General features: G+C 44.5%; 12 protein-coding genes and 2 pseudogenes across 14 annotated transcripts; 13 read left to right on the top strand and 1 right to left on the bottom strand.

Moving 5' to 3' along the window:
* Window positions 1-32,780: 32,780 nt before the first annotated feature.
* LCA5 (lebercilin LCA5) lies at window positions 32,781-55,944 on the bottom strand. Of its 3 annotated transcripts, XM_063152869.1 has the most exons (12): window positions 55,896-55,914; window positions 55,530-55,598; window positions 55,325-55,428; window positions 54,666-54,726; window positions 50,782-51,163; window positions 47,763-48,292; window positions 46,114-46,251; window positions 44,777-44,873; window positions 43,507-43,652; window positions 41,491-41,629; window positions 34,993-39,679; window positions 32,781-32,997 (listed from the first exon to the last, which is right to left on the bottom strand). In XM_063152869.1, the coding sequence occupies exons 5-11, from the start codon at window positions 50,978-50,980 to the stop codon at window positions 38,886-38,888; spliced, it is 2,043 nt and encodes a 680-aa protein (XP_063008939.1). In that variant the 5' UTR covers window positions 50,981-51,163; window positions 54,666-54,726; window positions 55,325-55,428; window positions 55,530-55,598; window positions 55,896-55,914; the 3' UTR covers window positions 32,781-32,997; window positions 34,993-38,885. The 3 variants fall into 3 exon arrangements, with proteins under 3 accessions (XP_063008939.1, XP_063008940.1, XP_063008941.1); XM_063152870.1 differs by lacking the exon at window positions 54,666-54,726; XM_063152871.1 differs by lacking the exons at window positions 54,666-54,726; window positions 55,325-55,428 and having other exon boundaries at window positions 55,896-55,944.
* Window positions 55,945-60,519: 4,575 nt separating this feature from the next.
* LOC134416621 (inositol 1,4,5-trisphosphate receptor-interacting protein-like 1) lies at window positions 60,520-61,692 on the top strand. The gene has a single exon (XM_063153381.1). The coding sequence runs from the start codon at window positions 60,520-60,522 to the stop codon at window positions 61,690-61,692; it is 1,173 nt and encodes a 390-aa protein (XP_063009451.1).
* Window positions 61,693-63,667: 1,975 nt separating this feature from the next.
* Window positions 63,668-64,954, top strand: LOC134416620 (inositol 1,4,5-trisphosphate receptor-interacting protein-like 1). Its single transcript, XM_063153379.1, has one exon. It carries the CDS (start codon window positions 63,668-63,670, stop codon window positions 64,952-64,954), a length of 1,287 nt encoding a protein of 428 aa, XP_063009449.1.
* Window positions 64,955-66,831: 1,877 nt separating this feature from the next.
* On the top strand, window positions 66,832-68,368 carry LOC134416619 (inositol 1,4,5-trisphosphate receptor-interacting protein-like 1). Its single transcript, XM_063153378.1, is given in 2 exon segments — window positions 66,832-68,000; window positions 68,002-68,368. Coding segments are annotated over 2 exon segments (1,536 nt in total).
* A 1,611-nt stretch (window positions 68,369-69,979) lies between these two features.
* Window positions 69,980-71,152, top strand: LOC134416618 (inositol 1,4,5-trisphosphate receptor-interacting protein-like 1). The gene has a single exon (XM_063153377.1). It carries the CDS (start codon window positions 69,980-69,982, stop codon window positions 71,150-71,152), a length of 1,173 nt encoding a protein of 390 aa, XP_063009447.1.
* A 1,973-nt stretch (window positions 71,153-73,125) lies between these two features.
* On the top strand, window positions 73,126-74,662 carry LOC134416616 (inositol 1,4,5-trisphosphate receptor-interacting protein-like 1). The gene is given in 2 exon segments (XM_063153376.1): window positions 73,126-74,291; window positions 74,293-74,662. Coding segments are annotated over 2 exon segments (1,536 nt in total).
* A 1,611-nt stretch (window positions 74,663-76,273) lies between these two features.
* LOC134416615 (inositol 1,4,5-trisphosphate receptor-interacting protein-like 1) lies at window positions 76,274-77,446 on the top strand. Its single transcript, XM_063153375.1, has one exon. The coding sequence runs from the start codon at window positions 76,274-76,276 to the stop codon at window positions 77,444-77,446; it is 1,173 nt and encodes a 390-aa protein (XP_063009445.1).
* Window positions 77,447-79,421: 1,975 nt separating this feature from the next.
* LOC134416614 (inositol 1,4,5-trisphosphate receptor-interacting protein-like 1) lies at window positions 79,422-80,958 on the top strand. The gene is given in 2 exon segments (XM_063153374.1): window positions 79,422-80,587; window positions 80,589-80,958. Coding segments are annotated over 2 exon segments (1,536 nt in total).
* Window positions 80,959-82,580: 1,622 nt separating this feature from the next.
* Window positions 82,581-84,117, top strand: LOC134416613 (inositol 1,4,5-trisphosphate receptor-interacting protein-like 1; annotated as a pseudogene).
* Window positions 84,118-85,739: 1,622 nt separating this feature from the next.
* On the top strand, window positions 85,740-87,276 carry LOC134416612 (inositol 1,4,5-trisphosphate receptor-interacting protein-like 1; annotated as a pseudogene).
* A 1,622-nt stretch (window positions 87,277-88,898) lies between these two features.
* On the top strand, window positions 88,899-90,435 carry LOC134416611 (inositol 1,4,5-trisphosphate receptor-interacting protein-like 1). Its single transcript, XM_063153373.1, is given in 2 exon segments — window positions 88,899-90,067; window positions 90,069-90,435. Coding segments are annotated over 2 exon segments (1,536 nt in total).
* Window positions 90,436-92,046: 1,611 nt separating this feature from the next.
* Window positions 92,047-93,583, top strand: LOC134416610 (inositol 1,4,5-trisphosphate receptor-interacting protein-like 1). The gene is given in 2 exon segments (XM_063153372.1): window positions 92,047-93,212; window positions 93,214-93,583. Coding segments are annotated over 2 exon segments (1,536 nt in total).
* Window positions 93,584-95,204: 1,621 nt separating this feature from the next.
* LOC134416609 (inositol 1,4,5-trisphosphate receptor-interacting protein-like 1) lies at window positions 95,205-96,741 on the top strand. The gene is given in 2 exon segments (XM_063153370.1): window positions 95,205-96,370; window positions 96,372-96,741. Coding segments are annotated over 2 exon segments (1,536 nt in total).
* Window positions 96,742-98,363: 1,622 nt separating this feature from the next.
* Window positions 98,364-99,650, top strand: LOC134416608 (inositol 1,4,5-trisphosphate receptor-interacting protein-like 1). The gene has a single exon (XM_063153369.1). The coding sequence runs from the start codon at window positions 98,364-98,366 to the stop codon at window positions 99,648-99,650; it is 1,287 nt and encodes a 428-aa protein (XP_063009439.1).
* Window positions 99,651-114,819: the final 15,169 nt, after the last annotated feature.

Below are 114,819 nucleotides of genomic sequence, written 5' to 3'. Positions count from 1 at the left end.
AGGTCTCCCAAAACAATCACATTCTGTACAAAATCTAATATATAATTTAAGGCAGGTATTTAGACCAGCACTTCATTTTGAGCAAGCATTGTCTTTTGTACTTAATTTATAAAAGACTATTGAGGGATAATACTAATTATTATCTAGCAAGTGAATCTCACTACTATTAATTATCAGTGAACCAAAATCTAAGTGACATAATTATCTTGAAAAATGTCTGCAATAAGAACAAGCCACACTGTATCATATCAAAGGCCCCAGTAACCAGTATCCTGCCTCCAGCAGTGTTAATAGGTAGCAAAGAGAATCCACAACCTCATTAGCACTAAAATGGGTGCAATAGTTTGTTTCAGCAGCAACTGGTTAAAGCAGAGCAGCATTTTGATTAATTTCGTTTAACAGCAGTTATGTGCCTTGTAGAAACTACTTCTGAGATAAATGTTTAGCCTCTCTATGCAAAATTAGTCATTGGTAGGACTAGAAATATTTATTTCTGGTTTGCAGCCTTAAAATGTCAGCTTCTCTTCAGGAACTCAGGGAGCAACCTGCAGTGACTGTCTCAGACAGAGATGTTTACATGACTCCTTCCACAGGATCTTGTATTTTAAAACAAATGCCTGTACATGCCAGTCGGACGAGAAAGCTGGGGGCACTGCATTCATCTTCTCTGCAAACAAATGCAGGGGAGGTGCCTCAGGTAAAACAACTTCATTCAGACTCATTCATCTGGACATGTAAACCATAGCCAGAATTAACAAAGCTCATCATCTTTTAGGCTAAGAGAATTCACCAAGGAGCTGATTGCTTTCTGGCAAAGACTGATGATGAAATGGAAGAACTAACAAAAGTGATCTGTACATGCAGTGAGGATTTTGAATGGGCAAAGTTTCATAAGCTGAGAAAACTATATAGTGAGGCAGGATGGTCTGAAGTGGTTAAGAGAAGGGAATGCTTGAACTGGGTTTTTCTGGAGTCAAAGCTGCAAAAAATAGTGTGAAACTTATTTCTGACATACAAGTTTCATACAGAAACTTGTATGGAAATGTTCAGAATCAAGGTGGACAATTAACCACATAAAAAGCGTATCAGGAAAAGAAGTAGACACTCTTAGTGAAACACAAAACCAGACTGAACAATTTCCTGGAGACCAAAAAGTATAGGCTAAATTAAAAATTGCTGGATGTTCAGATGAATAAGATCTTGTAAATGCAATTAAAATAGTAGATTTAAGATATATCCTTATATACAAAAAGAGAAACACAAAAGAAAGCTGATCTTACTTGCTTCTTTGCCAGTATGTCTGGGATAAATGGAACAAAATGTGGCTCGTGTTCATCAGAAGTAGATTATATGATGACAACACAATTTTTTGAGGACAAAACCATTTTCTCTGTGTTATCTTTCTCTTGAACTGCCATAGCTTTAATCCACTTGGATGTTGTTTACTCACTGTCTATCCCACTCAGAGAAACATCGGTTTATGAAGGGGGGGCTATGTATGAGAAGTGAACAGAGGATAGTTAGAACACAGATCACAGGAGTTTGTGCTGAAAACAGTCATAATACTGCAGGGAAGTATGTGGCAAATTTCCTCCAGGAGCAGTGTTGGTCTGTTGCAGTGTGTTGGTCCATATCAATCTCTAATTTAATATTTTCATGTAGTATGTATTGTCATGGGAAAATGTGCATTCCCTAATGGGGGATGATGATGCAAAATTGAGAGGCAACATTAACATAGAAAAGGATTTGGATGTTGACAGTGTAAAACAGAATCTGAGGATAAAAAAGAGAACTGGAGAAGAGTTTGAGGATGGAATGGCATGTAGCAATATGACATGCAAAGAAATAGGCTTGGGAACAAAGAACAGGAATCTCTGCTGTTACATAAGTGTCCATCAGATGACCACAGGACTATGTGGTCTTGATATGACCTTGAAAGAGGCAGATTCCAGGAAATGTGAGTACACACGGCAAATCTGCTCCTGGATTATTTTGGATGCACTACCATTCTCTGGGGTAATTCTGGTGATCATTTGTGACAGAAGTTGTTCCCTGCAGACAGAGTTGCCAGGCTTCCCCTGCTTGAGCCTTCATATTCTTCTAACACTATCTCAGGAGGTCCAAGACATCCCTAAACTCCACTGGGCTGCACCAAGTCCCAGAACAGACAACAGGTACTTTGACAATCCTGTTATAAAATCAACACTCTGGTGAGCTCTATTCAGCATAATCCTTACACTTGGAGCTAAAGCCTCATCCCACCACAGACACCCAGAGGTGATGTTTTAGACTCCCAGTGTCACTGTGCTGTCCCCATGGAGACCCAGCTCAGGTGCTGTGAGCTGTGTGCATGATCAGCCTGTGCTTGGGGAGTTTTCACTGGGCAGCGTGGATGCTCTGCAATCAGCATCCACTACCCTGCTATGGTCTGGACAACTTTTCTAGCTATGGCTGGAGCACACAAATTCCTCTCCTGATCTCTGCAAATGTGCTGGTTTTGCTTTGATTGATTTTTTGTGAAGAGGGAGAAAGTCAGTCAGGGAAGGGATTCTCTGTGAGGAGCTGCTACGGGCTTCCTCTGTGCCTGGACAGTACCAGCACAGTAATGCAAACTCTCAAAGCAGCTCTGGCAGCTACTGTGGGGCCACAGTCCTTTTTCTTTTGGCTATCCCAGAAATGTTAGACAGTTGTTGAAATCCTAAGTAAACAATTTACCCCAACAGTTATCTTGTTACCAATTTAAATAAATGTCTTGCTAAATAAAAGAGGTGTGGGACCACTGACCAGTTACTTTAGGCAGTTACTTTAAAATCATACTTAAGTCAAAAGAAAGATAAATTATTCATTCCAATTGTAAAGTAGATGTCACAATTGCAAGGGCATATAAAAACAAAAAGCAACTGTGTAATCTACTGATACCAAATCAACATCTAAAAAAAAAATCTCTTGTCTACAGTCTGCTTTGCAGACACTCTGGGTCTCGTAGACACTCTTCTACTCTGGCAAACACACAGGACCTGGGAGTGTGCTTTAACACTGAACCCATGGCTGTCCTGTTAAAAGTTTTAGGGAAACTAATGGGAAGGTGCCTATGTGGATATGCAATTGTTTGTCAGCTTACCCCAGGCTCTGCATTTGACCACTCTATCTCATTCTCTGTAACATAAAAACCCAGACACAGTTTTGGGAGTAACTCAATCCAGAAATCATTCTAGCAGTCAATTAGGATGAGACTATCAGGTTTAACTCCCAGGAAGTCCTCTAACAGGCTTTTTACACTTTTGCTTCCTAGAGAACATGATACAAACCCTCCAGTTCCATACTCCAGTGACATGAAAGTGACAGGCTGACATATAGTCCTGAAGTTATTTCAGGGACTTTGTGATTAAAATTTTAAAAAGACAAAATATAACAATTATGTCATAGGATCTTGTGGATATAAGATAGTAAAGTAAGATTCAGAAGAGACTCAATGCCAAGAAGTCTGTAGTTTGTACATAATTGATTTCTCTAGAGGAGGCTGGAGCTAAACACTGGGACTTTTGCTCTTTTGCTGATCCATAATATCTATCCTCAAGGTCAAGCACTGGTCACAGTTCTCCCTTTTTTACCAGCATAGATGCACCCCTCTCTCTACTGATTCTTTCTCTTTGCTCTTCTCACATGTTGTGTTCCACAGTGGGAACCACCTATTAGTACCCCATCTTAACTCCTGCAGCCACTCTTTGTTTAAAAGTTTCCAGGGAATCCATTCAGATTCAGAAATCCTAGCCAAAAATAACTTAGTAGTACAAGAGATGATCTTCATCCTGTTGATTTAGGAATAGATTCACCTTTTCAAGGCTGGAAATGTCACACTGCTAGAACAGGTGTCATCTGCACAGGCTAACTTTGACTTCACATATAGTGAAACATCTTCCTTTTTCATTACTCTATTGCATACATTTCAGTGTGAAGTGTCTCCATCTACTGAGCTTCTATTTTATATCAACCTCTATTATCCTATTATCAAATAGGATAATGTACTTCTTACAAGTATTTACAGGAGTTTAATACACTCCATTCTTTACAAATTCTTGACTGACATAGGAAAATAATATTATCTACCATTTTGATGGTAGATAATAATGAGTTTGAAGTTCTTCTCTTATGAGAGGGGGACAAAAAATTTTGGCTTGGGTAGCTTAGCAAAATAACCATAATTCAGATTGGAACAGACTCTGGAGGTCAGTCAGTTCAACCTCCTTCTCAAAGGCAGGCCTAAATTCAAAGTTAGATTAAGTTGCTCAGATTTTTGTCCGCTTGAATTGAAATTATCTCCAGGAAATGAAATTTTGCAGCCACTTTGGGCAACTTTGGCACTTGACCATTCTCCTGTGAATTGTTTGGGGTTTTTTCTCCTTTCATTCAGTTAGATTTTCTCTGTAGCTCTTTGTACCTGTTGCCTCTCATGTTTATTTCTGACTATGTAGAAGAAAACTCTGTCTTCTCTATAAGCCCCTGGTCATCCCCTAAGTCCTCCTTCTGCTTAACAAACTCATATGTATCAGCCTGTCCTCTGTGTTGAAATTGGAGATACAGGATGTCCCTTTCTCTCCTTGGTTTTGATTTTTGTAGAATCAGTTTTAGCATTTTTGGCTAGGAGAAAATTTTCCAGTATTATCTTGGTAAGTTTCTGTCTGCAGTGAGCTCACCAGTGTGGACAGGAGAGGTCTGAGGATTTAGGGAACATTTCTGAAGTCATTATTTGGAACAAGAATCATACATTTAAGCTGTAATTAATTCTAACTGAATATATGTAAAAATTCCCGAGTCTGAGGCATTCAGAGATTAATTTAAAAAAACATTTATGGCTTCTAGAATGGCTAGATGTAATCAGGTCTGGTTTTCAAGAATAGAAAGTGTGCAAATATAAGAAATCTACATTACAAAAAAACCACAAAAAACAAAACAAAACAAAAAATACCCGACAAAAAAACAACAAGAACCCCTGGAAAAATAACTGTAGCATCTCAGTACAGTCCTAGAAGCTGATGCAGAAATTCTTCAGCTTTGGCAATGGGTACATATAAGCCTGAGAAGAGGATAAGAGATTCTTGAGTGTTTCTTTCTGTGTTCTTGCAGAAATGAAGTGCTTTATTGTGTTTACTCCTAGGATCACTGTATTGTTTCACTGGTAATTATGGAAAGAAAATAGAGAAATGAAAACTGACATGGGTCTGTCTCTAAGACCATGGATTATACCTGGGGTCCAGAATGAACCATGTGTAGCCTGCATATTGCATGTCCTGCACTGAACCTAAAAAAGAAGTGTGTGAAATTTAGACCAAGTGATTAAAATTCAAAAGCTCTTGCTGAAGTGGAGAGAAACAGACAGAAGGATTTCACTGGAATGAATTTCTACCTCTTGGCTATTGTTATTCACCTTTCTTGGGAAGCTTAGCCTTTGCTAAGCAAAGCCTTAATGCAATACTCGTGTTGCTGTGTTGAACATCCTCTAGCAGCCCATTAGGTTTGACATTAAAAGGAAAATAATTCAGCCAGTGAGCTGAACAGAGCTATTGCCTGCTCTAAAATTTCAGCTATGCTTACGGTGTCCTCTTGACACCAGTGATCAGATCATAGAGATGCTACTTTTGTTTGCAAATAACGTAATTTTGAATTAATGGCATTGGTGCTGCTAATGTTCAGGCTAACTGCAGTATAATAATGTCTTTTTGTCGTGCCTAAGCTGATCAATTGGAAATTGACCTTGGTGCCCAGGTTCTCTAAGGTGATCAGGATAATGGACCCTTGTTAACAACACGAATTTCAGGACCATATTTCATTCATATCACACTGTTAATACGGATCAGATTGTACAATTAGCTATGATTTTTGGGGACTCAGATGTTGTTGGTAAGAAAAAATGCATTTCTCTTTTAAGCAAAAAATCCCCACTGCTGGCTTCTTCTGAATAGATCCCATTGAACCACTTTGTTAGCATCTCCTAATGACTTCCCTGCTTCCTTTGACTCCTACCATGAATACTTTTCTTCCTAAAGAAAAAACAGGCAGTAGTATTTTACAGCAGATTCCTGCTTTTTATTGGGAAGATGAAGATTAATTATGCAATAGAACCTCAGTATCTGAAAGCCTGTGACCCAAACTTCTCCCTCTTACAACCTACTTCTTCCACTATAATTTTCCCCTTTTGTATTGATTTGCATTTAGTGGGAAATCCTTGATGTCACCTAACTGATTCAGAGAAGCAAGATTTCATGAAAAGCAGTCGTGTCCTAGTAATCTGTAACATGTCAGAGTACTCTTTCTAGAGTGACATTAAGAAAAAACCCATGAACTTGTGTCTCTGCGTCATGGTACAGTTATACTGTCCATATTCTCATGTTCTGTTGTGTTGACTTTGGGAAGTTTAAAAAAAAGAAGGAAAATAGAACAATCTATGAACTGATTTGTGAAATACATACTTAGAGTTACTCAGAAAGACAAGATGAACCCCCAAAACATAATTATGTTCTTATAGCTTGCCTTGCTCAGCTTAAGCAGCAATGTGAGTTCAGTGGGACTTTAATTTATTCCTGAATTATTTGCTCATTATTTGATATTATATTGCCAAGTAATATGCTATTCTCTGCTGCTTTTAAAATGGGAGATTATAGCTTAATATATACAGAATGAAAAGGCTCAAGTCTTTGTTCTTTGTCACTATGACCAGCAAAAAAAGGAAGAAATCCACAGCACACCTAATCATTCCAGTTAGTAAGACAGTAAACCATTTCCCCTCTCGTTTTGCCTTTTTCCAACACTGTACCTACATTTTGAATCATGATAATCCTTTTTATTTATTATTTTCTGTCAAGTTCTAGTCACTGTATCCTTCCTCATCACTTTTGTATTGTATTCTTGACTTCTTGTCTTACAGAATTTCTGAAGACAAGGCAGCAGTAGAAACACATCACATGAGTTCACCGATGACTGATGGAACCTAGTAGACACTCATTAATTAGAATAATTAGGAAACCATTAAGGAAACATTTGTAAGACCCTTGCTTTTGTAAATGATGTACTGCAGATCCAATGACAAATACAGGCAGATAATTTTTCTTACAGAGGACTCTGTCCTCTATTTTCCCTGTGCATACTTTTCAGCTGTAAACTTGAGCCAGACTCTGTCCAGCTTTTCACTCCCTGAAATTATTCTTTGTTTATTTTACAAAGAACTAACAAAAAAATTACAGGTATTGTGCTGCTCTTTGCTCAGGAGTTTCAGTTCCCTAGCCACACCCTTAATGCTGTATATCCCTGCTGGCAGCACAGTTGATATTTGACAAGTATAACAAAATGATAGAGGATGTTCACCCACTCATTCTAAAATTCCTTTGGGAATAATGTGCTCCACTTGACAGGGCATTCCTGCTGAATGAAGCTTGAAGAAAATAAAGTCAGCTCATGCTCTTTGTCTTTGTTAACAGTCCCTTGTTTTCCATTAACATTAGCTGTGTACAAAGCTCAATATTGAAAGATGACTGTATGCCGATTTTCCGGACCAGCAAGCAGAAAATTGGCCAAAAATATATTATGAAGCACGTGCTAGAGAGCATTAAGCACTAGCAGTTTAAAAGAAATAGTAAAGACAAAGAGGCATATCCATCTTCAACTGATGGACTTTCAAAGGATGATCTATTGTGAGGAGTCTCACTTGTCACCCTTGAAGGAGCTGCTTTACACCAGCACCACCACGAGTAGCTCCCAGTCCCAGCAGTCAGAGGGGGGATGGGGAACAAGTGCACTGAGGCTCTCATTCAAAATTATATGTCAACATTCTGGGTTTAATGAACCACCTTTTCACAAATCCTCTGAGAACAGCAGTCCTATGGGAATAGGTGTCTGCAGGGATTAGGTACAGAGCTTGGGATATACACAGGAGCCTTGTCAACAACAAGGTTCTTGCACATAACAAGGCTGTGAGCTGCCCCACAACCACAGGCAAAGTCAAACCTCTTTTATCAACCCCTGCCTCCCACTTCCCTCAGTAGCTTCAGTGCTATCTGGTTTTCCATCACACATGGAATGAGAGGAAAGGATGGCCATCCTGGAGTGGGAAATGGCACAAAATGAAGAGTGACAGGCTTAAACCTCCAATTCTTCCCTTTCCAGAGGTTAAAAGTACTGTGAAAATACAGGACTTTTCCATCTGGAGAGGAGAAAACTAAGGTGGATTTAAAGAATCTTGTAGGTGTTAGTTAAACTGAACTGTTAATCATTGAAACCTGCAATACTAGAACTAGAGAAATCCACCGAAACAAGGGATAGAGCATCTCAAAGCCCAAACTTAAAAAAGTACATCTTTACATGTTTGGGTAATGAACTTCTGTTGCCAGAGGGGACTGTGGGGGCAGCTTCAAATGAGGCTGGACAAATTAAGGCCAAAGATCTCACACCCAGATCATGATTCTATGATTCTATGACTCCATAATTCAGATAGTGAGGAAAGGGAGCAGGGATGTACCTTATGATACATTGAGTGTGGATTATGCTGATTACCTCTGTCCCTGGAGGTATTTCAAAGAAACCTGGAGACATGGTTTAGTGTTGGACTTGGAGTTGAACTTGATGACCTTAGAAGTCTTTCCAACATAAATGGTTCGATGATTCTGTGATATTGTAAGCATTGTCCATTCAAGACCACAAGTCTGAGATATCTTCTACTTGGCAGCTGAGGATAGCTGGGGCAGCACAGCAGCTGGATTGCAGTTTGGAAGTGAGCCTGTGGAGGTTGTCCCTTCTCTCATTAGGCTGAGGAGAGAAGTCTCTGTGCTTGATGAGATTGCCTTAACATCTTCACAAACAGCCACAAGAGATTATGTTTAGAAAGGCTGTGAAGGGAAGCTAGAGCCAAGTCCTTGTCAGTCTAAGCACGGAGAACATCCTTCCTGAAGGCTTCCCTTGGATACAAGAAAATTGTGAGCTAATGTCGTACTCTAATACTATATATCTCTGCTTTGGAAGATTACTTTGAAGAAATTCTGATTTACAGCAATAATCACATAGCTAATGAAATTTTTTTTTCAGTTGAAGAGAGTGAGTATAATCTAGTTATGACAACTTGAGAAGAGTGTGACCAGTTTTTACACTAAAGCCAAACAGGATGACCGATCTAATTATAGTTCTGACATCCTGATCTCAATCCTGGATGAATTAATGGAATGACTGATATGGGACTTGATTCATCAAAAATTAAAATCAGGGAATATAATTAATACCAGATAACAGGACTTCACTGAAAATAGATTTGATCCTGCTTTGTTGATTTTTTAAAGTGACATTTCATGTTTAATCTGTAAAGATAATAGAGTAAGTAAAAAATGCATGCCCTGATATACCACAACAAAAATCTACACACTTACAAAGTTAACTGATATGTATTTGATATGGAGTAAAAGAAGGATAAACTCTTTCACTTACAGTATCTCCTAATGAAGTAATAAATTTGGAATCACCAATGGCCTGGTGGTTCTAAATTGTCCTACAGGGTTCAGCTGAGGGGCTCAGACTTGCAACAAAATTCTGATGTTAACACTATTTGAAGATGACATAAGAGGTTGTGAAAGCAATAAGTAACAGAATGAGACAGACAGCAGCATGGATTTCTCTCCAAGTGTGCTGAACATGCACTTCAGGACAGTCTGAGGGAAACTCTACATCTAGGGGACAAGAGTAATGTAGGCAATGCTTGAGAATGAAGAATCTGTCATGTTGGACAATGGTTGTGAATAGAAATTTGTTGGAAAGCTGTAGCTGCAAAGTCTGACTCTGGCTACTTGTAACAGGTGGTGCAAACCAGAGAGAAAGCTCAAATAGCATTGCTGCACTGCGTAGCTTCCTTTGATTTCTTGATTGTACTTCTGTAGCAATAGTGTTTCTATAGTGTGCCTTCATCTGCTTGTGCTTTGTGGAGTGAATCTCTTTTACCCTTAGCAGCCTCAGCAGTGCTGGACTCTTTCTGCATGGACACAGAACAAGTTTCTGAGACAGAGAGGATCAAACAGGTTCTGGAGGAGTCCTCACTCCTCACTGAGAGAAGATGAAATTTGGGAACTAGCACAGACAGAACTAGCACAGAACTAAGCCTCTTCCTTCTATTAGAGAGCTAAAACTGAATAAAATCAAGCCATGTTGATGGCCAGAATTTTAGATGTGCTTAGAGACCACAGATCCTTTTGAGTGTGAATGGTGACTGGACTATCTGACACTGAAGTTGATGAAGATTTCTGTCTAGTTAAGATAAGATGACAATACTTGTTAAAATGGTTTGAAGCAGTTCTCTGTGTTCCCTTGGAGCTTTTGGTCCCTTCAGACCAAAAGAACTTAGAATATTGAAATTAATGCACTTTTTTCCACAAGCACTCACTATATGACATGAAAGACAAGAAGCTAATATACTACAAATAATTTTCAAGGGCTTGAGTGAGTTTAGCAGTAGAAAAAAGGTAAACTAGAACATTTTTAGAAGAAATGCATTAAAGGAGTTTTGAATTGAGAAGCTGAGAGAGTATTTAGACAGAATTCAGCAAAACAAATGTTGGTTACAATCAGAGCTACATATTATAAGAGATGAATTGATGATACAACACGAAAATGTGTGTGATCCTGTTTATTGTTCTAATTGGCTATGTCTTGATAAATACCAGGAAATGATTGATCTCTCATCGCAGATGCTTTGTGAGTTTGGTGGTGGTGCAGCATAAGCAATTTTAACAGCTGTGTATAGTTATTACAATTCACTAGTTGAAGCAGTAATTTTCTTTAAATATTTCTGATTACTTAAATTAGCTCTGAGTGTTGCTTTTCCTCAAGCATACTGCAGGTGCATAAACCAGAGAGAGAAAAAGTGAAAAAACTCTATTTCTTGTATTTTGAGTGAAATCCTGTTTTGCTGATGTCACTACATTATCTTCAGTGAAGGTGAATTTTCATCCACTCTTTCTGATTTGTATAAATATTGGATAATGACATTGAACACAGTGGTAATACTTGCGTGTGCTCGCAGGGTGAGACCTAAATGTCTGGAGATCTCTAGCAAGAGAATATTTGCAGAGCTTGCTCAGGACTGTCAAGAAAACTGTTAGTGTTAGAACACTATAAAAACTCTTTTAGCAGGAAGAGTCTGATTTCAGACAGTTCTAAAGGTATTGAAACTATATTTGAAATATTTAATTCCATTTCTTGCTCTGAAATATCCATTTACTTCAGAAGAAAAACTTATGATATTAGATTATAGCTATAACTTTAGGAAATCCATAGCTTGGAATGACTGACTGGGAGAATGATGATGCTTAACAGACAGTGATAAACATTGTGACATTCTACTCATTTTGGCCTCAAACTTGACAGATTTAATTCAACCCACATGTGGAGACTACATTATAACAATATTGTTCAATAACTACAGTGACACACATTTCAATTACATCTTTAGATCCAGCCTCTTGCCATTCTGGGATCTGGAAATAATGGCTAAATTATAAATATATATATATATATATACAATCAGAGTTATAGTTATTCAGCTATTATTATTCAGTAGTTATTAAACTATTTGTACCACAAAGTGAAACAGCAAGCAAAGGAATGAGAAGGTTTAGTGGTAAAAGAGATTACTGGTAATAGAAATTAGATATGGCAGTCTGAATTCAAAACAAATGTGTACACTGAACAAAAGCCCACATCTAAGCAATCAGAATGGTGTGGTTTTGAGAAGGCTTTGAAAATCTGTTTGGAAAATTTTGTAGACACAAGTAAAACTAGCCTATAATGTCTTCCTTGTATCTTGGACACAAGATGTGGAACTAAAGAGGACAGAGAATACTACAGGAAGCTATTTTTCTTTCCTTAAGACAGCTAGATGTAGAGATAAGAGAGCCATTCATCAGCATTTAGATTTTAAAATATTTTGTCAACAGTTGGATAATTTTTTTGTCCTCAGTTAAAAGGATGCTGGGCCATTGAGAAGCATATTTCTTAGAAGTATGGAAGCAATTCTGTTGAAAAGACTGTGGGTCTGAAGAAGTTTTAAATACAAGTAAGAGGAACATTAACTCTGATATGTGTGTTGGAAACACGTAACAGGCAATTATTCAGAAATGTACATAATTACATAGATTATGAGAAGGAAGCAGGTGAGGATTTTTCTCTTCAAAATAAAGCAATGGTGCATGCATTAAAAAAAAAACCAAATCCAAGTCTGTTCTATATTCATTCCAGCTGAAGAAGAAACTAATATGGACAGTTCAGTTACATTGTGCACCTCCATGAAAACAGCGGATTGAAACTTTCTGATAGCATGGAAGCAAACTTCCTACAACCATTCCTGCATGCTCCCATTCCCTAATGTAATTCACCACATTTAATGTAATTAATTTGGAAAGAAGGAAGTGCTGTTTTCCCAAAGGAATTTCCTGACTGACAGCTGTTTTACATAATCAGTGCAGAAACAGCAGCAGTGGAGCATTCTCCAGCTATTACCTCCTAATGGACATTCACTTTGCCCTGCTACTGTTTTGCTCAGCACAAAAGATTGCAACACAGATGGGGAGGATTCAATTTGAATTCCTTCCCCCATAAAATGAATTCTTTAGCTAAGTGTGGACATTGCAGAACCTTTTGTTTCAGGGCAATAATGAGCACCCAGTGCTCTGTCAGCCTGCAAGACATCCAGGTATTCCCCAGAAATACCCAGGTGCACCACAAACTGACTATAACTTCAAAAATCCTCCTTGCCAATGAGAAAATAGTAACATCTTACACACTATTAGCTTTTCATAACTGTAAGTAAAGAACATGTAAGGACTCCAGGAATGTTTGTAAAATCATTTGTGAATAATTATCGAGGGAAACTAGATTCATTTTAATAACTAGTCAAGCCTATTATTTGAATTTGTGAGTGAAATGGTAAAAAACATTATAAAGAAAAAGCAAATAAGAATTTTACGCTTTTATGTGGCAAAGTTTAGTGAAGAAGGGATGGAGAGTAGTAAATATAAAACAAATCCAATATTTGATTTCTCCTGAGTAACATTTACCTAATCTGTGTGAGCAAAAGAATCATATCTTCCCCTATTGGCTCATATAATACAGAGGTAACTTTTGGAACTTGTGTCTTTTATGGTCTATGTTTATTTTAAATGAAATGCTGTGTATTTTTCTAAGGTGTATTTGACCAGAACCACCAATTTTATAGGTGTTCCCCCTGGCCACTGTACATGAGGGTGTTCAATGGTAGGTGGCGCTCCCAAGGTAAATCATAGTCTAAAACAAAAAATAAATAGTGTTTATTGAGAAAGGAGAACTCTGGGATTTTTAAAATGGCAACTGAAAAGTATTTAAAGGGTAAAACCTCTAAAAATATATTAAATATTAAACTGACTCTAATTTTAAAATCATGTAAAACTTGATGACCACTCAAACATGGAAGATGTGCAGTTTTCAGTCTGTTCTTTTTCTTCCAAATATTCACACAACAAATTGTTCACTCAGCTTATATCCTGGCTGTGGAATTTCTGTCCATGTGCTTTATTGCCCAGATGCCATTCACATTTTCTGAGAATGCAAGTATCAAATCCAAATTACCTATATGATTTTCAGTTGTTAAATGTTTAATGTGTTTTATTGGCAATTGTGCAATTTAAATATTCTTTTTTAATTACATCCTAGATTAATAGCACCTAAAATGTGATCTTAAAAAAAATCCTGGAATGTTTTCAGCATTATAAATAGCAATAGGATTTAGCATTTTCTGTTGTGTTTCTATGCTCTAGGCATCCTTTATACAGTATATGCTTGCTTTTCAGTGTTGTTTCTAGAATTTGGATGTACAAGTATGATCTCACACATTCTTTTATATGATTAGAGAGCATCACATGGGGAACAAAACTTAGCATTAGTACTCTCAAATTTGAGCGTGAATGATATTGACAGAACATCCAATGAATTTTTACTGACATATAGAACTAAAGTTAAAATTGCTGTTGAAAACAAATCACAAAGGTCAAGGGACTCAAATAGCCTTCAAAGAGGAGGGTGTTGGTGTTATTTTTCTTTGGTTGTTTGGTTTTTTTCTTGCTCCATAATGGATTTTCCTTGCCTGTTTATATTTCTTAGGAGTTCAGCAATATTTGCATAATATCCTATTTATGTGTACACAATCTGAGAAATATGGTAATTTGCAAACAGTGTATTGTGTTAATTATAGTAGGTGCCTTGCCTATTTACGTATTTGAGCAGCTTGAACTAAATTGAAAGAATAAAACCAATGAGGCAGGAAAGTCCAATTAAAAGTATGTTAATCAAATGCCCCACAAATGCCTTTCCTCTCTAATACATATTGTTGCACTTTGAGTGCCTGCTTGATGTCAATTGTCCTTCTGTATCTAATCCAGAATCTTTTTCAGTCAGTGTGCAGTAATAAATGCAATTGTCAAAGGCCTGGGTTCAGATACTTCATTTTATATTTTTATAGATTTTATAGTAAATTTAAAATTTGGACCATTCTTCTTTTAAAGATTAATTATAACCAAGAAACAAAGAGAGATGGGAAAGTGACTACCATGTTAAGAAATGACTATTTGAAACAGGCAGCTTTTCATGTGCCACAGTTGCACTAGAGTTTCTTCTCATCTGCACTGGAATGAGTCAAAGTAGACTCTGTTGGTTTTCACATAAAATTCAAACTAGTAAAGCGCTTCAACAGAGCACTTAAAATTTGTTCCCTTGATATCGGGTGAACAAAATTAGCTTGACTGAGCTTCTAGTATAATGCCATAAATCAAGAATAGGTCTGTGGGAGCTCATGTGAAAAGTTTATTTTGTTGCACTGATGCATCTTTCAACAAGTAAATGAATACTTGTGGCTGTGCTGAAACACAAATTAGGTATTCAATTAATCTGAGAGCTGGACATAGAATTCCACTTCTTGCTCCATTGCAGCATCTTTATATGCTGCCAGGCAAGAGTTTTAGGACCAGATCTCAGAAAGATAAAAAAGAAAAGGAAAATTAAAACAAGATTCGTACAGAAATTAGAATCTGAATCTGTTCTGTCTAATCCTGGGAGTGCTTTTCCATTCCTTATACACCTAAGCCACACTCCTGTTTTAGGGCAGCCCTACTTCAAACAGGGCTGAGTAGTCTGGTGTTTGCTCAACTACAGCAAAGAGGCAGTTTGTCCCCAAGGGAGGGTGTGTCTGGCAGGCATTGTCAGCACACACGGAATGCATGCTGACAAGGCTGGGCACCCTGCAGAACCCCACTGGGCTCACTGGGGGAACATAAACCCTTCAGGGTGGTACTTAGGTGCTGCTATTCAAAAAAAAATATTAAAAATAGAGGATTTCTGGAAAATGGCACATCAAGTTAAAATATTTCTTTATTCATACAGGGCTGGAAATTCCCCAGAGGAGTGACTGGAGTTTATATTCTCTCAAGCTGGAGAGAGATCTGGAACCAGACCTTAGTTTAGGTATCTCACTCTAAGACAATTGTAAAAAGTGAGTTGCTCAGCCTTCTCCTTTCTGGGGGAGAAACAGGGAGAAAGTTGTGAGTTCAAGGGGTGTAGGAGTCTCCCTGAAGAGGATTATTTGTGGATGTGGGAGGCAGTGTCAGGGTGGGATCCCAGCTGCACATGCTGTACTCATGGTCTCCTGTGTGCTAGTGCTGCTGGTGCTGCACTGAGCTGGAGAGCTTTAACTGAGTGCCTGAAAGCAAGCTACATAAATTCCACCAAGTCCATCCTTTGGATCCCTTTCGGACCCACCCTGCCATGGACACATCTCCCTCCAGTTCTAGCTGAGCCAATGGGAGAGTTTTCACTCCTCTTCTCCTACCCTCATTCCCCTTGAGTCCCTTCTCCATACAGACACACCTCCCTTTCCCTCCTTTTCTTTGCCTCTTTGCACCAGAGATCTCCCTCCTCCTCAGCCTCCCAGCTGAGCTGCTTGTAAGTCATTGCTGAGAAGGTGTCAAAGACCTAAATGAGTTCTGCTCAAGCCATCCTAGATACCTTCACTTAGTACCAATGAGGAGGGTTCATATGAGCAAGTCAGATAGATAGATCCACAAATGAGGATGCTGTAGGGAGCCCTGTCTGATGAAAGAGTTCTTGTGAACAGAAGGAGGGGTACCCAAATACATTTTGATAGGAGACTTAAATGTATTGCTTTACATAGACTTTAAACCTGGTCTTTAATCTTTTTTTGTAACAATGCCCCATTTGCTGCACAGGAAAGAAAAAGCAGCCTATTTATTATATCTATTCAAATGACTTAACACAATTCTTTGCAGTAGCTGAGTATTCAATAACATGCAATAATATTAACTATTCAATTTCCCTTCAGTGAGAGGATTCTCAAGAGGGTACTTCTGACTTCTGAATGAAGTTAGAGGCTTCACCATAAAATTTTATATAACTAGCAATGCAACTACCTATGGTATTGCCATAGAATATTTGTAACTGTTAAAACAGCATCCTATTTGTATAGCTAAGCCTTCCATGGGAGAAGGAGAATTTACTGGAGTGCATGTTCAATATACATAATAGATACCATTTCTCAGGATTAAAAATGTGGACTCCTGAGCAGTAAATTTAAACTTTCTGACTTGCTTTTCCTAGTTATCATTAGCAGTTATCTTAGAAGTAGTTCAGGGATTGTGGTGTCCAAGTTTCCTGGTTACCGAGCATGGAAACTGAACAAGTTGAAGGCAGATAGCCCTGAATAAGAATGTTTTAATGGTACTACCAACTCAAAATTTCTTAAAACAGTGATGACAAAAATCTGTGAAGAAATAGCAGGATAAGATCATTACCAATTAATTTTTTTTCACTATATGAAAAGCTAAATTAAAAAAAAGAGGTATATTGTGTTACTAACGTGATAAGTAAAATATTCTCAGGTTTATGATTGCTGTTTTCATTAGTAATGCTTCTCTACAATTGGCTTGTATTAAAAACAGAAAAAATGGTCGGTAGTACTTTATGCCTTGGGCTAATTTGTTTAAATTTGAAATACTGTACTGAACTAAAATTAAAACATATGCTCTGTACATATGTTATGCGTCCATGAAGCATTTTATACATGAAGTATTGCAGATAGATATTCTTCTCATAAGTAAATGAAAATGGTTTAAAAATGTATATCCCTTTTCTTTCTAGGGATATGCAGGCTAAGCAAATGTGCCTTGTCTCTGTGCTGTTTTAAAAACAGACTCATAGAGAAGCTCAAATCAAATATTTGATGCAAACCTTTGACACTCAATGAGATATGTCAGACTAGCTTCTAAGTATATTCTCTTACTGGCATGTCTTGAAAAAATTCCAAAGCCAGTGGCAAACATTAAATTTATATATATAGTAGTCCATTTTGCCTCCTAGCAAAAATAGAACTCGTTACATATTTATAAAGCACTACATCCATTCCTCCAAAATTCTAGCAAAGTAGTTGATTTGTTGTTTTACAGAAAGGGAAAACTAAGGGACCAAGAAGTTGGGAGGATTTGCCCAAAGTCACAGAGTGGATAAAAAAAGAGAAGCAGAAAGAAAGCAGAAAAGATTTTTCCTGGCTGCTTATCATCCACAACAAATGAAGCATTCTCTCCAATGCTATTACTGCATTGTAACAGGGAGTCTTATACTCTCAATTTTCTTGCCTCCATAAGATTCTCTCATTGCCCAGTACTGCTTTGCTGCTTAATTAGCTCAATGGTAACTAGAGGCATAAACCCTGTTCCTTGGCCTTTAAAATCCTCTCATGTTTAAACTGAAATAAGAAATAATTATTTTAAATGAGAGAGAACAAAAAATCCAGGTTTCATTCACAAGGTAAAAGAACACTGTAGGTAGCAACTACTGAGCCCCACACATGCCTTATGTGGCTGCAGACTTCAGCTCTACAGTTGATTTTCCTTGTCCAGGAATAAAAAATGATGCCTAAAAGCAGCAGGAATTCAAGAAGTCAAAATAAAATTATTATTATTATATATATACAGAATAACTATCTTTCCACAAGATTTTATGAACTTTACACTGTAGATCAGTGTTCTCAGGGTGCCCAGGGACTTTGTTCTCAGAGTAGTCTCCTTGGCCACCACACTACTTTGTTGAACTATGTTATCCTGCTAAACAATATATCCTCCCACAATACATCCACTGTTTTCTTTGGCTTGTAGACCTGAGGGACTCATTCCTTTTCCAAAATCCTAAATTATGGGGTCATGCACTGATTATGGAGTGCAGCCAAGGGTCTAAATACAGAGCAGTTAAAATGATGGTTTCTGAGAATATATCAATAAGATCTAACCCATTGCTTGATTCTTGACTTCCAGATGACTCTGGCCCATATTTTTACAAAAACTAAAAAGTTTCAAAGTGGAATAAGTATGTTTTTCATGGTCAGCCAGTCTTTAAAACTTGGCCTGTGCAGGGCTCCATCTCCACACTGGGGCTGCTGGCTTTCTCTGCAACTGGCTTCTCCAGCACCTGGCAATACTTCTCTGGCAGCATTTTGAGCTCCAGGCTATGGCCCAGTACTAGGCATCTGTTCCTCTAGGCAGGCTTTGCTCAGCTAAAGCCCTGGATGCCTACTGCTGTGTCCTTTCCCGAGGCAAACACTGTCAGGGATTTTTAAAGGAGGCCCCACTCTGTCTTCTCCATCTCTGGCTGTTTTTCTCCCTCTCTTCTGAACCATGATAATTGGGACAGCTGGAAAAACTATGGAGAAAGGTCTGCCTGATCACATGGCAGACAACTGCACACGGGAGAACGTTCAGTGTAAATACAGCTGATATTTCTTCTGGAAGTAACAAACACACCGGGTGTTTCTGCAGATCACCTCCAGAATGTATTTTAGCTTTGAGCTAGTCCTAGGAAACTCTGTGCAGCAATGTAAGGGAAACCACTGACAACCAGAGATCCATATGTTCTATCCACATTGAAATGGGTATTCTATTTTTTATAATCTTAATCAAGTCTTTGAAGCCAAAAATCTTCTCTGTAAATTGATGGGGAGTATGTTATTTTTGGCCTGAGCTTGCATTAACTCAAAAGTTGGGCAGAAAATTGTTCTATTCTTTTTTTTTGTTTGTTTCACTATTCAAATTAGCAGATGCATTTCCTATCATTGGTACTTTTTCTGTCAATAACACACAAATCCCATGGAAACATGCCAAAGATTTTCTTAGCAACCAAGCCTCTTGCCTGATACACACGATTAACTACAACAGTCTGTTAAAAGCTTAAAATAAACCTGTCTTTTTTTATTTAGAATTTCATATAGTGAAAGGAGATTCATTGGTAAGGAATTTAGCACAGTTTCAGGAGAATTTTTTTATTTTTATGGAGGCTGAATACTCAAGAGATGATATGATAAAAGCAGGTGTTGCCGTAGAAGCAAATCTGCTGGGATCAACCCAATGACTGAGTTCAGGTAAATTAAAAGCACTCTCACCAATTGATGGTATGGGCCCCCCATGATTAAAATGTAAATTGATTCATGTCTTGTAAGTGTACAATACTGCTGCAGGAAGCATCCTTCTCCATCAAGAAGTAGCAAATTCTATTATGAAAGATGGGATTTTGACAAGCTGTTTCTTGTTCCAAGAGGGTTACCATTTTGGAGAAGAGTTTGTGGATTCTGGGCACTGCTTCCTTTGTCTCTGGAAGGTGCAGACTAATTACATTTTCAGAAAACAGAAGTTTTAGTTTTTATATCGTCACATTTGGTTAAAGTAAAATGGAACAAAATATCACAAGTTCTTCCTATTTATAGAGATTTTTTAAATCTTTGCTTAGAATTATCTCAATTTTCTTCACAGTCTTTGAATTAGACCCAGAATGCAGGCTGATGGTATAAAAAAACTTATTTTTAGAAGCAGTGTATGTAACTGCTATGAAAAGAAACAAACCAACAGTATCTGAGGTAAAAACTGTCGCCTGAACTCACCTTCTTAGAGGCTTGTGTGGCATACTTTTATCACAAGATAAACATCCATTTATGTTGTGGCATCAAAAAACTTACAGACCTTTAGTTCTCTCCGTAGGTATTAGATGGAGGTAGTTTTTAAATATCCTGTCTTTCCAACATTCCTGAAAGTAGGTGCCTGTGAACACAAATTATTCAGGCACTGAGAAGAAACCACTGGCAAGCAGGAGAATCATAAACAAAGGAATAAGAAAACACAGGATTAAGCCTTATCAGCTGAAGACTTTAAGTAGCCCTTTACTCGGGTCTTCTAAATAGTTTATGGGCAATGGCAGCTTTAGTGATCTCACAGGAAGAATGACTTCTCCAGTTAGCCTGTTTGTTGAAATTTAATGATATGCCTCCAAGTACAATTCTCCTGATTTGTGCCTGCTGTTGGCCAGTGCAGCACATCACAACAACTCTTCCCTTCACAAGTGGCCCACAAGATGTAATGCAAACAGCTGCAGTATAGCAATGTGGAATGACCTAAATGGCTGTGCTAAAGCTTGCAGCAATTTAGGCATTCTTAAAGCTCTGCAAAGCTGTACAAACTAGTAAAGAAAAAAAAAAAAAAAAAGAAAAAGAACATATTAATTCTTGGTTTAGCCAGCTTTATAGCAAAAAAGTTACAAGAAAATTAGATATTACATATAACTTGAAAAACTTGGAAGACAAGGAACACTTCAGATACCTGAGTGGCTTGAACTGTGCTCCACTGCAGTCATTAGGGGTCTGTGAAATTGTACCAGTGCCAAATGTTAGCATGGAGAATTATATTTGCCTGTCTTATTGCATGGTAATAAAATGCAGTGGCCAGTTCCAGCAAGCTCTGTTATTCCCTTCTGCTGCCAGGGGATGGGAAGAGGGCTTCCACAGCCATTTTGACAAACACGCTGGCATGCCTCAGTGCACTGTGCTTCTGCCTGATGACATTGCTAATATTCAAACCTCTGCCATGGAGGTTCAAAATGACCTTGAAATAACAGAGTCTTTTTTGTTAAGATTTGGTCTATGTATAAATTTCTGAAATATTATTGTAGAAAATAGTCTCTTAGATAAGGAATGTATTTTCAGCTCCTAGTGTCACAAAATACAGATGGTTATGATTTCTTACAGATCTGCTAATACATAGGGAAAACATTTCTGCAGGAATCGAGAGAAAAGTCTAACTTTTAAATCCAAATGATATTTACTGGTTGTCTGAAATTAGACTACTTTTCTGCAGTAAAATCTTTTTGAGGTAGAAAAGGAAGATAATTCAAATTGAGTCATGCCCCTGATGGAGCCAACAGCTTTTAAGGTCGGGGGAAAAGTCTCTTCTTTTATGCACAAAATAGAAGTTCAGTCCTCATTAATTTCAATTAGAAGTTGATGAAGTTCTTTGTTTTATTACACTGTCATTTGCACTACACTTTCAAATTGCATCAAGACATTAAATATTCTCATTGACAGTAACTGCTCACAGGGGATTTTAAGCAGTGCAAGACATGTAATGAAACTCAACTCATTATTATTATTATTATTAATTATTTGTATTATTTTATTGCATAGGAGTTGTAGTCATGGATCATGATCTCATTGCATGATGCACAAAGCCAGAACAACAAGGCCATTAATTTTTAAAACTCAGAGATTGTTGGTGGCATGGCATGGGTAGAGCCTGACTTCGAATTTTCACCTTTCCAAAACTTGAGCAATGCTGTTTGACCAGTTCAAACTGACCTTGCAGCATCTGTGTGGGATCAGTGCTGCTGGGATCAGTGCTGTTGGAGCAGCCATTCCCACTCAGCTGGCTGAGGGACTCCCATCACACACAGCTCACAGCAGTGTCACTCCCCAGGTGCTGCTCTGCCCGTGACCTCACAGCCTCCCTGCCCCTGAAGAGCAAAGAGCATCCCCCAGCCTTGCCTGGTCCATGACACTTGCACAGTGTTTGTAAGTGGTGAGAAAGCACCAAGGTATCTGCTTGTCTGCAATGGCCTCAGGAAGAAAGGGCTGTCACATTTGGCACCTGCTTGTGACTTCTCTACCAGCTGGTGGATAGTGAAACTGCATCTCCTAGAAGAGTAAAGCCACAAATAAACCTATTTTATACATACGATGTTTGGCATGTAAACGTCTGTATTTATGAAAGTCACAGAAAGAGCCTGAAGATGGGAGGTGTGACTTAAAGCATATCCCTCGTTTTAGGCTCTTAATGTCAGCAGCATGGGATGACCAGCACAATCTTCCCCCACAAAGAAAGAAGCCTGGGAGAAGGCTTGGCTGAGATCTGTGTTAATCACTCTGGGAGCTGATAATTATTCAAGAGCTGCCAGCAGGACAGGATTGAGTAGAGGAGAGAGGAACAGAAGTTAAACCCCCTCTATCACCTGCATAGAAATATTTGCTGTATAAGAGAACAGCCAGCAGTTACACAAGGAGAGAAAAGAAGCAGAAGTGGAGCTCCATTGGGGCATCCCAGAAAGAGAAGTGGTTGAAGAAGACAGCCTGAAATTATGTTAAGGTTGTTGAGAAACAGATGGAGAGGCATTTAGGAATAGGTCTGGAAGGTAGGAGAGAAGAAGAAAGAAGAAAAGTATATCTCTGCCTCTCTCTCTCTCTCTTTCTCTCTCTCTTTCTCTGTAGAGGGAAGGAAGGAAGTATTTGTTCTGCAGAGAGAGTTGTTTGAGTCCTGCAGCTGCTGAATCTTCTCCCTTTTCCCAGTGGATCTGCAAGGGTGCTGGTTTGTCCTTGTCATTATGGACTGGCTCACCAATAGGGGACAGTCCCGATGGTTACTGCTCTTAAGATAAATTCTACATAGAATGGGGTCAGGGAAAAAAGGAAAGCAGTTGGAAAAATTCAACTCATTTTAGTGCAGAGGATATGCCCCTAGGCTATACCTAGATAGCATACTTTTTAAAGGAAGGGGAAAAAATACCATGCAGAAAACAGTTGCCAAAACCATAGTACCTTCTTGTCAGCCACCCACAACCCAAAAGAGAATACCTCCCAGGAGTCATTTTAACTAGTAGTGTCTGTGCATGAAAAAATGCTCATACTTCTGTTAGAAACACTGACCAGCAGCTCCTAAAATTCTGGTTTCCAAAGGCTATCAATTACTCTGAACACTGGGTGACCTGGGACACATGCAGGGTTCCAAGCCCCAGTAATAAAGAAGAGACTCAATGAAGGACCTCAGTAGAGATTTGGCATTCTGTAAATATTTCCTGTTAATAAAATCAAAAATTAGGCAGTTTTGTTAGCTAAAATATCTCAAAAGAATTTCTGGAAGCGGAAACTCCAGATTTGCTGGGGGATAGATGTAGGAAGATGACAAGTTTATTCAACCCTCAAAAACACAAAACCAAAACTGTCCTTGTGTCCTTTTGGGTAACAGAGAACTGAAGCCAAACAGTAACACTGAAAGAACTTGCACTGGGGTGGGTGGATATATAATAGCTGATTTGTATTTGGGCTGATAACTTCCTAGACTTTTTTATCCCAGACAACAAGAAAGGAGAGGGGAAAAAAAAAAGAAAAAAGAAGAAAAAGGGTGTATCATAACTTGCAGCATCCAGGCCATTTTGGACTCAGAAGCCTCAAAAGCAGCATAATTTGAAGAGAAGATGAAGAATCATGTTGAACTTGAGGAATTACATACAGAAATACTGCTTAATTAATAAAAAATCACAACAGAGAAAATATGACATCACTTCAACACCCTGTCAATCCAAGCAAAGTATTTGCATTTTCTCCTTGTCCATTAAAAAAAAAAAATCATGCTATAATAGAGGATGTGAGAAGTGGTCTTGTGTGTTTCATAGTGTAATTAAGCCAGAAAAAAACCACCAAGATTTCTAAGGATCATAATACATGAAGTGAGATTTTAGAAGCATAAGCTTTATCTCCAAAATTCCATCTTCAGTTGTAAAATGGAGACTCAAAGCAGAAAAAGGCTTCAAATGGTCCCTGCAAAGGTGCCAGCCATGGAGCTGTGAGGGACACAGGGGCGAGCAGTCCAACTTTGTCTTTCAAAAGGAGCATTCTTATCTCCTTGACAGAACACCTGTGTGCCACAGCAGACTCACCCCATCATCCTCCACTGCCTGTATTTGTTCCTTCCTTGCCTGCCTGGAGGGACCCATCTGCAGGAGAGCTCCCTGCTGCAGGGCCAGCTGCACGAAGGGACACAGCTCAGCAATTCCCCCAAAGGCAGAGCTGCACTCCAGGCAGGCAGATAAACCAGACTCCAGCACTGCTCTGAGCATGAACTGTACTCCAAGTGTGTTGATTAGGAACATCAGGTCATAAATTTTCTATGTAGTTTTTGTTTTTTTTTTTGAATGTGTCTGCTATCAAACATTTTTTTTCCTAAAGTATTCTAGTACTAATAACTATGGTAATAGCTCCTCTGGCAATATTCAATAACTTTTGGGATGCAGGCACTGCTCACTCTGATCCTTCTTCTTCTCCCACTCTAACAAATTGTCCTTAGCTATCCAGACTGTTCCACTTTGTATAAATGACATATCTACCAACCAGAGAAAGAAATTTGTTCTTTACTTAGAGGTGATGGATTCGGGTCCAAGTCCCTGCCCAATAGGATAGGGATGTTTATTTCATGCCAGGGTTACACAGGAAGCAGGAGAGAGCATTTCAAAGTGCAGGTGACTGAATCAAGCAGTGAATCAGCACAGTTTGTCTACTTGGCACAGGGCACCTGCCTCAGAGGGAGTTGAACTGGCTCCATTGACACCTACCAGCTGGAGAAGCTCAGATGCCTGATATGCTTCTACAACCTACAATCAGATTCCTAAACTTAGGTTTCTTTACCTATACCTACTTCTCCTCAAAGCTGCCTTGTGGGCCTTGCAGAGGACAGACCAAATTCCTGCCCTGGGTGAGGGTGGCAGAGTCTGCATACATGTAACCACCTCCAGCTCTCTCAACTTGTCTGTCTGGAAAAATATTTGTCCCAGAGTAGGATAGGGGAGCTTTTGAAATCTGAAATAATTTTGCATCAAAGGGAAACTGTCTTCTACCCATCTCTAGCTCTCAGCTTCTCATGTGTCTGAGACATTTCTGTGTGAAAGGGAAACATCACTATGGTTTGATGAGAAAAGCAATGAGATCCCAACTACTTCCTCAGATAAACAAGTCTGGGATCTTGCCAGGAGTAGCCAAAGTAATCTGAAGAGAGCAAACCAACCTTCCTAGTCTGTAAATAGCTACAAAAGATGCTGAGAGCAGAGACAAGAGCAGCAGTCACCTGAAATTAATGAAGAAAGAAGAGTGTGTCACAGTGGAGAAGCATCAGTGTAAAAGCACAGCAGCAGTGATTGTACCTACAAGATGAAAAGAAGCAATTCTCTCATCACTAAAGGATGCTCCCTGGAAATAGATGGACTTAATATACAAATACATATTGCTCTTTCTTTTCTGGATGATTCATTAATGTTTTTTGCATCTGATTTTATACTTTGATAGTCTCGTCTTGTCCCAAACTGAAAAGAAGGCAATAGGAAATATGCTGGTTTATGCCAAGAGAAACTGTATTTTGGGGCATATTTTTTGCCTTTAAAAGTAAGACAAGCAAGGAAAAAAGAAAATGTAGCTACATATAAGAATGAATCATAGAATCATTTAATGGTCTGGGTTGGGAGGGACCTCAAAAATCATCTGGTTCCAACCTCCCTGCCATAGGCAGGGACACCTCCCACTAGACCAGGTTGTTCCAAGTCCTGTCTAACCTGGCCTTGAACACTTCCAGGGATGGGGCATCCACAGCTTCAATGGGCAACCCGTTCCACTGCCTCACCACCTTCACAGTCAAGAATTTCTTTCTAACATCTAATCTAAATCTTTTCTCTTTCAGTTTAAAACTTTTCCCACTTGTAGGTCCTATCACTAACTGCCTGTGTGAAAAGTCACTCAGTCTTTTTTATAAGCCCCCTTTGGGTACTGGAAGGCTGCTATAAGGTGTCCCTGAAACTTTTTCTTTTCAAGGCCAAACAGTCCCAGATCTCTCAGCCTGTCCACATAGAAGTTCCACCCCTTGGAGCATCTTTGTGGCCCTTCTATGAACCTGCTCTGACAGGTCCATGTCTCTCTTGTGCTGAGGACTTCAGGCCTGGATGCAGCACTCCAGGGAGGGTATCAAAAGTAGAAGGGGAGAATCACCTCCCTCAGCCTGCTGGCCATCCCTCTTTTGATGCGGCCAGGATGTGGTTGGCTTTTAGGGTGGCAAGTCCACACTGTTGGCTTTTGTCCTGTTTTTCTTTAATGAGAACAACCTAATCTTTCTCCACGGGGCTGCTCTCAATGTGTTATTGTATGTCAAAGATGTTGAAAGGATTACCAAATTAACAATTCTTCTGTCAGCCTAATATCAGTTCTGGCAAATTTAACAGAAGAGTATATATATATATATATATATATATATATATATACATATAACTCAATATCCTTTCAATATATCAAATACAAATATATATATATATATATGTGTGTGTGTGTGTGTGTGTGTGTGTATATGGAATTTTGATTATTGTAGATTACACCTTTGCTGAATCGTCACTAAGGTAGTAGATGATAAAAACAGTCAACTGACTGATCTCAAATTTAAGCATTCCTGGAAAATCCTTACTAAGGAAGCATATTTTTAGTGCATTGCTCTGTGTCTTCCCATTATTTAACTTGTATCAGTGAATTGGGAGCATATATAACACTGTTGATAAAGTTTGTACATAAAAAAAAACCAGGGGGATTGTTAAGCAAAAAGAAAAAAAAAAAAAAAAAGAGACTGGTGTTCCCTCTAGCATATGCAATAAACTGAGCACAAACAAGCAAACAGAATTAATTTACAGTGAAGCCAAACAGTTAAATACTTGGAGAAAGAACATTTGTGCTTATGGGAGCAGAGATTGCATCCTGGAGAAGGGAAAAGAAATTGAGGAGTCACACTAAATGGTGAGCTAATCCTGAAGCTTCAGTGCAAAGTGATGGCTTAAAAGATTAACACTGTCTTTAAATGTGTAAGGCATGACACCCTGAGTAGGAGCAAGAGCTTTCATGCCTTTTGTATTTAAAACCAGCTGCTTAAATTCTAGTATTCCTGTCCCTCAACAGAAACAATGGGAAATTGTCCTCATAACTGTCCTTTGTGCTTGCTAGGTGTGAAAGGCAGTTAGCCCACAAAGCTGAAATTACAGGGATTGTGTAGGTCCCATCAGTTATCAGCAATACATTGGATGACAAATTCAATTATATTTGAAAAACTGTCACAGAATTTTAATATAGCTGCAGCCACATTTTCATTAGTGTTTTGAGCAAAATACTGTAAAGTACAATAACTGATAAGAAATCAATAATACATAATAATTATTCACTATTAAGAGATGAAGCACAGATCATATGCCTGGGTCTTAGCTGCCTTAGTTTTGAAGCTGGTCACATCCATGTATCAAATTCAACTCAAAATAATATTTAATAATGATTCTAGCAGTCACCTGCTCCAATTTACCTCTGCCTGAGAAGCTCATAGGGAAAGGACTTCATACAAATTTTGAGGGTATATGGACAGTAAAGGGGACATAGAGCTGTGTTTCCAGAGGAGATAAGAGGAACCTGACTTATTTAGCATCACAAAGCAAAGCAAGAGTAGCTTCTTTCAGAAATACCTTAGAGTCAGGGGGAAAACAGAAGAGTACCATTTAGGTAATTTTGAAAATCAGAGGCTTGAGAAAGCTGTGAGAATAGCTTTCTAGAAGGAAGCACAAGCAACCCAGACAACTCAGTCTTAAGACTGAGATAATTCAGCTTAAGCTAAGGAGGAGATGCCAGGTTCCTTTGTCTCTCTGCAGGACTGGGTTTTATGATGAAGAGGTGCCTTCTGCTTCTCTGCTGTTACACTGAAACAGAGGTCCATGTGCTGGTCATCTAAACATTGCATGAAAATTATAAAAGACCATAAAATGGAGTAAAAAGGAAATCTTTACAAGAATGTGAAGCATGCAACTCTCTTGCTGTATTACTTACAGCCTCCACTTAAATAAAGAAAATTGGACTTTTGAATTGGGACTTTTCAGGGAGTAAGCCAACTGTGTTTGGGAAAGTCTAGCTTAAAATCCAAGCAGAACCCATTATAGATGTAGTGACAGAGGAACAATTTCATAATTTTGGCATCAATGGCTGCAGACCATCCAAGGGCAGCACTGACAGTGACTGACCTTCAGAAGAGGAAGATCAGGAGAACACACCTTTTGTAGAAAGCCTGTCTCAGGCTGAGGCAGGTGAAGTGCTGCTCTCTTTGGGACAAGCCTCCAGAAAGATGAGAGCCAAGGGTGTACTTGTGAGAACAGAAGTATCCTCCTCTGCTGCTGAAAGCCTCTCTCTCAACTGCTGTGTTAACTCACTTGAGGACTAGGATTACCCATGCAATTTGTAGTAGAAAGGAGAATTTGGAACCTACAAGGTATCCAGGGTGCCAGGTATTTTTCTGTTTTTATGCTATGGCTAAGCCTGTGGCAGGGAACTGCTTAGAAAGTGCAAGAACCAGCACCAGGCTGAGGTTTGGTTTGTGTCTGTGGCCACCTTCTGCTTTGCTAGTTCTGTTTTTTGACAGCTGGGCACCAGCTCATCCCATGAAGGATCACTATGAGCAGCAAGCCAATGAGATAAACCCCAGATATCACATAAACACGAGATATCAACCCATGTTCCATCCACACACACACTGCTGCAGCCCACTGGGCCCTTCTCACCCAGAGGTGCTCCACTCTTGGTGGCCTCAGGAGTGTTTCAAGACCTGCTGTCCACTGCTTTCCCTGCAGATCAGGAGCCTGAGTGCTCTTGAACTTGGTTTGAGAGTCAAGTGTTTTATCAATGGTTTTGAAACAGAGCAGGTGAAACATCTGAGATCACCAGGTAGCTGATTTCATTTCAATTTGGGTTGTACAAACTGGAATGCTTTCAACTCTGAGGTGTCTCAGACCATTGAACTGTGAGAGGAGAAGATCACAGAAAGGGTTACAATTATTACAAAGTTAACTGGTAATGCTTTGAGACACACCACTGTTCTCACCTTTTTGAAGAGAGAAGAATAAATGTACAAAGGACCTGTGATTTCAGAGAGGCTGTCACCAACCCCACTGGCTCCCATATGAGTGAGGATTAAAACATGGCCCTTCAAGTCTGAAACTGGACAAAGTGGGTGTAGTACCTGCATGGCTCCCTTAATGTACCTGGGAGCCAGGAGCTGTGGAAGAGTCAGATTCTGTGTACTTGTTCTTCTCCTGCAAGGTGGAGATACCAATAATATGTATTTATTTAATTAAAAGAGGATACATCCTCTATTACTTAGGAAGAACACGGAGTTCAGTGTTATGGTGTATTCCATCCTGAAACTCATGGTCTGCTTGATAGGCACTTGAAGAAACCTTCCTTCAAGATAATCCAAAATCATACATTGTCACTTTCTGTCATGAAAATGAAAATGTTTTTCTAAGAAAGGCACAAGATGAAATATGCATTTGGAAACTTTTATTATTTAATCATACATTTTTATCTCTTAAATGTGCTTTCTTTTCTTTTTCTTTGAGGTCCCCAACTTCTGTCTTTCAAGGTTTGCTCCACAACCATAGGAAAAAACCACCCTGTTTATTTTTAAGTCGAAGCCAAAAATCTCATGGGATTTTGCAGACCCAGCAGCCTTGAAATGAAATGTAATTCCCTAAGGTTTAGGATCACAGAGATGTAAACATGCCTGCCATCAATGACTACATAAATAAACTAGAAGTTTGGTACAATTAGATTTTTCTTCCAACTTGGGTCTGATGATTTAACTAGGGAAAAAAAAAAGACAGTTTGTAATATTTCAGAAGAGATTTGGTGTTTTCAGTGTGGTGCAAGAGTGAGGTTGAAAAGCTTTTGGGGATAGAGGTGCAACAGTGTAACAGTAAGTACCACTAACACAAAAGAAAATTATGTTGAGTTTGCTGAATAAGAGGTTTAATCTGCTAGGTGTTATGAAAATCACCCGTGACAGGGATGGAAGAAGAGGTAAGTGATGGGTTGGTGAGATTCCCAGGATTACACACCTGGGGACACCTTCTGGGCTGCCTTCCAGCTGCTGCCTCTGCCCTGTGAGAGCTCTGTGGTGCTTGCCATACCCCCTTGCAGTTCTTTAAAGGATGGCTGTTACACCCTCACCTGGGCTCTTCTTCAGCCTTCCACCCAGCCCTGCCCCTCTGCCTGTGGCTGTCAGCTGCTCCCACTGGGGCCAGGGTAGCTCTCAAGCCAATGAAGAAGACAATGTTGTGAGCACAATCAAAAACCCAGCTCAGGTGCTGCAAACACTGAACAGTCCTCAGTCATCTGCAATATTAGAGAAAGGCTCAGGCAGCCCTGCAGTTAATTAACTGCACAAAGAGAAAATATAAACCCATGTATGAGGACCATGTTGATGCAATTGCACTGAAGAGGATATAAGCAGTAATAAGGAGTGAGAGACCAGGTAGGCATCTCAATGACTACTTTGTTGGATGTTCTTCATGAAATTACAATAATTGTCTGTAAAAATGAGTTACATCCTTTTGAGTGTTCAATTCTAAAATTAAATCTCATTTTTTGTTGCAGAGAAGACATTTATTTTCACAATTATCCTGCTTACATCACTGTGGACTTCCCTTGAACCATGCATTGCCTGAAGCTGTGAGGCTGCTGTAGACCCTTTCTATACCTCCCTGATATCCATACTTCTTCATTAAAGACAAGAAGCAGAAATGTAGATTAAAAAATCTAAAAGCAACTTCCTTCATTCTAGCAAGGAACTCATGTCACAAACAGCCTCCAAAGGCTGTGCTCATTTGGTACCACTTTATGAAGTAAGATGACCCTGCAGCCACGTCCTGCCCACCTTGAGGACAGCAGACAAAGAAAGAAACTGAGTGTGGGAGAGAGGAAGATGAAATGAAACATCTGTCGGCAGAAACATCCTGTCTGCTCTAACACAACTACATTTGTAGGGAAGGAGAATCCACTACATCTCTGCAGATCCAGTCACACAGATGTGACAGGAGAACCTGCATCTCCCAGACCACACAGTAGAAGTGAAGTCTCACTTTTGTGCTGGCCTCTATGTTTTGAAGCTGAGCCTTTTAGTCCTCTTAAGGTCCTCTTTGTGAGAAGACACAGTTCAGCATCCTGGAGTGTATGTTCCTTCCAGCATTTTGCTTGGTGGCTGAGAAAATGATCATAGCCAAGGCCTCAGAAGTCTAAGACAAGGTGAATTTTATATCAATTATTTGCACACGGTAGATAATGTGCAGTAGCCTAGAGCATCCAAAATATTTAGAGCAAAACTATATTGAAACCTACCTGAGAGGGGTAACAAGCCTCGTGAAAAGCAAGCTCAAGCATCAACGTAGGCTTCAGGGAAGTCAATGGTGCCCTCTAAAGGGAGCTCGTGTGACACACAGGAAAGCTTCTCAGCTGTGGGATCCACTGCTCATGCAGCCATGAAACAGCCCAGCAACAGCCTATGTGCAATAACTTAAATAATCTTCAAGATGATAACACGCAGAGTCATAAATATATCTTCTGAATTTGGGAACAAACCATGTGGAAAGCTTTTTTCAAACATTTATTGCTTATGGTGAGAAGGCATCCTTGTCCCAGGCAACATAAATGTTGGGACCAAGACCTCAGATCATGGCTAGGGAAAGAAAGGCACATCAAACTACCAGGACAGTCTGCACAAGTGAAAGCAGACCCTGATATACTTCATAAAACTTTAATCTGAGCTAAACAATTCTTGCACAGAGATTGTGGAGCCTTCCTTGAGAACCATGTGGATGCAATCCTGTGCAGTGTGGTGTAGGATGACCCAGCCTGAGCAGGGAGGTTGGACCTAGTTACCCACTGGGGTGCCTTCCAAGCCTGCTCCTTGTGTGAGTGTGTGATAACACAGCACAGCAGCAGGTACACAGACAGTGATTACAAGAGCTACTCAGGAATGAAACATGTGAGTGAAGAAGCACCAGAGAGCAACCAGAGCACTGTAAGCAGTGCTGTGTCTCAGCCTTAGCCATCAGGAGCCTGCAATTACTTTGTGATTCACTTATGAAACTCAACATGTTCCCTTCCAAGAAGTATGAAGTACCTTGAACAGCAACACACACTTTGTCTCAATCTCCTAGTTGAGCTCTGGCTGATTGCACCATCATTTGGCCAAATCAGAAGAGCTATTGATCTCCAATGTACTGATGTGCAGACCTTATACATGGGGATACATTATTCCAGGACAAGAGTCTGCTCCCCCAGGAAGATTAATCTTGTGTTGAATTCAAGAGGCGCTGCAATGCTTCGCTGCTAAGAAAGTCAGGACAATTATTCCCAGGTTTAGTGATTGCCACTCATTAAAATCAGGATTTACTTGATTACATTTTGGAGAAACTCTAGACCCTGAGTGTAATTTATAACTGATGAGAAGATAAAAATATTAATATTGCTTAAAATTAAGTATTTCCAGTGAGTCTTCTAAATTTTGATCATGCTCGATCTTTAACCATGCTTTTTTCTCCACTGGATTGCAGGTGTAGTAGGAGGATGCTGTGATTTAGCAGATAAGGTGAAGCCACATCCTTTGCTCACAAATGTTACAGGTGCCAGCATTTGTGATCTAGTCACGAGAAACAAACAAAATATCAGAGAGACATGATTTTCAGAAGACATTAGAATAATCTTGGGCATGTTTCCATCTTAGATTTATGCTTTTCTGCAAAAAAAAAAAAAAAAAAAAAAAAAAATTGAACACAACTCATTCCAGAACTGCACTATACTTGAGACTTGGATAGAGGATGCCCATACACAAAGAAAATTGAGGACAGTGCCTTATAATGCATGACAATGTGGAAATTCCTAGTCTGACTTCCACCACTGGCCACTGTGACTCGGAGAAGGCCTCTCATCTCCTCAGGGTTTTCACATGGGTGGCATGAGACCTGTAAGTTTAAAGAGAATGTTGAGTCAAAATGTCTCTGAAACGCAGGTGCTGCTGTTGTTACTGTACATGATGGGTTATGAGACAAAGAAAACCGTGTACCAGTCAAACCAATGCTTACTTGTTAAACAAAGATCATTCCCCAAGGCTCAGGGGCTTGGTTCACACAGGCAGTTTAAGATATTTCAACGGAGAATTCAAAGCCAGAGTTAGCTTTACAGCAAGAGGAAGGTCAGGTATGGGACCTATTCAGTGCGTGCCCTTTGCCAATCTGAACACGATTTTTTCATGCTGAGTACTAGCAATTAAGTGATCTCCAGTGAATAACAGCACCTGTGTTACCCATCCTTGCTACCATGAGAATTATTAAGCAGCAAACTGTGAAGCTCACAGCTCGTTAGAAGCTCTGCACAGCACAGCAGCACACAGTCCCAGTCCCATGACTCCCAATATATCACAACAGTGGAGACAAGAAGACAGCAAAAACGAAAAATGACTGGGAAGGCTGGGATGTGGGAGCAGCAGGAGGTTTGGCAGAAGGGCTGTCAGAGGCACTCAGATTAGCAGGTCATCAAGATCCTAGCACAGCAATGTGCAGCTTTTTTGGCTGCTTGGAACAGCAGGGGTGATCTATACCCAGACTAAAACAGACATGCCATTGAGGGAGGATGTTGGGAAGAACAGCCTGCAGCACTTGGCAGTTTTGAGAAGGCAAGAAAGGACAGTGAGGAAATCCTAATGACTTGCAGAGGTGGGATAAGATGGGCAGCTCCTAAAGGACACAAATGGCACTTCCAAAGCCAGCCACTCTCCCCAGTTAAGGTTGAGGAGAACTTCTGGGTAGTATCCATGTCTTGGTACCTGCTCGCTGGGCAGTGCTCCAGCACCTGCCTCTTAGTGCTTATGTGTGGGCAACTCAGCTCCAAAACAAGGTCACATCTCTTTCCAGTGTCTTTCCTACCCTCTTGCAACACTACTTCCACCCACAGGTGAGAGGGAACACAGCACAACACAGCTCCTAGGGAGCTTGAGAGTGGGGAAAGAAACCATGGGATAGGAGATAAAGGGAACATAGGGAGAACATCCCCTGTCATGCCTTTTCTTCATCCTTCAGGGGATGAAAAGCAGAAGTCAGTTCAGACAGAAAGAAGGAATGATGGTCCATCAGAGGAAAGACATGGTGGAAGCAGCAAAAGGAGTTTATGGAAGTCTGAGGGAAAATGCAGAAAGAGAGCTGTGGGACAAAAGAGGATTCACAGAAATGATGGCAAGATGTTCTAATGTTTGAACAATATGTTTCAGGAAACAGGAAAATGGAGGTAAAAAGAAGGCATTGGAAAGGTAAGCATGTAGGAAGCAGCTACTAGAGAGAGACCTGAGTTTGGGTTTGCATCCTGAATACAATACTCCCATATTCAGGAACAGCTGGGCATACAGGAGGTATTCTAAGACAACTTTGTGCAAGTGTAACAAAGTAGCTTTGTGCAAGGCATTTCCACTGGAAGGGAGCATTAATACCAGAGGAATGTGGAAAGGATGACAGAATCATAGAATCATAGAATAGTTTTGGCTGGGACAGTGGCAGGTCACCTGGTCTAACCCCCTGCTCAGAGTGGGGGAAGAAAATAATACATAGGAGACTAAAATTCCCTTGCATCTTCACACATATAAAGTGAAGCTTTAGCTGTCATGCCAAAGATGCATATCCAAAGTCAAACCTTCCCTTGGTTCTCTAGGCTGATGTTCCCCTCTGGAAGCAATGCTCATTTTACAGATTACTGGAATTGCTACTATAACTGCTTTGGATTCTTTGCAGTGAAGCAGAGAGGGTTTTATTGCATATCAAAAGGAGGAAATGGACACACATGAAAATTTACCTGTAGCTTGCTCTAAACACACGTGCACATCTAATGCACAGTTGATGCTAGCACAAAACAAAGATAGGAAAAATATTTCTCATGCAAACTGGGTTGGTGGTTAATCAAGTGAATCGTACCTTTTAGAGAGGTATCCTAGCAACTCCCCAGCAGCCACGAGTCCCGGCTGACAGCACACACTGATGCAATTGTTCTCCTCCTGCAGACATCAAAACTTTGCAGCTAATCAAAGAGATAATTCGAAACAGGAGACCACATTAAATTTGATCCAACAAAAGGGAATTTTATAAATGAGCAATGTCACCCGGGGCATCTCTTATGCTTAAAGTTGTCATTTTGGAACAAGAGTAGGTCAGGCTCAGCGGAGCCATGCGATGCTGGGAACAAAACCTCCCTTGCTGGAACCATGACTCTCCTGAAGGCACTCGTGTCTGCCACACTGGTTTGTGCTGGTCTCTGCTTCAGAGCACTATGCAGAATTTATTACTATTCTCTTGAATAGCAAAGGCTCACCCAAAGCACTTTGCAGACCACAAGTATCAGTGAAAGCCCTGCTGATGCTCCTGTAGCCACCAGCCCCAAAATCGAATCGGTACTCCTAACATGCCAGATTAGATATTCTGTCCCACCTCCTGACAGTGCAAATAGGCTCAGGCTTGGCTGGATAGAACCTTCTGTCTCAGGACCAGCAATGAACTTGAGGCCACCAAGTAGCCTAAGCTCATCCTCTCTAAGTGTCCTTGGTTGCAATAGAAGAAGCAAACTGACAAACAGAGGATCCCATAAGGTTATAGAAAATCACTTTCCCCCAAACTCCCACTTTTTAGCTAGCCCAAATATTCCACAGATCTGGGAAAAATATTAAAGGTGTTTAAACATTTCCCACTTTCCTTTTCTTACCTCAGCTGAGAGGCTTCAGTTCAAAGTTGTGAAGGGTCTCCCAAGTTCTCCTCCAGTGGTTTACATTTCTTCTGGATTACAGAACATCTATTATACCCCCCGACACACTCACCAGTTCATTTCCTCTTTCAAAGAGAAAAATATTCCTTCCTAAATCTTCCTGTTTTCTCTGTCAGGTGAGCCCTGACACCTGACCACCCTCATCAGATGCTCTTCAGATACTTTTGTTTGATGACCACTCTCCTGGGAATCAGAGCTGCAAGACCATTTTTTCCAGGACAGTAATAATGAACCTGAATATTGCACTAAAACTGTTAATCAAAATTGAATGATCCTTCCCTGTTGGAATGGAGGAATTTCTTCCATCACCTCTGATGGTTCAGAAGGAAAGCAAGAACAGATGTAATAGCCATATGGTCTAAACATCAAACAGAACCTACAACTGGACAAAAAAATCATACACAAATTGTCATCAAAACTTTTGTGACCTACTTTTTACTGCAAAAGCTGGAATTTTTTTTTTGCAGTCAATCAAATGCTGTTAAGACACTGCCACCACTAAAAAGCACTAAAACATGCAGACTGTCCAGCTACAGCAGCTGAGACCAGGGGTCCAAAGGACTACAGGGGATCAATGTGCCCATTTGTAAGGTGTACAGAGCCTTTCAAGACCTTGCAAAAGTTTCTTCTAGTGAGCAGAAAACTGTTACTCCACAGAAGAAATGCTGCTTACAGATGTTACAAGGACACAAACATTTCCTCCCGCAATCAGAAGATTATCTGTGCTTTCACACATTGTATCTGTAATGGTACTTTTGCCAGTAACTCTAAAACTAGAAAATGCAGCAAGAGAAAAGAATAAACTGTAGAGATAGACAGACATGAGAGGAAAAGAGAAATTATATCTGTGACACTGTTTCCAGCAGATCAACTTATTTTCACCTTCCTAATGCAAATACATCTTTTATTTTTGGTGTGAGTCACCACAGTATTTGCTTTAGGAAGAGGCTGGTAACAGGATGTGAATATTTGTGAGGTTAAAAAGGGGCTGATAATAAAAAACAGCTTAGAAACTATACATTTGTAATTGAAACAGCAGGGCACATCAGTTCAGCACACCAGTTCAGTTCAATAGCTGGAATTTGTCAGTTGTTAATGAGCTGACTTCCAAAGAAACAAAACCAATAGTCCCCTCCTTAATACCTGCAGCAGATACATGATTGTTTTATGCCTTATAATCCTCAACCACAGGAAATAAACAATCCACCTGAATGTCATCTTCAGGAGCAAAGCACCTGCTTCCAAAGAGACAACACCACCCACAGGTAGGACAAGACAAGTAAGTACCCAGTCACAAACACCCACAGTGTTTACCCACAGCCCTCTCCTACCTCTTACACCACAGTATTTACCCCAAAAAGTCATTGCAGGAAAGCAACACACAGTTAAATTCACTGTTGTTGGTTAAAATATTTCTGATATTCTGACCATCTGCAGGCATAACGAGCCAGGTAAGTTCTGTAGTACCACAATGAATGCAATTGGGATTGTAAGCAAGCAGATGAACATGAGCTGCTATTCACTACTGGGCACCTGGTGAGAACTGTCCCACACCCTGGATCTGGAACTAATTTTCTTTCTGAAAGGGAGGAGCAAAGAGAGTTACTGCATGATGAAGACACCAGCCTTTCTCTTCAGAAGAGCCACTGTGTTCAGAAAAATCTTGACTCAATGCATCTTTAAATCGTAAGAATTCTCTGTATTTTAGTGTGTTTTGAATCAGGCTCAGAGGGAGCATATCAGACGGTGTTTGAAAATCTCTTCTTCTAGTAAGGAATGACCTTCAGCTTAAGGAATGACCTTCAGCTTATTTCCTAGAATACTGCTAAATTCTTCATTGCCTATCTTTTTCATTTGTGTACACAGCACAACCAGTAAATAATATGATGAGTGAAGTTGCAACCAACTCCCCCTGATGCCTCAAGTTTTAGCTTTTATATTTTTCAGATTCTGTACTGCTTTAGTGTGTAGTTCTGAGCTTCATGTAAGGGGATAGTAAGCTCTCTTCACAGGGTAGGGAGACAAAACAATTCCTTCTCTAGCTGGGGACCATGGACAAACAATCCACATTTCAGGCCCAAGAGCAATGTGGACTGAAGAGAGAAATACAAGCAGGATGGGACTTCATAATCTGAAGGTGTAACTGGACAATTAACTCCAATATGCAAATGGACCAGAACTTATAAAAGAGTGATACCTCATGATTGGACATCCATTTTGTGACCATTTTGGGTTCATCTTGGGTGTAGCCCTGGTTGGGCTCTTGTGCTGCCCAAGGTGTGTCCATTGAGGCCTTCTAATAAATACCTACTTTATTCTTTAACTCTGTTTAGTCTCTGTTCTAGGTCAGCCTTCACAAGGCAACATCCCCAATACCAATAATATGATACAAGAAGTCAGAACTTTGTGTTAAAGATGATCTACACACAAGAAATTCACTCAACTCATTTAATAAAACAATTTTGTTTAAAAATTACTTAGTAATGATTGGAATTTTACATAGAAAATTCAGAAATTACAAAAGATGGCATTGTATAACAAATATAATCTGAATATATGAGAAGAGTTACACATTTGGTAGTAAGGTCCACAAAAACCTATGCAAAAGTAGAGAGCAACTGTTCCTGAGTTAATTGTGCTTCTTTTGACATTCTGAGATAACATGGCAGCAGCATAAGATACTCTTTCTAAGAGAATTAGTGCTAAGAATGTCTCTTCGACTCATTTCATGACTGATATTACACATGCCTTCTCCTGGCACAGTTAAGAGCACTGGGCATTCTTAAAATGCCCAATAAAGAAAGTATCTGAGGCCTAAAAGAAATACTCCAAATGAAAAGCAGCGTACTGTGAGTGACCTACAGGTAAAAATACAGGTAAAAAAACCCCAAGCATCTCTCCTCTGCATCTCTCCTCTATACACATACCCATCTATGTAAATTATTCCTTCATAAGGCTTTACAATAAATCTGAAATATTTCAAATCTATACCTAATAAATATTACAAGAAAATAGTTTTTCAGTATTTACATATGAAACATATAAAACACGATCACTGTAAGACTACTTCTTCAACTTCATCTTCTAAAGAACCAAGGGTACTAATTCCTGGCTTGTTTGTAGTGTACTGCAGACGGGGTCTGTTTAGGCTTCTTCCTTCACCAAACAGCCCATTGTCTTCTTTGACTTTACTGTTTTTATCAACAAAAGGCTTATTACTAGAGCCCCAATCTATGTCCAAAGGTGGTGTATTGTTATTTTTAGAAAGAAGAACAGTACTGCTTCCAAAGAGTTGTTCCATTAAATTGGACTTCTTTTCTTTCTTACTGTCAAAATCTGCATTTTCCTTAACATTTTCTTCTAATTTGTCACTTTTCTCAGTGAGCCAACTTGGTCTCCCTGATCCCTTCCCAAAGGAAGGTACATAACTACCAAATGCTAACTCACCACTTAAATCTACAGTCCTTACGCTTCGCTGCTTCTGCCCTTGTGCCCTTGTGCCATCATCCTGGCTGTCCTTTACAGGAAATCCATTAGTAACTTTCCCAGGAATCTCAAAGAATGGATTAGTTTTCTCTTTTTTCTCTAGGGAATCAGATTTTCTTGCTGTATTTATGAGTGGTGCTTGGGAAGTTGGTTTTGTGTTTGTTGTATTTTGAATTTCTCTATCAATTTCTTGCATTTTAGCAAGCAGGAACTCTCTTTTTCGCCGCTCTTCCAGTGTTTCAGTGCTTTCTCTTTCTACTTCAGGTTTGTGAATTTCTGTCTCCATCTTTATTTTCTCTTCTTTATCCAATAAAAAGTTGCTTTCTTTTTTAATTTTGTCATATTCTTTCCTTTGCCACTCTGCAAAAATTTTTTGAACAATATTTAAAACGTTTTAATTTTAAAATACCCTTATAAGATTTTGAAAATAATGCAAGCAAAGAAAGCCATTAAGTTTTTAACATGCTCTTCTATGTACAATGACATTTTTCTGCTATAAGAATAAATTCTTCAAAAATGGCAACTAAATCCACTCCTGGTTCTCTGATAAGATATAAAAATTTACTGTCATCTTCCAAAGGACATTACCCATGCTTTAGAATTTTCAAAGCAATTTGATTTCTGCCAATTGCCTTCCCATTTCCTGAGTTTGAATGAAAATGGATACAACATTACTGATTTTAATAGTTCTGACTTGCACAATACTTTATTTTTATTTTTCACCACTGTTGACATTAGGACAGTCCTGGGATATATGTGTGGGTTCTTTTTTCTTCATAAAGGGAATAATTTCTGTGAAGCAATCAGGCCTGAAAGTCATAGGAGTCATCACCTGTTTCAAGCAGTGAATGATTTAAAATACCCTGCACCAGCTGCATACAGAAAAAACCTTTACATGAGTGTTCTGTGCTTCACTGCCTGGACTCAGTGACTGTGCACAGCTATGAAGGGACACCAAAGGAACACAACAGCATCTTATGGACAGAACCTGGTAATGCTTATGTGTAGAAGAGGGAGGAAGCTTCTCAAATACTTCTCTCTTCAAAATATTTTCCCCTCAAAGATAACAGATGTATATTTGGCCAAAACTTGAATATGAGGGACTACTTGGTCCCTCCAACACAGTGGCATTCTCCTTTGAACACTTTACTCAAATTTCTGACTTAGGCTTTCACAAAGTTCCCTGTTATCAACTGTACTTCGGCTCAGGCTTTCAGAAAAAATTGCTGTAGTTCAGTTAATATATTTAACATAGATTTTTTTTTTCAGCAGCAGATCATTATGCACGTTAAGTCAAGAGCCATGTTTCTGTCTGTAAGGTGGGGGCAATACCAGCTGATTCCATATGATGGGTAAGGTGGTAAATCATCTTATTCAGAGACATAAAATCAGATTCTTAGCTTATGTAAGTCATGATAGAAGATTTTTCAAAGTTTTTACTTCTGAACACAGCTATAGATTTTTAGAATTCCTGTCATATAGAATAAGCACTACTGTTCATTAGCTGCAATCACTGAAAGAGTTCTTTAACATGACAGGGTGCAGTCCATCTAAAATACCTGAGATTGACTTGTGCATTTAAGTGGTTAAGATGCTGTGAAAACTCAATGAATAAAAAAGCAATACTAATATATAACTATAGAAACTGACATTTCTCAAATAGCCACACCAAATGATCCAGATAACCAGACCTGAAAAGATAAACTAAAATTTCAAATTATATAAGGCAATAGAAGGTACTGAAAAAAAGGGCTATATTAAGGAAAACATATTTGTTCTACTATAATAGCACAATAGTAAAAATAGTAACTCAAATCTCAATAGTAAAAATCTACTTTCTATCTCAATAACATTTAGCAAGTCAGAGATAACATCAGCATTTACCTTCTATGTCATTCTTGTTTTGTAAAGCACAATCTCTCAGACTCCAATACTTTTTTGTGGACAGCATTTTTTGCTGCTGCCTACTTAATCACAGCTGAGTACAGGGAATGGATTATTCTATATCCTGTATTTCTTTTTGATTCTTCTTTGCATAATATAACTGAAAATAATTTTCCACTGTAGTGATCTCTGCAAAATCATTTTGCTATTTTCACCAGAAACCAGCAGCCTCACTTAATCAGTATTCTATGGTGCATTTTTCAGCCTTCAGCTGCCCATTTCCTTACCATCAGGAAGTTTTGGAACCCTCTCCTCCAAGGACTGTATTTCCTGAAAATGTTTCAGTTTCTCTTCCCTCTCCCTGTCTTGTTCTTGTCTTAAGAGTTCTGTTTGTTCTTTCCATGCTTTGTCTTGAGTTTCTTTTTCCTGAAATAAATTAATAGAAAACTGAAGCTGATGGGGAAAAGCAGTTAATAAAATGAACAACTTAACTAAATCATAAGAATTTCTATGTCATTTTGAAATCACATTCTTACTGCTAAACATAAAATGATTAAGTCACCTTAAACCAAACCAGCTTTGATGACTCAGGGGTTTGGTTCCAAAATATTATCACCTCTAGAATACTTTTATACACCTGAAACAAAATGAATAAACAATCAACTCTATTTTGTATTCCACCTTTCAGGGAAGTTGTAGCTCCAATACCATAAGGCAAAATTATCACTCTCAGGGTGGTTCTCCTTAGAAACCAGGCATTGTCTTCTTCAGGCAGTTTAATAGAAGGCCACATTTCACCATCATATTCTCTTAATAAGCAAGCAATTAGTTGCCCTCTACTTGTACAATCTGACCTTTTTTTTCAAATGAGTCAGTTGTAGATTCAGACAATTTCCTTTTGGTACTTAAATTTATGGAGTATTAAGTAACAAACAATCAAAGAGGAAGGTTTAATCTCAGATGACAATTTTAGCTAGTGACTACACATGCATATGTAAAAGGCAAGAACCTGCAGAAATGATATTAACAACAGCAGTTGTTAATCTGCTGTTAAAACAAAATCACTAACACAGAAAAGTAATGGCAATGAAGTGAAGAGAAAGTCTGCATAGTCCAACACATGGGAGTTAACTTTGTATATTGTGCTTATTTTAGAACAAAAACTTCTAGATTAAAAATACCTTTCTAAGAGAAGTAGTTACTCCTTAATGAACAAACAAAAGAGGACAGTTACCCAAAAAATCTTCAAGTATTTTTCCTTCATGTACAAGGTTATCATTGTTATATTAAAAAATATAAACTACATAAGGAGATGGTGGCCAGGTATTTGAAATGCTTGACTTTAAAAACTGATGAAAGCCTAGACTACCCAAATCTAATTTACATTATTGAAAGCAATAGACATATAGAAAACACACAGCTGGACTCCATGAGCTGCACTTGTACCAGCTGTGTGGTTCTGTAACTCACTCACCCAGGGATATACTGGAAGAATACATTAAACTGCATCCACAGTTACAGAAAGGGTTTGGGAAGGGAGAACATACAAATAAACTGCCATGAAAAAGCTTCAGCCCTAACAGGAAGCCAGCCAAGACCATCCTGAGACTTTTATTTCTGGAAAAAGGTCCTAACCTCATGTAATCAGAATTTGTAAAATTTGTACCAGAATCTGATTTGTCAGATATGTCATTCTGATTTGTAATACCTTACAAATCTCTGATTTTAGCCTGAGGTTAGCAATACACAAAATTGTTAGCCATACTTCTAATTGGTACTATTTTGTACTAAAAAGGGAAATGGAAAAACAAAAAAACCCCCAAGCATATTGACAGAGCTGGAAAGCCAGAAGGAATACCAGCACTGCGACAATAAGAGGAAGTGTTAGATTTATGCATTGTGAAATAATTCTGGAAAGTAAAAGAAACCACAATTAAGACCAAATAGAAAACAGAGCGAAGGCAGCCATCGCTGTTTAACAGATTCCTTAAATAAGCATTAGAAACAAAGAAAAAGGGTGAAAATGAAAATGAAGTTGTAAAAACTTCAAAGAAGTAATAGTGGCAGGAAAAAAAATAAATTGAGCTAATGGCTTTTAGTAAGACAAAGAATATGACAAACTCTCTAAAAAAATAGAGTATATTTCTAGAAAGGTAGATCTTGTCTTAAAGAACAGAATGTTTTTGAAGTTGTATTTTCTATATATTTACACATGTATATTACACATTTTCTAAAATATAAGCTCTGCATTTTACAATCTGATAGGTGATTTGGACTGGGTCTCAAATTTTTATGGAACTCACTATTTTAGGAAGAATTCCCTCTTTCTTGTTTGCTGCGTCAGCACAGGCAAGTTCTGATTCTGGAAGAAGTTCTGCTGGTGAGAAGCATCCACTGGTCTGTATACTTTTTGTGAGCTGTAGTCCCTTTTTTATATTTTGGTTGTTGGCTGTAGAAAATACAAACTAATTAAATGGTGTTTTCACTAGAATATATCTCACTATATACCTGTCTCTCATTTTTCATGATTTGCAGCAAACAAAAGACTGTACTGAAGTCATTGGAAATGGAAAGTATTGATGAGTTTCACACAGTTGTTTTCAGCATCTGTAAAACCTAATAATAAAAAAGTATGTATGCAAAAATTCTACTGAAAAAAAAATAATTTAAACCCCACCTTAATGCTACTTATAGGGTCATTACAGTGCACTGAATATTAGTTAAAAAGCCCCACAAAATATCTCACTCATCTTACTGCTTGTCACAGAATCAAACTCATAACATTAAAATTCACTGACTTGAATCTTTGAAACACATATACTTAGCTCTACAGAATGACATTTAAAAAAATCTGAACCTAAAATGGAATAATGGTAGAGCATCTATAATAAAACAAGCTGCAGACAAACTGTTTGAAATACTGGCATGAAATATTTAAAACAGTCCCATAAATTTCTGCTTCTTCTGTCTGACAAGTAGATTCTACTGATCCAGTGAAAACAGCCTAAGCACACACAGAGATACACATATTTATGTGGGTAGGACAAGGTTTGAGACTGTCTTGTCACACCAGATGAAATCACTGTGCCCATACTTTTAGAAGATTATGTTCTGGGACACATATACTCTGAGGAAAAAATAAGTGCAGCTCATCTGACAGACAATACATTTGAATTAGTAAAAAATAAATACAACAGATCATGAAAATATTCTTAGCAGTGAAGATATGTATTTTTAAAGCCTCTCTAATTTATTGTCAAGTAAATATCTATCATCTACTTGAGATTTTGCTACCAATGTTCTCCTCCTCCTTTACTGAGGAAGTTCTGGTATGAAAGGAGATAAAACTGCTGTTTGGTGGAGTTCAGTGTTTTGGCTCTGCTGTGTTACAGAACAGACAAAAACCCAATGCTCTGTAACCAGTGCTGTGTTGAAAGAAGTGCCAAAAGGTAAATGTGCTTGAACAAGCAGCATCAGGGTTGAGCACTGAGTGGCATGAAAGCTATAACCCAGCTGAAACATTTCAAAGTGATGCTAATAATTTTTCTGCTTTTACTGCTTTATACAAGTTACCTCTTTTTCTTTGTACAATATCCATGTCTTTTCTAGGTGATGATTTCAACATACGATTGGCATATATATTTTTTGCTTCAAGTTCTCTTTCTTTTTCCTGTGAATGGAAGAGGTAGGTATAAGAACAAGTCACTAGTATTTCATTTACCAGCCACTAGAAAAGCTGTAAATGAAATTAAAAATAGATATGGTAAATAGAAACAGATAGACAATTGTTCCATCCACGGTTTCTGTTTTAAGAATAACAATTACATTCCTAACTCTGTTTATGCTGTGAGAAAACAGACAACTTTCTCTCCCACAAAAACTCCTTAGCAAAATATTATGAAGGAAAAAACCCTATCTCTGCAGTGAAAATAAAACTGAATGCCAGTGCTTCCATAAACATGAACAAGACTTACAGCATGTGTATAGACTGCACAACTGAATTTTAAGTGTTGTGAAGAGTTAAACATTTCAAAGCAAGCAATGACACTTGTCACACGGCACATGAGTCTCAGTTAGCAGAGGCCCATTGCATCATACAGGTAGAGATACTTTTAGCACAGTTACTGAATAAAGTATAGAAATGAACAGTGAGTTATCAGAATTCATCTGACAATGACAAGGTTTTCAAACTGTAAACTCTCCACTAACAAATCTTAAAACTCTTACTCTAAACATTTGAGAGATACTAACATTACTGCTACTTGCTGGATAGCTGGGAACGTGGTGAATCGGTTAATCTCCAACATATTGAGACCTGGAGTTTGAGGAAAATTCTCCCAGAAACAAAAGTACTTTAGCTTGAATTTTATTTATTTTTTTCTAAAGACGTACTAAATAGAATACAACAATATTTTAAGTACTTTTATTGAGAATTTGGACAACCATGATGATGGTGTGGGGTCTAAATAAACATTTGCACACATTTAGCAACACATGTGAATATCACAAATAAATTACATTAATCCTCATTCAAACCTACTTTAATGCAAGTATATTAGTAACAAAGCATTATTTACACCTGCAGATTTAATTTTAAATTCAAGCTTTCAAATCTATTTTTGCATAGATTTTGTGGTTTATTCTCAATGTTTGACCATGTATTTGATCTTGCTTTTCTTAACTAATGCTAACAATAATGATTAACACAGAAGCATTCCTGTTATAAACACTGTAGGGTCAGAGCACAGAACGTTTCAATTTAATGCAGAAAAAGAACTCACATGTTGTATATAATTAAATACATATCAGAGAGTGCAGCTACTGGTTAACTATTCAAACCTGATTACAGATACTTCTGAAGATAAAATCCCAGAACATAGTTAGCAACTTCAATTCTTTTCACATTTTACCTTCAGCTTCTGATTTAGATGATTAAGTTCCTCTTGGAGAACTCTGTTTTCTTCTTGAGCCTCGTGCAACTTTTTTTTCTTTGAATGTAACTCTCGTTGAAAACTGCTACTACTTAATTCAAGATTTCTTTCCAGATCCTTCAATTAAAACAAAATAATATTTTTTAATAACTGAAGTAATTTTCATAGTCAAATTACTTATATAAAATTAAGTAAACCAGTGTCTTGAGTTTAGATACGGGCTCAACCATTGCTAACACTGAAATAATTTAAACCCTTAATCCTAACTTTGAGGGGGCAAAGCACCTGCAGATGCTGCAGCTCATCCCTTTGAGCATTCAGAGGTGATTTGAGGACATAATGGAAACTCAGACTACTTTCTGCAAGGCTCTTGCCACAGTGGACCTCCAGATCTCTAAGACAAATCTCCTGCTGATGAATGAGAGAGAGAATCCTTCCCTGAGTGCAGCATTAGTAGGAAGAAAAACCAGAAGGATTTTTTAACCTTTCTACTAGAAACTAGCTTTGTGATTACAATTTCATGTACATGCCCTCATCTTGTAATAGCTGTTTTAAATAAAGCTGTGTTGATGAAAGTGGGAAAAAAATAGAAGAAAATCTCTTACTTTTTAAAGCAGGATTCATTTTAACATGATCCAGTACATAAATGCTGAAATACCTAATCATAAAAGTACACATGACAGATGGTGACACTACAGGATGAGGTGGTTTAACTAACTCAGCCATTTATATATTGGTACTGTGGGATTTATTTTATGAAAGCTTAGTTTCCAGCTCAATCCTTGGATTTCCAGATCTCTTATCTCTGTAATATAATTTAGGTTTAATTACTAATATAGACACCAAACCATCATCTCAATGACATAATTTAAGCTAAGAATAGTATAAAATTTATATACAATATATAAAATATATCTACTATCAATACAGTACAACTACCAACAGATTTAATAGTGTTAACACAATTTATGTAAGATGAGTTCATAAACATATTTACAGTGTAGACATACTTAGACATGTTTACAAAAATATAAACATTTTTTCTGGATGAAATTAAAATATATTGGACAAATTTCTTATAATAGATACCTGTAAAAAGGTCTAAAGATATTTCAGTATTTAAAAAAATCATGTAATTTTGTCCAGCTGAGCTCTTAGATGCGCAGAAAACTAGACAATCAAACACTGTATGAATGCTCTTCAAAAATTGAAAAAGAATTATTACATAATTTTTTATTTTAGAATTTTAGTGTAAAGTTCCCTAAATACTCAGAAAATTTTAAAAATTCTTTCCCTCAAAAAGGAGAAACTAGATTGCATAAAGTTGTATTACATCTGCACCTACATCTGAAATGTTATTGCTAGGTATAAAAACATTTAAAAGCACAAATCCACTGGATATATTCTGACAAAATATGCTTAATTTGTAAAGAGAAATTTGAATGTACAATTATCTCATAAGTTACTATATAATCACCTCAGAAATAATTTACTTGATTCTACTTATGGGTAAAACCAAAAAATACTGGTTTTCTATTTGCTCCACGGCTGTGTAAAATTACAAGTAACTGTGAAAAGAAATATCTGTACCAGAATTTCTTGCAAAAAAAAAAAAAAAGTCATCCCACCTTAATTCTTTTTTCCCTGTCCTCCAGCTTGCTCTCTGCTAAGGCTAGTTTCTTTGCCAGGTCATCTCTTTCAGCAAGGTGCTTATCTGCAGACAGTTTTTTCAGTTTCTGCAAGACAGTTTTTTTCCTGTACAGTTCATCTTCTGTATCTTTCAGCCGTCTCTCAGTTGCACGTTCCTTCTCCTGAGATTTTCGTAGGCGCTCCCTTAATATTCTAATCTCATTGTTGTGCTGAGCGAGGAGCTGAGAGATTTCGTTTTCTGTATCTTCAAACTTATTCAAGGCTTTCTCCTGCCTGTGCTGAAGCCTCTTCAGTGCCCTGTTTTCCTTCTGCAGCTCATCCAGTTTGATGTGGAGTTCAGTGAGTTCATTTCGGAGCTCATTGATTTTCAGCAGCCTAGCAGAAAGAACTCTTTTTGTAACAAGATCTATATCTTTTGCAGGAGAATCCCTGGTGAGGCTCTGAGAACGGAAACCCCACCGTGTCCCTCTTTTGCTTGGTGCATATTTGGAATCCAATTTCTTTGTGGCTGAGAGAGGAAAAATAAAAAGCATGTTTACTATTAGACAATGCAGTTTGTCTATTCAGACATCCTTGGAAGCAAGCTCTGCCTGAAACAATCATACAATATCTAGCAGAGACGGCAGCTTTCAAACTAGACAATAAAAGGCATATATATGAGAGTTATGCTCCTTTTGATAGCTGAAAAATGGAGATGTATGGCTGTGATCTACTGTAGGAGGTAGTATCTGCAGCCATTAATATAGGACCCTTGTAAAGTAATAATCTGCAAATTGTATCAGAAATAAAAGTCATATTTTGTTAATATTTGATATTGTTTATTAAAATGGTTTAGAAATACTGTACTGTAAATGCATACAAAATAATCACGTGCTTTTAAAATGGCAACAATTAGCTGAGCATTAACCAGTTATGTATTATGCCAGATGTAATTCTCCCAGACAAGTGCAGTAGTATTTTCAAATCCAGCTGCCATGCTTACAGACAAAACAGCAGATTTCAAAGGCTCAATGCAAAAAGCTTCTGAAGCAAAATGATAAATCCCATGAAAATTCAGTTTTCCCTGAGTAATTTATTCTAGTATCACAAGTTATTTTCCACACAGTATTCTCATTTGATTACTTGTATGCACTGCTTGCATTCCTATTTATTGCTATTATTATTATTGTCATCCCCATACATAAAAGCTGAACATTTTGTTTCTATCTTATGTGCCTCTCATGCCAAGCTCAAAGAATGAATCATATAATCCACTAAAAATATCTCTTAAAACGACTGAATTAATAGAGTTAATTAATGGAGTGCATAATTCCTTAAGGTACATCAGTGTTTGAAAGAAGCAATTACAAACCCAGCAGCAGTTTGTAATTCTGGCTTGAAAGCTGGGATACAGCACTAGTCCAGTTACATGTACAGGGACAGTGTGTGTGACAGCAAATTCCTCCTACCTTTGCCACTCACCATGTTTCTATTCTACTGAGAATACTTGTCAGCAAAAATAATGGCTTAAAAATACCTTCTTATAATTTCTTCTAGACATTTTGCAAAAATATTCATTTTCTGCTGGGTGCTCATTTTTTTCCACAGCTTGGGCAAACAAAAGAAGGTGTGTTTTTTCCTTTACAAAGAACACTTATGTCACATTCAAGTGTAAAAAGATTACCTAATACATGCACTGCAGGAATGATGCCACTCCTATCACCAACTAAGGGAGTTCCCATTAACCCTAGACCTGCAGTCCCTGTAAGAATTTCTCCTTATTTAGGGCACACATAAAATTCCACTACCAATACTTTACTTTTGATCATACAGTTACATTGGGGAATAGTGTATTTCAAGACAATGTAATATGACATTCACAGTACCTTCATGTAATAATTACATTCAATTCTGGCTATGTAAACAAAGAACTGGTCACACATTTGCCCCCTCCAAATTAAATAGCATGGTGGAACTGCTGCTTTTGGTTCCCAGACAGACAAGCCATGACTACCATGGAGGAGATGCCACTTCTGAACACAGAGATGCTCAGCAAAACACCAGTTGCACCAGGATACCCACATTGTTAAGGATCTGTAGAGATACATTCCCTGAGCAAATTAAATACTTAAGGTCAGACCTTTTGGCACAGCCTAGATCATAACACAGACCAAATGATTCACACACTATCAAGCATTTATCAATGAGCAAAAACATCTGTCCAAGAAAGGTAGGACATGCTATGACTTCACTGAAAAATGTATACAATTATTTAGAGGAAGCTGTCAAAGTGTGGCAGAAAGCCTTCACAGCCCTACTTCAGCCCAGGGCCTGCATAACCATGCTACTCCTCTTTACAGGGATGTTCACCTCCCAACAAACAATCAAAAAAGCAGCCTATGTCTGTGAGGGAGCTCAAACTGGAGTTGTGTCATCTCAAATTGGAAATATTTTACCCTCAGAGAAGCAGCAGGAAAAACTTTCTTTTGAATCTCCATCTGAACCTAATTTTCATCAAAAATGTTTTCTTTTCTCTTTTTTTTGCCACATTAGCAGTCTTTTCTTTATTTAAAGTCCCAGTATTATCCTGTAAAGCTGAGTCAACTAGACTTCCACAAGACAGGTATCTGTAGGTTATTTGGTCAGGGAAATTTTAACAATTGTCTCCTTTCTACAGACTGCACAGCAAGGACATGCCTTGGGTTTTTGGCCTTGAGCTTTTTGTCAGTGACAAAAAGAAAACACCAGCATGATTCAACAGAAGGCTAGTATAAAAGCCATATTCACTTGCTTAGAAAATTATGAAGAATTTTGAAAATCACCAAAATTTCTCCTTATGCAGGAGAGAGTTAATTTCAATTTTCAATGGAGCGGCTACTGTCTAACTGCCATCTGTAGTATAATTCACATGAACTGTATTTGTAGATGCTCGTAATGCTAGTTTCTCTATTTTGAGTTTTCAAAGATAATTAACTCTTTGGAGCAGTTACAAAGCAGCAATTTCTGCTACCTACCTACCTTGGTAGTGCAACAGGCTGTTTGAAGTCTGTGTTTTGTGATGCCTTTTTTCTTGGTTTGTAGATGGAGAGCTTAGTGCTGGTGACTGGCTGGATGAACGAGATGCATTCCCTTCATCTGAATAATAGGAGTCACTATTTTTATCCTCGTCTGATTTCCTCTCCTGCTCAGAATCTGGGCTCCTTACTCTTTCTCCCATTTTTCAGGTTTAACAGCTTTCCAGGATTTTCTCAAAGACTGCTCATTTTGGCACAAAGGATCTTTTAGGTGTCACAATGGCAGCAGTTGGATTATTTCCTCTGGTTTATCATCTCCATCTCCAGGCACGAGATCTCTGCAGTTCAGTTCAGCAAGCAGTAGCTATCATTCAGAATGCATTTTTCTGTAACAATTTAGAGAGAGGAAAAAAAAATCAGTGAGGATGGTTTTGGTTTTAAGAAAAAAAGGTAAAAAAGCTGTAAAATTATTCATGACTCCTATAACCTTATGACATACACTGTGCTACCTATTGTTTATATTAGTAATTTTATTTATATTAATGATTTATATTAAATGTTACAGGCATGACTCTAGGAATGCTACTAGCATTACATTCAATAGTCTGAGGTATTTCAATCCCAAAAGAGAAATCAGAATATTAACACAGCTAAATCCAGAATAAGAAACTACTCCCAAGTTAGAGAAGGGAAAAGAAGAATTTGGAAAACAAAACAGAACACAAGTGAAAGTTTGTTGATATTCAGGAAACTAATTTAGATATGTTTTAAAACTTTTTAACCAAATGAATTAGCAACTTATTTGTGTGACTTGAATTGAGATATTTGTAAAATTTGAGTAAATCTTCCATTTCTCCATTTCTCACATTCCAACAATGTTAAATAATGGGCTTGAATATCAATTGCCCCATTTGTCTGGAAAATGTCCAGTCCCTAACCCCAAATGAGACTGTACTATCTATGCCAATCTTCACCCTGCAAAGTACTCCCATACCCTACAGCATCTGGTGCTTCATGCCTTCAAGGATTGGCCAGAGCACACACACTTGTATTTATATATCTACATCTATATTTATACCTTTTTTGTATCTGATAAGAGAGACCACAACACCAGTACATGATAAACATTACATCTGAAGCAGGTATAAATAAGAAGGGCTACTCCTGCAGCCCAATGCAAACTGAAACATCCCCTGTTTCAAGGTGAAATCAGCCCATTTTGTATTTGGAGACACTTCTTGAAGTGTAAGGGAGCAAATATATTCAAAATTTTCTTCACCTTCAAAGAAGGTCAAAAGAATTTTCTCAACAGTTCAGGAAGTGTTTTACTGAGTACACTCAGCTCCCCTTGTCTTTTGGCTCTCTCACCACTCCTGGCAGCTTTCAAGCTTAATTTCACCATCTCTTTCTTTTCAATCCAACTCTGAGATATCATGCCTCTAGTGGGTGAATAAATAGGGTCTGCATCAGAGCCCATCAGTTCCACCTGTTGAATGACATAACCTCCTAGCTGATTTCTAAATGGCAAAGCAAATTACACGCCAAAAAATTGAGCTGCTTTCAGTCAAAACTGTTCTATGCTGCAGGACATTCAACATACCTGTAAATGAGCTGTAAATTTTTCACTATATTTTTATTTCCCCAATAAAACAAACTTGGCCTTCTTCTCAGCCTTCATTGCCTATACATGCATTATTGCAGAGCCAAGCAGAACAGAAATGTCAGCTGCCAAGACAGTTTTCATTACAAATTCAAGCTTTCTGGCTCAGTTCAGTGTTAGCACAACTCTGCCTCTAGTGACTGGAATCCATTTGGCCTCATAATCTATACAGAAGGAATCAGAGGAATAAATATCCCATCAGGTTTCTAAACTAGGAAGATGGTTGGAAATGAATACTGAATTACCTGGAAAATGGTGGTTTTTGTTACTTAGGAAGTAACTTTCCAAAATAATGTTTTTTAAACACCTAAATATTTTCAAAGTGATCCAAAAAAATTAGATGCCAAAAACTTTTGTCAAAAGAATCCGAGAAAAACTAAAATTTCACTGCAAGCCTAGACAGTTAAATAAGCTATGCTTGAGACCACCTGTCCTAGAGATTGCTAAACACATGCTGGAAGGTATCATTATTGTGAACATTCAAACAATCAGGAATGATTGTTCTTTTTCCTTACAAGATAGTGGAGTTATTACAATTTCAAAAGGATATACCTAATCATAAGTATAACTAAGATCATGTAAGTATATTAGAATATATCAGGGTGCTTCCCTACTCCCAAACACTTCCTTGCCTAACTCCTGGCCCCACAAACAGCTGTGCAAAATGGATTTTATTTTGCTCCTGGAAGAGCAAAACAAGCCTAAACAGGCAGCATTTTAGGCACAATCTGTTCTCTAGAGGATGCACAGGCAAGACTGCATCAGGTGTGGCTCCACAGGACAGAATTTCAGGGAATGCAAAAAAATAGAAACGAATATATTTATATTAAAGTACTAAAATAATATGAGATATAAAAACAGTACTCTGGAGGCACAGACTTCATATTCTTACATTTAAGGAAAGCATAAATGCCTACAGTTCATGTCTAATTATATATATAAAACAAGAACACTCACTTCCATGTACCAAATTAAAGCTGATCAGTTTTTTTATAGCCTCACAAGAGTTCACTGAAGAGGCAATAATCTTCTTGAAGAATGCTTTTCATAACTCAGTATATTTAAAACAAACAAATTCTAAGAACTAGAGGATTAGAATTATCCACCACTCCTGTACTGGATATTCCCCACTCCTGAGAATATTTTGCTAAGTATCATTTTGACATACAGGGATAGAAATGAACAGGAATTTTCTATGCATTATGGAAGTACTTGAAAAGTAATGGAATGAAAACAAATTGAAAAAGGTAAAACAAAGAAAGCCCCCTTGAGGAATACCCAAAAACATCTCTTGGATCTTCAAATGGTTTTCAGTTCCATAAACTGGTAATATTATAGTATTTTCCATACAAAACAAAAAAACCTTAATCTGTCAAGTGTTGCCAAATTAATTTTCCTACAGTTTATAACACAATTTGATTAACAAAAGAATGCACAGTTTATCTTTAGAACAAAAGAATAACTAGGATATTTGAGTTTCACTTCAGTGAGCCTAAGGACTGTTTAATTAAGAAATGTTTTGGTTCCCTGACTTTCCAATTGTTACAAACTAGTTTGAGTTGATTACAAAGTGAGTTTAACTCGTGTGAATAAGATCACAAAGATATCTATTTTCCACTGTAGGTTTAATAAGTTGTGACGAGTGAAACATTATGGATTAGCAGTGGGTCCACTAAACTCCACCGCCACCACCAAAATCCCAGTCCTGTCCTCTCAAAAGCTCAGGTCATGCTTTTAGAAGCCTAAGGAATTGAGATCACATCAATACAGAGTGGCTGAAAGAAATCTGGGACTTGCATGAACTTCAGAAAGAGTTTTGCTTCCAAGATTTCATACTCCTTCACTTCTGCTACTTCTGTCTGTTGCTATTATTTACATATTTTGTATCAAAACCACATTCATCATTACAAAAAACAATCAAGTACCAGGTCACTGCAAAGGACACGTCAGACAAAACAGAGAACACAAAACAATTGCAACAGCGACAGGAGATTCCCTATTACTCCTAAGTAAATCACAAAACCAGAAACTGAACCGTGGGATTACAGGTATTATGCAATAGACAGCAAGGGAAATTACTTAGCAATTCTTCCCATGCAGTCCATCTAAAGCTTAGTCCTGTAGTGCAAGAATCATAACACTTTGAGTGTCCTTTTCCCCCTCGCAGCCCAGGGAAGCTCAGTGCCTTTGCTGGTCACCGAACGGCACTTCCCCGTACAAACACTGACCTCTAACGGCCCGCTCCGTTCTTCCACCTGCGCTGGCACAGGGACACTGCAAGAAAGCCAGCTGCACACAAGTACAAAAGCATCAATCCAAGTCACTGAAGTGCTGAACTTAAGAATAATTTCAAAAGAAATTCGTCTCCCTCCTCTCTCTGCATCTGTCTTTTTCATATCCAAACACTTTAGGTTTTACAGAAGAAAGCCAAGCAAAATTATTTACTTTTATGACATCAAACATACTGAGTGATGAGCCTTAGTGAGGACTAAGTAAAACTTCATTAGGTACTGCAGTGGCTGCCTTAACTGTATGCAGTTTTTCTAGGTTTACTAGCTTTTGACAAAATCACAGAATCAATTAGGCTGGAAAAGACCTCTGAGATCATCAAGTCCAACCTATGACTGGACATCAGCATGTCAACTAATTCAGGGCACAAAGTGCCATGTCCAGTCTTTCCTTAACAATTTTAGGGATGATGACTTCACCACCCTGAGCAGCCCATTCCTATGTTTAATCACCCTTTCCTTGAAGAAATTGCTCCTAATGTCCAACATAAATCTCCCCTGGCACAGCTTAAGACTGTTACCTTGTCTTGCATTTTGGTGAATTATGATTTTATGATTTTAAAAGCCTATGTTACATTTGCCTGACTCTGCCACAGTACCTCACAACGCTACTTCTGTCGGATCTCAAAATAAGGAAGCTGCTGTAAGTCCCAGGTCAGAAATGAAGAAATGGCACTTCAAACAGAGCACACGCAGGCCAGTCCTACAAGCGGGAGCAGAGATTATGTTTCTAAACCAGACTGCATCACGCCGGCCCGTGCCGTCGCTCACACTCCCCCCCACAGCCCCTGCGTGCGGACTTACCCAGCTCAGCCCAGGCACCCCCGGACAGCCTCCGCTTCCCGCAGCTTCCCTTCGCCCAGCCGAGACGCTCTTGAAGAACACATCGAATGTTATTTTCAAGCAGCACTACGCGATGGCACATTCGAGACATTTCGATGTCTCACCGAAACCGACATACACTAAACGACTTCGGAGGAAAGGAACTGAACACCAGCGGCCCGAGACCTTTCGGAGGCCAACCCCAGGCCTAGGCCCGGGCCCGTTCCCAGCCCCGACAGCCCCCAGGAAAACACGGCCCAGCGGCGGTCCTGTTCCCTCCCAGTGACTCTCCCTTCGCCCCGTGATGTCCGCGATGAGCCCACCGCCCCCGGCCCGTCCCGGCGGTACCTGCCCGGCCCCTCGGCCCGCCCGGAGGACGCGCCGGCGGTTGCCGCGTTACGCTTAAAGGGGCCGCGCGGCGGCCATTGACAGCGGCTGCCCGGCAACCGGCGGCGGGGCGGGGGCGGGCTCTCCTCGTCAGCCATTGGCTATCCGCCCTGCCAGCTTGGCGATAGCCGCTCTTTCCATTGGCGGAAGGCGGAGCCCTGGCTGCTGATTGGTTGGGAAGCTGCTAAAGAGGCGGGAATATGGAGGGGCTGAACCCTGCGGCCCTGCCTCTCTTCGCTGCTGTGCCCCGGCGGCGCCTGCAGGGGGCGCTGCGGGCCGGGGCCGGGGCCCGGTGAGCTCCGCCGAGCAGCGGTCCGAGGGGAGACAGGGCCGCCTTCCCGGGGCTGTGCTCCGAGAGCGGCGGGCCCCGAAACCGCGCCCTGGCCTGCCCTCACCATCTTGGTTCTGTTGGGCGCCCCTGTGACATCGAAGGAGAGCAGCCCATGGAAAAGCACGGGGGTGCTGGTTGATAGCCGGGTAAAGATGAGCCAGAGTGTGCCCAGGTGGCCCAGAGGCACCTGCCCTGTATCAGCAATAGTGTGGCCAGCCGGACCAGGGCAGTGATTGTGAGCACTCGGCACTGGTGAGGCCACACCTTGGTGCTGTGTCCAGTTCTCGGTCCCTCACTACAAGAAGGACATCGAACTGCTGGAGTAGTCCAGAGAAGGGCAGTGAAGCTGGTGAAGGGTTTCGAGCACAGCTGAGGGAGCTGAAGGTGTTTAGCCTGGAAAGCAGGGGTCTCAGGGGAGGCTTTTTGGCTCTCTACAACTCCCTGGAAGGAGGTTGTAGCCAGGTGGGCATCAGCCTTTCCTTCCAGGCAGGTAATGAATGAACAAGAGGACATAGCTTCCTTCAAGCTGCTCCGGGGGAGGTTTAGGTTGGACATTAGGAGGCATTTCTTCACAGAAAGGGAGATTGGACATTGGAATGGGCTGCCCAGGGAAGTGGTAGCGTCACCATCCCTGGGGTGTTTAAGGACAGACTGGATGTGGCACTTAGTGCCATGGTTTAATTAACATGGTGTTGTTCAGTCATAGGTTGGACTTGATGATCTCAGAAGTCTTTCCCAACCTAATTGTTTCTGTGATTTTGTTCAGAGAGCTGCCCAGCAGCACAGGGGTAGAAAAGCAGCCCACCACAGTGCTGAGACCCAGTGTGTCCCCTCTAGGCAGTGGGACCAAGGAAGCCTTTGGGGAGCCTTGGGCACGTTCTGGCATTGCCCATTTGAACACAAGGCTTTGGGTCAGGGTGGCACCTGGGGATAATGACAGATCAGGCATGAGAGCAAAAGGGGGGAGCAGGAATGGATTGTACTGACAAAAGGATGAAAGCATTGCAGAAAGCTGGCAAAAAGGCTTGGATTCAAAGGCAGGCCCAATGTAATGAGGCTGTTGTGGTTTATTCCACAAAAAAGTAAGAGGGTTTCTAAACATTGGCTTTTATTACTCCAAGTTACTGCTATTTTTTTTCCTAATGCTAATCTTCATTAAAAATGTAGTTAAGCAAATTTCTTTGTGGAGAGAGGAAGGGAAAAGGAAACAGGAGGTCTTGCTTCTTTCACTTGCTGGAGTATGTTATGTTAGCACAGTGATGAAAGTGACACAAGAATTTGGGTGGAGCAGGATAAAGTAGAACATTTCAGACGAACATTATAACCTGCCTGTATGGGAAAATATAAATGGGACATTCTTGAGAGAGAGACATATTTACCCTTGGCAGAAGTATGTCTCCACAATTCTGAATGTTCAAAATAAATACTCAGTGACCATTAAATGAAAATAATAAAAATGGAGGAACAGGACAAAGTTTTGATTTTGTTTATCAGTTTTTGTTAACCAAGGCAATATTTTCAGGCACAACCTGTCACTTCACAATAAAAATAAGGAAATATGTGAGGAAAATACAGTTTTAATGCACTTGAAATTAAAATATTGCCATCCCTTTTCCCTAACTATAAATTTTAGAAGGAAAAAGGAAAAAAACCAAACATGATTATGGAAGACTTAAGAGATCCTCAAAAATTATGTGTATTGTGCACAAGAACTCTGCATATGTTTAATTAAATTACTGGAAAATGTAATTTAGTGAGTAGGCTAGAATGCAATCAGGAACATGTCAGCATAAACTCCTGTAAAAGGAGAGGATATGTATCTGGTATTCAGAAGCACAGAAGTAGCTGTGTGGCATAAACCTGACATGGAGTCTCCCAAGTCCTTTTTTGATCCTAATATGCAAGAAAACAGGCATGAAGCATGCAAAAAGCTCCAACAATGTCTTTGAATTTCCTAATTTCAGTTGTCTCCCTAATTGCACTTAATACTTATGCTGTATTCACATTGCTATTATGAAATTGGTTTCAATAAACAATAAAAACTCATGTGGATCTTTTTTAAATTCATCCTCTGTGGCTTTGTGTAGCTCACCCTTGTGCTAAATAGCAAAAGCATATAATTCATCACAGCAACACTGGCAGAGAATCATTGATGTCCTTCAAAAAGATCCAGGGAATGACAAAGACAGAATAATTTTATAGCTTGCAACTGGAGGAAATGTATTGCTTGCATCTGGCAGCAAGCCAGGGCAGAATCTGAGATGCTGTTGCTGCTGTAAATAGGATGAAAGGGATTCATAATCCATCTCCATGCCCACTGTAGCTAGGAAAATTGTAAGCAGAAAAAGCAATTAAACAAGCCTTTTTTTTTTGTATTGACGATTTATAGACTAATTGCCATGGCTAACCATTTGAGGCCTGGTTAGTGACTAACTAATCATTACCTACTGAATATGGGTAACACAGGTATTGAGTTTAAGCAGTGTGTATGTGTAATCCAAGTATTTAATACAGGTATTGAGTCATAATGAAAACAGGCCTCTTGTTCACAACAAATGACATCAGATTTCTCCATCAAATTCTCCATCCAAAATAATGCCAACAGACTTGAATTAGCTGCTGAGCTGGAATAAATTCAGATATTGTGAAATGTTGGCATAGGGATTAGTTGATAGAAAACTGTTAGTCTAAAAACTACAAATAATGTATTTTAGATATAGTCCTAACAACCTAAAAGTCAATAGACAGCAAATAATTGATGGTGCTGTATTTCACATTCCCTTAGACAAGACAAATAGATGAATCACCTGAGCAAGACATAAAGTTTTGCAATTTTCTTAAGTCTGTGTAAAGCAAGTTTGATGTCTTAACTGCTTGCTTAGTTGGGAAGGTCATTTAAACAGAGTACTAAATTCAAGAGCTGGAGGGGGAAGTGGAAGGCTCAGAAGGAACAGCCCTAGCATCAGAGCTGAACTGAGGGGAGGGATGCTCTAGAAAGGGGGGGTGGAAATCTTTAAACACTAAATCAGGTCCTAATGTCATAGTTTGCTACTTCCAGAGATTCCAAAATGGGATAAACCTACCAGGCTTATTCAGATGAGTGGAACCTGTGCTCATTTAATTGTTGTACATAAATATTGATGAGAAATCCATGACGCATGGAAAAAAATGCTATTGATTTCTTCTGCAACGTAGAAATAGCTGTGGTGAACAAGGTTGGAACTGTTACAATAACAACACCTAACGTGGTGGATAAAACAGATTCCCTGAATAGACACAACAAATATGATGATCAAATCTGAAAAGAGAATACCTGTCTAGTATTGCTTTCAGTACCACAATTTGTATAAAACGTGGGGACATAAAAAATGCATGGTCATACAAATGATGGAATCAAAGCGATGTGTTGCTTGCTTAGCCAGAGTACATGATGTGAAAATTCATGTGAGATTCACACTTAGACATTCAGTTTCTGGACAAGATCAAAGGCTGGTTAAAACTATCAGAAAAGGCAGAAAGTAACAAAGAAGACCCCTTTAGAGTCTGCACCCCTCATGTTTTCTCAGGTTTTTCCTCAGAATACGACATATGATAGTGCCTTGTATGTGCATAAAAGCTTCTATACATCTACAAGCACATACAAAAAAGGTAGTACGATGTACACACATTAGCAAAACATTTTTGTTCAGATTTGAGGAGATTGTACTATAGAGGTTTTGGCGTAAAGCAGATCTGGGTAGCAAGAAGTGGTTGATCAGTGTCCAGTAGCAAGGGAGATATTACAGAAGAAAAACACAGGATTATTTAGATTGGAAAAGACTTTTAAGATCACTATGTCCAGCAGAATTTAGTACTGGCCCAGATGCACACTGGCATGTGTGACATCACAGCCGCAGTGTGACAATGGGGGCAGCTGCCAGGAGGAGCAGCAGGTAACGCTGCCCCAGTGCAGCCTCGGCGAGCGGCGAGCGTGCACGCAGACAGGAGGCTGTGCTGAACGCGGAGAGAGGCCCACGGCAGAAACGCGAGTATTCGGGGAGCGGCTTCTCAGCGGGCATCCAGAGCCAGTCCCTGGTGGCAGGGCCTTTGTCCAGACCCTTTGTGCCGGTGCTGGGGCAGCGGCACAGGCCTGGCAGGCTGCCAGCCCCTGGGCCCCCTCTGTCCTGCCTTGAGATCCCTGGGGCTCCTCTCCCCACTTGCCCTATCAGTTGCTCCCTCCCATCCCCACTGGACCCCTGCTCAGTGCCCCAGGCCATGTTTGCCATTACATTCCTTCTCTTGCTTGTGCAAGGCCTCACCCAGTACCCGCAGCAGGCCGGGGATGGGCTGGATGAGGCCACCCTGGAGCGCATGCAGCAGCGTGCTGAGTATCTGGAGCAGCAGATGACTCAGCTGATTCAGGAGCTGGAGCAGATGAAGCCGGAGCAGAGTGGTGGGGCCTGGGGAGCCCTGCCTGGGTGGCAGTTCTGGGCTCTGAGCGGAATCCTCATGCTTCTCTTGGTGCTGTGGTTTGGACATGGGAAAAGTCGATGTGCTCCAGACAACCGTGGCCACAAGGAGAGGTCCAGCAGCAACTTGGTGGAGGAGGAAGAAAGATGGAACGTTGTTGGAAATGTGGAAGAGGGCAATGTCGATGACAATGAGGAGATGGCAAACGGAGAAGAAGACGATGGTATCAATGTGCAAAGGAAGCTTGGAAGCCATTTAGAGGAGCGCATACAGGAGTTGCCTGTTCTGGATCTGGACAAAGGATTCTCCATGATCGCGGACCTGGTGGACAAACTCATCCACGTCTTTGGAGAAGGCTTGTCCAACAGTTTCTACCCGGTGCCACAACCAGCCATGGGAGTGGGCAGCGCCTTTGAAGGCTGCACTCCCCATGCACAAGATGTTGTGTACCGTTTGCTTGTTCCCCTGAGTGCCCCTCCAGGACATGCCTTCCACCTGGAGCTGGACACTGCAGGAGTGGTCCAGAGGAAGTTCTGTGTCCGTGTGGAGCGGGTGTGCACCTGCAGGAGGGAGAGGCTGGAGGAGGACATGCTGTGTTTCCTCCACCACCCCGAGGAGGAGCTGAGAAGGAAACAGGACCCCAGCCTCCTGCACACCCTGTGCACCAGCTGCTATCTAGATGTGGAGAAAACTGTCCACTGGTTCTATGGATTTGTGAGAGTCGCCTGGCTGCTGTTGCCTGAATCGTGCCACTGGCGTTTAAGGTTGCAGCCCTCCAGCCGCTCCTGCAAATTTCAGCTGAGCAAAGACAAGGAAAGCTTCACGGTTGAGATGTTCTTTGCCGTGCGGCAAGGAGACTCAGATGTCTTTGTGAGCAGCCAGCCGACAGAAGTAGGCATCCCAAGCACAACGTGGCTGGAGACTTACGCCGTGGCAGAGGCAAAATTCTTCAGGCACATTTCCAGACAGGTCTCCTAGCCTGCAGCTCCTCACGGGCTTCCTGATGGGTGTAGGTTTCTCCAGCTGTGTCCTGAAGACAGTGGAGATACACCTCCTGAGCACTGTACCCCTGACAGGGTGGGGCAGGAGTGATTTTGGGCAGCGAGTGATGGCTATCCTGAAGTCTCTCCGCTGCTCACTGGGGACAAAACAGCTTCACCACTTTGTCATCGGCAATGAGAGCTTTCCTACGGAGATCAGCTTGCCCTCCGGCTTCCAGGTGGCTGTAGCACCCAGTCTCCTAGAGCACCTGGCCAGAAGTCCAGATACCCAAAGGAAGGCCGTGCAGGACTACAATTGCCTGCTGGATCGGTTTGAACAACTGCTCATCCACAGCCATTGAAAGAGATCGTGGTGCACAGAGCTGTGCCTGTGGGGCCTCTTGACACACCCTGTATATATTAACCTCTCGTAGTTAGTACATTTAGTTAGTGCAGTAGGTATTAGAACTCTGTAATTAATGCTCTTACTATATTTATTATTCTCCCAAAATTAGTGCATTTATTTTATGGACCCAGTAGTTAGTGAATGTACCATAGGTATTCGGACACTCTAGTTACTGCTTTTTCTATAGATATATGTTAACAGCCTGTAGTTAGTGCCTTCAGGAATCCCCATCCTTCTTTTAATTTGTTTCAATAAACTGGGCTATTCCAGCATCTGGATTGTGCAAGCTCTTCTTGAACTTGAGCAGAACTAGTGCATTTGTAAATTCTACTAGTTGTGAATTTGTGATTGGGTGGGAGTAGGCACTGTTATTAACAAGCCTTTTTTAACAAACACACAAAATAATGCCTTTGTGTTGCTCCTCTCAGTTGTCTTCCTGGTGCAGCAGCCACTGATGACCACGGTGGCTTCAAAGATGATTTTGCCCTGTGTTGTCCTTGCCTTCTGATGCCATGCTGGCCATCCCACCTGGGCTCCAAAACTCCCTGGCAGCTGTGGCTGGGCAGGCACCAGACATGAGCCACCGCTGCTGTGACTCCTTGTGTTCACTGGGGTGACAATGAAGGTTGGGCCCATCCCAGATGCTCTGCTGGATTTTGGCACTGCAGAAATGCACTTGTTGTACATGCAGAACGCTGTGCTCTTGTGCTGTGTCGGCAGTGAGAATTGCCTGCTGGAAATCTCCTCCCCAACAGCTGCTCATCATCCTTACGAAGCGTCTCCAGGGAATCAAGGTCCTCTGGCCGTGGCACAGCAGGAAGAGAGATCCTGCTATGGAGAAGCCCCATGTCACTTCCAGGCCATTCATTACTACACACCCAGGGGTGTCACACAGGTTCCAAGAGTGACCCCAAAAGCACACATGTCAGCAGCAAGGCAAGCAGTTCTATCTCTGAGCAGAAGACTTCCAGGAACAAAGCATTCATTGGTCATGTTACCCATTTTGCGATTAGGAAGGCTTTGAGGCCTCCTACATGTTTTGTGAAGGGAAGAGCCCGGGTGTCCATTGCGACCCATGGGTCTGCTGTTTTTGCATGTCAGGTCTTTGCTTGCCAGGGGCCATTAGGATTCCCAGAGGTGCGGTAGAGATGGAGGGTGGGGCAGGCCTGGCCTGGATGCACACTGGCATGTGTGACATCACAGCCGCAGTGTGACAATGGGGGCAGCTGCCAGGAGGAGCAGCAGGTAACGCTGCCCCAGTGCAGCCTCGGCGAGCGGCGAGCGTGCACGCAGACAGGAGGCTGTGCTGAACGCGGAGAGAGGCCCACGGCAGAAACGCGAGTATTCGGGGAGCGGCTTCTCAGCGGGCATCCAGAGGCAGTCCCTGGTGGCAGGGCCTTTGTCCAGACCCTTTGTGCCGGTGCTGGGGCAGCGGCACAGGCCTGGCAGGCTGCCAGCCCCTGGGCCCCCTCTGTCCTGCCTTGAGATCCCTGGGGCTCCTCTCCCCACTTGCCCTATCAGTTGCTCCCTCCCATCCCCACTGGACCCCTGCTCAGTGCCCCAGGCCATGTTTGCCATTACATTCCTTCTCTTGCTTGTGCAAGGCCTCACCCAGTACCCGCAGCAGGCCGGGGATGGGCTGGATGAGGCCACCCTGGAGCGCATGCAGCAGCGTGCTGAGTATCTGGAGCAGCAGATGACTCAGCTGATTCAGGAGCTGGAGCAGATGAAGCCGGAGCAGAGTGGTGGGGCCTGGGGAGCCCTGCCTGGGTGGCAGTTCTGGGCTCTGAGCGGAATCCTCATGCTTCTCTTGGTGCTGTGGTTTGGACATGGGAAAAGTCGATGTGCTCCAGACAACCGTGGCCACAAGGAGAGGTCCAGCAGCAACTTGGTGGAGGAGGAAGAAAGATGGAACATTGTTGGAAATGTGGAAGAGGGCAATGTCGATGACAATGAGGAGATGGCTAACGGAGAAGAAGATGATTGTGTCAATGTGCAAAGGATGATGCGAAGCCTTTATGAGGAGCGCATACAAGAGTTGCCTGTTCTGGATCTGGACAAAGGATTCTCCATGATCGCGGACCTGGTGGACAAACTCATCCACGTCTTTGGAGAAGGCTTGTCCAACAGTTTCTACCCGGTGCCACAACCAGCCATGGGAGTGGGCAGCGCCTTTGAAGGCTGCACTCCCCATGCACAAGATGTTGTGTACCGTTTGCTTGTTCCCCTGAGTGCCCCTCCAGGACATGCCTTCCACCTGGAGCTGGACACTGCAGGAGTGGTCCAGAGGAAGTTCTGTGTCCGTGTGGAGCGGGTGTGCACCTGCAGGAGGGAGAGGCTGGAGGAGGACATGCTGTGTTTCCTCCACCACCCCGAGGAGGAGCTGAGAAGGAAACAGGACCCCAGCCTCCTGCACACCCTGTGCACCAGCTGCTATCTAGATGTGGAGAAAACTGTCCACTGGTTCTATGGATTTGTGAGAGTCGCCTGGCTGCTGTTGCCTGAATCGTGCCACTGGCGTTTAAGGTTGCAGCCCTCCAGCCGCTCCTGCAAATTTCAGCTGAGCAAAGACAAGGAAAGCTTCACGGTTGAGATGTTCTTTGCCGTGCGGCAAGGAGACTCAGATGTCTTTGTGAGCAGCCAGCCGACAGAAGTAGGCATCCCAAGCACAACGTGGCTGGAGACTTACGCCGTGGCAGAGGCAAAATTCTTCAGGCACATTTCCAGACAGGTCTCCCAGCCTGCAGCTCCTCACGGGCTTCCTGATGGGTGTAGGTTTCTCCAGCTGTGTCCTGAAGACAGTGGAGATACACCTCCTGAGCACTGTACCCCTGACAGGGTGGGGCAGGAGTGATTTTGGGCAGCGAGTGATGGCTATCCTGAAGTCCCTCCGCTGCTCATGCTCACTGGGGACAAAACAGCTTCACCACATTGTCATCGGCAATGAGAGCTTTCCTACGGAGATCAGCTTGCCCTCCGGCTTCCAGGTGGCTGTAGCACCCAGTCTCCTAGAGCACCTGGCCAGAAGTCCAGATACCCAAAGGAAGGCCGTGCAGGACTACAATTGCCTGCTGGATCGGTTTGAACAACTGCTCATCCACAGCCATTGAAAGAGATCGTGGTGCACAGAGCTGTGCCTGTGGGGCCTCTTGACACACCCTGTATATATTAACCTCCCGTAGTTAGTACATTTAGTTAGTGCAGTAGGTATTAGAACTCTGTAATTAATGCTCTTACTATATTTATTAATCTCCCAAAATTAGTGCATTTATTATATATATATATGAGGACCCAGTAGTTAGTGAATGTACCATAGGTATTCGGACACTCTAGTTACTGCTTTTTCTATAGATATATGTTAACAGCCTGTAGTTAGTGCCTTCAGGAATCCCCATCCTTCTTTTAATTTGTTTCAATAAACTGGGCTATTCCAGCATCTGGATTGTGCAAGCTCTTCTTGAACTTGAGCAGAACTAGTGCATTTGTAAATTCTACTAGTTGTGAATTTGTGATTGGGTGGGAATAGGCACTGTTATTAACAAGCCTTTTTTAACAAACACACAAAATAATGCCTTTGTGTTGCTCCTCTCAGTTGTCTTCCTGGTGCAGCAGCCACTGATGACCACGGTGGCTTCAAAGATGATTTTGTCCTGTGTTGTCCTTGCCTTCTGATGCCATGCTGGCCATCCCACCTGGGCTCCAAAACTCCCTGGCAGCTGTGGCTGGGCAGGCACCAGACATGAGCCACCGCTGCTGTGACTCCTTGTGTTCACTGGGGTGACAATGAAGGTTGGGCCCATCCCAGATGCTCTGCTGGATTTTGGCACTGCAGAAATGCACTTGTTGTACATGCAGAACGCTGTGCTCTTGTGCTGTGTCGGCAGTGAGAATTGCCTGCTGGAAATCTCCTCCCCAACAGCTGCTCATCATCCTTACGAAGCGTCTCCAGGGAATCAAGGTCCTCTGGCCGTGGCACAGCAGGAAGAGAGATCCTGCTATGGAGAAGCCCCATGTCACTTCCAGGCCATTCATTACTACACACCCAGGGGTGTCACACAGGTTCCAAGAGTGACCCCAAAAGCACACATGTCAGCAGCAAGGCAAGCAGTTCTATCTCTGAGCAGAAGACTTCCAGGAACAAAGCATTCATTGGTCATGTTACCCATTTTGCGATTAGGAAGGCTTTGAGGCCTCCTACATGTTTTGTGAAGGGAAGAGCCCGGGTGTCCATTGCGACCCATGGGTCTGCTGTTTTTGCATGTCAGGTCTTTGCTTGCCAGGGGCCATTAGGATTCCCAGAGGTGCGGTAGAGATGGAGGGTGGGGCAGGCCTGGCCTGGATGCACACTGGCATGTGTGACATCACAGCCGCAGTTTGACAATGGGGGCAGCTGCCAGGAGGAGCAGCAGGTAACGCTGCCCCAGTGCAGCCTCGGCGAGCGGCGAGCGTGCACGCAGACAGGAGGCTGTGCTGAACGCGGAGAGAGGCCCACGGCAGAAACGCGAGTATTCGGGGAGCGGCTTCTCAGCGGGCATCCAGAGCCAGTCCCTGGTGGCAGGGCCTTTGTCCAGACCCTTTGTGCCGGTGCTGGGGCAGCGGCACAGGCCTGGCAGGCTGCCAGCCCCTGGGCCCCCTCTGTCCTGCCTTGAGATCCCTGGGGCTCCTCTCCCCACTTGCCCTATCAGTTGCTCCCTCCCATCCCCACTGGACCCCTGCTCAGTGCCCCAGGCCATGTTTGCCATTACATTCCTTCTCTTGCTTGTGCAAGGCCTCACCCAGTACCCGCAGCAGGCCGGGGATGGGCTGGATGAGGCCACCCTGGAGCGCATGCAGCAGCGTGCTGAGTATCTGGAGCAGCAGATGACTCAGCTGATTCAGGAGCTGGAGCAGATGAAGCCGGAGCAGAGTGGTGGGGCCTGGGGAGCCCTGCCTGGGTGGCAGTTCTGGGCTCTGAGCGGAATCCTCATGCTTCTCTTGGTGCTGTGGTTTGGACATGGGAAAAGTCGATGTGCTCCAGACAACCGTGGCCACAAGGAGAGGTCCAGCAGCAACTTGGTGGAGGAGGAAGAAAGATGGAACATTGTTGGAAATGTGGAAGAGGGCAATGTCGATGACAATGAGGAGATGGCAAACGGAGAAGAAGACGATGGTATCAATGTGCAAAGGAAGCTTGGAAGCCTTTTAGAGGAGCGCATACAGGAGTTGCCTGTTCTGGATCTGGACAAAGGATTCTCCATGATTGCGGACCTGGTGGACAAACTCATCCACGTCTTTGGAGAAGGCTTGTCCAACAGTTTCTACCCGGTGCCACAACCAGCCATGGGAGTGGGCAGTGCCTTTGAAGGCTGCACTCCCCATGCACAAGATGTTGTGTACCGTTTGCTTGTTCCCCTGAGTGCCCCTCCAGGACATGCCTTCCACCTGGAGCTGGACACTGCAGCAGCGGTCCAGAGGAAGTTCTGTGTCCGTGTGGAGCGGGTGTGCACCTGCAGGAGGGAGAGGCTGGAGGAGGACATGCTGTGTTTCCTCCACCACCCCGAGGAGGAGCTGAGAAGGAAACAGGACCCCAGCCTCCTGCACACCCTGTGCACCGGCTGCTATCTAGATGTGGAGAAAACTGTCCACTGGTTCTATGGATTTGTGAGAGTCGCCTGGCTGCTGTTGCCTGAATCGTGCCACTGGCGTTTAAGGTTGCAGCCCTCCAGCCGCTCCTGCAAATTTCAGCTGAGCAAAGACAAGGAAAGCTTCACGGTTGAGATGTTCTTTGCCGTGCAGCAAGGAGACTCAGATGTCTTTGTGAGCAGCCAGCCTACAGAAGTAGGCATCCCAAGCACAACGTGGCTGGAGACTTACGCCGTGGCAGAGGCAAAATTCTTCAGGCACATTTCCAGACAGGTCTCCTAGCCTGCAGCTCCTCACGGGCTTCCTGATGGGTGTAGGTTTCTCCAGCTGTGTCCTGAAGACAGTAGAGATACACCTCCTGAGCACTGTACCCCTGACAGGGTGGGGCAGGAGTGATTTTGGGCAGCGAGTGATGGCTATCCTGAAGTCCCTCCGCTGCTCACTGGAGATAAAACAGCTTCACCACTTTGTCATCGGCAATGAGAGCTTTCCTACGGAGATCAGCTTGCCCTCCGGCTTCCAGGTGGCTGTAGCACCCAGTCTCCTAGAGCACCTGGCCAGAAGTCCAGATACCCAAAGGAAGGCCGTGCAGGACTACAATTGCCTGCTGGATCGGTTTGAACAACTGCTCATCCACAGCCATTGAAAGAGATCGTGGTGCACAGAGCTGTGCCTGTGGGGCCTCTTGACACACCCTGTATATATTAACCTCTCGTAGTTAGTACATTTAGTTAGTGCAGTAGGTATTAGAACTCTGTAATTAATGCTCTTACTATATTTATTATTCTCCCAAAATTAGTGCATTTATTTTATGGACCCAGTAGTTAGTGAATGTACCATAGGTATTCGGACACTCTAGTTACTGCTTTTTCTATAGATATATGTTAACAGCCTGTAGTTAGTGCCTTCAGGAATCCCCATCCTTCTTTTAATTTGTTTCAATAAACTGGGCTATTCCAGCATCTGGATTGTGCAAGCTCTTCTTGAACTTGAGCAGAACTAGTGCATTTGTAAATTCTACTAGTTGTGAATTTGTGATTGGGTGGGAATAGGCACTGTTATTAACAAGCCTTTTTTAACAAACACACAAAATAATGCCTTTGTGTTGCTCCTCTCAGTTGTCTTCCTGGTGCAGCAGCCACTGATGACCACGGTGGCTTCAAAGATGATTTTGCCCTGTGTTGTCCTTGCCTTCTGATGCCATGCTGGCCATCCCACCTGGGCTCCAAAACTCCCTGGCAGCTGTGGCTGGGCAGGCACCAGACATGAGCCACCGCTGCTGTGACTCCTTGTGTTCACTGGGGTGACAATGAAGGTTGGGCCCATCCCAGATGCTCTGCTGGATTTTGGCACTGCAGAAATGCACTTGTTGTACATGCAGAACGCTGTGCTATTGTGCTGTGTCGGCAGTGAGAATTGCCTGCTGGAAATCTCCTCCCCAACAGCTGCTCATCATCCTTACGAAGCGTCTCCAGGGAATCAAGGTCCTCTGGCCGTGGCACAGCAGGAAGAGAGATCCTGCTATGGAGAAGCCCCATGTCACTTCCAGGCCATTCATTACTACACACCCAGGGGTGTCACACAGGTTCCAAGAGTGACCCCAAAAGCACACATGTCAGCAGCAAGGCAAGCAGTTCTATCTCTGAGCAGAAGACTTCCAGGAACAAAGCATTCATTGGTCATGTTACCCATTTTGCGATTAGGAAGGCTTTGAGGCCTCCTACATGTTTTGTGAAGGGAAGAGCCCGGGTGTCCATTGCGACCCATGGGTCTGCTGTTTTTGCATGTCAGGTCTTTGCTTGCCAGGGGCCATTAGGATTCCCAGAGGTGCGGTAGAGATGGAGGGTGGGGCAGGCCTGGCCTGGATGCACACTGGCATGTGTGACATCACAGCCGCAGTGTGACAATGGGGGCAGCTGCCAGGAGGAGCAGCAGGTAACGCTGCCCCAGTGCAGCCTCGGCGAGCGGCGAGCGTGCACGCAGACAGGAGGCTGTGCTGAACGCGGAGAGAGGCCCACGGCAGAAACGCGAGTATTCGGGGAGCGGCTTCTCAGCGGGCATCCAGAGGCAGTCCCTGGTGGCAGGGCCTTTGTCCAGACCCTTTGTGCCGGTGCTGGGGCAGCGGCACAGGCCTGGCAGGCTGCCAGCCCCTGGGCCCCCTCTGTCCTGCCTTGAGATCCCTGGGGCTCCTCTCCCCACTTGCCCTATCAGTTGCTCCCTCCCATCCCCACTGGACCCCTGCTCAGTGCCCCAGGCCATGTTTGCCATTACATTCCTTCTCTTGCTTGTGCAAGGCCTCACCCAGTACCCGCAGCAGGCCGGGGATGGGCTGGATGAGGCCACCCTGGAGCGCATGCAGCAGCGTGCTGATTATCTGGAGCAGCAGATGACTCAGCTGATTCAGGAGCTGGAGCAGATGAAGCCGGAGCAGAGTGGTGGGGCCTGGGGAGCCCTGCCTGGGTGGCAGTTCTGGGCTCTGAGCGGAATCCTCATGCTTCTCTTGGTGCTGTGGTTTGGACATGGGAAAAGTCGATGTGCTCCAGACAACCGTGGCCACAAGGAGAGGTCCAGCAGCAACTTGGTGGAGGAGGAAGAAAGATGGAACATTGTTGGAAATGTGGAAGAGGGCAATGTCGATGACAATGAGGAGATGGCAAACGGAGAAGAAGACGATGGTATCAATGTGCAAAGGAAGCTTGGAAGCCTTTTAGAGGAGCGCATACAGGAGTTGCCTGTTCTGGATCTGGACAAAGGATTCTCCATGATCGCGGACCTGGTGGACAAACTCATCCACGTCTTTGGAGAAGGCTTGTCCAACAGTTTCTACCCGGTGCCACAACCAGCCATGGGAGTGGGCAGTGCCTTTGAAGGCTGCACTCCCCATGCACAAGATGTTGTGTACCGTTTGCTTGTTCCCCTGAGTGCCCCTCCAGGACATGCCTTCCACCTGGAGCTGGACACTGCAGCAGCGGTCCAGAGGAAGTTCTGTGTCCGTGTGGAGCGGGTGTGCACCTGCAGGAGGGAGAGGCTGGAGGAGGACATGCTGTGTTTCCTCCACCACCCCGAGGAGGAGCTGAGAAGGAAACAGGACCCCAGCCTCCTGCACACCCTGTGCACCGGCTGCTATCTAGATGTGGAGAAAACTGTCCACTGGTTCTATGGATTTGTGAGAGTCGCCTGGCTGCTGTTGCCTGAATCGTGCCACGGGCGTTTAAGGTTGCAGCCCTCCAGCCGCTCCTGCAAATTTCAGCTGAGCAAAGACAAGGAAAGCTTCACGGTTGAGATGTTCTTTGCCGTGCGGCAAGGAGACTCAGATGTCTTTGTGAGCAGCCAGCCTACAGAAGTAGGCATCCCAAGCACAACGTGGCTGGAGACTTACGCCGTGGCAGAGGCAAAATTCTTCAGGCACATTTCCAGACAGGTCTCCTAGCCTGCAGCTCCTCACGGGCTTCCTGATGGGTGTAGGTTTCTCCAGCTGTGTCCTGAAGACAGTGGAGATACACCTCCTGAGCACTGTACCCCTGACAGGGTGGGGCAGGAGTGATTTTGGGCAGCGAGTGATGGCTATCCTGAAGTCCCTCCGCTGCTCACTGGAGATAAAACAGCTTCACCACTTTGTCATCGGCAATGAGAGCTTTCCTACGGAGATCAGCTTGCCCTCCGGCTTCCAGGTGGCTGTAGCACCCAGTCTCCTAGAGCACCTGGCCAGAAGTCCAGATACCCAAAGGAAGGCCGTGCAGGACTACAATTGCCTGCTGGATCGGTTTGAACAACTGCTCATCCACAGCCATTGAAAGAGATCGTGGTGCACAGAGCTGTGCCTGTGGGGCCTCTTGACACACCCTGTATATATTAACCTCTCGTAGTTAGTACATTTAGTTAGTGCAGTAGGTATTAGAACTCTGTAATTAATGCTCTTACTATATTTATTATTCTCCCAAAATTAGTGCATTTATTTTATGGACCCAGTAGTTAGTGAATGTACCATAGGTATTCGGACACTCTAGTTACTGCTTTTTCTATAGATATATGTTAACAGCCTGTAGTTAGTGCCTTCAGGAATCCCCATCCTTCTTTTAATTAGTTTCAATAAACTGGGCTATTCCAGCATCTGGATTGTGCAAGCTCTTCTTGAACTTGAGCAGAACTAGTGCATTTGTAAATTCTACTAGTTGTGAATTTGTGATTGGGTGGGAATAGGCACTGTTATTAACAAGCCTTTTTTAACAAACACACAAAATAATGCCTTTGTGTTGCTCCTCTCAGTTGTCTTCCTGGTGCAGCAGCCACTGATGACCACGGTGGCTTCAAAGATGATTTTGCCCTGTGTTGTCCTTGCCTTCTGATGCTATGCTGGCCATCCCACCTGGGCTCCAAAACTCCCTGGCAGCTGTGGCTGGGCAGGCACCAGACATGAGCCACCGCTGCTGTGACTCCTTGTGTTCACTGGGGTGACAATGAAGGTTGGGCCCATCCCAGATGCTCTGCTGGATTTTGGCACTGCAGAAATGCACTTGTTGTACATGCAGAACGCTGTGCTATTGTGCTGTGTCGGCAGTGAGAATTGCCTGCTGGAAATCTCCTCCCCAACAGCTGCTCATCATCCTTACGAAGCGTCTCCAGGGAATCAAGGTCCTCTGGCCGTGGCACAGCAGGAAGAGAGATCCTGCTATGGAGAAGCCCCATGTCACTTCCAGGCCATTCATTACTACACACCCAGGGGTGTCACATAGGTTCCAAGAGTGACCCCAAAAGCACACATGTCAGCAGCAAGGCAAGCAGTTCTATCTCTGAGCAGAAGACTTCCAGGAACAAAGCATTCATTGGTCACGTTACCCATTTTGCGATTAGGAAGGCTTTGAGGCCTCCTACATGTTTTGTGAAGGGAAGAGCCCGTGTGTCCATTGCGACCCATGGGTCTGCTGTTTTTGCATGTCAGGTCTTTGCTTGCCAGGGGCCATTAGGATTCCCAGAGGTGCGGTAGAGATGGAGGGTGGGGCAGGCCTGGCCTGGATGCACACTGGCATGTGTGACATCACAGCCGCAGTGTGACAATGGGGGCAGCTGCCAGGAGGAGCAGCAGGTAACTGCCCCAGTGCGGCCTCGGCGAGCGGCGAGCGTGCACGCAGACAGGAGGCTGTGCTGAACGCGGAGAGAGGCCCACGGCAGAAACGCGAGTATTCGGGGAGCGGCTTCTCAGCGGGCATCCAGAGGCAGTCCCTGGTGGCAGGGCCTTTGTCCAGACCCTTTGTGCCGGTGCTGGGGCAGCGGCACAGGCCTGGCAGGCTGCCAGCCCCTGGGCCCCCTCTGTCCTGCCTTGAGATCCCTGGGGCTCCTCTCCCCACTTGCCCTATCAGTTGCTCCCTCCCATCCCCACTGGACCCCTGCTCAGTGCCCCAGGCCATGTTTGCCATTACATTCCTTCTCTTGCTTGTGCAAGGCCTCACCCAGTACTCGCAGCAGGCCGGGGATGGGCTGGATGAGGCCACCCTGGAGCGCATGCAGCAGCGTGCTGAGTATCTGGAGCAGCAGATGACTCAGCTGATTCAGGAGCTGGAGCAGATGAAGCCGGAGCAGAGTGGTGGGGCCTGGGGAGCCCTGCCTGGGTGGCAGTTCTGGGCTCTGAGCGGAATCCTCATGCTTCTCTTGGTGCTGTGGTTTGGACATGGGAAAAGTCGATGTGCTCCAGACAACCGTGGCCACAAGGAGAGGTCCAGCAGCAACTTGGTGGAGGAGGAAGAAAGATGGAACATTGTTGGAAATGTGGAAGAGGGCAATGTCGATGACAATGAGGAGATGGCAAACGGAGAAGAAGACGATGGTATCAATGTGCAAAGGAAGCTTGGAAGCCTTTTAGAGGAGCGCATACAGGAGTTGCCTGTTCTGGATCTGGACAAAGGATTCTCCATGATCGCGGACCTGGTGGACAAACTCATCCACGTCTTTGGAGAAGGCTTGTCCAACAGTTTCTACCCGGTGCCACAACCAGCCATGGGAGTGGGCAGTGCCTTTGAAGGCTGCACTCCCCATGCACAAGATGTTGTGTACCGTTTGCTTGTTCCCCTGAGTGCCCCTCCAGGACATGCCTTCCACCTGGAGCTGGACACTGCAGCAGCGGTCCAGAGGAAGTTCTGTGTCCGTGTGGAGCGGGTGTGCACCTGCAGGAGGGAGAGGCTGGAGGAGGACATGCTGTGTTTCCTCCACCACCCCGAGGAGGAGCTGAGAAGGAAACAGGACCCCAGCCTCCTGCACACCCTGTGCACCGGCTGCTATCTAGATGTGGAGAAAACTGTCCACTGGTTCTATGGATTTGTGAGAGTCGCCTGGCTGCTGTTGCCTGAATCGTGCCACTGGCGTTTAAGGTTGCAGCCCTCCAGCCGCTCCTGCAAATTTCAGCTGAGCAAAGACAAGGAAAGCTTCACGGTTGAGATGTTCTTTGCCGTGCGGCAAGGAGACTCAGATGTCTTTGTGAGCAGCCAGCCTACAGAAGTAGGCATCCCAAGCACAACGTGGCTGGAGACTTACGCCGTGGCAGAGGCAAAATTCTTCAGGCACATTTCCAGACAGGTCTCCTAGCCTGCAGCTCCTCACGGGCTTCCTGATGGGTGTAGGTTTCTCCAGCTGTGTCCTGAAGACAGTGGAGATACACCTCCTGAGCACTGTACCCCTGACAGGGTGGGGCAGGAGTGATTTTGGGCAGCGAGTGATGGCTATCCTGAAGTCCCTCCGCTGCTCACTGGAGATAAAACAGCTTCACCACTTTGTCATCGGCAATGAGAGCTTTCCTACGGAGATCAGCTTGCCCTCCGGCTTCCAGGTGGCTGTAGCACCCAGTCTCCTAGAGCACCTGGCCAGAAGTCCAGATACCCAAAGGAAGGCCGTGCAGGACTACAATTGCCTGCTGGATCGGTTTGAACAACTGCTCATCCACAGCCATTGAAAGAGATCGTGGTGCACAGAGCTGTGCCTGTGGGGCCTCTTGACACACCCTGTATATATTAACCTCTCGTAGTTAGTACATTTAGTTAGTGCAGTAGGTATTAGAACTCTGTAATTAATGCTCTTACTATATTTATTATTCTCCCAAAATTAGTGCATTTATTTTATGGACCCAGTAGTTAGTGAATGTACCATAGGTATTCGGACACTCTAGTTACTGCTTTTTCTATAGATATATGTTAACAGCCTGTAGTTAGTGCCTTCAGGAATCCCCATCCTTCTTTTAATTTGTTTCAATAAACTGGGCTATTCCAGCATCTGGATTGTGCAAGCTCTTCTTGAACTTGAGCAGAACTAGTGCATTTGTAAATTCTACTAGTTGTGAATTTGTGATTGGGTGGGAATAGGCACTGTTATTAACAAGCCTTTTTTAACAAACACACAAAATAATGCCTTTGTGTTGCTCCTCTCAGTTGTCTTCCTGGTGCAGCAGCCACTGATGACCACGGTGGCTTCAAAGATGATTTTGCCCTGTGTTGTCCTTGCCTTCTGATGCCATGCTGGCCATCCCACCTGGGCTCCAAAACTCCCTGGCAGCTGTGGCTGGGCAGGCACCAGACATGAGCCACCGCTGCTGTGACTCCTTGTGTTCACTGGGGTGACAATGAAGGTTGGGCCCATCCCAGATGCTCTGCTGGATTTTGGCACTGCAGAAATGCACTTGTTGTACATGCAGAACGCTGTGCTCTTGTGCTGTGTCGGCAGTGAGAATTGCCTGCTGGAAATCTCCTCCCCAACAGCTGCTCATCATCCTTACGAAGCGTCTCCAGGGAATCAAGGTCCTCTGGCCGTGGCACAGCAGGAAGAGAGATCCTGCTATGGAGAAGCCCCATGTCACTTCCAGGCCATTCATTACTACACACCCAGGGGTGTCACACAGGTTCCAAGAGTGACCCCAAAAGCACACATGTCAGCAGCAAGGCAAGCAGTTCTATCTCTGAGCAGAAGACTTCCAGGAACAAAGCATTCATTGGTCATGTTACCCATTTTGCGATTAGGAAGGCTTTGAGGCCTCCTACATGTTTTGTGAAGGGAAGAGCCCGTGTGTCCATTGCGACCCATGGGTCTGCTGTATTTGCATGTCAGGTCTTTGCTTGCCAGGGGCCATTAGGATTCCCAGAGGTGCGGTAGAGATGGAGGGTGGGGCAGGCCTGGCCTGGATGCACACTGGCATGTGTGACATCACAGCCGCAGTGTGACAATGGGGGCAGCTGCCAGGAGGAGCAGCAGGTAACGCTGCCCCAGTGCAGCCTCGGCGAGCGGCGAGCGTGCACGCAGACAGGAGGCTGTGCTGAACGCGGAGAGAGGCCCACGGCAGAAACGCGAGTATTCGGGGAGCGGCTTCTCAGCGGGCATCCAGAGGCAGTCCCTGGTGGCAGGGCCTTTGTCCAGACCCTTTGTGCCGGTGCTGGGGCAGCGGCACAGGCCTGGCAGGCTGCCAGCCCCTGGGCCCCCTCTGTCCTGCCTTGAGATCCCTGGGGCTCCTCTCCCCACTTGCCCTATCAGTTGCTCCCTCCCATCCCCACTGGACCCCTGCTCAGTGCCCCAGGCCATGTTTGCCATTACATTCCTTCTCTTGCTTGTGCAAGGCCTCACCCAGTACCCGCAGCAGGCTGGGGATGGGCTGGATGAGGCCACCCTGGAGCGCATGCAGCAGCGTGCTGATTATCTGGAGCAGCAGATGACTCAGCTGATTCAGGAGCTGGAGCAGATGAAGCCGGAGCAGAGTGGTGGGGCCTGGGGAGCCCTGCCTGGGTGGCAGTTCTGGGCTCTGAGCGGAATCCTCATGCTTCTCTTGGTGCTGTGGTTTGGACATGGGAAAAGTCGATGTGCTCCAGACAACCGTGGCCACAAGGAGAGGTCCAGCAGCAACTTGGTGGAGGAGGAAGAAAGATGGAACATTGTTGGAAATGTGGAAGAGGGCAATGTCGATGACAATGAGGAGATGGCAAACGGAGAAGAAGACGATGGTATCAATGTGCAAAGGAAGCTTGGAAGCCTTTTAGAGGAGCGCATACAGGAGTTGCCTGTTCTGGATCTGGACAAAGGATTCTCCATGATCGCGGACCTGGTGGACAAACTCATCCACGTCTTTGGAGAAGGCTTGTCCAACAGTTTCTACCCGGTGCCACAACCAGCCATGGGAGTGGGCAGTGCCTTTGAAGGCTGCACTCCCCATGCACAAGATGTTGTGTACCGTTTGCTTGTTCCCCTGAGTGCCCCTCCAGGACATGCCTTCCACCTGGAGCTGGACACTGCAGCAGCGGTCCAGAGGAAGTTCTGTGTCCGTGTGGAGCGGGTGTGCACCTGCAGGAGGGAGAGGCTGGAGGAGGACATGCTGTGTTTCCTCCACCACCCCGAGGAGGAGCTGAGAAGGAAACAGGACCCCAGCCTCCTGCACACCCTGTGCACCGGCTGCTATCTAGATGTGGAGAAAACTGTCCACTGGTTCTATGGATTTGTGAGAGTCGCCTGGCTGCTGTTGCCTGAATCGTGCCACGGGCGTTTAAGGTTGCAGCCCTCCAGCCGCTCCTGCAAATTTCAGCTGAGCAAAGACAAGGAAAGCTTCACGGTTGAGATGTTCTTTGCCGTGCGGCAAGGAGACTCAGATGTCTTTGTGAGCAGCCAGCCTACAGAAGTAGGCATCCCAAGCACAACGTGGCTGGAGACTTACGCCGTGGCAGAGGCAAAATTCTTCAGGCACATTTCCAGACAGGTCTCCTAGCCTGCAGCTCCTCACGGGCTTCCTGATGGGTGTAGGTTTCTCCAGCTGTGTCCTGAAGACAGTGGAGATACACCTCCTGAGCACTGTACCCCTGACAGGGTGGGGCAGGAGTGATTTTGGGCAGCGAGTGATGGCTATCCTGAAGTCCCTCCGCTGCTCACTGGAGATAAAACAGCTTCACCACTTTGTCATCGGCAATGAGAGCTTTCCTACGGAGATCAGCTTGCCCTCCGGCTTCCAGGTGGCTGTAGCACCCAGTCTCCTAGAGCACCTGGCCAGAAGTCCAGATACCCAAAGGAAGGCCGTGCAGGACTACAATTGCCTGCTGGATCGGTTTGAACAACTGCTCATCCACAGCCATTGAAAGAGATCGTGGTGCACAGAGCTGTGCCTGTGGGGCCTCTTGACACACCCTGTATATATTAACCTCTCGTAGTTAGTACATTTAGTTAGTGCAGTAGGTATTAGAACTCTGTAATTAATGCTCTTACTATATTTATTATTCTCCCAAAATTAGTGCATTTATTTTATGGACCCAGTAGTTAGTGAATGTACCATAGGTATTCGGACACTCTAGTTACTGCTTTTTCTATAGATATATGTTAACAGCCTGTAGTTAGTGCCTTCAGGAATCCCCATCCTTCTTTTAATTTGTTTCAATAAACTGGGCTATTCCAGCATCTGGATTGTGCAAGCTCTTCTTGAACTTGAGCAGAACTAGTGCATTTGTAAATTCTACTAGTTGTGAATTTGTGATTGGGTGGGAATAGGCACTGTTATTAACAAGCCTTTTTTAACAAACACACAAAATAATGCCTTTGTGTTGCTCCTCTCAGTTGTCTTCCTGGTGCAGCAGCCACTGATGACCACGGTGGCTTCAAAGATGATTTTGCCCTGTGTTGTCCTTGCCTTCTGATGCCATGCTGGCCATCCCACCTGGGCTCCAAAACTCCCTGGCAGCTGTGGCTGGGCAGGCACCAGACATGAGCCACCGCTGCTGTGACTCCTTGTGTTCACTGGGGTGACAATGAAGGTTGGGCCCATCCCAGATGCTCTGCTGGATTTTGGCACTGCAGAAATGCACTTGTTGTACATGCAGAACGCTGTGCTCTTGTGCTGTGTCGGCAGTGAGAATTGCCTGCTGGAAATCTCCTCCCCAACAGCTGCTCATCATCCTTACGAAGCGTCTCCAGGGAATCAAGGTCCTCTGGCCGTGGCACAGCAGGAAGAGAGATCCTGCTATGGAGAAGCCCCATGTCACTTCCAGGCCATTCATTACTACACACCCAGGGGTGTCACACAGGTTCCAAGAGTGACCCCAAAAGCACACATGTCAGCAGCAAGGCAAGCAGTTCTATCTCTGAGCAGAAGACTTCCAGGAACAAAGCATTCATTGGTCATGTTACCCATTTTGCGATTAGGAAGGCTTTGAGGCCTCCTACATGTTTTGTGAAGGGAAGAGCCCGGGTGTCCATTGCGACCCATGGGTCTGCTGTTTTTGCATGTCAGGTCTTTGCTTGCCAGGGGCCATTAGGATTCCCAGAGGTGCGGTAGAGATGGAGGGTGGGGCAGGCCTGGCCTGGATGCACACTGGCATGTGTGACATCACAGCCGCAGTGTGACAATGGGGGCAGCTGCCAGGAGGAGCAGCAGGTAACGCTGCCCCAGTGCAGCCTCGGCGAGCGGCGAGCGTGCACGCAGACAGGAGGCTGTGCTGAACGCGGAGAGAGGCCCACGGCAGAAACGCGAGTATTCGGGGAGCGGCTTCTCAGCGGGCATCCAGAGGCAGTCCCTGGTGGCAGGGCCTTTGTCCAGACCCTTTGTGCCGGTGCTGGGGCAGCGGCACAGGCCTGGCAGGCTGCCAGCCCCTGGGCCCCCTCTGTCCTGCCTTGAGATCCCTGGGGCTCCTCTCCCCACTTGCCCTATCAGTTGCTCCCTCCCATCCCCACTGGACCCCTGCTCAGTGCCCCAGGCCATGTTTGCCATTACATTCCTTCTCTTGCTTGTGCAAGGCCTCACCCAGTACCCGCAGCAGGCCGGGGATGGGCTGGATGAGGCCACCCTGGAGCGCATGCAGCAGCGTGCTGATTATCTGGAGCAGCAGATGACTCAGCTGATTCAGGAGCTGGAGCAGATGAAGCCGGAGCAGAGTGGTGGGGCCTGGGGAGCCCTGCCTGGGTGGCAGTTCTGGGCTCTGAGCGGAATCCTCATGCTTCTCTTGGTGCTGTGGTTTGGACATGGGAAAAGTCGATGTGCTCCAGACAACCGTGGCCACAAGGAGAGGTCCAGCAGCAACTTGGTGGAGGAGGAAGAAAGATGGAACATTGTTGGAAATGTGGAAGAGGGCAATGTCGATGACAATGAGGAGATGGCAAACGGAGAAGAAGACGATGGTATCAATGTGCAAAGGAAGCTTGGAAGCCTTTTAGAGGAGCGCATACAGGAGTTGCCTGTTCTGGATCTGGACAAAGGATTCTCCATGATCGCGGACCTGGTGGACAAACTCATCCACGTCTTTGGAGAAGGCTTGTCCAACAGTTTCTACCCGGTGCCACAACCAGCCATGGGAGTGGGCAGTGCCTTTGAAGGCTGCACTCCCCATGCACAAGATGTTGTGTACCGTTTGCTTGTTCCCCTGAGTGCCCCTCCAGGACATGCCTTCCACCTGGAGCTGGACACTGCAGCAGCGGTCCAGAGGAAGTTCTGTGTCCGTGTGGAGCGGGTGTGCACCTGCAGGAGGGAGAGGCTGGAGGAGGACATGCTGTGTTTCCTCCACCACCCCGAGGAGGAGCTGAGAAGGAAACAGGACCCCAGCCTCCTGCACACCCTGTGCACCGGCTGCTATCTAGATGTGGAGAAAACTGTCCACTGGTTCTATGGATTTGTGAGAGTCGCCTGGCTGCTGTTGCCTGAATCGTGCCACTGGCGTTTAAGGTTGCAGCCCTCCAGCCGCTCCTGCAAATTTCAGCTGAGCAAAGACAAGGAAAGCTTCACGGTTGAGATGTTCTTTGCCGTGCGGCAAGGAGACTCAGATGTCTTTGTGAGCAGCCAGCCTACAGAAGTAGGCATCCCAAGCACAACGTGGCTGGAGACTTACGCCGTGGCAGAGGCAAAATTCTTCAGGCACATTTCCAGACAGGTCTCCCAGCCTGCAGCTCCTCACGGGCTTCCTGATGGGTGTAGGTTTCTCCAGCTGTGTCCTGAAGACAGTGGTGATACACCTCCTGAGCACTGTACCCCTGACAGGGTGGGGCAGGAGTGATTTTGGGCAGCGAGTGATGGCTATCCTGAAGTCCCTCCGCTGCTCACTGGAGATAAAACAGCTTCACCACTTTGTCATCGGCAATGAGAGCTTTCCTACGGAGATCAGCTTGCCCTCCGGCTTCCAGGTGGCTGTAGCACCCAGTCTCCTAGAGCACCTGGCCAGAAGTCCAGATACCCAAAGGAAGGCCGTGCAGGACTACAATTGCCTGCTGGATCGGTTTGAACAACTGCTCATCCACAGCCATTGAAAGAGATCGTGGTGCACAGAGCTGTGCCTGTGGGGCCTCTTGACACACCCTGTATATATTAACCTCTCGTAGTTAGTACATTTAGTTAGTGCAGTAGGTATTAGAACTCTGTAATTAATGCTCTTACTATATTTATTATTCTCCCAAAATTAGTGCATTTATTATATATATATATGAGGACCCAGTAGTTAGTGAATGTACCATAGGTATTCGGACACTCTAGTTACTGCTTTTTCTATAGATATATGTTAACAGCCTGTAGTTAGTGCCTTCAGGAATCCCCATCCTTCTTTTAATTTGTTTCAATAAACTGGGCTATTCCAGCATCTGGATTGTGCAAGCTCTTCTTGAACTTGAGCAGAACTAGTGCATTTGTAAATTCTACTAGTTGTGAATTTGTGATTGGGTGGGAGTAGGCACTGTTATTAACAAGCCTTTTTTAACAAACACACAAAATAATGCCTTTGTGTTGCTCCTCTCAGTTGTCTTCCTGGTGCAGCAGCCACTGATGACCACGGTGGCTTCAAAGATGATTTTGCCCTGTGTTGTCCTTGCCTTCTGATGCCATGCTGGCCATCCCACCTGGGCTCCAAAACTCCCTGGCAGCTGTGGCTGGGCAGGCACCAGACATGAGCCACCGCTGCTGTGACTCCTTGTGTTCACTGGGGTGACAATGAAGGCTGGGCCCATCCCAGATGCTCTGCTGGGCTTTGGCACTGCAGAAATGCACTTGTTGTACATGCAGAACGCTGTGCTCTTGTGCTGTGTCGGCAGTGAGAATTGCCTGCTGGAAATCTCCTCCCCAACAGCTGCTCATCACCCTTACGAAGCGTCTCCAGGGAATCAAGGTCCTCTGGCCGTGGCACAGCAGGAAGAGAGATCCTGCTATGGAGAAGCCCCATGTCACTTCCAGGCCATTCATTACTACACACCCAGGGGTGTCACATAGGTTCCAAGAGTGACCCCAAAAGCACACATGTCAGCAGCAAGGCAAGCAGTTCTATCTCTGAGCAGAAGACTTCCAGGAACAAAGCATTCATTGGTCATGTTACCCATTTTGCGATTAGGAAGGCTTTGAGGCCTCCTACATGTTTTGTGAAGGGAAGAGCCCGTGTGTCCATTGCGACCCATGGGTCTGCTGTATTTGCATGTCAGGTCTTTGCTTGCCAGGGGCCATTAGGATTCCCAGAGGTGCGGTAGAGATGGAGGGTGGGGCAGGCCTGGCCTGGATGCACACTGGCATGTGTGACATCACAGCCGCAGTGTGACAATGGGGGCAGCTGCCAGGAGGAGCAGCAGGTAACGCTGCCCCAGTGCAGCCTCGGCGAGCGGCGAGCGTGCACGCAGACAGGAGGCTGTGCTGAACGCGGAGAGAGGCCCACGGCAGAAACGCGAGTATTCGGGGAGCGGCTTCTCAGCGGGCATCCAGAGCCAGTCCCTGGTGGCAGGGCCTTTGTCCAGACCCTTTGTGCCGGTGCTGGGGCAGCGGCACAGGCCTGGCAGGCTGCCAGCCTCCGGGGCCCCCTCTGTCCTGCCTTGAGATCCCTGGGGCTCCTCTCCCCACTTGCCCTATCAGTTGCTCCCTCCCATCCCCACTGGACCCCTGCTCAGTGCCCCAGGCCATGTTTGCCATTACATTCCTTCTCTTGCTTGTGCAAGGCCTCACCCAGTACCCGCAGCAGGCCGGGGATGGGCTGGATGAGGCCACCCTGGAGCGCATGCAGCAGCGTGCTGAGTATCTGGAGCAGCAGATGACTCAGCTGATTCAGGAGCTGGAGCAGATGAAGCCGGAGCAGAGTGGTGGGGCCTGGGGAGCCCTGCCTGGGTGGCAGTTCTGGGCTCTGAGCGGAATCCTCATGCTTCTCTTGGTGCTGTGGTTTGGACATGGGAAAAGTCGATGTGCTCCAGACAACCATGGCCACAAGGAGAGGTCCAGCAGCAACTTGGTGGAGGAGGAAGAAAGATGGAACATTGTTGGAAATGTGGAAGAGGGCAATGTCGATGACAATGAGGAGATGGCAAATGGAGAAGAAGACGATGGTATCAATGTGCAAAGGAAGCTTGGAAGCCATTTAGAGGAGCGCATACAAGAGTTGCCTGTTCTGGATCTGGACAAAGGATTCTCCATGATCGCGGACCTGGTGGACAAACTCATCCACGTCTTTGGAGAAGGCTTGTCCAACAGTTTCTACCCGGTGCCACAACCAGCCATGGGAGTGGGCAGCGTCTTTGAAGGCTGCACTCCCCATGCACAAGATGTTGTGTACCGTTTGCTTGTTCCCCTGAGTGCCCCTCCAGGACATGCCTTCCACCTGGAGCTGGACACTGCAGGAGTGGTCCAGAGGAAGTTCTGTGTCCGTGTGGAGCGGGTGTGCACCTGCAGGAGGGAGAGGCTGGAGGAGGACATGCTGTGTTTCCTCCACCACCCCGAGGAGGAGCTGAGAAGGAAACAGGACCCCAGCCTCCTGCACACCCTGTGCACCGGCTGCTATCTAGATGTGGAGAAAACTGTCCACTGGTTCTATGGATTTGTGAGAGTCGCCTGGCTGCTGTTGCCTGAATCGTGCCACTGGCGTTTAAGGTTGCAGCCCTCCAGCCGCTCCTGCAAATTTCAGCTGAGCAAAGACAAGGAAAGCTTCACGGTTGAGATGTTCTTTGCCGTGCGGCAAGGAGACTCAGATGTCTTTGTGAGCAGCCAGCCTACAGAAGTAGGCATCCCAAGCACAACGTGGCTGGAGACTTACGCCGTGGCAGAGGCAAAATTCTTCAGGCACATTTCCAGACAGGTCTCCCAGCCTGCAGCTCCTCACGGGCTTCCTGATGGGTGTAGGTTTCTCCAGCTGTGTCCTGAAGACAGTGGAGATACACCTCCTGAGCACTGTACCCCTGACAGGGTGGGGCAGGAGTGATTTTGGGCAGCGAGTGATGGCTATCCTGAAGTCTCTCCGCTGCTCACTGGAGATAAAACAGCTTCACCACTTTGTCATCGGCAATGAGAGCTTTCCTACGGAGATCAGCTTGCCCTCCGGCTTCCAGGTGGCTGTAGCACCCAGTCTCCTAGAGCACCTGGCCAGAAGTCCAGATACCCAAAGGAAGGCCGTGCAGGACTACAATTGCCTGCTGGATCGGTTTGAACAACTGCTCATCCACAGCCATTGAAAGAGATCGTGGTGCACAGAGCTGTGCCTGTGGGGCCTCTTGACACACCCTGTATATATTAACCTCTCGTAGTTAGTACATTTAGTTAGTGCAGTAGGTATTAGAACTCTGTAATTAATGCTCTTACTATATTTATTATTCTCCCAAAATTAGTGCATTTATTATATATATATATGAGGACCCAGTAGTTAGTGAATGTACCATAGGTATTCGGACACTCTAGTTACTGCTTTTTCTATAGATATATGTTAACAGCCTGTAGTTAGTGCCTTCAGGAATCCCCATCCTTCTTTTAATTTGTTTCAATAAACTGGGCTATTCCAGCATCTGGATTGTGCAAGCTCTTCTTGAACTTGAGCAGAACTAGTGCATTTGTAAATTCTACTAGTTGTGAATTTGTGATTGGGTGGGAGTAGGCACTGTTATTAACAAGCCTTTTTTAACAAACACACAAAATAATGCCTTTGTGTTGCTCCTCTCAGTTGTCTTCCTGGTGCAGCAGCCACTGATGACCACGGTGGCTTCAAAGATGATTTTGCCCTGTGTTGTCCTTGCCTTCTGATGCCATGCTGGCCATCCCACCTGGGCTCCAAAACTCCCTGGCAGCTGTGGCTGGGCAGGCACCAGACATGAGCCACCGCTGCTGTGACTCCTTGTGTTCACTGGGGTGACAATGAAGGTTGGGCCCATCCCAGATGCTCTGCTGGATTTTGGCACTGCAGAAATGCACTTGTTGTACATGCAGAACGCTGTGCTCTTGTGCTGTGTCGGCAGTGAGAATTGCCTGCTGGAAATCTCCTCCCCAACAGCTGCTCATCATCCTTACGAAGCGTCTCCAGGGAATCAAGGTCCTCTGGCCGTGGCACAGCAGGAAGAGAGATCCTGCTATGGAGAAGCCCCATGTCACTTCCAGGCCATTCATTACTACACACCCAGGGGTGTCACATAGGTTCCAAGAGTGACCCCAAAAGCACACATGTCAGCAGCAAGGCAAGCAGTTCTATCTCTGAGCAGAAGACTTCCAGGAACAAAGCATTCATTGGTCACGTTACCCATTTTGCGATTAGGAAGGCTTTGAGGCCTCCTACATGTTTTGTGAAGGGAAGAGCCCGTGTGTCCATTGCGACCCATGGGTCTGCTGTATTTGCATGTCAGGTCTTTGCTTGCCAGGGGCCATTAGGATTCCCAGAGGTGCGGTAGAGATGGAGGGTGGGGCAGGCCTGGCCTGGATGCACACTGGCATGTGTGACATCACAGCCGCAGTGTGACAATGGGGGCAGCTGCCAGGAGGAGCAGCAGGTAACGCTGCCCCAGTGCAGCCTCGGCGAGCGGCGAGCGTGCACGCAGACAGGAGGCTGTGCTGAACGCGGAGAGAGGCCCACGGCAGAAACGCGAGTATTCGGGGAGCGGCTTCTCAGCGGGCATCCAGAGCCAGTCCCTGGTGGCAGGGCCTTTGTCCAGACCCTTTGTGCCGGTGCTGGGGCAGCGGCACAGGCCTGGCAGGCTGCCAGCCTCCGGGGCCCCCTCTGTCCTGCCTTGAGATCCCTGGGGCTCCTCTCCCCACTTGCCCTATCAGTTGCTCCCTCCCATCCCCACTGGACCCCTGCTCAGTGCCCCAGGCCATGTTTGCCATTACATTCCTTCTCTTGCTTGTGCAAGGCCTCACCCAGTACCCGCAGCAGGCCGGGGATGGGCTGGATGAGGCCACCCTGGAGCGCATGCAGCAGCGTGCTGAGTATCTGGAGCAGCAGATGACTCAGCTGATTCAGGAGCTGGAGCAGATGAAGCCGGAGCAGAGTGGTGGGGCCTGGGGAGCCCTGCCTGGGTGGCAGTTCTGGGCTCTGAGCGGAATCCTCATGCTTCTCTTGGTGCTGTGGTTTGGACATGGGAAAAGTCGATGTGCTCCAGACAACCATGGCCACAAGGAGAGGTCCAGCAGCAACTTGGTGGAGGAGGAAGAAAGATGGAACATTGTTGGAAATGTGGAAGAGGGCAATGTCGATGACAATGAGGAGATGGCAAATGGAGAAGAAGACGATGGTATCAATGTGCAAAGGAAGCTTGGAAGCCATTTAGAGGAGCGCATACAAGAGTTGCCTGTTCTGGATCTGGACAAAGGATTCTCCATGATCGCGGACCTGGTGGACAAACTCATCCACGTCTTTGGAGAAGGCTTGTCCAACAGTTTCTACCCGGTGCCACAACCAGCCATGGGAGTGGGCAGCGTCTTTGAAGGCTGCACTCCCCATGCACAAGATGTTGTGTACCGTTTGCTTGTTCCCCTGAGTGCCCCTCCAGGACATGCCTTCCACCTGGAGCTGGACACTGCAGGAGTGGTCCAGAGGAAGTTCTGTGTCCGTGTGGAGCGGGTGTGCACCTGCAGGAGGGAGAGGCTGGAGGAGGACATGCTGTGTTTCCTCCACCACCCCGAGGAGGAGCTGAGAAGGAAACAGGACCCCAGCCTCCTGCACACCCTGTGCACCGGCTGCTATCTAGATGTGGAGAAAACTGTCCACTGGTTCTATGGATTTGTGAGAGTCGCCTGGCTGCTGTTGCCTGAATCGTGCCACTGGCGTTTAAGGTTGCAGCCCTCCAGCCGCTCCTGCAAATTTCAGCTGAGCAAAGACAAGGAAAGCTTCACGGTTGAGATGTTCTTTGCCGTGCGGCAAGGAGACTCAGATGTCTTTGTGAGCAGCCAGCCTACAGAAGTAGGCATCCCAAGCACAACGTGGCTGGAGACTTACGCCGTGGCAGAGGCAAAATTCTTCAGGCACATTTCCAGACAGGTCTCCCAGCCTGCAGCTCCTCACGGGCTTCCTGATGGGTGTAGGTTTCTCCAGCTGTGTCCTGAAGACAGTGGTGATACACCTCCTGAGCACTGTACCCCTGACAGGGTGGGGCAGGAGTGATTTTGGGCAGCGAGTGATGGCTATCCTGAAGTCCCTCCGCTGCTCACTGGAGATAAAACAGCTTCACCACTTTGTCATCGGCAATGAGAGCTTTCCTACGGAGATCAGCTTGCCCTCCGGCTTCCAGGTGGCTGTAGCACCCAGTCTCCTAGAGCACCTGGCCAGAAGTCCAGATACCCAAAGGAAGGCCGTGCAGGACTACAATTGCCTGCTGGATCGGTTTGAACAACTGCTCATCCACAGCCATTGAAAGAGATCGTGGTGCACAGAGCTGTGCCTGTGGGGCCTCTTGACACACCCTGTATATATTAACCTCTCGTAGTTAGTACATTTAGTTAGTGCAGTAGGTATTAGAACTCTGTAATTAATGCTCTTACTATATTTATTATTCTCCCAAAATTAGTGCATTTATTATATATATATATGAGGACCCAGTAGTTAGTGAATGTACCATAGGTATTCGGACACTCTAGTTACTGCTTTTTCTATAGATATATGTTAACAGCCTGTAGTTAGTGCCTTCAGGAATCCCCATCCTTCTTTTAATTTGTTTCAATAAACTGGGCTATTCCAGCATCTGGATTGTGCAAGCTCTTCTTGAACTTGAGCAGAACTAGTGCATTTGTAAATTCTACTAGTTGTGAATTTGTGATTGGGTGGGAGTAGGCACTGTTATTAACAAGCCTTTTTTAACAAACACACAAAATAATGCCTTTGTGTTGCTCCTCTCAGTTGTCTTCCTGGTGCAGCAGCCACTGATGACCACGGTGGCTTCAAAGATGATTTTGCCCTGTGTTGTCCTTGCCTTCTGATGCCATGCTGGCCATCCCACCTGGGCTCCAAAACTCCCTGGCAGCTGTGGCTGGGCAGGCACCAGACATGAGCCACCGCTGCTGTGACTCCTTGTGTTCACTGGGGTGACAATGAAGGCTGGGCCCATCCCAGATGCTCTGCTGGGCTTTGGCACTGCAGGAATGAACTTGTTGGACATGCAGAACGCTGTGCTCTTGTGCTGTGTCGGCAGTGAGAATTGCCTGCTGGAAATCTCCTCCCCAACAGCTGCTCATCATCCTTACGAAGCGTCTCCAGGGAATCAAGGTCCTCTGGCCGTGGCACAGCAGGAAGAGAGATCCTGCTATGGAGAAGCCCCATGTCACTTCCAGGCCATTCATTACTACACACCCAGGGGTGTCACATAGGTTCCAAGAGTGACCCCAAAAGCACACATGTCAGCAGCAAGGCAAGCAGTTCTATCTCTGAGCAGAAGACTTCCAGGAACAAAGCATTCATTGGTCACGTTACCCATTTTGCGATTAGGAAGGCTTTGAGGCCTCCTACATGTTTTGTGAAGGGAAGAGCCCGTGTGTCCATTGTGACCCATGGGTCTGCTGTATTTGCATGTCAGGTCTTTGCTTGCCAGGGGCCATTAGGATTCCCAGAGGTGCGGTAGAGATGGAGGGTGGGGCAGGCCTGGCCTGGATGCACACTGGCATGTGTGACATCACAGCCGCAGTGTGACAATGGGGGCAGCTGCCAGGAGGAGCAGCAGGTAACGCTGCCCCAGTGCAGCCTCGGCGAGCGGCGAGCGTGCACGCAGACAGGAGGCTGTGCTGAACGCGGAGAGAGGCCCACGGCAGAAACGCGAGTATTCGGGGAGCGGCTTCTCAGCGGGCATCCAGAGCCAGTCCCTGGTGGCAGGGCCTTTGTCCAGACCCTTTGTGCCGGTGCTGGGGCAGCGGCACAGGCCTGGCAGGCTGCCAGCCTCCGGGGCCCCCTCTGTCCTGCCTTGAGATCCCTGGGGCTCCTCTCCCCACTTGCCCTATCAGTTGCTCCCTCCCATCCCCACTGGACCCCTGCTCAGTGCCCCAGGCCATGTTTGCCATTACATTCCTTCTCTTGCTTGTGCAAGGCCTCACCCAGTACCCGCAGCAGGCCGGGGATGGGCTGGATGAGGCCACCCTGGAGCGCATGCAGCAGCGTGCTGAGTATCTGGAGCAGCAGATGACTCAGCTGATTCAGGAGCTGGAGCAGATGAAGCCGGAGCAGAGTGGTGGGGCCTGGGGAGCCCTGCCTGGGTGGCAGTTCTGGGCTCTGAGCGGAATCCTCATGCTTCTCTTGGTGCTGTGGTTTGGACATGGGAAAAGTCGATGTGCTCCAGACAACCATGGCCACAAGGAGAGGTCCAGCAGCAACTTGGTGGAGGAGGAAGAAAGATGGAACATTGTTGGAAATGTGGAAGAGGGCAATGTCGATGACAATGAGGAGATGGCAAATGGAGAAGAAGACGATGGTATCAATGTGCAAAGGAAGCTTGGAAGCCATTTAGAGGAGCGCATACAAGAGTTGCCTGTTCTGGATCTGGACAAAGGATTCTCCATGATCGCGGACCTGGTGGACAAACTCATCCACGTCTTTGGAGAAGGCTTGTCCAACAGTTTCTACCCGGTGCCACAACCAGCCATGGGAGTGGGCAGCGTCTTTGAAGGCTGCACTCCCCATGCACAAGATGTTGTGTACCGTTTGCTTGTTCCCCTGAGTGCCCCTCCAGGACATGCCTTCCACCTGGAGCTGGACACTGCAGCAGTGGTCCAGAGGAAGTTCTGTGTCCGTGTGGAGCGGGTGTGCACCTGCAGGAGGGAGAGGCTGGAGGAGGACATGCTGTGTTTCCTCCACCACCCCGAGGAGGAGCTGAGAAGGAAACAGGACCCCAGCCTCCTGCACACCCTGTGCACCGGCTGCTATCTAGATGTGGAGAAAACTGTCCACTGGTTCTATGGATTTGTGAGAGTCGCCTGGCTGCTGTTGCCTGAATCGTGCCACTGGCGTTTAAGGTTGCAGCCCTCCAGCCGCTCCTGCAAATTTCAGCTGAGCAAAGACAAGGAAAGCTTCACGGTTGAGATGTTCTTTGCCGTGCGGCAAGGAGACTCAGATGTCTTTGTGAGCAGCCAGCCTACAGAAGTAGGCATCCCAAGCACAACGTGGCTGGAGACTTACGCCGTGGCAGAGGCAAAATTCTTCAGGCACATTTCCAGACAGGTCTCCCAGCCTGCAGCTCCTCACGGGCTTCCTGATGGGTGTAGGTTTCTCCAGCTGTGTCCTGAAGACAGTGGTGATACACCTCCTGAGCACTGTACCCCTGACAGGGTGGGGCAGGAGTGATTTTGGGCAGCGAGTGATGGCTATCCTGAAGTCCCTCCGCTGCTCACTGGAGATAAAACAGCTTCACCACTTTGTCATCGGCAATGAGAGCTTTCCTACGGAGATCAGCTTGCCTTCCGGCTTCCAGGTGGCTGTAGCACCCAGTCTCCTAGAGCACCTGGCCAGAAGTCCAGATACCCAAAGGAAGGCCGTGCAGGACTACAATTGCCTGCTGGATCGGTTTGAACAACTGCTCATCCACAGCCATTGAAAGAGATCGTGGTGCACAGAGCTGTGCCTGTGGGGCCTCTTGACACACCCTGTATATATTAACCTCTCGTAGTTAGTACATTTAGTTAGTGCAGTAGGTATTAGAACTCTGTAATTAATGCTCTTACTATATTTATTATTCTCCCAAAATTAGTGCATTTATTTTATGGACCCAGTAGTTAGTGAATGTACCATAGGTATTCGGACACTCTAGTTACTGCTTTTTCTATAGATATATGTTAACAGCCTGTAGTTAGTGCCTTCAGGAATCCCCATCCTTCTTTTAATTTGTTTCAATAAACTGGGCTATTCCAGCATCTGGATTGTGCAAGCTCTTCTTGAACTTGAGCAGAACTAGTGCATTTGTAAATTCTACTAGTTGTGAATTTGTGATTGGGTGGGAATAGGCACTGTTATTAACAAGCCTTTTTTAACAAACACACAAAATAATGCCTTTGTGTTGCTCCTCTCAGTTGTCTTCCTGGTGCAGCAGCCACTGATGACCACGGTGGCTTCAAAGATGATTTTGCCCTGTGTTGTCCTTGCCTTCTGATGCCATGCTGGCCATCCCACCTGGGCTCCAAAACTCCCTGGCAGCTGTGGCTGGGCAGGCACCAGACATGAGCCACCGCTGCTGTGACTCCTTGTGTTCACTGGGGTGACAATGAAGGTTGGGCCCATCCCAGATGCTCTGCTGGATTTTGGCACTGCAGAAATGCACTTGTTGTACATGCAGAACGCTGTGCTCTTGTGCTGTGTCGGCAGTGAGAATTGCCTGCTGGAAATCTCCTCCCCAACAGCTGCTCATCATCCTTACGAAGCGTCTCCAGGGAATCAAGGTCCTCTGGCCGTGGCACAGCAGGAAGAGAGATCCTGCTATGGAGAAGCCCCATGTCACTTCCAGGCCATTCATTACTACACACCCAGGGGTGTCACACAGGTTCCAAGAGTGACCCCAAAAGCACACATGTCAGCAGCAAGGCAAGCAGTTCTATCTCTGAGCAGAAGACTTCCAGGAACAAAGCATTCATTGGTCATGTTACCCATTTTGCGATTAGGAAGGCTTTGAGGCCTCCTACATGTTTTGTGAAGGGAAGAGCCCGGGTGTCCATTGCGACCCATGGGTCTGCTGTTTTTGCATGTCAGGTCTTTGCTTGCCAGGGGCCATTAGGATTCCCAGAGGTGCGGTAGAGATGGAGGGTGGGGCAGGCCTGGCCTGGATGCACACTGGCATGTGTGACATCACAGCCGCAGTGTGACAATGGGGGCAGCTGCCAGGAGGAGCAGCAGGTAACGCTGCCCCAGTGCAGCCTCGGCGAGCGGCGAGCGTGCACGCAGACAGGAGGCTGTGCTGAACGCGGAGAGAGGCCCACGGCAGAAACGCGAGTATTCGGGGAGCGGCTTCTCAGCGGGCATCCAGAGGCAGTCCCTGGTGGCAGGGCCTTTGTCCAGACCCTTTGTGCCGGTGCTGGGGCAGCGGCACAGGCCTGGCAGGCTGCCAGCCCCTGGGCCCCCTCTGTCCTGCCTTGAGATCCCTGGGGCTCCTCTCCCCACTTGCCCTATCAGTTGCTCCCTCCCATCCCCACTGGACCCCTGCTCAGTGCCCCAGGCCATGTTTGCCATTACATTCCTTCTCTTGCTTGTGCAAGGCCTCACCCAGTACCCGCAGCAGGCCGGGGATGGGCTGGATGAGGCCACCCTGGAGCGCATGCAGCAGCGTGCTGATTATCTGGAGCAGCAGATGACTCAGCTGATTCAGGAGCTGGAGCAGATGAAGCCGGAGCAGAGTGGTGGGGCCTGGGGAGCCCTGCCTGGGTGGCAGTTCTGGGCTCTGAGCGGAATCCTCATGCTTCTCTTGGTGCTGTGGTTTGGACATGGGAAAAGTCGATGTGCTCCAGACAACCGTGGCCACAAGGAGAGGTCCAGCAGCAACTTGGTGGAGGAGGAAGAAAGATGGAACATTGTTGGAAATGTGGAAGAGGGCAATGTCGATGACAATGAGGAGATGGCAAACGGAGAAGAAGACGATGGTATCAATGTGCAAAGGAAGCTTGGAAGCCTTTTAGAGGAGCGCATACAGGAGTTGCCTGTTCTGGATCTGGACAAAGGATTCTCCATGATCGCGGACCTGGTGGACAAACTCATCCACGTCTTTGGAGAAGGCTTGTCCAACAGTTTCTACCCGGTGCCACAACCAGCCATGGGAGTGGGCAGTGCCTTTGAAGGCTGCACTCCCCATGCACAAGATGTTGTGTACCGTTTGCTTGTTCCCCTGAGTGCCCCTCCAGGACATGCCTTCCACCTGGAGCTGGACACTGCAGCAGCGGTCCAGAGGAAGTTCTGTGTCCGTGTGGAGCGGGTGTGCACCTGCAGGAGGGAGAGGCTGGAGGAGGACATGCTGTGTTTCCTCCACCACCCCGAGGAGGAGCTGAGAAGGAAACAGGACCCCAGCCTCCTGCACACCCTGTGCACCGGCTGCTATCTAGATGTGGAGAAAACTGTCCACTGGTTCTATGGATTTGTGAGAGTCGCCTGGCTGCTGTTGCCTGAATCGTGCCACTGGCGTTTAAGGTTGCAGCCCTCCAGCCGCTCCTGCAAATTTCAGCTGAGCAAAGACAAGGAAAGCTTCACGGTTGAGATGTTCTTTGCCGTGCGGCAAGGAGACTCAGATGTCTTTGTGAGCAGCCAGCCTACAGAAGTAGGCATCCCAAGCACAACGTGGCTGGAGACTTACGCCGTGGCAGAGGCAAAATTCTTCAGGCACATTTCCAGACAGGTCTCCCAGCCTGCAGCTCCTCACGGGCTTCCTGATGGGTGTAGGTTTCTCCAGCTGTGTCCTGAAGACAGTGGTGATACACCTCCTGAGCACTGTACCCCTGACAGGGTGGGGCAGGAGTGATTTTGGGCAGCGAGTGATGGCTATCCTGAAGTCCCTCCGCTGCTCACTGGAGATAAAACAGCTTCACCACTTTGTCATCGGCAATGAGAGCTTTCCTACGGAGATCAGCTTGCCCTCCGGCTTCCAGGTGGCTGTAGCACCCAGTCTCCTAGAGCACCTGGCCAGAAGTCCAGATACCCAAAGGAAGGCCGTGCAGGACTACAATTGCCTGCTGGATCGGTTTGAACAACTGCTCATCCACAGCCATTGAAAGAGATCGTGGTGCACAGAGCTGTGCCTGTGGGGCCTCTTGACACACCCTGTATATATTAACCTCTCGTAGTTAGTACATTTAGTTAGTGCAGTAGGTATTAGAACTCTGTAATTAATGCTCTTACTATATTTATTATTCTCCCAAAATTAGTGCATTTATTATATATATATATGAGGACCCAGTAGTTAGTGAATGTACCATAGGTATTCGGACACTCTAGTTACTGCTTTTTCTATAGATATATGTTAACAGCCTGTAGTTAGTGCCTTCAGGAATCCCCATCCTTCTTTTAATTTGTTTCAATAAACTGGGCTATTCCAGCATCTGGATTGTGCAAGCTCTTCTTGAACTTGAGCAGAACTAGTGCATTTGTAAATTCTACTAGTTGTGAATTTGTGATTGGGTGGGAGTAGGCACTGTTATTAACAAGCCTTTTTTAACAAACACACAAAATAATGCCTTTGTGTTGCTCCTCTCAGTTGTCTTCCTGGTGCAGCAGCCACTGATGACCACGGTGGCTTCAAAGATGATTTTGCCCTGTGTTGTCCTTGCCTTCTGATGCCATGCTGGCCATCCCACCTGGGCTCCAAAACTCCCTGGCAGCTGTGGCTGGGCAGGCACCAGACATGAGCCACCGCTGCTGTGACTCCTTGTGTTCACTGGGGTGACAATGAAGGCTGGGCCCATCCCAGATGCTCTGCTGGGCTTTGGCACTGCAGAAATGCACTTGTTGTACATGCAGAACGCTGTGCTCTTGTGCTGTGTCGGCAGTGAGAATTGCCTGCTGGAAATCTCCTCCCCAACAGCTGCTCATCACCCTTACGAAGCGTCTCCAGGGAATCAAGGTCCTCTGGCCGTGGCACAGCAGGAAGAGAGATCCTGCTATGGAGAAGCCCCATGTCACTTCCAGGCCATTCATTACTACACACCCAGGGGTGTCACATAGGTTCCAAGAGTGACCCCAAAAGCACACATGTCAGCAGCAAGGCAAGCAGTTCTATCTCTGAGCAGAAGACTTCCAGGAACAAAGCATTCATTGGTCATGTTACCCATTTTGCGATTAGGAAGGCTTTGAGGCCTCCTACATGTTTTGTGAAGGGAAGAGCCCGGGTGTCCATTGCGACCCATGGGTCTGCTGTTTTTGCATGTCAGGTCTTTGCTTGCCAGGGGCCATTAGGATTCCCAGAGGTGCGGTAGAGATGGAGGGTGGGGCAGGCCTGGCCTGGATGCACACTGGCATGTGTGACATCACAGCCGCAGTGTGACAATGGGGGCAGCTGCCAGGAGGAGCAGCAGGTAACGCTGCCCCAGTGCAGCCTCGGCGAGCGGCGAGCGTGCACGCAGACAGGAGGCTGTGCTGAACGCGGAGAGAGGCCCACGGCAGAAACGCGAGTATTCGGGGAGCGGCTTCTCAGCGGGCATCCAGAGGCAGTCCCTGGTGGCAGGGCCTTTGTCCAGACCCTTTGTGCCGGTGCTGGGGCAGCGGCACAGGCCTGGCAGGCTGCCAGCCCCTGGGCCCCCTCTGTCCTGCCTTGAGATCCCTGGGGCTCCTCTCCCCACTTGCCCTATCAGTTGCTCCCTCCCATCCCCACTGGACCCCTGCTCAGTGCCCCAGGCCATGTTTGCCATTACATTCCTTCTCTTGCTTGTGCAAGGCCTCACCCAGTACCCGCAGCAGGCCGGGGATGGGCTGGATGAGGCCACCCTGGAGCGCATGCAGCAGCGTGCTGATTATCTGGAGCAGCAGATGACTCAGCTGATTCAGGAGCTGGAGCAGATGAAGCCGGAGCAGAGTGGTGGGGCCTGGGGAGCCCTGCCTGGGTGGCAGTTCTGGGCTCTGAGCGGAATCCTCATGCTTCTCTTGGTGCTGTGGTTTGGACATGGGAAAAGTCGATGTGCTCCAGACAACCGTGGCCACAAGGAGAGGTCCAGCAGCAACTTGGTGGAGGAGGAAGAAAGATGGAACATTGTTGGAAATGTGGAAGAGGGCAATGTCGATGACAATGAGGAGATGGCAAACGGAGAAGAAGACGATGGTATCAATGTGCAAAGGAAGCTTGGAAGCCTTTTAGAGGAGCGCATACAGGAGTTGCCTGTTCTGGATCTGGACAAAGGATTCTCCATGATCGCGGACCTGGTGGACAAACTCATCCACGTCTTTGGAGAAGGCTTGTCCAACAGTTTCTACCCGGTGCCACAACCAGCCATGGGAGTGGGCAGTGCCTTTGAAGGCTGCACTCCCCATGCACAAGATGTTGTGTACCGTTTGCTTGTTCCCCTGAGTGCCCCTCCAGGACATGCCTTCCACCTGGAGCTGGACACTGCAGCAGCGGTCCAGAGGAAGTTCTGTGTCCGTGTGGAGCGGGTGTGCACCTGCAGGAGGGAGAGGCTGGAGGAGGACATGCTGTGTTTCCTCCACCACCCCGAGGAGGAGCTGAGAAGGAAACAGGACCCCAGCCTCCTGCACACCCTGTGCACCGGCTGCTATCTAGATGTGGAGAAAACTGTCCACTGGTTCTATGGATTTGTGAGAGTCGCCTGGCTGCTGTTGCCTGAATCGTGCCACTGGCGTTTAAGGTTGCAGCCCTCCAGCCGCTCCTGCAAATTTCAGCTGAGCAAAGACAAGGAAAGCTTCACGGTTGAGATGTTCTTTGCCGTGCGGCAAGGAGACTCAGATGTCTTTGTGAGCAGCCAGCCTACAGAAGTAGGCATCCCAAGCACAACGTGGCTGGAGACTTACGCCGTGGCAGAGGCAAAATTCTTCAGGCACATTTCCAGACAGGTCTCCCAGCCTGCAGCTCCTCACGGGCTTCCTGATGGGTGTAGGTTTCTCCAGCTGTGTCCTGAAGACAGTGGTGATACACCTCCTGAGCACTGTACCCCTGACAGGGTGGGGCAGGAGTGATTTTGGGCAGCGAGTGATGGCTATCCTGAAGTCCCTCCGCTGCTCACTGGAGATAAAACAGCTTCACCACTTTGTCATCGGCAATGAGAGCTTTCCTACGGAGATCAGCTTGCCCTCCGGCTTCCAGGTGGCTGTAGCACCCAGTCTCCTAGAGCACCTGGCCAGAAGTCCAGATACCCAAAGGAAGGCCGTGCAGGACTACAATTGCCTGCTGGATCGGTTTGAACAACTGCTCATCCACAGCCATTGAAAGAGATCGTGGTGCACAGAGCTGTGCCTGTGGGGCCTCTTGACACACCCTGTATATATTAACCTCTCGTAGTTAGTACATTTAGTTAGTGCAGTAGGTATTAGAACTCTGTAATTAATGCTCTTACTATATTTATTATTCTCCCAAAATTAGTGCATTTATTATATATATATATGAGGACCCAGTAGTTAGTGAATGTACCATAGGTATTCGGACACTCTAGTTACTGCTTTTTCTATAGATATATGTTAACAGCCTGTAGTTAGTGCCTTCAGGAATCCCCATCCTTCTTTTAATTTGTTTCAATAAACTGGGCTATTCCAGCATCTGGATTGTGCAAGCTCTTCTTGAACTTGAGCAGAACTAGTGCATTTGTAAATTCTACTAGTTGTGAATTTGTGATTGGGTGGGAGTAGGCACTGTTATTAACAAGCCTTTTTTAACAAACACACAAAATAATGCCTTTGTGTTGCTCCTCTCAGTTGTCTTCCTGGTGCAGCAGCCACTGATGACCACGGTGGCTTCAAAGATGATTTTGCCCTGTGTTGTCCTTGCCTTCTGATGCCATGCTGGCCATCCCACCTGGGCTCCAAAACTCCCTGGCAGCTGTGGCTGGGCAGGCACCAGACATGAGCCACCGCTGCTGTGACTCCTTGTGTTCACTGGGGTGACAATGAAGGCTGGGCCCATCCCAGATGCTCTGCTGGGCTTTGGCACTGCAGAAATGCACTTGTTGTACATGCAGAACGCTGTGCTCTTGTGCTGTGTCGGCAGTGAGAATTGCCTGCTGGAAATCTCCTCCCCAACAGCTGCTCATCACCCTTACGAAGCGTCTCCAGGGAATCAAGGTCCTCTGGCCGTGGCACAGCAGGAAGAGAGATCCTGCTATGGAGAAGCCCCATGTCACTTCCAGGCCATTCATTACTACACACCCAGGGGTGTCACATAGGTTCCAAGAGTGACCCCAAAAGCACACATGTCAGCAGCAAGGCAAGCAGTTCTATCTCTGAGCAGAAGACTTCCAGGAACAAAGCATTCATTGGTCATGTTACCCATTTTGCGATTAGGAAGGCTTTGAGGCCTCCTACATGTTTTGTGAAGGGAAGAGCCCGTGTGTCCATTGCGACCCATGGGTCTGCTGTATTTGCATGTCAGGTCTTTGCTTGCCAGGGGCCATTAGGATTCCCAGAGGTGCGGTAGAGATGGAGGGTGGGGCAGGCCTGGCCTGGATGCACACTGGCATGTGTGACATCACAGCCGCAGTGTGACAATGGGGGCAGCTGCCAGGAGGAGCAGCAGGTAACGCTGCCCCAGTGCAGCCTCGGCGAGCGGCGAGCGTGCACGCAGACAGGAGGCTGTGCTGAACGCGGAGAGAGGCCCACGGCAGAAACGCGAGTATTCGGGGAGCGGCTTCTCAGCGGGCATCCAGAGCCAGTCCCTGGTGGCAGGGCCTTTGTCCAGACCCTTTGTGCCGGTGCTGGGGCAGCGGCACAGGCCTGGCAGGCTGCCAGCCTCCGGGGCCCCCTCTGTCCTGCCTTGAGATCCCTGGGGCTCCTCTCCCCACTTGCCCTATCAGTTGCTCCCTCCCATCCCCACTGGACCCCTGCTCAGTGCCCCAGGCCATGTTTGCCATTACATTCCTTCTCTTGCTTGTGCAAGGCCTCACCCAGTACCCGCAGCAGGCCGGGGATGGGCTGGATGAGGCCACCCTGGAGCGCATGCAGCAGCGTGCTGAGTATCTGGAGCAGCAGATGACTCAGCTGATTCAGGAGCTGGAGCAGATGAAGCCGGAGCAGAGTGGTGGGGCCTGGGGAGCCCTGCCTGGGTGGCAGTTCTGGGCTCTGAGCGGAATCCTCATGCTTCTCTTGGTGCTGTGGTTTGGACATGGGAAAAGTCGATGTGCTCCAGACAACCGTGGCCACAAGGAGAGGTCCAGCAGCAACTTGGTGGAGGAGGAAGAAAGATGGAACATTGTTGGAAATGTGGAAGAGGGCAATGTCGATGACAATGAGGAGATGGCAAATGGAGAAGAAGACGATGGTATCAATGTGCAAAGGAAGCTTGGAAGCCATTTAGAGGAGCGCATACAAGAGTTGCCTGTTCTGGATCTGGACAAAGGATTCTCCATGATCGCGGACCTGGTGGACAAACTCATCCACGTCTTTGGAGAAGGCTTGTCCAACAGTTTCTACCCGGTGCCACAACCAGCCATGGGAGTGGGCAGTGCCTTTGAAGGCTGCACTCCCCATGCACAAGATGTTGTGTACCGTTTGCTTGTTCCCCTGAGTGCCCCTCCAGGACATGCCTTCCACCTGGAGCTGGACACTGCAGCAGTGGTCCAGAGGAAGTTCTGTGTCCGTGTGGAGCGGGTGTGCACCTGCAGGAGGGAGAGGCTGGAGGAGGACATGCTGTGTTTCCTCCACCACCCCGAGGAGGAGCTGAGAAGGAAACAGGACCCCAGCCTCCTGCACACCCTGTGCACCGGCTGCTATCTAGATGTGGAGAAAACTGTCCACTGGTTCTATGGATTTGTGAGAATCGCCTGGCTGCTGTTGCCTGAATCGTGCCACTGGCGTTTAAGGTTGCAGCCCTCCAGCCGCTCCTGCAAATTTCAGCTGAGCAAAGACAAGGAAAGCTTCACGGTTGAGATGTTCTTTGCTGTGCGGCAAGGAGACTCAGATGTCTTTGTGAGCAGCCAGCCTACAGAAGTAGGCATCCCAAGCACAACGTGGCTGGAGACTTACGCCGTGGCAGAGGCAAAATTCTTCAGGCACATTTCCAGACAGGTCTCCCAGCCTGCAGCTCCTCACGGGCTTCCTGATGGGTGTAGGTTTCTCCAGCTGTGTCCTGAAGACAGTGGTGATACACCTCCTGAGCACTGTACCCCTGACAGGGTGGGGCAGGAGTGATTTTGGGCAGCGAGTGATGGCTATCCTGAAGTCCCTCCGCTGCTCACTGGAGATAAAACAGCTTCACCACTTTGTCATCGGCAATGAGAGCTTTCCTACGGAGATCAGCTTGCCCTCCGGCTTCCAGGTGGCTGTAGCACCCAGTCTCCTTGAGCAGTGTGGATGTCCACAGGAAGACCGCGCAGGCATACTACAACTGGTTATCCACGGGTTTTTAAGGGGAACTTGTGCCACAGAGGTGTGTATGTTTGCCCTGTGACAGACCCTGTATATATTAACCTTTCATAGGTAGTGTATTCATGATATATATCCGTATGCTTTAGTTAGTGCTCTTACTATATTTAATAATACCCTATAAGTAATTCATTTATTATATATATTAGGACTCAGTAGATAGTGAATTTGCAATATGTGTTCGGGCCCTCTAGTTGGTGCTTTTTGTATATATCTTAATGCCGTCCAGTTAGTGTGTTCTGGGTATCCCCAACTTAGTTTGAACTTTTTTCAATAAATTGGGCTATTCCAGTACATGGATTTGCAAGGTCTTATTGAACTTGACCAGACCTAGAGCATTTGTAAATTCTACTAGGCTTGGAATAGGCACTCGTAATAGGATACCGTTTTTTACAAGCACACAAAATTCTATGCATGTTGCTTCTCTCATTTGTCTTCCTGGTTTAGCAGCCACTGAAGACCACAGTGGCTTCAAAGATGATTTTTGCCCTTTGTTGTCCTTGCCCTCTCAGTCCATGTTGGCCATCCCACCTGGGCTCCGAAACTCTCTCTCAGCTGTGGCTGGGCAGGGAGCAAGCAAATGCCCCCGCTGCTATGAGTCCTTGAATTTACTGGGAAGACAATGAAGGTCGTGGCCATCCCAGATGCTCTGCTGGGCTTTGGCACTGCAGGAATGAACTTGTTGCACATGCAGAACACTGCTGGCAGTGGGAGTTGCCTGCTGGAAATCACCCCCTCTCTCCACTGCCATAGAGGTTTCCTATGAGATGACTGAGATCTCTGTATTATGGCATGAATATGGACCTATTCACGGTTGTGGTGAAGGCTTTTTCCTTAATATGTTTTGGAATATTGTCTTGAGTACAACCATACATTGTGTATAAGCATATCCTTCCCATTACTCTCAGCTGTCTGCAGTAACATAATCAAACTATTTCAAAGTGTAATGCAAATAAATATTAGTATGTTTTGACTTTGTACATATTCATGATCTCCTTGTACTTTTTGATACATATTTCAAAATAAGGTGTTATTTTGTTGAAGACTCACTGTTTTTCTTACTTCATGCTTATCTATCTTTAGAAATCAGAAGCCTAGGATCTGTTTCCGAACTTCCCTGCCACATCCTGGGCTCTGATGTGACCCCAGACCTCTCCACTGCATCTTTTTAGAAGTGCTCCCGAGTCATCGGCTGAGAAGTGACAGCTCACCTTTTGACAGCTTAGCATTATAACTGTTTGAAAGAATGTCCTTTGGTGTCACTTCTATGCTATGACTTCTTTCAACCCCCTCAAGAGGATTTTCTTGAGCATTCTCTGACTGTGGTCATATTGGAGCTGTTTCAGCACTCCTGACACACCTTTTGTGTCGCTGACAGGCACCGGAGAAAGGGCTTCAATGAACTCAGCTGAAATTGAGGATGTATAAAAGAAGCACATTGGGCATTGCTCATGGGGATTTGTTTTTAACAATACAAATTTCCAAGGCTGTTAAATATTGAAATATTAAAGAGCAGATAGAGTGCAATGAAAGAAACATTTATGTATACTTCACAGCACTAGTTGATTTCAGAGGTTTTACAAATTTATCAGAATTCTTTGTGTTAGTAAACCTGCTTGGGTTTTGAGCTCATGGCTGCCTTGTGGAGAGATACTAAGTAAATACATGAAGTGATTGCTTGTGAATCACAGAAATACAATTTACAATGTGATGAGTGAACAGTTCCACATAATAAAATAAGGTACTCCGTTACTATAATGCAAAGCTTTAACTGCTTATGTTGTGAATATAGGTGTGTTTTAGCAGGGACACAAATTAAAAGAAGGTAATTATTGCCAGTGGTCTAGCAACAAGTGTTTTATGAGCAATTTAAATTATAAAAAAGCCCAGTAAAGCCTGAGATGGTGGAGAAGATGCTGAGCAAACAAATATTGAATGTTTGATTAGGAAAAAGATAGAAGGAGATATTTCAGTTAAGGACATCTTTCTCCAGAAGACGTGCTACTGGGAGGAAAATTTCACACGTATTATTCAGGAACTGGCAGTTTTGTGTTAGGTGCTGCATTTGTTCTTTGAAGGTTTTAGTAAATTTTTCCAGAAAACCACTTTTTGGAGGAAAAACATGACATCTGTGTACTTGTTTCTGCTGATTTTTCATAATCTGCAGTTTCATATTCCCAATATGTACATTAGTCTCTGACAAAAAAAGAAAAAAAAACAGAGAACAAATAATTTTGAAAAACTCTTTAATCATAAACAATGTATGTCTGAATATCTATGTCCTTTGGCTTTAAAATTAATTTTTATTGCTAGGATAGAAAATGAATTTTCTTCTGTGTCTATACAGTTTTGTGATGTACTTCATGTTGTATAGCAGTGAGGTCAAATGCATCTTTGATACCAGCAAAAAGAATGGATGTTATATCAAAATAAATTTGGCTGAGTGTTCAATGTGAACTGCTTTGAAAACAGTTTTATTGCTCCAGTTACACAGAAAAATTGTCCCCTCTAAAAAAAAATCTTTATTCAGAACATAGACACACCTTGATTAGTAGTGTTAAACCCAGAAAGAGATCTGAACAACTCACACCATTTCTAGACACCTAATCATGTAATCAAATTTTCTTTTTTCTTTTTTTTTTTTTTAATCCAAAATGGAATGCTTCCCACGAGGAAGATGTGCCAGCATCTCAGCCCAGTCTTGTGTATCATGTACTCTGGGCAAGAAGGAGGTAGGGATTTGAACCCATTCATAGGAGAGAATTGAAACTTGTGTTCTTGGATTTTTGGATGTGCCCTAAGTCAGATTTGTTTGTGTAGGCAGACTGAAATTATCCATGAGAGATGACCAGAGCTGCTCATCACTGTGAAGGTTTAGATGCCTCTGAGCCAAACATGTGCCTTGGGCACTTGGGGCACCACTGAGTAGGACAGCAGCTTGGTGACAGCATTTTGGACGTCATATCCTTGATTTGTTAAAATCCTACGTAGGATGCATTTGAGCCTTTACAAATTGTAGTGCATAAGTTCCTCCCTTCCCAAATGGTAGAATATTATACTATTCATGTTGTGCCTCCATACTGTTCCATATTGTGCTTCAAGGATGCTTAGATTGATGAAGACTGCTTTCTGGATGTTTTTATCCCTTCTGTTTTATAACCAAAACCGTCAATCCTCTTCTAACACCTAGTAACTGATGAGATCAGTCACTGTGTAGTTGTCAGAAAAGCAAGGACAGTGACCAAACTAATGTGGACTGCAGAGGAGGGATGTTTCATACAGTCAAAGAAAAATCCTGGGTCTGCTCAGAGAGATTGAAGGACTGCACTAGGGATGTTTACAAAAATGCTAGGTTTGAGGGCCTAGTCCTCTGACAACTCATGCCATCAATAACAAAAGGAGATATGTCCATCCAAACAAAGAGGGTGAAATAGGCTTTACTCTAACTTGCCTAATCTTTTTCTGGTCACCATGTGATTAAAGTAACAAAAAAAAAAAAAACAATAAGAAGTGTTGATCATTGGAGATTTAGTCCAGTTCCCTGGATATTGCCTGGAGATAACAGTTTGGAGAGAAAAGTGGCATCATATCTTTCTGTGCCACAAGTAAAACCTGTCAGCTGAACTAAGGTAGGTGTTTGTGGTGCTCACACTTGGAGAAAGGTGTTGAACAACTACAAAGGCTTCACAAACACATCTCAAGAATCACCAGGGGTCCATAAAACTCAGGGACCCCTGAGTTATAGGGAGAGATGTTGTCATTATATTGCAAGAGTTCTATTGTCATTACATGGCAAAGGTTCCGTATTGCTAGAGCTTTGTACCTCCTTAATGCTTCTCATAGGCAGCTCCCCTAGGCACTGACTCTTCCTTCTTCTTGCAGTAGCTGACTGACTGCAGTTCCCCTCAGCCAATCAATCCACTCTTTTATAACACTTTTCTTATTACCAGCTACAGCTGTGGCCTGTTAAAGTCAGGCCTGCTCCTAATCTTCAATTATTAACCCAGCTGCAACTCTTTAGGGGATAAGATTACTTCCAATTCCATCTTTATTTTCTTATGTTCTATCCCCTTACAGAGAGACACCCAAAAAAAGATTCAATACTAATAAAGGTTGAGAGATTGTTTGATGGTGAGCTGTATTGTTCCTCTTGGTAGAGGACTTTTAGTCCAGAGTAGAAAGGCACAATAAACCTTAGTAGTAAGAAGCTGGAACTAGTTCCAAGGAAGAAAATGCACATTTTTTAGTAGTGGAAGGAAGTGCTTCTACTCAGATGAATTGAATGGGAGAGATGTGGGAGTTTTAAGTTATTTTATGTTTGAGTCCAGTTTTAATGCCCCTTAAACATAAAATATGCCTGCTCATATGAGAGCCTAAAGGAGGAGGTGAGTGGCTGTATCTCAGGTCTTCTGGGGTACATCTGTTTTTCTGAGTCAAACTCATCTTTACTTGTGACTGTAGCTGCCCTTCCAGGGAAGTGGGAATTTGATATAATAAATTACCTTAACAATGTCTGCCAGAGCTGGTGGGTTGTGTCCTCAATGCTCTGAAAGTACAACTTGTGAGACCTACTTGACACTGACTACCTGTCCCTTGGTGAATAATTGTGGCTAAGCAGGCTGGAGGGGTTCTCAGGGCAGGATGCTGAAATTAACTTACCTCACGGTTTTAAGTGGATCCCACCTTGACGGTCACATCCATCGTGGAACAGCATCGACGTTGACGAGGAAAGCTGGGAAGCTGTGCCAGGGAGATAATTAGGTACAGACTGGTTGAACACAAGGTGTAGGTAAGGTTGTGCTGGGATACATCATGTGCGAGGTGTGAACATTAACACAAGCCAGTGGTGCACTCTTGCAACCAGTGCCACCTGGGGCTGCGCGGGGGAGTGCTGTCAGCTGATGAGGGAAGGGACCCTCCCCTCTGCTCAGCACTGGTGGCACATTTTGGGAGTGCTGGGACCAGTTCAGGGCACCCCAGTGGAATTGAGGCATGGATACACTGGAGTGGGTCGAGTGAAGGACCACGAAGGGATTGAGGCATCTGATGTATGAGAGGCTGTAAATACCTGATGAGGGGAGTAAAGGCAAAGGAATCAGGTGCTCCTCAGCAATGCCCAATGGCAGGACAAGAAGCAATGGAGACACTTTGAAATACGGGAAGTTCCATTTAAACATAAGAAAAGACTTGTTACTTGTGCAGGTGATGAAAGACAAGAAGTTCGCCCAGGGAGGTTGAGGAATCTCCATCCTTGGAGATGCTCTAAAATGTGACTGGACACAGTCCTGAACAACCTGCCCTAGCTGACCCTGCCTGAGCTGGTGGGTATTGGCTCAGACAATATCAAGAGGTCCCTGGGACATCAGACATTTGCAGTGCCAGAATACATATTGTGGAGAAAGAATGCTGGAGTGGATGACACTGGTCCTACTAAGAGAGCGTGTTATTTAAATTCTCATGTATGTGTATCTCATGTCTGTATGTTTTGATCAGGACTTTTATTGTAGCATCAACAGTCAACTGCTGTTGATTAACCCCTTTTCTTCTTATGAGCTTCTTTTGGCATGCCCTATTGCATTTTAGGACTCAGTCCCAGATCTAGATATTTGGTTCTGGTTTTGGTTTTCAGGTTCATGAGCTTGCATTTGTGATAACATCTGAATCAACAAAACTGGACAATGTTTTTATCTCAACACTTGATCGGTCAGTCTGTACAACAGAGCTGTTACTTTTATTGTTTTTCACATTAGCAGCAATTTGGGTGTCATATTGCAAATTTTATGTACAGTGACGCAGCTCTCCTCAAGGGCATTGATAAATGTAGGGAAAAAAATTCATACCTAAAAGATTCTTCCATAAGTTTGAAAAATATGCAATCTCTTGACATGAAAACGCTTCAGCTATAGTGTATTTTTATGACCTAGTTTTTAACCGGTTTTAAAAATTAACATGTAATATGCTACATTGATTTTGTTTATAGTTGGCTTTTAATGCAAGATTATGTCAAATATTTGGCAAAGACACTATTTCAGCCACAATCTTCATTATCAGTCTAATGCTTAATCTCATTAAAACAGTATCAAATTTTTTTGACAGTCTGAGGTCCTGGGAAATTGTGTGGACTGACGTTAATAAACCCGTAATCCGTTAATTCCTTCATTAGTATCCCATATCAGCATTTCTCTTCGTTTGCTTGATGACACTTGCTAGCTAAAGCCGCCTGTAGTTACCCAAGCGATTATATTTATTGCCTGAAAAAGGTGCTTCAACATTAACTTTTTCTATACAAGGTCTGAAATTCAAATTACCGCGGTGCCATTGCCAAGGGCCCTGACAGCAGGAGCACGGGATTGCCGAGCAAGCCATTTTGCCTTCGGTTTCTCAACCCTTCTCCCCTTCCCTAGAGGCCGGAAGGTTTTTGCCGCTGGCCCTGGCGGCCGGCCCGGAGCAGCGGTGCCCGCTCCCGGCGGGGCGGCGGCCGCAATAGCGCGGCCGTGCTCTAGATGGGGCTTCAGCACCGGCGGAGGCAGCGAATGAAAGCGGCCCTGAAAGGCCATGAGGGGCTAGAAACAGCGTCGTCCGGCCTTTAAATTTGTCCTTCTTCCTTTCATCCAATTGTCTTTTTTCACAAGGGTTTGCTAGTAACCAGAGGCATCCCTCAAGGATGGAAGCTGGAGCCAATATTGGTTAATGTCTTTATTTCTGAGCTGGCCGAGGGATGGAGTTTGTTGGGGCTTTGGGTGTTTATTCCCGTTCCTGAGGTTTGGCTCTTGGGCTGGGAGTTGGTTCCGTGCCTGTGCAGACAAGAGCGGTCTCCAAAGAGCTGTGGAGGGGGTGCAACCGGGGCCAGCCTTGCCATCGGCGGCTGCTTTCAGCTGCGTGTCTGGTGCCAAGGGCACTGCCCTGCCGATGGGACCTCGGCTCATGCACAGGGGGCACCGTGGCTGTGGAGCAGCCTGGTGACCGCAGGTCTGGGCTGACCCATTGTCACCCCAGCCCGGCCCTGCTGGCTCTGCAGGCCCTGCGCCTCAGCCAGTGGGACTCTGCAGTCCCCACTGTCACCCTTGGGGACTGAGGAACCCCATGAGAGGCAAGTACGGGCCAGGATGCAGCTCCCTAGAAAAAGCCCTGGGATCCTAGTGATGAACATGACTCAGCAATGTGCCTTGGGATCTCCAGTACAAGAAAAACATTTAAAAACCTGGACTGAATCCTATAAATGACCACCAAGCCAGTGAGGAGCTGGAACACAGGATATTCAAGGGGAGGCTGAGGCTGCTGGCTTTGCTCAGCCTGCAAAGAGATGCTTCAGGGAGAACTTAGCGCTGTCTGCTGTTACCTGCTGGGACAGAGTGGGGGAGATTTATCCACACTCTTCCCAAGGTGGAAGGATAAGAGGCAGCTGAATGCACATTGCAACATGGGGAATTCTGACCAGATGCTAGGAGAAAAATATTCACCATGAGGGTGGTCAAACACTGAAGAAGGATGCCCAGAAAAGCTTTGGCATCTTCAGCTTTGGGGATGTTAAGACTTTAACTGGATGCAGCCCCAGGCAACCCAACATAGTTGCCCCTTCTTTGAGCAGCTTGTTTTACTGATGGCCTCCAGAAGTGCCTTCAAACTGTGTTAGTCTGTAATTCGGTGTTTCTGAAATTGTGTTGCTGTTTCCAACAGTGTGCCCTGGCCTATGCTGCCTCCTAAAGCATGCACAGGGATCATTGTGGAGAATGCTAGCTGAACCATGAACACCATGGCACTGGCTGTGGTCACATTTTCACAGGGAAGGAGACAGAGTTACAGTTCTGAAATAGTTTGAGTATATAAACACAGTTTCCTAAAATATAAATTCAGAAAATTAAAATATCTTTTTATTTTCATGCAAGTGCTGCTAGCTCATTCATTCCGTTAATCTGATTTATGACAATAGTTACCAATCTGAAATCCTGATCCTTCTCAGGCTGTGTTCTGGATAGGGATCATCAGTGGCTTATACACACCAGTACAACTAAATACAGACATCTTTTCATTATTTCCTTTTTACTTTTGTAGATTGAAACCTCTTTTTGAAACTGAAATTTAAGAACTGAACTAAAGAGTTCTTAAGGTCTGACTGATTTCCTGTAATAACACATTTAGCTAATTACTAATTCCTTATTCCTGTTTAGGATCCATTCATACCAAGATTTATGAAACATGGTGACTTTAAGGATTGTTCAGTTTTTCACATACAGAGGACAGAATTTACTTTATACATATTTTAAAGCAGGTTTTCAGGAGAAACTGAGAAACCTGAGAATATTTCCTGCACCTTCCAAATTCACAGTGTTGTTCATTGGGAGAGAATGTAAGCCAAAGGAAGTGAAAATGCCCTGCCATCAGCCTTTCTATGTTTAATCTATTAGCCACTCAGCTGTATAATGCATTATCTGTCACACAGTGATAAGCAGCTTAACTCTCTGAGATCATATTAAATATGTTCAGTTTAGCCTAATTCTGCAGTGCTCCATGAGGAGACACCCTGATGTCCACCTGGAGTGCAGCCCTTCTGAAACCAGTGCAGCTCTGCACAGGGGGTAGGACCCTCCTCCATGGCTAATGGCTTAAAGGAGAATATTCTGACAGTCTTTAATCTTTTCTAAAACCCTTTCTTCAATTCCTGTTCATGTACTTTGAAGAATGAAATATTCAAGCGAGCCTATGCCCTAGAAAACAAAAATATCCCTGTCGCAGATCATCCAGAAGTTTATAGGTTAGAACTGCCTTGATCTCATTTAACAGGCTCTGCTGGAAAAGTATGTTTTAAAAAGAACTCCTGCCCTGCATTTTCTGTACTTTAAAAGTACATCTATTTAATATTTTGTTAATCGTTCATTGGAAGTTGGACATCACATCTACTCCCTATATTGTCTTTAATTACATGTAAATTTCATGGTTTTTTCCTTGGAAAAAAAACTCCTGAGGCCTGCTGAAAGTCCTGACACTAATACTTAGATAAGGTAGCAATCTTTGCCTTTTTTTGCCACCTCTCTGAGGCTGATGGTATAAAGACTGTGTAATGACAGATCCTCTCAGCCCTTTCTCCACAGTGACTCCAAGTGTTCCTGGCATGGATGCATGCACTCCTTGGCTGTTCAGGGAGCTCCATCTGCAGCTCAGTGATCACAAGCTGGATTTTAACCAATAGATATAAATAGGTTTGATGGAGATGATGAATGTGATAGTCATCCCTAGACAGTCACTGCCAATAAAACCGCAGAATTATTAAAAAAAACCCCTCCAAAATGTTTGCTTTTTTGGAGGGGCAGAAGGGGCACAAACTGAGCTGGAAAGCAGCAGTTAAGGCAGATGTAGAACTTCAAAATAGTATTAAGTGATATTAATGTTGACTAAATAGAATAAATACAGCACTGGCTAAAATGCAGGTCTACCAATATTGGTGTGTGACCCTGAACTAAGAACTGGTGAATACTCCTTGTGGTAGAAAAAGTAGAATGAGTACAAGTTTCTGCTTTTTACTCTTGACATTTCTGTTCATTCTTTGCATATTTTAAAACACAATCAGAGCCCTTCGTTCATCAACTTAAAAAAAGGCTGTTGCTCATGTTTTTTCTCCTTATAAATTCTAAAATGACTATTTTAAGGGTATTGCATGTACTCCTTTTGGTGGAAAATTACATTCAACATTGGAGTTAAAGGTCATATGACCTCACACAAGTTGGGTGCCAGTGCTGAGAAAACTGAATAGAGTGGTACAATTTCCACAGGATTTAAAATTAACCTCGTTGGATGATTGGCTTACATTTCTAATCCGATATATCAGGCTAAATATAGACTTTGAAGACAATTTCATTCCATGCAAATAATCACTGCAGGCTAAAAACGAGTAAAGTTTAAATGAAGAGAGAAAAATAATAAATTAATAGACAAACTACCATCTTGCTAGAATATTGACCTGAAACTGCACATACAAAAGGTGGCTGCAAGGAAGAGAAGGCAAAAGGAAAAAAAAAAAAGAGCAAAATTATTATGGTTGTGTATAAATATTTATAGAGGGAGAGTTTCCGATGCTGTCAGCAATTTCTGTCAAAGATCTATCTTCAGAGGCATCACTGTTGACTTTCAAACATTTCATGTTTTATTACAGCATTTTAATAATTAACTATGAATGGTGTCCCTGAATGATCTGCAGGGGCAATGAATCATTCATTATTACTAAAACAAATATTTTTTTATTTCCAAAAAAGAGGCAAGAAGACAGCAAAACCTTTAGAAAACAACTAAATGTTAGGAAATATTTTAGGAAATGCTACAAATCAATACTGCAAAAAACTCTAAGGTCACAGAAGGAAACAGAGAGTTGGGAGATGAGATTAAGACTGTATGCAGGGTTGCTTTTTTGTTGTTTTTTTCCTCCTTTATTCTTCTGAACTCCTTAAGAATATAAACATCATAAAATATATTATCTAGGCAGATGTAACTTAAATTTAGTAAGTCCATACTAATATTCTGTAGATAAGAGAGATGCTTCTATGCAAGAACAAGCTCTATGGCACTAAACCCATTTGGAAACAGTCTTTCATTTCCCATATTAAAACAAGACATGAATTTCCATGTGACAGACAAAAAAATATTTGCTTCACTGACAAAGGTTTCTATCTCTGTTGGAATTCAGCAAGTTCCAGACATAGGAGAAATATTATAACCCAGTTTACTTGGTTTTATTTGTTAGTGTAACTTGTACCAAGAAATATAAATAGCCCTTAGTTCCCGAGGAAGCTCACAGCACTGTTTTTGATCAGTCTCATGAGAAATTTGCTCTGAATACGTAAAGGGTTTATTCTTAATACATGAATTCCAGCCTGTGAGAGAAACTCTGTCTTCAGACATGATCTTGGTAATATCCTAGTCCCTTAAAAATCATTCTCATTCTCATGCAATTCCAGAATAAGAGGTGATGCAGCCCAGCTTTGGAAATGGCAGCAACATGGAGACAGTGTGAAGATACCACAGATAAAGCTGAATCTGAGTAAGATGGAGATGTCTGGAGGTATGAACACCATGTTTAACATTTATTTACTGCTTGTCGTGCTTAATGGCTACATTGGAGAAAGTGACAAAAATGAAAGATCCTAAAAGAATTATTGCAAGAGAGACTGTCTCTCAGAAGTTGCTTTCAAGAAGATATGCAGGATGTATATGATTCTCTGATTTTCTGCCTAGGTTGGCAGCTAAAATCAGAACCAAGCCCAATTGCTCTACACCAGTGTCTCACCACTGGGTCCTGGAATAGAAGGTTTGTAAGGCCCTTGCCAGTCACATTCTAAAGAGAAATCTGCTATTGCTTTTGTGATGATTCATAGTTGTCTCCCCGCCTGAATCTGCAACCCATATTGTGGAGTATCTGTCTTTCAGGCAGATAGTTCCATTATAACTGAATGTTACTTGTCTGAGTGAGGTCTGCTCAATGGGAATAAGGACTGCAGCTGCAGACTTTAGTGATTCAATGGGGATTTGAAATGAAAGATTTGAACTGGCTCTGTGGGTATTTGAAACAATATTTTTCCCTTCTGTCAAGTCTCCCATGAGGTCTTTGCTGAACCCTTGCTAGTCTTTGAACCACTGATGTGAGGAGGAACCCCCCACACTGGCCTCCAGGGCAGCTTATTATGTAGTCAAAAAGTCTGAGAATGGGTCTGTTGCATGTCCTATTATCTAGATTCCACTGAAAAACACTGCATCCAATTATGACACAATTGTGTTGAGTTCAATATTTCTCAGACTTTCCTAAACTTTAGTTATCATCATTAAAAAGTTAGTATTGAGTCGAACTTGTCTCCTGTTGTTTTAAATAGGACTGGCTGGGGTGGAGGGGGTTTACATATTGAAAGTAGACATCTCAAATATTCACAGAAGTAGGGTCTGATAGAGCTGTTATATCATATTTGTCCATTTGTGGACAAATTGTGATCAAAAGACAACTTCCTGTATACAAAAAAGAAAATTTAGACAAGTAAGGTCTTTAAAATACTGTAGCTTCTTTTTCAGGAGTTATCTAAGAGCAGCCTATGCTGACCATGACTAAAATAGGTTATGACTGAGACAGGTATGCTGTCAAAATAGGTTTAGCAGCATAGTTGCTTGGCCATACCTTCATTAGTTATTTTATATCTGCTATTCTGAAAGTAATTTTTGTTCAGTCTAGCTGCATTTAGAAAAAATCAATGGCAGCTTTGACATGCTTACCATGCCATGCCATTAGCAGAGCAGCAGACTTGACCCTGCTGGCTGCATGATGTCTGTTGCTTAGTGAAATAGAAAGTGTATTTTGAGAAGATGGTTCTGATGAATTGAAAAAATATTTCTTGCAGCAAGATTAATTTTGCTAGCCTCTCCTAGCTTCTCATTTTGATCAAGCTATGCTTGTTTTACAGATTTCCTATGAAGACCAGTTGTATGTCTTTCATCATCCTTTTCTAGTTAAGTAAAAAAACCCAAACAAATGGGGCTGTATAAGCTTTTTGTTTTTACCATGCAATTCATGCTCTGACAAGTCTGGAAGGTGGCCTAGGCCAAGCCTCCACTGACAAAAGTCATACATACTTAAAGTGCCAACCAGCAGTTCTCCCAGTGGAAATACATGGATGCAAAGAATGTCATTCTTTTTCTGCAAAGAAGAGATGGTAAGATCAAATATGGCCAGGGTAACAGTACTGAGTTTTGTAGCTGACTTTTGGGAAGGCATAAAAATTCCACTTAGCATTTTCACCACTTTACATTTTACAACTGAACAACAGTTGCAGGTTGATTAGCCCCCTACTTTCCAACCACTATCTCCCCAGTACCTTTATAGCAGGGCAAAATAAATCTCAGGTAGCTCTGAGACAGAGTAGCAGCTGCACCAAAGATCTGATCAGGGAAAACTGCGCGGAACACAAGACATGGAAATGCATAATGTAACCACTTTATTCTAAAAATCTAAAAGGAATATTAGAAAAGTTTTCAAGGTTACCCTACCAAAGAATAAAAAATATACATCTGCTTTGACAGGCAGGTCTGTGTTTAGTTCAAAACAGTTTGGGTTGAGACTTGTAAGGTGATGCATGGAATGACATGAATGATTTCTCTACCCATCACCTGACACACTGTTTGGTTTCTCATTTATTTGACTATCTTTTTGTTTGGCTTACATTGCCTCCTACATGTTCCTTTGTTCAGTGTATTGGTTACACAGGTTTTATCTATGTTAACCTGATGGTGCCAGGCCAGGCACCTGGTTACCATTCTGTGTGCTCCTGCTCTGAGTCGACATCTCTTCAGCTTCTGCCCAGGCAGTAAAGGGTCATCTTGGTTCAAACTGCCCATGACATTGCAGTCACTTCCCATGTAGGTCAATACAGCCTGTCTGCAGCACAGGCCTAATTACTGCTGCCACTCTCTCCTTTGCTGCCTTCTCCCTATACCAGCTTCAGCTCCACTTGCTAGTCCCCTCTCCAGAGTGGGTCATCCCCTCTCCAGTTTGGGAAACAACCCCTGTGATTTCTCCACTCTTTCACTCTCCTTGGCCCCTGCCCAAGAGGCCAACAATGCCCAATGTCAGGGCATCACTCCCTGGGTCCAGAAGAATGCCAGCATGTTGGCTGCAGTTGTCTGCACCGCTTCCATGGAGTTAAATTCATGCTGCTTGTGCCTCCTGTCTGTGGGGAAGGGCTCTGTCAGCTCTGTGTCACCTTCTGCAGGGAGATGGGCTACACCTGAGACAGGGTAGGGGCCAGCAGACCACTACTGGCCACCCATGCTGCTCATGGGGACACCTTTGGCCTCTGAGGTGAGGATTAAAGGTGGGCCAAAGATTTCTTCTGATGGTTCCTAAAGATTGTCTCAAACTTGTAACCGAGTACAGTCTTGTGTCCCCTCAGTGGGAGAGTGGCCTCCATCTGTGGGGTTGAACCCATGGTTGAAATGCAAAGCACACATAATCCTTATCCTCAAATTTACATCACATTTGAGATGCTTTCCCACCTCTCTGTTCTGTGAAACATCTAAAAAACTCCTAAATATGATAAAAATAATAACTATTCTTAGTTCATTTAGTGCATACTTTTTAGGCAAATTGCCAAAATTCACGTACTCAACTGCTCCTTATTCTCTGCAAGATTACTCTTTTTGTCCTTGTATGTGTAAATATTATTGCTGACCCACTTCTGCATCCTGCAAGAAATCAGTCTTCTAAAGTGTCTTGTCAGAGTGGAACTGAACAGATATGGGAAAACCGCTGAAAAAAAGCCAAAATGGATGTGGCGGTAGATTGTTTTTCCGAGGGCTTGGCAGAAGATCCGTCCCGGAAAGGGCTGGCAGGAATGTAAGGCTCCATGGCTGTTCTTTGAGTGCACTTCACATCTTGAGTACTTGCTAATTTAGGTTTCATTGGAATGGCAGATGGGGAAATGAGATTTGTGGGGGCTTTCATCCCTCATCCCTCTGCAGTAATGTAGATTACTAAATGTTGTTCAAATCAGCAGAAGTATAAATGCAAACCTACTGGACTTGACATTGTTTGGCTTGATTTGCTGGCAGTATCTTGTGCTAAAGTGCAGATAAAGTAGAAGGCTTGACACTGACTGAAACCTGCCTGAATTCCTGCTCCTCAGTCAGAGCCACCACCTTCAGTAACAGTGGATCGTTAAAGACACAAGCAGAAAATGAACTCTAGAACTCCTTACACAATGTAGCTGGAAGCTTAAGGAATGATGGCTGATTTATACAGAACATGAAAGATGTTTTAATCTCCAGGTCCAGTTGACTGAACAAGTCAGATGACTGACCTAGATCAGATATGGAACTTCACAGGAAAATGTTTTTCTTTTCAAATTTCTTAGTATTAGGAATTCATGGAGGGAATCAAAGCAGCCACAGATTCTAAAATTAGTCACGT

Source organism: Melospiza melodia, chromosome 3 (genome assembly GCF_035770615.1).
Source record: "Melospiza melodia melodia isolate bMelMel2 chromosome 3, bMelMel2.pri, whole genome shotgun sequence".
NCBI classification, from domain to species: domain Eukaryota; kingdom Metazoa; phylum Chordata; class Aves; order Passeriformes; family Passerellidae; genus Melospiza; species Melospiza melodia.
The sequence above is the reverse complement of the archived record's forward strand: the minus strand, read 5'-3'. Positions and strand labels throughout refer to the sequence as shown.

Excerpts from the sequence above, each read along its gene's own strand:
- LOC134416621 (XM_063153381.1), top strand. The coding sequence starts at position 60,520 with ATGTTTGCCATTACATTCCTTCTCTTGCTTGTGCAAGGCCTCACCCAG.
- LOC134416620 (XM_063153379.1), top strand. The coding sequence starts at position 63,668 with ATGTTTGCCATTACATTCCTTCTCTTGCTTGTGCAAGGCCTCACCCAG.
- LCA5 (XM_063152871.1), bottom strand. The coding sequence starts at position 50,980 with ATGGGAGAAAGAGTAAGGAGCCCAGATTCTGAGCAGGAGAGGAAATCA. Across the intron at positions 46,252-47,762 it reads ACAGGGAAAAAAGAATTAAG|GATCTGGAAAGAAATCTTGA; the intron begins GTGGGATGACTT and ends TTTTAATTGAAG. Across the intron at positions 44,874-46,113 it reads ATCTAAATCAGAAGCTGAAG|GAAAAAGAAAGAGAACTTGA; the intron begins GTAAAATGTGAA and ends TTCCATTCACAG.
- LOC134416608 (XM_063153369.1), top strand. The coding sequence starts at position 98,364 with ATGTTTGCCATTACATTCCTTCTCTTGCTTGTGCAAGGCCTCACCCAG.
- LOC134416615 (XM_063153375.1), top strand. The coding sequence starts at position 76,274 with ATGTTTGCCATTACATTCCTTCTCTTGCTTGTGCAAGGCCTCACCCAG.
- LOC134416618 (XM_063153377.1), top strand. The coding sequence starts at position 69,980 with ATGTTTGCCATTACATTCCTTCTCTTGCTTGTGCAAGGCCTCACCCAG.